General features: G+C 35.8%; 1 protein-coding gene across 2 annotated transcripts; it reads right to left on the bottom strand.

The window, feature by feature from the left end:
• Positions 1–4237: 4237 nt before the first annotated feature.
• Positions 4238–71839, bottom strand: LOC145692619 (uncharacterized). 2 transcript variants are annotated; one of them, XM_081767943.1, is made up of 4 exons: positions 71707–71829; positions 56537–56746; positions 28249–28769; positions 4238–7627 (listed from the first exon to the last, which is right to left on the bottom strand). In XM_081767943.1, exons 3-4 carry the CDS (start codon positions 28692–28694, stop codon positions 5716–5718), a joined length of 2358 nt encoding a protein of 785 aa, XP_081624069.1. In that variant the 5' UTR covers positions 28695–28769; positions 56537–56746; positions 71707–71829; the 3' UTR covers positions 4238–5715. The 2 variants fall into 2 exon arrangements, with proteins under 2 accessions (XP_081624069.1, XP_081624068.1); XM_081767942.1 differs by lacking the exon at positions 56537–56746 and having other exon boundaries at positions 4239–7627; positions 71707–71839.
• Positions 71840–115999: the final 44160 nt, after the last annotated feature.

Here is a 115999-nt window from a genome sequence, read left to right as displayed (position 1 = left end):
CCTGATTGTTACTTCATTTCATCTAGAAGTTATCAGAATCTCTCCGTGTCAGAGCGGTTCACGTTCAGGAAGGATATGATGTACCTAGGTGCAGTGGCGTAACTACTGTGGCGCGAAACCCACAGTGCGGAGAGCGGAACTTCTAACGGGGCACTTCACCCTAGCCTCCTAATACGTCGAATCAACATACTTTTCAGTTTTGTATTAATTGCAATGTTCTTCCACCCTCCGCTTTTTCGGCTATCTTTGGGAGGTTTGACGTGTAAGCCAGGCACCGCGAAGAAAAAAGATGGAAAGTCAGTTCGGTCGGCTTTTATAGCCTATATTTATTTTTCGCCGGGAAATATTGATATGAATCAAACTTTAGAAGTAACATATATCTTAAACTAATTGACATACTAAATTCACAGTTCCATTGTCGTTTTACACTGCCAATATAATTCATCCCACTGATGATTAAATTGAAGCGCTTCGAGGATAAAGGTGTTATGTAACAAATTGAATATGACGGGAAAATTGACTTTCACAACTTTGTTCCTTAACATACCGCCTTCATTTTTTCTAAGTACCTGCACCCAGACAAGGACTCACTAAATAAGGTGTTACGTGGCATGATTAAAGTGCATGAAACGCCAGAATGCAACGTTTCAAAAAATGTAACATAAGACCTTTATCCTCCAAGCGCTTCAATTCTTAGAAGGGCACAGATACTTCAAACAACTTACAGCTGTGATATTGGTTCTTCCTTTCCGATGGAAGTAATTTCCTTTGTGAAACAGGTCAAATCTGAAATAAGTGTTCAGAATTATCTTTGACCTTCAAGGCTTTTAATTGTGAAATATAATTATTTGGTTTCTAGCTTTTCATATATTATTACCGCGTGCTTGTTGTTTTTGACCCTCTCTGTTTTTCAGTTCTGCGGAGAGGTCGTTCTCAAACTTGAAATTAATATAAAACAATGGAGAAGCACAATGGGCCAAAGTAGAATAAGTAATCTAGCACTGCTCTCGGTGAACGCGGCTGAAAAAATAGATTTACTAGAGTTAGTGAAGGATTTTTCTGACAGGAAAACAAGAAGGAAACCATTCAATTAATTCCTGTTACTCTTCATGAAGACTGATGTCACTGACTGGAAAGAAGTAAGTCCATCTTTCATTACGAAACTTATTTAATAAATTATAACACAGTGGTTTCCATTTATGAATATTTAGGCCTAGTAGTTGCATGTATTTAACTCATTATTAACAGATACAAGGAAGGGTGTTTTATTATGTTATATATCATTCCACTAAAAATATTTTTAACGCGGGGAGCCTCAGTATTATTTTGCGATGGCCCACAAAACGTAGTTACGCCACTGCCTAGGTTAATACTAACTAACTAACTCTATGGCCTATGGAACCCGGAGGTTCAATGCAGCATTAACAAAAGCTCTCCACTGAATTCTATCCTTAGCTAACTGCATCCAGTTTCTACTTTGTATTCCAATCTCTGCGAGATCCATCTTAATATTGTCCTCCCATCTGCGCCTAGGTCGTCCTAATGGTCGTGTTCCGATTGGTCTTCCAGTCAAGACTTTGAAAGCGTTTCTACTTTCTTCCATTCTAGCTACATGACGGCCCAATAGGTAAATACATTTAAGTCATATATATTATTGAAGTATACTATATAAGACTTGCGTATCTTTAAACATTGATAAATGGTCTTCATGGTGTTCGTGCAATCACTTTATCAATTTATACTTTTATCCTATGAATCATGTAACAATAAAGCAGTGTTTGAGAACTAGGAGAAGGGTGAATTCGAGTTCCCCACGAAATTTATTATGTTTCTCATCTCGCCTCGAACTTAAAAAGGTATTAATCGTCTCGAGACAAGAATCGAAACAAAAAATTCTCGCAGCTTGTTCTGAATTGTGAGCGTGATGTTAAGTGGGCATTGAATGTGATGGCAAATATTTAATATCCATCTGAACAGGATAGCTTGTAAAGTTTGATTTTCATGTGTATTTAGGTTATAGAGGGTGTTTTATCCTCTTGGGATGGATATTGAAAGCAAATTTTTAAAAATATTTTGTTAGTAAAGATAGATGATATTCCCTGTCTGAGTTGGTTTCTCCAGTGGCGGATCTTGTCCGGGGCCGGGGGTCTAGTCCCAGTTTTTGTGACAAAAATTTTAAGCTTTATTTATATATTTTTGAAAGCTTATAGCAAGTTCATAATATACCCATCATAATCTGGGTTCTAGCTACCCCCCGCCCAGTTTTTACCTTCTAGATCGTCCTCTGGGTTGCTTAAGGTGGGTTCTCTTAAAGTCACTTGGTGGAGTCACTATCACCGTAGATCACAGATTGTTGTTGGTTGCAGTTTAGCGATCCTTTCCAGTACCGAGATTATACAGTATTAGACTTGGATCTAGATTTTCAGATACAATGTGCATTACCATAAATTGCGTTTTAGTATTAATATTCTTCCACAGGAAGTCTTATTCTTCACACGAACTAGACAAGGAAGGGCCACAGAGCGTTGATAGAGTGGCCAGTTCCTTTCCAACGTGTATTTAAGAAAAAGAAAAGAAACACGCAAATTACAAATATTAACTTGGAGTCAAACGATCCACATTTATGCTCCTATGCAAAGGAATGGGAGATGGGGATGATAATCAACGAAATGCTGGAATGCAGAAACTAAGAGAAAACATAATTTCGAGACAGTCCACATGCACAGTTCTTGTCAAACACATAGCTCAATTGGTAAGAACTGGGATCGAGTCAGAGACCCCACGCAACACAGATGACCGCTCTACCACTAAGCCACCGCAGCTTTCAATATGTGGTGTGATTAGGAATACAGGTATATAGTAACTCGAAATTATCAATATTATTAGGCCCTATTTTTTATTATTACCTAGCGCTCGTTCCGAATTATATGAGCCTCTACCGCAATGTATTACTGAAAAGATTATATAATTCTCAGATACAGTATTAACTGTGCTAGGGTGAAATATGTTGATCATTTTATTGATTAGGTTCAAAACTCAATTCCACTTGGGATTCATTTACCAACGTCCTATTAAACTTTAATTCTTTATTTTCTATTGGAATGTACTGTATTTTAGGATAGGCCTCTTATTGAACGATATGATTTATTTACTTGTTTACAAAGTTGTATTGTTATGCACGCGGAAAGAATGATGAATATATAAATATATCTTAATATATGAGAATACTTTGTTGACCCCTTACGCTAGTGAGAGTTATATATATATTTGAATAGAGTTTCTCAGGAAATAGCATACCTATCTTTGATAATTTTCGAAAAGGTCCCGAACTTATCTTTTTGGATTAAAAGATCCAATATATTTCAGGCAAACATTTTCTCGTAGGCCTTATATCTGGAGAACTACATCTACTGTAGCCAAACCAAAACTAACAATTTACTCAGTATTATGTGCTTGTCCAGTAAAAAATACGAAAACTCGATTTATGGACCGTTCCAAATTTTTATGACCCTGATCCAAAAAATTCAATATATTTAATTAAATCAGAAAAGTTCTTGTACGCCTTATATCTGGAGAACTTCATATATTGCAGCCAAACCCAAACTCTCACTCACCTCACTATGGTGTGCTTATTCCGTAAAAAACACCAAAACCCGATTTAGTTGTTCCAAACATTTGCGCCCCCTGGTCCAACAACTAATTAATGGCCTAGATGCAATTTATGGATCATTCTTTAAATTCTTTGCTAAGATTGCAATCTTTTGATCCATTTTTGGATCATTCCTAAAACTCACTTGCTTTCTTAATAAGATGCCATATTCTGTAATACCTATAAAAATTCTATGAATCTATGTTGTAATTGTGTTAACCTATGTGTTTAACATCCCTAGTGTGACTAACATGCACGTAACTGTTTCGATAAGAATTTTTCTTCCACGAACCAACTTGTAACGAACTAACTCCAAATTAACTTCATCTCAACTTTTTTCCTATGTATATAAATTTTGCAAAGTTCGACCACATACTTATAGTGTTAAAAATCTCAAGATATTTCCTTTGGAATTATAACTAATTTAATCCAACAGTGATAGTGTGAATTCTCAGTTATCCCAGTATAAATCGTTCCCAGAAATTATGTACATAAGAACTGCAAAATTCAAGGAAACTTTGTTTTAATTTTCCGCAATATTTTTTCTCTTTCTTTTTCTCATAAAATGTGTAATAAGAATCTTAAACTACTTACAACTATTTTATTGATCTATGTATACGTAGTCACACAAAACCCAATGCATCGTATTTGACATATTTATTATTTTACAATAATTAGATTGTTACAAAATTTTGAGATGTACATAACTTCAAGTTTTAAGGAATAATGGTAATAATAATAATAACAATCCTAAAAGGATTTTGTGAAATAATAGGTTTCATAATACTGATGTAATCATTAGTTGATATTTAGTTTCTGACTTTGAATTATATATATCCCATAGTGTAATAAAACATTTACCCTGTAGATAGAACTTTTTATTGTGTTTAATGTACCCTATAAACTTTGGTCTATGTTGTGCCTGAGAGTGGTGTGTGAATATCGTCTTAGGTTGAGTACAATTCAAGTATACGTGGGAATCTAACGTAGGTAATATTTGTTTCGTCAGCTGAAATCTTTGTTTTCTCGGATAGCAAGTAATAAGCAATTGGAAGTGATTGATGAAGTTATCTACGTAGTTGCAATGGAACTACAATTTTTTTCCTAGCAAAACTCCTTGTAAAGAGACACTAGGAGTAGATGATATATCGTAGTTCTTCGTTTCCGACCGATTTGTGTATCTACAATAAATCTAAAACGAAGTCTTTTTCTTTTCACTTCCTAAAGATGAGATAACATGTGTTGGATTATACTGGGGTTTTATCCTAAGTTTGATTTTTTCTCAGCACGAATTCAAATTTTCCCCCGTTTTCCCAGATTTATTTCTCATTTTGTCACAGGTTTTCAAGTTTTCTTTATTCTTTGCAATTCTCGTCTTTCTGTAGTTTTCTTTTGCTTTCGAATCCTTTTCTCCTGGATTTTCCTTCACCTTTTCTTTTCTACAACTTTCCTGTTTTCAAGCTCCTAGTAATGAATGACGCAAATATTGTTGTCTTTCACATACACGGTCGTAATTGAACTAATTCAAATATTAGTCTTGAGCAAAAAGATAACCATTAAGCTGATGGTAAATACACTTGTTTCGCGACAATATTTGACAACTGCTCATTGCACTGCTTAAGAATTCCGTTTACCGTTTTTGTAAGTACCCTTTCACAGCGCGAAATTAAATGAAATCTTTGTTTTACGTCTCATGCCTATTGCGGTGAGGCTAAAGGAGACGGTGATGATGAGTAATTAAGAAAGTTGTAGGAAACGGGAGAACCCCAAGGAAACCCACGCACACAACCAAGTTCACTTGGCAGGGGCTGGGATCGGTGCCGGGACCAGAAGCACTAGAGGTGAACGCTCTACCACTACCTACAGCGCGAAATATATATACTTAGTCGCTACGAAGTTTTTCACCTGTATGTATTATCATGTATCTTGCCAAAAATGATCTTTGCGTAAATTTCTTAGTACACTTTTGGAACATATAAGGTTTTTCACCTGTATTTATAAACTTATGAACTACCAAATTTGAAATTTAATTAAATCTATTCCCACACTCTGCGCGAATGAGGTTTTCAACCTGCATGTATTAACATGTGTTTTGCCAAAGTTGAACGATGCCTAAATTTCTTCCCACAATGCTGGCATGTATAAGGCTTTACACCTGTATGTATTAACATGTGTGTTGCCAAAGATGAACTTTGATTAAATGCCTTCCCGCATTCTTCGCACGAATGAGGTTTTTCACCTGTATGTATTAACATGTGTACTGTCAAATTTGAAATTTGAGTAAATCTCTTCCCACACTCTTTGCACGAATGAGGTTTTTCACCTGTATGTATAAACATGTGTTTTGCCAAAGCTGAACGATGACTAAATTTGTTACCACACTCTTGACATGTATAAGGATTTACACCTGTATGTACTAATATGTGTTTTGCCAAAGCTGAACGATGCCTAAATTTCTGACCACATTGCTGGCATGTATAAGGTTTTACATCTGTATGTGTTAACATGTGCGTTGGCAAATAACTTCGACTAAATGCCTTCCCGCACTCTTCGCACGAATAACGTTTTTCACCTGTATGTATTAACATGTGTTTTGCCAAATGTGAACAATGACTAAATTTCTTACCACACTCTTGGCATGTGTAAGGTTTTACACCTGTATGTGTTAACATGTGCGTTGCCAAAGATGAATGATGCCTAAATTTCTTACCGCACTCTTCGCACGAATGAGGTTTTTCACCTGTATGTATTAACATGTGACTTCTCAAATTTGAAATGTGAATAAATTTCTTCCCACACTCTTTGCACGAATGAGGTTTTTCACCTGTATGTACTAACATGTGTTTTGCCAAAATTGAACGGTATCTAAATTTCTTACCACACTCTTCACATGTATAAGGTTTTACACCTGTATGTGTTAACATGTGCTGGTGCAAATAACTTCGACTAAATGCCTTCCCGCATTCTTCGCAAGAATGAGGTTTTTCACCTGTATGTATTAACATGTGATTTCTCAAATTTGAAATTTGAATAAATTTCTTCCCACACTCTTTGCACGAATGAGGTTTTTCTCCTGTATGTAGTAACATGTGATTTGCCAAACCTGAACGATGACTAAATTTCTTACCACACTCTTCACATGTATAAGGTTTTACACCTGTATGTGTTAACATGTGCGTTGCCAAAGATCTACTTTCACTAAATGCCTTCCCGCACTTTTCGCACAAATGAGGTTTTTCACCTGTATGCAATAACATGTGTTTTGCCAAATGTGAACGACGACTAAATTTCTTACCACACTCTTGGCATGTGTAAGGTTTTACACCTGTATGTGTTAACATGTGTGTTGCCAAAGATGAACTTCGACTAAATGCCTTCCCGCACTCTTCGCACGAATGAGATTCACCTTTATGTATTAACATGTGTACTGCCAAATGTGAAATATCAGGAAATCCCTTCCCACACTCTTTGCAAGAATGAGGTTTTTCACCTGTATGTATTAACATGTGTCTTGCCAAAGCTGAACGATGCCTAATTTTCTTACCACAGTCTTGGCAGGTATAAGGTTTTTCACCTGTATGTATTAACATGTGTTTTGCCAAAGCTGAACTATGCCTAAATTTCTTACCGCACTCTTCGCACGAATGAGGTTTTTCACCTTTATGTATTAACATGTGTATTGCCAAATATGAAATAATAGGAAATCCCTTCCCACACTCTTTGCACGAATGAGGTTTTTCACCTGTATGTATTAACGTGTGTCTTGCGAAAGCTGAACGATGACTAAATTTCTTACCACACTCTTGGCATGTATAAGGTTTTACACCTGTATGTGTTAACTCGTTTGTTGCCGAATGTGCTTGAATGCATCCTTTGTAAAATTCGTTCGAAGTATGCGATTTCTCAACTGAATGAAGAATTAGATCTTTTCGTATATTAAACGTATTCGGTTTTCTGGAGACAGTATGTCTATGGAATCTGTAACGAATTCAATGAACAAACAAATGGAGATAAATAATAAGAAACGACAAAAATACCTATCGCTTCCATGTAAAATACAGGAACAATAGGAAAATACTAGTTTTTTATTATACTTGTTATTAGATCTTAATTTTCAGGATATTAGGCAATATTTCGTGATAAACTGAAGTATGATAGTATGCTTTATGAAAAGTTGTAGAAATATGGAACCGAGGGCAATCGGGGAGTTTTTATATTTCTATTCTGCAAAGAGAATATCCTTCCTTTTTATCTCAAATCGTTTCTACATTTTATGTATAATATCAGGCTTACCTTTACTACATACCGAGTTCAATAATGTACAGATATTACACTATAGAAAGAAGATTCATTAGTATAAGGGATAATTGAAGTACGAGGTCACTGAAGTTATTTATGTACTATATCATCAATTATTATGCTAGAAAATTCAGTAATTGCGAGAACTTGTTGCTATTACAAGAAGCAGAAAATCTTAATATAATGACAAAGAAAGGCTATAATGATTTTTAAAATTTTGCACAAAGTACGTTATTTTTAATATTCTCGAAATGCATATAAATATAAAAATTCTTAACCTTCACCGTGAAAGGGAATAACTGAAAAAATCAAGTTATGTAATCTCACGTTTTGGTTCATTTTGCAATGAACTTTTAACGGTAAATAGACTTTTTTCTATGTCAGTAAGTTGCAGAGATATAGGGGTGTGTTGAATTGGGTAAGACAGAATCCGTCAATTATGTTTTTGGTATAAATGGGTAACCCAAACTTATTCCCCTCTAGTCACAGGCAAAGGAAAATAACCAGAAAATAACCTGTCAAAAAAAAATGTCAAGCTTGTTTTCTTCGTAACGCGCGCCTACCCTCCTCTTTCAACAATATTGTAGCCGGCATTCCTTTGATTTAAAAAAATGTAATGTTTTTCAATACTCTCACAGTAAACAATATGATTTCTTTATCATTTTGTCGGATGTAAATTACACACATACAATACAAGATGCAAATAATACCAGTATTTCAGGTTTTATTTTATTTTAGTTGTTACTCGTTCTGGACGAGCGTTCCCTTTCCATAACCAGTTGTCAGCGGCTTTTGAAGCTCATTAATTGCTTTTAAATCAAAATGGGAAAAACAGTGCTAATTTAAATTTTAACTGAGCAAGCCTAGTATATAAAAGGACGTTCTCAAAACTGTTCTCTCACTTATTATTATTATTATTATTACCACAATGGAAAGAAAAAGTAATATTGTCGAAGGTATTCATAGGAACAGAAAGGATATACAGTATGTCAGATGTTTCTTAGGTTTACACATGGACGCAATAATATTACGTTTATGGATTTACAGTTAAAATTATTTTATCACCGGTTGGGGTGATTTCTTAGAAAAAATTTTGAAAGCAAGAAACTCCAATTCGAACTACCTGGGTTCAAATTCCTTCCTGGCAATTATTACCTTTTGTATACGAGAAGGCAATGTTTGTGTAATTGGTATTGTAATTATGTTAATATTATTATTATTATTATTATTATTATTATTATTATTATTATTATTATTATTATTATTATTACCACAGAAGGAAAGAAAAAGTCACATAGTCATAGGAACAGAAAATATATACAGTATGTCAGATGTTTTGACGTTTACACATGAACGCAATAATATTACGTTTATTGATTTACAGATAGAGTTATCATTAATCACAACAAGAAATGGAATATAAATATTTGTTAGCTGACAACAGTAATGCATTCTGTTTCGCCCTTCTTCTAGGTAGATAAGTGAGGTGACATCTCAAATAGGATCATTCCCATGATTAGAGTTGTAAGTTCGATCACTGTTTCCAATTAATGCACAGGTAGGAACAATTTCTAGGAACTCATTTTTGGCTCATACTACAGCAGTAAGGACGTGTTTATCCCTGATGTATTCATTAGTTGGGTAAAAATGCTATAAATGTAAATTTCTGAAGTTACTGATCCAATTTATTCCTTTTGATAAGAATTTAGCGCAGTATAAGGATATGTACAGGGTTTCATTTCCTTTCATTTACAAGTATACTTTGACGCTTCCTTTTTAAATGTTGTTAGGGTACAAAAGACCATTTCCTAAATTTGGGAATTAAAAAATGAAAAAATTCGGTGAAGATTCTCTAGGATCCATTCTAAATTATGGTGTATGCCTTGTTCTCATCTGTGAATAAAAAATGAATAAATATTCCAATTTCGAAGGATATTGACATATTTTATCTTCTTTGAAACGGCTTTGTTATCTTACATAATTATAGGAATGGGTACAAGGTTTATTACTTTTCATAAGACATAGGTACATTTGTGCATCAATCTTAAATGTTGGAAGGGGTACATTCCTTCATCATTAAATTCTGGGAATTGTCAAACCAATAATTTGCTATTGTTCTTAGAATATGAATATGCATCATAGTAGAAAATTGGGTGGTTTACTTTATCCCATTCTTAGGGTAACTAATTGTCAAATATTATTATGGTCACATGGTCATTTATATTCTTCGATGGGACTTTACTATCTTATATGGTTACATAGGGGTACGCGACATTGGTACAGTGATACGTTCCTCTTAAACCTTTGGGAGGGATACTTAGAATCACTCTGCTTAAATTTGAGAATTGTCAAACTGAAATTACCTAATATACATTTCTGAACATTTCATTGGTTTTGATTATTCCCGCCTTTGGGTAAATAAATACCAAAATATAAACGTAAGCAATGCGTGGTAACACGGGAAGGTGTTCGATTCATGTTATTGACTTGATGAGGTTTAACACGTTTAATGGATATATGGTAGTATAGAGCGATTCATTTCCTTTTATAGGGCATGTATATTTTAATGCTACGTTTCAAAATTTGTTGCGGTATATAGGTACACTTCTTAAGTTTCGGAGTTACCAAATAATAAATTTCGGTAAACTTGCTAGATCATAGTTGGTTTTGCATATTTTCTTCTAAGACAAACAGTTGCCACAGGTTATTGACTTAACTGATGTTCTTAGATGAGACTTTCCTTCAACATAATTATATGCTTAAGTAAATGGTTAACTCAAGGCTTAGGCATATTGATATATTTTGGAAGAGTTATGTAAGATTATTCATAAAATTTAGGAATTGTGGTAAATAAAATTCTAGTATGAGGCAGGAAGTTTGAATGATACTTAATGTTCAACATTCGATTGATATGAAACAATACTTTGAACTTTAGTCAAAACTTGTAGTCTAAGATCATTGGTGGAAAGTTATCTTTAGTGATTCTGATTGGCTGATTTTTACCTCGAGCTTTTTAAATTATAGACTTGAAAATTAATAGGTGATGCAATCTGATTGGCTGATCAATATCTTTTATGAAATCTGATGGGTTGATCACTTTAAAATGTTTGCTCCATACATTTTATCGATTACTATTTAAATATTTATTTCAAAATCTTGGTTTCAAAAGTTTTATTTATTTTTGGTATATTTTAGTTGAAAATTTGGTTTTAAACTTTTTGTTTGAAGACCTTTTAAGATTTTCTTTGTAAATTCTTAGTTTCGAAATTTTTGCTTGAAAAATTCTAGTTTCAAAAATTTTGTTTCAAAATTCTTATGTTCAAATTTTGATTTTTTAATTTGAAAATTCTGTATGAAAAATAGTTTCAAAATTTTTGTTTCAAAACTTTTCGTTTCAAACTTTTATTTGAGTTTTCTGTTTGAAAATCTTTAGTTTCAAAATTTTAATTTGATAATTTTTAATTTCAAAATTTTTTGAATTTTTTCAGTACGAAAATTTTGTTTTGAACGTTTTTTTTTTAAATTTGAATTTCTTTAAGTTTGCAAATTATTATACTTACTGGTAAGGAGCCGTTTTGAAAAGAGCCGGAACTGTTTGGAACTAAAAGTTCTGGCAACACTGCTTCATTATGATCCAATAGCACACGTGAGAACATGTTAATGCAACATCATCAGTTCTGCATCACATCCGTTTATATATAAATACCGATCGACATAGTACTCATGATAACGTCATCATGGCTACTTGTCCATAGTTTCTACAGTGTCTACTTCTTTACAAACACACGTGATTTGATTAATTCATTTACCAACATTACTGATTTAGAGCAGAATATACCTTATAGAATGCAAGTGCCAAATAATTTCTACAAAGTTTGGATTAAGAATCGTAGTGAATCTTGAAAATGATAAGAATATTATTTTACCAGCCAGATATTTACCCATGGAAGCATCAAAACAAGAACTATTGCGCTTCTTAAGAACTGAATCCGTAACTTTATCTTTCAAAGGATTCTTGGACCAGAGTCATCAATTTGAATTTAGTACACAGCGTGATCTTTATGTTTAGTAGATCTGGTTTAGTCAGCAAATTACATGTCAGCATGACGGCAGCAATCTTAAAAACAACAACTCCAATTTATCACTCAATGGGATTTGTGAATTTAGTTTGGTATTCTTACGTCAGCATATTCTAAATCAATTACGTGACAGCATGTAAGCAATAACACTAAAATAAATTATCTCAACAATATCAAGCTCCTTTATTTGGTATGGATGTATGTAGTTAACCAGTGCAGTGTAATAAAATTATCAACTTCATTGATTTGAATTCTTCATTTCAAGTGCAACCTAAAGAAAAAATATCACGCTTTATTATGTACTATTGCATCATGATAAACCATTGTTGCCAGCCCTTTCTGTTCTAAACAGTTCAAGTTGTTTTCGAAAAGGTTCTTTACTAATGAGTGCAATAATTTATTAACTGAAAAAATGTCAAACTAAAAACTTTAAAAAAAAAGTTTCCAAACAAAAAATCAAAAGAAAATTTTCAAATTAAACATTTTCAAAACAAAATTTTGAATCTAATTTGTTTTTCAAAAAATAATTTCAAAAAGAATATTTCGAAAATAAAAATTAGAAAATTCAAAATTTTCAAAAAAAAAAAGAAACGAAAATTTCGTACCTAAAAATTATCGAAACAAACTATTCAAATAAAAATATCGAAATTGAAAATTTGAAAAGAAAATTTTGAAACGAATGGTTTTCAAACTAATTTTTCAAACAAAAATTTCAAAAACATAATTTTCAACTAAAATACAAAAAAAAAAAAATAAACTTTTCAAACCAAGATTTTGAAATAAATATTTAAACAGCAATCGATAAAACCTTAAGCAAAACTGAGTGCACCAAAAATTTTTAAGTGATCATCCAATTAGATTCCACCTAAAAATGTGATCAGGCAATCAGGTTGCACCAACAGTAATTTTGTCAGTGACTAACCAATCGGATTGCATCACTTTAGACAGTGAGTTGTAAGTAAAGTTCAAAGTGTTGTTTCACATCAGTTATCATATGTAAATATTGGCTATAGACTATGAGACATAACTACAACTCTTAAGATTCAAAGTGTAAAATTTTTTAGGTTACGTATTAGATTTCAAGTCCATAATTTAAAGCTCGAGCGAAAAACCAACCAATCAGATTTCAATAAAAATAACTTTCCACCAATGATTTTAGACTATGAGTTGTGACTGAAGTTCAAAGTATTCTTTCATATCAATCGAGTGTTGGACATTAAGCATATCATTCAAATTTCGCACATGATACTAAATTTTTGTTTATCACAATTACCAAATTTAAAGGATGGTGTTACGTACCTTCTCAAATTGCATCAACCTACCTCAGTATAAGAATTAACCATGTATTTAACTATATGTTCTAGATAAGTCTCATGTAATAATATCAAATAGGTGAATAACCTCCAGCAATTGTTTACCTTAGAAGGAAATAAGCAGAACCAGGTAGGGTCTAGAAACGTGTTATTAGGTAACTCACAACCTTAAGAATTGTTCTTATGAACCGCAACAGATTTTGAAAAGGAGCGTTAAAGTGTACACGTCCTATAAAAGGAAATGAATCATTGTATACTGCATATATTCATATAACGTGTTAAATATCATCAAGAACAATAACATGAATCAAACACCTTCCAGGTTTATGATTCTATATTTTTATTGCTTAATTCTATATTTTTTAATTTCTTTTATGCATAGGCGGGAAAAATCAGTCAATAAAAAGTACAGAAATGAATATTACGTAATTCCATTTTGACAATTCTCAAATTTAGGTACGGGGGTGCGGTGGCTCAGTGGTAGAGCGTTCACCTCTGGTGCTTGGGGTCCCGGGTTCGATCCCAGCCCCCGCCAAGTGAACTTTGTGGTGGACAAACATCGTGCTCGTGGGTTTTCTCGGGGTTCTCCCGTTTCCTCCCACTTTCTTCATTCCACCATTTCACTCATCTCTCATTATCACCGTCTCCTTTAGCCTAACCGGCATAACCGTGGGACGTAAAACTTAAAAGATTTCATTTCAGATTTTTCAAATTTAGGTACAACGATCCTAAGTACTCCTCCCAAAGTTTAAGAGGAACACATCAATGTACCTATGACATGGACCCCTATATAACCATACTCCCATTAAAGAAGATAAATGACCATGTAACCATACTAATATTTGAAAATTATTTACTTAAAGAATGGGATAAGCTGAACCACCCGTTTTCTACAACGATACATATTCATAGTCTAAGAACAATTACAAATTATTGGTTTGACAATTCCGAAAATTTAATGAAGGAATATACCGCTTCCAGAATTTAAAATTGGTGCACAAATATGCTTATGTCTCATGAAATGTAATAAACAACGTACTCATTCATTTCATCACAGAAGATAATAAAGTCTTATCCATAAACATAAAATAGGTCAATAACATTCGAAATTTGAATATTTCGCCCTTTTATATCCATAAAAGGGAACAAGACAAACACCAAAATTTACAAAGTTGCTAGAGAGCGTTTACCGAATTTTGCTATTTGGTACTTTCCAAATTTAAGAAATTGTCCTATTTATCTCAAAAGAATTTAAAAATAGAGCATCAAAGTATGCATGTATTATAAAGGAAATAAACCCCTGTACATATTTATATAACGTGTTAAATACTTATCATAGGGTCCTATATTATTATACCAAATGTTTAATATTTAAGGGGCTGGCCAATGTACCCTCTTAAAACTTTCAAGAGGGGTGGACTAATGCATCTATATCTTATGAAAGAGAATAGACCTCTGGACACGTCTATATAATTATATTAAATTTTCATCAAAGGGAAAAACTGGTTCAATAATCGAAAATTTGGTCGTACTAATAGTTGGCACTTTTTAACTGTAAAAGGGAACGAAATGGATCACCGAAATTTATAGTGACCTATATTGATATCATATACTATTATACTTAATTTTTTAATTCGGCAATTTCCAGAATTTGAAGGGTGGGCCAATGTATCCCTCCCAAATTTTCAAAGGGGTGCACCAATATACCTATGTCTTGTAAAAGAGAATGGGCCCATGTAACGCCTATATAATCATGTAAAGAAATAAGGCCTCATCAAAGGGAATACATTGGTTCAATAGCCTGCAAAGTCCGAAGTTTTGGTAATTTTTGAACCATAAAAGGGAACGAGATTGACATACAAAACTTATTTAAGTACACACCATACCATATCAAACTTTAAGATTTGGCAATTTCGAAAATTTAAGGGGGGAATATCCTATTTGGTTCTGCCAAAATTTTTGGAGTGGGCCAAGGTATCCCTTCCAAAATACAGAGGGGAGATTCCTAGGTACAACTAGGTCACTTATCCCGCGTTAAGGTCATTAACCTTTGATCTAAGACGTCACAAAAATTTGCTGACTCGGCTGCATATACGGGGATATAAATAGTAAAGGTCACACCGAGTACACCTCACATGTGAAATATCTCATTGGAATGGCGACTTTAGGAGGCGTGACAGCCATTTCAAGATTTAAACAAGGCACGTTCCGAAACACAAGAAAACATGGACAAAATAATAAGTTATTAAGTAACTGTTTTGAGATGTAGTATATGTAACTTTAAAAGGCATCTGAATACGAATCTCGCATAAAATGTTCCCAATTCAAAATGACGTACAGATTTAGAAAGAAACAAGTTATGAATCGGAAATTAGGTACGTAGAGATACCAAAACTGATAAATTCAAAATGGCCGATCCAAGATACCGGGCAAAGTGCAAAATACTGCTTTAGAACTGAAAGAGATTAGATAGAGATTTTCGTGGTCTCGCAATATAAATGCAATGTTAAATTGGAAAATGCAATATGAAAGATTCAATATGGCGGACAAACGGGACAAAAATATTACCGAAAAGACTTATGTGATCATTACACATGTAGTAGATTAATACGTGCAGTACATAAGGGAGCAAGTAAGGGCAGGTGATTTACAAAGAACAGGGAGCATGTTTGCTATATAATAACGCCAAAATGGAGGCATAGAAGTGTTTGTAGCACACATGGATGTACTGTGATGCTAACGGATTGCAATCATAGACGATGATTATTTTACTGCTAACTCCCTCCTCCTCCCTGAAGAAATACTCGGAAATCAGTGTATGTTATATACCCTTTGAAAGGTTGCTACTAGTACGCTTCCTACGCTCCATCTTCTTATGTATTTTGTCGTAAAACCTAGTAACCCCTCTTTCCTTGACCTCTAACATTATCATTAGCCATTCTAAACTCTTATTCTCATCTTCTTACACGGATGTTACGTACAGCCAACCCAAAAATATATCCCCACTAACTGCTCTAATTCCACTACTTGGGTTTCCAGATAAATAGCAGTTGTGATAACGCCTGGACAGATGCAACCCAAATTACACGTAATATTTCTCGGCACTCACAGCAGTTGGCAGCACTGAGTCAGGTATTTATGAAAGTAAAATTGTGAGTACATGATGAACGAAACATTTCTCTATTCTGAGATGAATCTCTCTGGTTCAGAGGATGTTGCCCAAAGAACATCATATATTAATCTCAATACTGCTGTGTATGTAATCTATTATTTCAATATATACTGTATATTCAAAGAAATAAAAACATTGATCACGCATGAATCAGGTAATGCTACAAAGTAGACGAAAATATCAAATCTAGAACTGCTGTAAATAAGTTTGTAAATCACTGTCTCCATTGACAAACCTTCTCCAACTCTCCTTATTCCAACATCTTTTTCTTTCTAGGGAAGAGGAGATCTTGCTTTTCACACTGAGTATGCATTGAAATTGAATTTAAAACATTTTAAAAAGTTTTAGACTGGCTGGGATTTGAACCCGGGTCTACGGAATAGAATTCAATGCGTTAACTTGTCACCTACTGCGCTACTCCATCTTCCACCCAAACTAATACCTAGTTAAAATCGTCTCGTGGAAGAATACACACAAGATACTAATGCTTATGTGTGTGTCAAATTGACTTTCACGAGATTTCCTTGCTTAACTCAGAAACAAATTAAATAGACATTGCTCAATGAGGAAAATATCATTAAACGTTCTTCAAGTTGAGGCTACGCCATCGATTTCAAGGATGATCCCGATTTACATTGAAGTTCTTCTTTACCGTAACTCCTAATTTTCAAAGGAGAAAAAAAAACAGAAATTATTCTCACATTCTTTAAATTGTATCTACACGCGTAGAAATATACAGTTCTGTGTTTATTTTCCGTAACTTGTAGTTTATTTTCTTATATTCATATGAGAAATTTGTAGCAAATTGAACAGGTGACACTACCCGAATGATATCGGGCGTTCTGCTTCTGATCATGAGGCGCAATCCACTGGAGGTTCGAATTAATCTGAAGAGCAAGGTCGGAATTTTAACTGTCCTCGGTATTTCTTATTGTTTGGAATATGTCGAAAGGACATGAAGTGCCACTGCGGTGATTTCTAAGGAAAAATTCCGAAAGCAAGAAACTCCAATTCTAACTACCTGGGTTCAAATCCCTTCCTGGAAATTATTACTTTTTCTATATGAGAAGGCAATGTTTGTGTAATTGGTATTGTAATTATGTTACTAATTTATTATTATTATTATTATTATTATTATTATTATTATTATTACCACAGAAGGAAAGAAAGTCACATAGTCATAGGAACAGAAAATATATACAGTATGTCAGATGTTTTCACGTTTACACATGAACGTAATAATATTACGTTTATGGATTTACAGATAGAATTATTATTTTAAGACAACAAAAAATGGAATATAAATATTTGTTTAGCTGATAACACTAATGCATTTTGTTCTGCCCTTCTTTTAGGTAGAAAAGTAAGGTGACATAAATAGGATCATTCTCATGACTAGAGTTGTAAGTTCGATCACTATTTGCAATTTATGCACAGGTAGGAACAATTCCTAGGAACTCATTTTTGGCCCATGCTATAACAGTAAAGACGTGTTGGTCCTTATGTATTCATCAGTTCTTGTCCAAAAACGTTACGTTCCCAGACAGTGCGAATCAAGGTTGATCTGGATGACGTAATTTTGTGTTGTTGGCATATCCTCAGCGGGAATCGGTCCCGCGACACGAACATTATGAAATTAACGCTTAAGCCACTTCCCTAAGACATCACTTTTCTGGGAGAATGGAAAACCTGGATGTGCAATGAATTCAGTAGTTACGCACTTTTACGATTCCAATGTAATAATGGTGAAACCTTCTGATTTCAGTCATGATGAAATATAAAGTATTATGAAGAAAGAATAGTCCAGAGAATTCAACTTCAAATTGACAACTAAAAGGACATACAAACAATCAGGGCCATGCGTGAGAAATTGGTCTTTTGAGTGCTTCGAACTCTTCAGAGGTACAATGCCGTGCCGTGAAGGAAAGCGACCGGGGCTACGGCCTCGGGCACCCAAGTAAGGAAGCGCAAAAGTCGACAGGAAAAATAAAAGAAAAGAAGGAAAATGTGTTAAAAGTTCTCAAAATCAAGGAAAAGCAGGGTTTACTTCTGAAAATTGTCTTATGTCAACCATGGTGGCGCTTCGCGGCTTTCCTAGCGATCCCAATCATATCTACGGGGTGCTGCCGTATGCTCTTGCCTTGGGCCCTGATTTTTAACGAATCGGCACTGGACTGACTGGACTGGACTGGACTGATTCATATTGACTGGAATCTGGTGTTCCAGGGCACGCGATTGTTTTCTTAAATGTTAACTAATTTAACGAACCTCCCTCAGTACTTTATGTTTCCTATTTTAACGCGTTTTACTAACTGTAACAATTTATCCAGTAACTTTTTAAGAACAGAGACAAAACACAGAAACGTTAAGGACAATAAAATGACAAACACTATTCGCGCTTTCTTCCCTTGCCTGAAGTAAAACAATAAAATACGGTGAACATGCAATTTTATGTCTTCCATCTTTTATGTGTTGTAAGATAAACGAAACCAAACAAAAGCAATATTAATACACAATACGCTCAACATCTTAGCTATTCATGATGTAACTACTGCATTGTCCGAATAACTCTAGTATATCTACAAATCATCATTTGTCATATTTTACCGAAATACGTCGTGATTTTTCCAACCACCTGATATTTTAAATATTGTTAATAAGCAAAGTTCATTGATCTCATCGCTTATCAACTTACTCTCTTATGATCATCAAAAACTAGGGTATTTCCCGTAGATATAGAAAAATGAAACGTAGTATCCAGGCTTGGTGTATCGTGCAAGTAAACAAATATAAGGCAAGAGGATGATATTTCCCTGTGGCAAACCCCCTACAATGGAATGTGTTGATCATTCAACAAAGACTTGAAACCCAATCAGAAAATTCATAAAATATAAAATATGTAGCCAAGTCTCGACTTTGCAATAATAATAATAGTAATAATAACAGAAAAAACAGAATTACAATATCAATTACATAAGCAAACCCTTCAAATAAATAACAAATAGTAAATGCCACGACGGGATTCGAATCCGGGGCGCTGTAATAGCAGTTCTCTACTCTCACACTTAACCATCAATTCCTCATACAAATATAAGAAAATAAACTAGTAGTTATGTTAGATAAATATAACACACACTATTTCGATATGTGTTGATATAATTTAAAGAATGTGAACTAATTTCTACCATCTTTTCTTCTTTGGAAACTAGAAGGTAAAGAAGAACTTTACTGTAAATCGGGACCATCGCTGAAACCGATGACGTAGGACAACCTTGAGGAACGTTTCGTGACATGTCGCTCATTGAAAAACGTGTATGTAACGTTTTTGGGTTAAAGAAGGAAATCTCGAGTAGAAGATTTAACATTTAATGGGGAAGTAATTTTGTGGTTCATTGGCGTTTCGTCGCGTCTCTGTCGCTGGTGGTATAATTTTCACAACGGAAGTGCGACTACAGCAAATCGTCACTGCAGGGCATCTAATTTTTGACAAGAGGTCTCTAGTTGCCCACCGCAATTCCACGGACGCTTTCAGAATGGAATAGCTTGAGTTTCAGGTTGTTTGCATTATCACTTTTCCTTTTCTACCTTTCACAAAAAGAACTTCCATACAAAATAACGTAATTAACAGAAAAAAGTATATACAAAGTACGTTTGAGTGTTCGGTGCACACATCACGTTTTCAGAGGCCAATTTTTATTCCCCAATATCGAGCAACCTGGATAAAACGTTGAACTTGACAATTTGCAATGTATATTACTGGATCGTGAAAGAATACAATTATAAAGAAATACTCGAAGAGATATATTTAATCTGTAGTTTCACATAACATTAGCCTTGATCCTAAAGCAGGACGTTAAATTTCCGCATATCTAAATGCTGCAACAGCATCCACTAATACTACTTCAAACACTCATTTTCAACAATTAACTTTGTCAATTTAGATTTGAATTCTCTTGATATTTTTTCTACATAACACACACTATTTTATTGTGAACAAAACAAGAAATGAAATCTTTGAGTTTTATGTCCCACGATTATGCCGGTTAGGCTAAAGGAGACGGTGATGAGTAGTGATGAATGAAATGGTGGAATGAAGAAACGGGGAGGAAACGGGAGAACCCCGAGAAAACCCACGCACACGGTGTTTGTCCACCACAAAGTTCACTTGGCGGGGGCTGGGATCGAACCCGGGACCCCAAGCACCAGAGGTAAACGCTCTACTACTGAGCCACCGCGGCCCTTGAACAAAACAAGTCTTACAACATTGAAATGGTAAAATTGTGCAATTTGATTAAGACACTTCACACCAAGTTTTCCCCTACTTAATTGACAGCGATGTATAAGGGTAGGGGGATAAGCGTTAGTTTCACACTCAGGCGGTCCTCGGTTTGATTCCCGTCGGGCAATTAATAAAATTTTTTATAATTTTTAATGTTGATACTTCCAATGTAAGGTAACAGAAAATATTCAATTTCTCTCGGTTTGTGTTTATACAACTTTCTTCAGTGCACTCGCAATAGAACATTAACCTACAAGATGACGTCAGCAGTATTAACCTTGATTCGTATTGTCTGGGAATGTAACGTGTTTAGCGAACAATTGATGAATATCGTTAGTATAGGTCAAAAGTACGACTGATCAAAAACAAAGAAATTGCTTACGTTTCTACAACTTCTTCTTCTTCTACTACTACTGCCAGAAAGATTTATGTTTTAAGGAATCACCATTTCAAATACGTTCCATATCAAAAATAAAATCAAATTGAATAACCAAAGCTTCATATAATACAAAATATGTAGCCAAGTCTCCACTTTCCAATAATAATATGAAAGTAATAACAGAATTAGAATAGCAATTACGTAAACAATATCTTCCAATTAAGAAAAAAAATAATTGCCACGACGGGATTCGAACTTGCGTCTCTTCCATACGAATTTCATACTTTGCCAAAATACCACAAATTTCTCACACAAAGATTAAAAACATAAACTTAGAGATACGGAGGATAAAAATGAAACTTCTTTTTTCTACCCTTACTTTTTCTACAAAGAATGCGAAAATAATATCTGCCGGCTTTTCTTTGGAAATTAGAAGTTACGATGAGGAAGAATAGTAGTAATGTAAATCGGGAGCAGTTAAAAACGATGAGGTAGCATCAACTTAAAGAACGTTTCGTGATATTTTCCTCATCGACGAAGGTCTATATAACTTGTTTTTGAGTTAAACAAGGAAATCCCGAGTAAGTCATTGTGACAGTCATAAGGAACGTCTCCTCATATGAGCATTAGTATTTTCTATAGTCTTACATGCAACGATTTTAAGTAGCTAATAATTTACATGTAAGATGAAGTGACGCATTAGGTAAGTGATTAGCGTACTAAACTTGTATTCGGCGGACCCGGGTTGAAACTTTTTCAAATGTTTCAATTTTGATTTCAATGCATACTCAATGTGACAAGAAAGATCTTCTCCCCTCCAGAAAGAAAATGATGTTCGAATGAGGAGAATCGGAGGAAGTCCCTCAATGAAGGCAATCATTTACAAACTTATTTCCAACAGTTGTTCTAGATTTGATATTTTCAGCTACTTTCAAGCATTGACTGATTCATGCGTGATTAGAATTTTTGTTTCTCTAAACACAGTATATAAAGAAATAATACGTTACATACACAACAATATTGAGATTAATATGTGGTGTTCTTTGGAGTGATAAACTACGATCCGAATCATAGAGTTTCATCTTAGAATAGAGAAATGTTTCGTTAGCCACCTACTTTACAATTTTACCAGCATAAACACCTTCATAAGGGCTACCAACTGCTGTCAGTGCACACAAAAGTTACGTATAATTTGGGTTACATCTCTGTAGGCGTTCTCACAACTGCAAATGGCCTGGACCCCAAGTAATGGAATTAGAGCACTTAGGAGGGGGGGATACTTCTCTGCTTGGGTGTGTACTACTGCATACCTAGGTTTACAAGTGTAAACGGCATAATGTGATACCATGAACACAGTTGTCGACTTATTTGCTCTTCAAACAGGAAATTTTTACTGCCACAACAATGTTTCAGTTCCATGCAGATTTTCCAATTTCTTCGCCATGTTGGATTCGCCATTTTGAATTTTACACTGCTGTAACCGATTCATACATAGCGACCGTCGAATGTTTCTATATACCCTATTTCAGATATATAGAATGTGTCCGCCATTTTGATTTATAAACATTTGTTGTCAGATTCGTATTAGCTACCTTTTAAACCTATATACACCACTACTCCTTTAATCGTATCATAGCCTCTTATTTTGTCCACTTTTTCTGGTGTTTTGGAGCGTCCCTTGCTCGAATCTTTAAATGGTCATCACGCACCCTGCAGGCCCCATTGAAGCTAGATATTTCACATGTGAAGGTGAAACGGTATTGCCTTCCCAACCATATATAACATATGGAGATTCACGCGTACCACTTTAATTACTTCCTTGTAAGTGTAAGATGTCCGACTGAGCACAATATTAAGCGACAATAGAAAGAGACATGTTTATATTATGGTTTTCATACATACTATAGAAAAAATATTGTACGATAAAATATGTATTTTTTCATCTTTCCATACAACTTATCATAAAACCTACTATAACTCTGTTCAAAGGAGTAAGTTCCCTTTTCAAGTGAGAAAGGTTAACACGTGCCCCCAATACTCGTATTCCTTGATTCAATCCCTGGTGAAGCACACAACCTTGGAAAGAAATTAGTAATATCTCACGTTAAATTGCGATATTAGATTCGCAGTTGTGTGAGCTAGAGGATGATTTCAAAGTGTGGTCTAGAGATGAAATTCCCATCCCTCTTCAAAAGATACGAAATTTCCTCTGGTGGATAATCAGCATTTTCACAGTAATACTTCACCCCCTCTCACATAAAATGGTAGTGTAATCTATGAGTTCGTACTACTGCTGAAAAAGGGTGTGTTTGTATAGTCATGCAAATGTAGTGTGCCCATCACGTGTTCGGTAAGTTGAATAGCAGTTTCTCAAGGAACCTTCACAACTGTACACGCCAATTGCGCAAGCGCCAGTGTTTCAGAGCCCATGAGAACAGCAGAGCATATCATTCAAAATCTCGTTGTTGCATAAGCAGAAATAACCAATTCAACCATAAAACACAAGTGGCCTAATGCGTTGATAGTCAATATACGAGGGTAATTTAACTCGAAGTGGCAATATAATTGTGAAATGGAATGTAGTGAAAATGAAATGAAATCTTTGAGTTTTACGTCCCACGATTATGCCGGTTAGGCTAAAGGAGACGGTGATGATGAGAGATGAGTGAAATGGTGGAATGAGGAAAGTGGGAGGAAACGGGAGAAAACCCACGCACACGTAGAATGTAGTGATTCACTCACCTGAAGAAACTTACAGTGATTCGATGTAGTCTCCGCCAGCCTGTTGAACCCTTCGCTAGATGTCTGGTAACCGTTAAATACCTGTCAAAGCCCCACGTTGTGAGAGGGTGTTGACAGTGCGCCCTAAGGCACGAACAATGCTGGGAATGTCCCTGAAACGTTTCCCCTGAGAGGTACTTTCATTTTCGGGAAAGATCGAACTCGCAGGGACTCATATCCGGGAAGTATGGCGGGTGCTCCAGTATCTCCCAACCCCATTGTCGTGTAGGAGAATTGGTCCAGAATCCAGGAGGTGTGGACGTTTGCGCCGCTATGCTGGTCGCAAATGGTCATTGAGATATGAAGCATAGTATGCAGCGTTGACGGTAACGCCCTGCGGAACTTGATGTGGCAGGATAATGCCTTCGTGGTCGTATGACATTATCATCATCACCCTCAAGTTTGCTGGCTCTTGCCCAAGCTTTTTCGGTCGTGGAGATTCTGGGTGTTGACTGACTGACGTTTCAATAAGGCTTGTAGGACTTCCCCACGTTTCGTCACTTGCAATAATGCGGTGCAAGAAGTCATCACCTTCCTCATTGTAACGTTGAAGGTGTTGGCGCGCACGTTCCCACCTATGACACTTTCAAAATCGGTCAGAGCAATCGGTACCCATCTGGCTGCAATTTTCAACATTCCAAGATCTTGTGTTAGCATGCAGAACACTGTTCCGGAAGAAATATTAGGCTCCTGTGGCAATTCACTACAAGTCCAGCGCCGATCACCATCAAGCAGTGTCCGTAGTATTACAATACGAATTTCGTCCGTAGCCGTTCCAATATGCCCTCCGCCGTGTATTTTATTTGTTGAATGTCGTTCCGCCTGAAATGCTGCAACCCATCTCGCCACTGTCCGATACGGTAGAGCAGCTTCACCACAGGCCTATACTAATCCTCTGTGGATCGGCTTAGCATTTTGCCCTCGTGTCACCTGGAATTTGATAAAACACACGCTGTTCTGCAGGCGTGAACACTGCGTTAGGTTGGTATTTCAAACAACAATCACTAACAATGTCTACTCGCAACATACATGTAATATGGGACAGCAGCAGCGTTGAATTGACCCGTACACATCCACGGAACACACTACGTTCGTCATTTGTCTCCAATCGTGAGGGGGTTCCCAGTTCGAGTTAAATGACCCTCGTATATAGCAGAAGTTAGCACGAAAGTTCTCATGTCATATATAAAAATTTGAAGTATCCAACAGTAAGTGCGCAAACTAATAAAAAAAAAAAAATATTAGTCAGACAGGAAGCGTTAACCTGTAACGTGGTGTTTCTTGATCTTCAACTCTGCAAAATGTTGTCCTAAGATATATGACTACGTTTATGTAACTTGAAGCGGAAATTGTTAATCATTACAGTAAGGAAAAATTCGAAATACTTGGAGGCATATCTGTATATGACGCGTCTCTCTACACTGTATTTGACCAAAATTTAAGTTACCACATGTGTGTAGAAACCCAAAGATGAAATGGTACATTGTCTGTTATGATAAAATACTGTCTACAAGGCACAGCAACTGGAAAAATTCTGAAATTGGACAAGGAGTCAAAGATTACCTATGACAACCCATCCGTACATACCATATATTTTTTAAATAAAAACGAGGCACATCGAACACTGCTAATTAAGACTAAAAAAATAACGAGAAAGTGTTCCATCGCCATATATGAACATTATTTTCTCCGGAAAAAGGCATTAGCATACATGTAAATTAAAAATGCATGAATATATCTCGTTCGAAATACGGCGTACAATTAGCACAAAATAAACAAGTACAATTTTTATGTGTATGGTAGAAATACTTAGCTAATATGTTATTCTTAAACACATATAAATAGTACATTGATCGATAACCAATCACAGAAAAGAAAATGTTAATTATTCATGCATGGAAATTATTAGTTAATTATGGGCATAAGGATAACAAACTAACGTTAGTAATTTATTTATAGCGTTGTTAGAACGGATTGAAAGGAAAATACTACATAAAAGTATAACACAGATGCATATACTATTCATTATATACAGCTACTAAGAACGTAACTGTCACCACATTTACCACGTAAATAGTAATTTTGCCCTCGTCACCAAAGATGTGTTCGCGGTATCCACAAACAAGAAACTGAAACTTACTTTACAACTTGTAGCATTCTTCTCACTTTTTTCCCTTTCGTACGACGCTTATCAAACAGAAACCAATGGGTGGTATAGAACTAAAACTAACAGACCCCATTTAATTAACTGTGGGTTTTATGAGGCTTAAATTTTTGCTTAATCTCGGGAAGGAAATATGAGAATTGGAGTTAAAACCAGATGATGTCAATGAAGTGTTAGACCTGAACGAATGGACCTTACAAAAGAACTTTAGACATAATTACGACTACAATAATGCACATAAGCACTATTTGGCATGAACGAAAATTATACTTGAAGATTGAAGGTAAAACTGAAGGAAAGAAATACACACAAGTCATCGGTTTCAAACATCCAATACAAATCACGTTAATAAATTTCTCTTCATTTGAGGAAAAGTTATACTCAACACGTTCACATGAGGTTGGTGGTTATTGTGGTTTGGTTCTTGAGGTCCCATGTAGATGGCGTACGCGTCATTGGTGTGAGAGATCTGGGATCTATTCCCAGCAGGATATTATATGGTTCGGATATAGAGTTAGGCTGAAGGTCCATGTCCCATATACCCTCGCTGCTCAACCGGACGCTAAACTCGAAATCTAATCCAATACAGTCTTCGTTAGACCCATTGATCGTGTTTACAGGACAGTTTCTCTCAGTTAACCTCGTATGTTGGTACATTGTTTTATTACACTTTGATCCATTGCTTTGAAACAGAAAACAGTGCAGTGAATCCAGAATCATCATATTTTTCCACATATGAGATAAATAATGAAACTAGAAAACAATTGTTCCAAAACCTAATGTGCATGAAAGAAATAAGAATACTTCAGCTACTTTTATGTTCTGAAATGGTTTACATTTTCTTCCAGACGCGCATGAGCAACAGATGTTCAAACGAGTTTTACTAACATTATCAGATTATTTTGTGCATGTATTAAACATACAAATATCGGAAAAGTATTTTTGACTTAATTTGAAACAGACAAAGAATTCTTTAAACATCTAAGTGCTTCTGAAATGTAAGTGTCCCTTAGTAGTAGTTTAAAATCATGTACTTTTGCCTTTTGAGTGAAAGATTGTGTGTAATTACTCTCAGTAAAAGTGGGGAATCAAGTTGGAGAATTACAAATGAAACTGCAATGAAGAAAAATTTGCAAGACATCTATTGACCTGTATTCCACCACACATTCACACTTTAGCTTTATTGCTGAAGAAGTATGCAAACTTACTGATGAACTATTATGCACTTCAGTGTTGGTTTGGTTTTGTGTGACGTAAATTTTGGTCAAATAAGGGAGAACACGGTGAGTGTCTTACACAGAGATGTTTCAGATTACTTTGTCTTACTTCTTACTGTAGAGATCAACAACATCCTCGCACCCAGTTACACAAACACAGTCATATATCTTATGGCTTTTTTTTTTTTTCAGAATTGGGGATCAAGTCACCACGTCTTGCCTTGAACTTCCTGTCTAACCAGACAAATCTTTTTCCTTACTTTTGTTTGACCGCTTACTGCTGAATTTTGATACTTATGGCGTGAGAAATTTTGTGCTTCCGCTCTAAAATGTGGCCTCAAGAAAAGTCAAACATTTCTCAGGGGAATGAAAAGGAATTGATCTAATAACAAACGTGTGCTGTAAGTACATGGCAACGATTCCCGTCCAGTATCATCACAAATATCGGTGTAAAAATACTACTGCTACTAATAGCAGTGCAAAGTCATACGATGAGGCTCGCCATCATATGTTGCGCACTAAACAAATACTTCCTATTCCACATAGTATTTCAGAATACTTTTATTAAGTAGTCTTTGTACCTGACAGCTGTTTATATCTTGTTTAAATTAATGCTGAGTGAAAGTTTTGTGTGCAAGCACCTGTTTATAAGAAGAATCGCTCTTCACATTACTCAAAAGCATATGAGTATAATCCTAAAACTCAAGGTTTGGAGCAAGGAGGAGGTTTATAGGAATTTGCCGTTACGTTTGAACACTTACTTCAAGGCTACGCATATGTTTCTTTATGTGTTCAAATATTTGCAATTCCAGTAACTCAGTTTAAGCTAAACGAAAAACCTATTATTGCAGCTGTTGAAAAAACATTTATACAAGATATTTTTGAAAAAAAAAAAAATAACAGCATTTATACGTACCTGAGGGTCTGAGCATTGCTACCTGCTTCTCGATTACTCTCTTGAATGTCCTTTTCGTTATATTTTTTACCCCCAATAGTGGCAGATTCTTCCGAATTGTGTGTACGATCGGTGGATATTGGTTTCATATTGCTGTAAAAACGTTTGAGGTTTACATCAGCTGTTGATAAACGCTTGACCAAACATATTGCTTTCGAAGTTAGTTTCCAATCTGATATTGTTTCAACTTTATTACTTTCTGATGCGATAGTCTCTCCTTCCGTCGCATCTTTTCGTTCCTCACTATCTGAACGTATTTTTAGGGGATCTTTATGATCATTGGTGTTACTAGCACACAGTTTATAATTACATTCTTCAGATGATTCGATTTCTGTTTTCATTTCAATTTTAACCGGAACATTTTGTCTCTTCATTTCAACTTTATTACAAGCAAGGTCTAAATCCATTTTGCTATCACAAGATGTGTTGACGTTGGATATTTGAAACCTTCAGCATTTCATTCTCAAGAGAAACAAAGAAATCTGAAAGCAATAAGAAAAATATAATTCGTTTTAATTAAATTTATAAGCTGGCTGGGGGAAGAAAATGGTAAGTGCAACTTCTTGTGAAATTGAATTAGTGGGTGAAATGGTTTGGCATTAGACAAGGAATGTAAAAGATATTGAAACTAGTATTTTAAATATCGAAATTTTGCTACTAGTGATATTAAATACTGATATAACTAAATATTGAAAATACAGAACCATACCGAACTATCGAAATACTCATACTGTAAACACACCCATGCAATATATTACAATATTGCCTTTTTTATATACCTAAGTACATTTTACCAAAGTACGATACTTGCTTTTTTGTTCTTAAATAAAGCTACAAGTTCGCAACGTACGACCAGTGTTGCATAAGGAGAGAAAACGCCAAAACTAAAATTTCCTCTGCTACATTACTAATTTTAATTTCATAAATAAAATGTAATGTTATACCAATTTTCCACTTAAAAAGCGATAACATTTCCAAGGCGCAGTGTAATATTTTAAAGAAAGATTTACTCGTTCTTCCCAGTTTTTCGTTTTTACTTAAGTACCTGTAGCGCTAGAAAATTCTAGTTAATTTTATTTTGTAGCGGTTGCTGCGAATTTTAATTTGATGATCTTGCTTTGCACTATTTGATAGTCATTGGATTTTCTTCTAGCAAGTTTGGGTTGTATCGGTGTTTAGCGTCCATTGTAGCACCAATGTTATATAAAACAAGGACATACTAGTTAATTGTGGAAATGAACCGGTCTTTTTGTGGAAAAGTTCCACAGGCTAACCACAGAGCAATTAGAGAGTGCTTATATAAAGGAGTAGTGGGGAATGTACCTACTTAATGTTTTATAGAGCAGCGCATGTGCACCTTAAATTTACGAAAGAATAATCCTTTAACAAGTTACATACCCTATATTTGACTGAAATATTTTATTAAAATATATCCGCTCTCATGGTAGGAAAACTGCCTAAACCTAAGGGTAACTAACGTAATCCAATTAATATGCATTAATGAGCAAATTGTGTAGGGCAGTAGCTGTAGACACCGAAATCAAAAATGTTAGTAAATATACAGATAAAGGAAGTTGTTTTCTCTAAATAACATCGTGTCTTTGTACGTCAGAATTCGGAGTACGTTAGTTCTGATTAGAAAATATTATGGAACCACATTTGCACCAGTTTAGTCGATGATTTTGTCGTTTCTCCGGTTACACCATAATCCTGTTGCTACAGAGCTTCTGTAGTTTCAGGGCAAAATTTGTGACACATGGTTTGAACAGGTTTGTTTTTAAATCTAACTTAACTTAATTCACGGAATTCCCAGATACCGAAACAAACAATAGTCTGACAGTGACAAACCCGTGTTATACGGTAGATAAATCCTAATGTAGCAAGAAAGTTTCGGCCAGTTGACACGTGATTGGCTTTTGGCTTTCTACGCTTGCTCTTTTAACGCGTGCCTTCATAATCTGCTTTTGCTGTACTTGCAAGTGATACCGGTACTTTAGATCATTCGCAGATCGTCATAACATCACTGGTCGTTTATTGGCAATTGTCTTCCAGCCAGCGTAAAACGCTCTAGTCAAGTTCAAGTAGAACGCTGAATGCAAGGTTGCCCTCAAGTCACTTCATTACTGTAATCCAGTTTGCGTCATGCACTTGATGACTTCGAATGCAAGTTTACAGCAAGCAAATACAGGACTTCGTTCCCTATGATGAGTATAAAAATATCAATTTTCGGAAGTTTTTTTTAGCTTATCCTATTATCTTTCACGAGACATTTTCGTTATATAATAGAGTACAATAACTTTACTTTTTTAAATTTGGGAGTCATCGTTTCCTTTGATGAGTATTGATTTTGGAGCCTTATTTTGTTATATGGAGGCGTATTTTAAAATTTGATAAGTACTTTGTGATCCATTTTTGTTCCATTTCAGGGGTGAACATGGATACCTTGCAATCGTCCCGAGTTCGATTCTTGGTGCTAGTTTAGGAAATTATGAATTTAACGTCCCCACGAAAACGATGGTGATGAGAAATGATAGGACGAAACAGGGGAAAACATGAACTTACTTAACTGAGGATTGAAGCAGGGACCTCACACATTAGAGACAAGCGCTAAGCGACCGTGCCCCATTGAGAAGTTTTAGTTTGTTGATTACTACGTTATAGACAATGTAATGGTCCCGAGTTTGATTCTTGGTGCTAGTGTTAGGAAATTTTAACGTCACCTTGAAACGATGATGAGAAATGATGAAATGAGAAAACATCATAAACTTACTTGGCTGAGGATTGAAGCAGAGACCTCACACATCAGAAATAAGCGCTGAGCCACCATGTCACCTTCGGTGCGAGCAGTTTTTGCGTATGAAAAGTACATGAACAGATTATGTTACATTACACATTTTCTGCTCGTTGTTACGCATAGAAGTTTGTTATTGTGAAATTGCAGAATGTGCTTTTACGAAGAGTACTACATCAGCATTTTTTGTCAGCTGACGGACTTTTAAAGCTCAACTTTACATTTATGTCAAAGACAGTTTCGTAACATCGATGAGTGTTACATTTTTCAATCAAGTTTAAGGAAAATGAATCAGATTTTAGATGTGTTAATTTAAATGTAGTAAGAAACTAACGAGTCAACAGTATGATGTCATGATCGAAATTGCGATACTAGATGTAACGATTGATGTGTAAGGAGAAAAACGTGAATAATGTCACAACCAATCAGATTGTTTCTTACATCGTTTTGGCTCATGATACATGATGAAAGCTGTGTTTTCATTAGTTCTCCGTGATTTCATTTATTAATTTCCTCGTTTTTTGATTGGCTGATAGTGATGTCACTTTATAGTTGAACACGTTTCAGACCTAAATAAAATTCTTAATTTCATTTTTCAAGTCCTACTTCCACGAAGATCGTGATTGAACGAAGGTGTACCTCTAGTGTCAGCGTGACTTTACTCCGTTCCTTGAATTTGAGGTAAGTCATTAAGAGTTTATCCTCAGACAAGTTTATAATCAATATCAATGGAGTGCTTTTGAAATGTATTACGCATGAGGATAACATTGTTGTTACTGTTTTATTTTAGCATGAAATATTTAGTCTATGGGAAAGCAAATGGAAGAGTAAGTGAGAGTACCCTCACTTCCTTGACCGGGGATCGAATTAGGAACACCCCACACATTAGAAGTAAGCACGAGAAATGATATGATTTGTTGATTTTTGGTTTAGCGTCCCTTCAGTAGTGAGGTTAGGAATACAGCTTAATGTTGAATCTGAGCGCATACTGGTTGATGAACCCGGGCCAGAGATGCGTAACGCTAACCACTTAGCTATGAGGAAGCTCAGTTTCTGAAAGTTACCATTAACGTAAACAAAATTTTAGTTTTCAAAAAACTACGCACGAATTTGTTCCCTTACACAGTGAGACGTGGACCTTCAGTTTATCTCCCGCCGAGAATCGAATTCGAGTCTTCCCTGCCTTAGCTCGAGAAAAGCAAGCGCATGAGATTTTGTTCCCGTTTCATGTTCGTCATACGTTTTAAAGTTCAGTGTGAGGGAAAAAATGCTTACTACAATGGTTCTCTCACCTGAGTTGGAAAACAATTTCATTCATTCTTTTTATCACTACGGTCAATTACATGTTGATGTTGGTCCCGGGTTTGATTTCCAGTATGACGGCAATAAAAATTTTTATCAGTAGAACTATTTGAGATATGATAATTCTTTTGGGATTGGTCGTGTAGTCATTTTGATACCGTTAAACGTGATAGACATCTCTGATTTAGGAATTCAATTTTAATTCGTGCTTTTTTCTCTTGTTTTAGATATTTGTTTTCTTTGCCATTCCTTTTTTGTTTACCTTACCTTTTTTCCTATTTGAATATAGCTACTTCTGGCTTTACTGTTTTACGAGAAATCAATAGACATTATAGGCGTTTTAATCTTGAAGGACGAATGCTGAAAATTCAAATTAATGCTCCGACCAGTGACACCGATATTGTTGAGTGGGTTCAGACCTCCTTTCAACAGATGTTGGATTACTTATTGGAAAATGCTGACGAATCATCGATGGTTGGATTATCGATTTTATCTCATGATGAGAAGAACAAGCCATTTTATTTATATTTTCGGCGTGCAAGTAATCTGACATTGGAGACTTTATGGGCTTCCTTTGATCGCATCCTTCAAAGTAACTATAGTTTTCTCATGAACGAACCGTTCATTGTACATTTTCATCATGTGGATGTGCCCCGTGGATTTGGAAGAATGCGTCGAGGTCTTTTATCAAACGACGAGTTACTAAAACGCAAGAATGGCATTCTACGAGTAAAAAACACCGGCAAGAAATGTTTAGCTTATGCAATTGTGATTGCTATTGGCCTAAAGAAATATAAGGATACAAATAAGAAACTGTACAGACAATATCAGGACCAAAGAAAGTGTGTCGTTCTCCCTGACGTAAATGAACTTTTGTCTAGATCCTCAGTGAATATAGATCATGGGGGATACGTGGAAGAATTGCGAAAATTGCACCGCTACTTGACCGATTATAAACTTACCGTATATACCAGCTTTTCCGGAGAAGATATTCTGTATGAAGGACTTGGTGGCGAAGACAAAATTCCAATCAATTTAATGTGCATTAATTCTCATTATGACATCATCACGTCATTAACGTCTGTTTTTTCTACTGTGTATTATTGTGCTGCATGTCACAAAAAATATAATAACAGGAATAGACACGTCAAGAACTGTTCGGCCATGTGTGAGAAATGTTTGCAGAAACCGGCATGCAGTAAGACCAATCCATGCAGAAACCGAGAAGCAGTGCCCAGAATGCAATTGTGAATCTTATGGTGAAACATGCTATAGAAATCATCTGACTGTACCATATCATAAGGGCCTGCCAATATGCAAGATGGTGAAACAGTGGTTTATGCATTTATTCGTTTGTCCATACAGGGGAAAGACATCATTGTACAGATTATTTTTGTAATGTACGTCGTAAACACGTTATGTCTACCCACCAATGCTACATGAAGCCTGATACGACTCAATTAAAATCTGGAGTTCCATCAATGTTACATGCCAAGAAGGCTATGCTTGTCTTCTATGATATCGAAGCCACACAGATTACTTTCTTCGATGAAGACACGTTCATTCATAAGCCCAATTTACTGGTGGCCCAACAAGTATGTTACAACTGTGTTCAAGATGAAGATATACATCATCCGTGTGAAGTTTGTGGACAGCGGGAACATATTTTTCAAAATGATCCGATCAATGCCTTTCTTGCGTATTTGCGTCAACCACGACCCAACATCAAGCTTATTGTATGTTTGGCACATAACTCTAAGGGATATGATGGTCATTTTATTCTTAAATCTTTAGTGGAAGAACATGAATTGGAATCTACTTTGATCTTGAACGGAGCAAAAATTTTAAGCATGAAAGTGAATCACTTATCGTTTATTGACTCCTTAAATTTCATGCCAATGGCTTTAAGTAAATTATCCAAGGCATTTCATTTACCAGCGACCAAAGGATATTTTCCACACTTTTTTAATACTGCTGCAAATCAAACGTATGTGGGAAAATTACCGGACATCCATTATTATGGTGCAGATGAAATGAAAGTGGATGAACGAGAGAAATTCATGCCATGGTACAACGGACACCAGAACGATACGTTTATTTTCCAAGAAGAATTGGTGAACTATTGTGTCCAGGACGTCAACGTACTTCGAATGGCTTGTATATCTTTCATGACCACTTTTGAACAAGAAACTCACGTCAATCCTTTCCTGGAGGCTACCACTTTGGCGAGTGCGTGCAATTTAGTGTTTCGACGAAATTTCTTAAAACCCAATACTATTAGCATTCTCCCTGCACGAGGATATCGTCACAGGAATAATCAGTCACGGATTGCTTTGCAGTGGTTTGCCTACATGGAGAAAAAATGACCATCCAATTCTACGTGCTGCAAGAGGAAAAGAAGTTTATGTGGCTGGTTTTCAATCTGGATGGCTACTACAAACATCCCGACACTGAAGACGAACACGTGTATGAATTTCAAGGCTGCAGAATCCATGCCTGTTCTCTATGCGTCCCTACAGGCCGTGATCAGCCCATTTATGAGAACTCCGAAGAAACGATGAACTATCGCTACGAGAGAACACAGCGTAAAATGAAATTATTACGATCCATGGGATATAAAGTACATTGGGAATGTGAATTTCATCAAGTGTTAAAATCCAATCCAGCATTGGCCACTTCTTTAAGCACACATCCTAATACTAGAAAGACACCGTTAAATCCAAGAGACAGCTTCTATGGTGGCCGTGTTAATGCCATTAAATTGTATCACGTCGCAAATGAAAATGAAGGCGAAGAAATTAAATTTTTGGATATCGTTTCACTGTATCCTTATGTGAATAAATGTGGACGGTATCCAATAGGGCACCCACGAATATATCTACAGGGAGATCCAGAAATGCCCGCCATTCAAGATGTCAACGGATTAGTCAAGTTAAAGATTTTGCCTAGCAGAAATGTTTCATCCAGTACTGCCATTTCGCTCAAATAAGAAGTTGTTTCCACTTTGTGCTGCTGCCTGTGCCACAGCATTAAATCAAGATTCTGAATGTACACATTCCGACAGTGAACGAAGTCTAACAGGAACGTGGGTGTCCTATGAAATTCAAAAAGCCATTGAACTTGGGTATAAAGTCATTGAAATTTACGAAATTTGGGATTACGACATCACCGTATATGATCCAGAACCCAAGACTGGCGGATTATTCAGCGAATACATTAACACATTTTTGAAATCTAAGCTGGAAGCTTCTGGATGGCCCGCCAATTGCGTCACCGAAGAAGAAAAGCAGCAGTATATTCAAATGGTACAACAACGTGAAGGCATAACTTTGGATGCAGCAAATATAATGACAAATTCAGCACGTCGTAGTCTTGCAAAACTCTGTTTGAACGCCTTCTCGGGACGATTCGCTATAAGAGACAATTTCAGCCAAACGACCATCATTAACGACCCCAAAGAACTGTATCAGAAATTAACTGCTCCAGATATAAAAGTCAACCAAATTTTACCTGTTAATGATTCGTTGTTATACCTTTATTGGCAGTATGAAGATGATGTTCCAGTACAAAATCACAATGCTAATGTTGTCCTTGGAGCATTTACAACGTGTCTAGCTCGTCTGGAAGTCTACAAATATTTAGAATTGCTGCAAGAAAGAGTACTATATTTCGATACAGATTCCGTAATATTCACGCAGCGACCATCAGAGCCCACAATAGAACCAGAAGTATTTCTTGGTTCAATGTCAAACGAACTGGAATCAATTGGACCAAAAGCATACATTAAAAAATTCGTGTTTGGTGGACCAAAACAGTACGTTTTAGAAATCTACGACCCCGACACGAAATCAACCAGTTATGTATGCAAAATTCGTGATTTACACTCAATTATACAGCTAGTCAAAAGTTAAATTTCAATTGTCTGGAGCAAATGATCGTAAATCAATCCAGTGAAAAAATCTCCATTAGAACGCCACACAAAATTTACAGAACCCACGATCATCAGCTTGTCACACAACCTGAAGAAAAGAAATACAGTTTCAACTATAAAAAACGTTGATTAATACCAGACACATACGAAACATTGCCCTATGGGTATAAAAAAGCCAAAACAGAATAACAGCCGTATTTTTCCCTAATCCCACCATCATCTCCCCCAAAGACGGGCAAAGAATCAAATGCAACACGGGACATGTTTCAACGATGCACGAACGGAGACAAACTCAGGTGACATTACCTTGCAAAAACCAGTGGAGAAAAAAAAAGGAATTCAGGTACGTCATATTTGCTTTTCTTTTCTCACCTCACTCTCTCTTGATCAGTTTATGTTCTTGTTCGATGTTAATAATCTGTTTTCCTTCTTTCACAGGAAACAAAATAAATATTACCACGTATATTTATGTTTTATTTTCCCTTTACAGAATTTGTACCCGTCATGTACACGTCTTTCTTTGAAGAAAAATAAATGCATACCAAGATGAAGAAAAAAAAAGAAATTCTGTATTCTATTTCACATGCTAAAAATAAATGTACAGAAACATGAAAAAAAGTAATTCTGTGTTTTATTTCACATCCTAAAATCAAATTCTTTTCATATACTGCGATTTCAATTTCTTTTATTCTGAATCAGTTTACCGGTAAATAAAATTTCTAAAAATGTTTTACGAAAAAAAAATCAAATTAATTTTTGTTTCAGAACTTTCATTTCGTGTACAAAATAAAAAATTTTGTGTACAAAATAAAATTCTGTTTCAGAAAATTTTTTTGTGTACGAAACAAAAACTGATTCAGAAAAAATTTTTGCGTACAAAATAAAATTGTTTCAGAAAATTTTTTGTGTACGAAACAAAATTGGTTTCAGAATTTTTTTGTGTACGAAACAAAACTGATTCAGAAAATTTTTGTGTACGAAACAAAATTTTCAGAAAAAATTTTGTGTACGAAACAAAATTTTCAGAAAAAATTTTGTGTACGAAACAAAATTCTGTTTCAGAAATTTTTTTGTGTACAAAACAAAAACTCTTTCAGAAAAATTTTTATGTACAAAATTCTGTTTCAGAAAAAATTTTTGTGTACAAAACAAAAATCAGTTTTCGTCACAAAACTGCTCCGACTAAATGAATCGATTCATTCTGATAGTGTTGGCAACACTGGAAAATCTCGCTAAGTATCGCTCAGGCACTGAATTACAGCGAACACAACTAGATTCGAACCAACAACCCTAAACGTCTGATTCATCTCTAAATACAGCCAACTAAACAATAAGGTTATGTTTATACGTTTCAATGCCAATGCTTAGCACTGAGTCAGCAAGGTTTCCTTCAAGGTCAAAGTCGTACACGAAGTAAAAAAATGACAACACAGACCTTCTATCTTTCTATATGAAACATAAACCTAGTGTGAAAACTGCTCACACCGAATTAAGTAATGTAACATAACCTGTCCATGTTCTTTTTATACGCGAAATTGCTCGCACCGAAGGTGGCCTGATGCCTCAGCGCTTATTTCTGATGTTTCAGGTCCCTGCTTCAATCCTCAGTTAAGTAAGTTCATGTTTTCCCATGTTTCGTCCTATCATTTCTCATCACCATCGTTAAATTCAACATTTCCTAAACTAGCACCAAGTATCGAACTCGGGACGATTGCAAGGTATCCATGTTCACCCTGAAGCGGAACAAAATGGATCACAAAGTACTTATCAAATTTTAAAACGTCTCCATATAACGTAATAAGGCTCCAAAGGGAACGATGACTCCCAAATCTAAAAGTAAACCATTGTACTCTATTATGTAACGAAAATGTCTCGTGAAAGATAATAGGATAAGCTAAAAAACGTCCAAATTTTAATATTTTTTATACTCATCAAAGGGAACGAGGTCCCTCTCGTCACGTGGATCAAGGTGATCATATGTGTTCTAAATGATCCTATGCATTCCCTGGCCCCTGAGGAAGCACAAGCAAAATTTCAATAGGTGACGCAATCCCGGGCCAGAGCATCTCTATCTCATTCACATTAATGCTATGGTCCATATGGGGCCCCAAATTGTATAATCAAGAGTGAAATAGGGTCATCCCGACGTCAAACAAACACATTAGCTCGAACCAAATACCTCTACTTCATTCGCACCAATAAGGGACGTGGTGGCTCAGTGGTAGAGCGTTCATCTCTGCTGTATGGGGTCCCTGGTTCAAACTCCCGTGAAAGTAGTTTTGTGATGGGCAACATTATGCTCGGGATACTCCAATTCATTCTTTTCTCATCGTCACCGTCTCCTTTAGCCTAACCGACATAACCGTGGTACGTAAAACTAAAGTTGCGATTTCATTTGCACCAGTGTTAGTCCACGGGATAACAAACTCCAAATTTTATTCCATAAAAGGGAACGAAAAATAAAAAAGCATTCGTAAACCTGTACTAATTCATAACGTAATAAATCGTCAAAACCATATTTTTAGTAAATTTAAAGAATCATCATGACCTCTAATCCAAAACTCTCAATTCAATGACGTCATAGCCGGGCCATGGTACCTCTGACTCATTCGCACCAGCGTGCCTGGCCCCTGAATAAGCATAAGCAAAATTTCAATACGTGACGCAATCCCGGGCCAAAGCATCCCTGATTCATTCAGTATGGTCCATGAGGACCCAAATTGGATAATCAAGAGTGCGATAGGGTGACCCTAATACTACTTCACGCAATCTTTTGTGCACAAGGCTCACTACTTTTGAATTACCGAATAGTGAAAAAATGCTCCTACTGCATCCTAGAACTTGAGATTCATAACAACAAACTGGTTTAGGTCTTCCCTTGGTCACTTATAAATGAATTTTCTACTACTATACCGCTCGTGAAAACGTTTCTATGAGGTTTGTCCATCTATAAAGATATGTGCTTTAATATCAAGCTTTTGTAGAGAGACGTCAGACCAATTCACTCTTTATTAAAATTATTTTGGTACTAGGTCACATGGAAAGTAGTTATATGGCAGAGATGTGCTTCATACTTGGAAGTAATTATTCATTCATGTAGCCACGATGTTTATAAAATGTAAAAAGAATGTAATTATGAATTTACAAATATACACATATTCCTTGCATTTTTGTTAAAGACCAACTCTCACTTAAGGGTAAGAAGATTTTCCATGCACTGAAATCGGTTTCGAAGCCACAGGTACAGTTATTACTTGTCTTAAATTGGTTTTTGTATCACTATACAGGCCCTTAAACGGTAACTGAATGGACTTTCTAGATAGACTGGAGGAACTGCTAAACTTTTTGAGTAGGCCTAGTTTTGGAAATTCTAAGTTAGTCACAGGTGGTGATCTAAATTCTGATTTCGACGTAACAACAACAAAGAATAGTATAGATGACTTAAAAAATCTGTTAAGGCAATTTAACAATTACAAATATGAAGCCAACCAGAGGTCTAGCTTGTCTTGATAACGTATTTATAAATTTCAATTTATGTCAAACTCCTTGTGATGTATCCATATTTCCATTTTCTGATCGTGATTGTGTATGGATAAAATTGGATAATGCACTATTGAGTAAGGAGGTTAATGCCTTTACCACAATGTAAAATAGTTGTCTATAGGCTAATCACTGATGGTAAGGTATCTCAGTTTAAGAATTCACACTGTAACATGAATTGGTTTCAATTGCTGTCGAATTCCAATGCGTCTAATGCACTTTTGGAACGCTTCTTGAATTTATTTCTCTTTACTTTGGCATCTTAATCCCACAAAAAATTTGTACAGTTGATAACAGTCTACTTAAAAAGCCACATTAAGAAAATAATTCCAGCTGGTATACCCGTCAACTATACTCAATGAACAGGTGAGGTGATATTACATTTAAACATATATATTGTCCGTTTACTGTAGCTTGGCGCTGTGTTTTGACACAAAACCTGGCCAGCGAATCTTAGCAGTCCTTCCTCTTCCTTCCCTTTATAGCAGTGGTAACAGTGGCACTAACTCATCAACTTTAGCACTAGTAGGATTTGGTATTTGCAAGTTGCGTAAAATTCGAAACAGTTTACTTCTTCTCTAATCAGGGCCCGTAACTTGTGTGGGGGAGGGGAGGGGCAACTGCCCCCCAGGGAGGTTCCCCGCCGTTCGAAGGGGCCCATTTTGAGGCAAAATTTTCTTAATCCATATACGATACGAACATGAAATTATAAATGAAGCATCAAACAGTTTCACTACATTACATAAAGCAGCGCACAAAAGGTAAATAAAACAAAGTGAGTCGTGGGCCTACTTCACTACAAAACGTTTACTATTAGGAGCCCTAGAAGTAACATTTATTCGTATGGTTTTGAGATTTGTCAATATTGTCGCTTGAATTAATTTCTCATGTATGGAAGGGGCCCAGGGGCGTAAGTAACGGCCCAGCAGACCTTGCCGTGAGGGAGGGCCACAGGCTCCGGGGGAACAAATAATAAGAGAAAGATAGAAAAAGGAGGGCGTTAGGATGAGAAAAAACTTTTTCTAGGAGGCCCAAATACACATATTAATGCTTGCCCCCCAGAAAAAAAATCTAAGTTACGGCGCTGTCTCTAATGTTAATTTATTGGTACACTTCTGCTAATAGTTAACTATATCAGGTTGGTCTGTTTAAACCTTGGTCCGTGGAGAGAAACGATCTTACAGGAGGATAGTATTCAAATTTTAAGAAGTTGGGTAAAAGAGCGAGGATGAGAAAGATGAGAAGAAAGAAAGAAAGAGAATGAAAGAAACACTTCTACATTTACTTCATAATGAATTTAAACACATATAAACGAAAAAGGGATATCGGAACCCACCACCATCATATTTGTGGAAGTGTGGCAACATTCTGGCGTAATATATTTCCCGCCAATTCTGGGGCCTCAGTGTTAGGCCCAATTCTGACCTTACAGCAGTGGCGAATCCAGGGGACGATCGGGGCCCCTCGGAGAGGAAACTTTCTTATTTTATATATTTAAATAAAACCCATCCCAGAGTTTGGAGCTCTTCAAAGTAGCTCTAAGTAGCAGTACTAAAACCCACCGCCCCCCCAGAAGTCTGTCCTGAATCCGCCCCTGCCTTGTCTATGGTTGTTAATATTTATAATTATTGCATCATACTAATCCTTCTCAAAGCTCGTTCAATTAGTATGAAATTCTAGACTTGGCAGTTTGCAACATTGCAAACCTTCACAAACAGACAATAATGTGGCGAGAATATTTCCACCTATACTCGCATCGAAATTCCCAGCCTCTGTTTAAAATCAGTACAAGATGTTTCTGTCGCCTTATCATGAAAACAACGCTGTCCAGCGAACCTAACGGTCTTCGTTTTCTCTGTTTATTGTTTACAATACAAACTGCATGCTTCCAATATTGCCAGGCGTACAAGGTTTTAGCAAACTTTCGAAGAAGAACACTTGTACAAAATTGAGTGTGCATTATATGTAAGGTTGTATTACATAATAACTAACTCGATTTGTCATAACGTTAATATCTCAGTCATCCCAAAAGCAGCAATTTATGTAGTAATAATAATTGTTCTATGACTGTGCAGAAGTAGGTACATTCGGTTCGGCGATTTATGTGCCTGGCAACCATGAATTAACCATGTAGGGGTGAAAAGCAAGGTGTTGAAGCTCGCACTCCAATTGTTGTTTGTAAACAATTTTCCATCCTAGATTGAACGGACAATAACAGAGAGAAAAATGAAGTGACTAGGTCATCTTGTATATGCATCATATACAAGCTAGGAAAACATAAGCTGTTAATGAAACGAAAAAGCAGTATACTTCGGCAAAAATCGAATCGTCTGTTAATAAGCGTAAACAAGCTTGGAATGAAATTAAAACTATAGTTAAGAGTAATCGGTAGGGATGCGCTCGAGTCGAGCCATGTCTCGAATCTCGACTCGAATTCGAGTCGAGACACACTTTGTAAAATTCGAGACGAGTCGAGACAAACGCATTTCTCGATTCGAATTTTCGAGTCGAGACAGCTGGTAAAAATCTCGACTCGACTCGAATGTCTCGAAAATTTTTAATATTATTTTGAAGAAAGTGCTCGATCAGAAACACTCGGCACGAGAATTTCGGAAACTGCAGGACTTGTCAGGTGTTCGAGGAGTGCTATGGTGATTGTCTTCAGCAAGTGGCGAAACAAAGGGGAAAAGACGTCCAAATGTCGAGGGGTTGGGTGCCCCACCTCATTACAGATGTCGAACGTCGTAAGCTGGCCAGACTGGTAAAACAAAACAGGCGGCGAACTGCGTCGGAACTAAGATCAGAGTTTAATGCTGGGCAAAGTACACGTGTGTCTGAACTAGTGTTGTCAAATTTCCGGAAATTTTGAACCTGTTCTTTTTTTTTTAAAAAAAGGTTTTTTTTTCGATTTTCCGGAAAAATTGAAAAAATAAATATGTTTGTATTAGGTTAATTTTACTAGTAATGATATCTCTTTTTTTTTCAAACACGCGAAAAATTTAAGTTCAAAAATTTCAATATTGCGAATATTAAAAAATAGCACTCGAAAATAAAACTATTCCAATTATTATCTATATATTAAAATACTAGATTTACGCGTATATGTTTCTCCTCACAGAAAAGTTTATATGTTTGTCTCCAATCCTTTCAACAATGAGATCTCGAACCCACAAGTGCTAGAAACGTGCCGTTTTCATTTGTCGATTCCAAATTTTATGTAAATTGTCCAGTTCTAATTGAATATTTTTATATTAAAAACACATGACCATTAGTTCTTTATTACATATATAGGGGTACACAAGAAGTACTGTGGGGGTGCGGTGACTCAGTGGTAGGGCGTTCACTTCCGGTGCATGGGGTCCCTGGTTCGATCCCAGATCGCGCCGTGTGGACTTTGTGGTGGACAAACACCATGCTCGTGGGTTTTCTCGGGGTTCTCCCGTTTCCTTCCACTTTCTTCATTCCACCATTTCATTTATTTCTCATCATCACCGTCTCCTTTAGCCTAACCGCCATAATCGTGGGACCTAAAACTAAAGATTTCATTTCACTAGAAGTACTGAAATTTCTGAAAAAGTAAAACATCATACCCTACGAGTTACATATTCCAACATCACATAGTTGTATATAGGAGTTGTATATCTGTCAAACGTTTGTTTCATGGCCAAATGATAATGAAAACGAAGGATAACCATTTCTCCAGTCTAAGATTAATCTTCATTGTTTGGAGAGGGTTTTTTTTTTCAATAAATGCGGTTTATCACTGACATAATTAATTGTGTGTGTACTTTATTTACTTATTAAATAATGCATGCAAATGCATGCATACACGATATGGGCATTCAGTAAATGGATACTTGAATATTTGAATTCAATTATCTATACAAGCCGGCTACGAGTCTTTTGTCCAAACTACTCTTTGGGATGAGCTTCTTACCAGATGTGTAGCCTACCGAAGGACCACACATATGTTATCGAAACTATTGTGCTATTGTTTTTTTTTATGCTTTGGCAGAAAGTTCTGTAGATATCGAAGCCCGCCAGTGAAGCCATATCTAGCATCTTGGTGCTAGATCTAGCATAATTCATTCCCATTTAGCATATAACATCTTGACTTTAGCATCTTGGCAAAATCTCATTCTTTCCTCTGGAGAACAGAAAAAGAACGAAAATTTAGATGGCTCACTGACCGTTGGGAATTATCCCTTAGTTAAAGCGATGGTTGGAGTAATAAAACCAGTTAGTATTTCCGCTGTTGTATTGTTGAATTCACAGAAATGTTCAAAAATAAGCAAAACGTGACTCTGTACAAGATGTTTACTTACCCATAGTTTTATTATTGTCAACTGAACCCTGAGTGTCTGGAATGTTTCAGTCCCTTCTCACTTTACAACTTGAGAGGGGAGGGGGGTATGACCGCTAAAAGAAATGCTTCAGTGCTGCGTCGGAAGCGGCATGTTTTGTATATATTTCTTAAAATGTTATCCATTCTTAAAGTATAAATTCCCCCTTCCTCCCCTGATTCTCTTTCCAATACAGAGAACCGACTCTTTAAATGAAGAAAGAACCCTGAACCCTCCCGAGAATGCAAAAATGAATGACACGTACAAATAACAAATCTGTGGATGCGTACAAATCTGATTTACCCATAAAATTTAAATTTTATAACAATATTCTCAGTGAATACTAACCAGAGAAGAACTATTTTTTTAATTCGATCGCTAAAGGAGTTTTTTTTTTTTCACCAGGTCTCGGTAATCGTCTGGCACGAAAACTGAAGTTTCTACAAGTGTTTCCCCAGCAATTTTTTTTTAGAAAGGGGTCCTCCAGGAGCTTTATTTAGGGTGTATAGGAAAGGGGGAAAGAGTACGCAAATTTCAATTAAACTCATATATTTTTGTAAAAAATAGTTACATCGGAAAACTTTTACATGGAACACAAAACTTGAACTCTGCTTTACTAAATGTGAACTCAACTTTTATATACCTCTGCCCTTGGAGAAACTATAATACATAAAATGAAAACATTCAAATTCGTACTCTTGCCCCTATATGTGGGGCAAGAGTACGAAATCAAAGAGGCAAGAGTACGCACCCAAAAAGTATTAATAATTATCACAGATGAAGGTGCCTACTCCTTCATATGATGTGCATTGTTCATGTCACCATTCATGGCATCTTGCGCACTTGATCCAGTCTTCTATTGGTGGATCACTGTAGATGATATTGCATTATGAACATTCGTACACTACTTCCTCACTGACCTGAGGAGTTACCTTCGGTTGTAGCTTTCTTAGTGCAAGTTGATATTTGCCTTTGCTCTTTGGAGGGCGCCGTTTCAGAAGTAGGTTCTGCTTGAAACGAGAGGATGTCAGAATCTCTGATTGACCTCGAAAAGGTCAAGATTTTTGGTTGTGGGTTTGGTGGCAGTCGGAGGAGGACTGACAACCACCAAAGGAGTGCATGATGTGGACGGTCTACATGGGCCCCTGCTTACCTCCAGTGAAGATCCAGTTTTACTGGTTGGAGGTTTCCAGTGAATCATCCGATGAACGATTTTGGGCTATATTCAGGTCTGATACTTGATTTGTTGCTTCAGGAATGCTTCCATTCTCAGAACTGGCTTCTACATTTAAGTCTACCACATCCACAATAGAGGGAAGAAAATCTTCTTCAGTGAACACATCTGGATTCAGTGGGACAACTTCAGATTCTTGAAGGCTGGATACCAATGGTTGCAGCTTTGTAGTAAGCCTCAGTAAACAAACTCGTAACTTGGAATTAGGCGGGATGGATGATTCCTCATCCATTTATTACACACTGTTGAATACCAGGATTTCAGCAGGCAAAAACAGGAGCGATCTAATGGTTTAAAATTATTGCTGGTATGGGGTGGTAAACTCAACATCACTATCCCATTTTGCCTGCAGAAATCAATCGCCTCGATTGAAATGAGAGAGGTCTGATTGTCAACAAGTAACAATACCGTTTTCGTAACCGAATTTGATCGCACATATTGGTGTAAATAATATAACCACTCTACGAAAAGTTGTGAGTTGATAAACCAGAATCAGATATCATTCCCACAGAACCCGGCGGCGAGCCATCGAATAATTCTTGTTTCATTCGTTTCCTGGAAAACATCTGGGGAATAAAGGAACGAAATGCAGTCACCAGGAAACAGCTGTTAACTCCAAAATCACTAGATACAGTTTCATTCACAACTGATTTTTAGTCGACTTTTGGAACTTTATGAGGAACCGTATTTATGCCAGTTTCTTACATGTAGATATCCCGTAGAGAAAAGTAGTTTTCTCTTACAAGATCTTTTAGACAATTAAAAAAGCGTTCAACTCGTGGCTTGCTAAAACCACGAGCTCTCCCCAGACCAGTCTTTGAAGACTGTCGCAAAACAATAGTCATATGTCTACGACGGAAAGACTCTGTTCAATCTCTTCCTGCCATTCGATTCGCATAACTAAAGGATATGGGGCAACTAGTTACGTCCAGCAAAATTGTATGCCATTCTTCTTAGATCTTTTAAAGTTAAGTCATAGAAGAATTGATCCAGTAATGTGATATATTCCACTAATTCGTTCTCCATTTCTTTGGTAAATAGGTCTACTGGCTTTATTGAGCCTAAAGACGTTGCAAATTCTCATTTAAAAAAAGAAAAGAAAAATCCTTAATTCTCCTTATATCAGTAATGGGAATGCATAGGATACAAAAAAATCAGATATTATTTAGACCCTTTATAAATATATTTCCAAATTTGGCTTATTCCATCAGTTACAGAATGCTTGTCACCTACGAGGGTAACTTGAAAACTTCTCGACCTATCTTTGATGAAGGTCAAATGTTAGGTTAGGTTAGCTTCATATATCTTTATAGGATCCCATACCAATCATTGGACTGATACCGCCTTATGCAGAGTCATTTTAACGTATGATTACTAAAGGACTGACTACTACAGGAAACATATGGTAGTCGAACTTTTTAGTATGGTAATAATCACGCATCAGAACGACTCTGCATAAGGCCATTGAAATTTATTACTGAAAACTACTGACATTTAAGATAAAAAAAGGACAAATCGTAGCATTTCTGAAACCTGAATAAAATAAGCAAGCGTAATGTTATTCAATAACTGCGGATTTAACTATCTCACACGTTTATCTGTTTCGAAAACTCAAACACAACCTTAGATATTTTATGTAAGGAGTGGTATTTAGAATAACAATTTATGCCTCGTACATAAGAAAATATCAGGATTCTTCAGAATTCTTAACGTTAGAGGCTACATATGAGAACCAGTATTCATAAAGTTTGCCGTCACTCTCTATTACAACAGAATCTACATTCTTTTTTGATTGTTAGATCTAAATCAAATTGGATTCTTTTTTCATAGAACTGAAAGGGGCTAGAGTACGCACGCGTACCCTTGCCCCATAGGTATCTGCGTACCCTTGCCCCCTCACTACACAATTGACTTTCCCGTGATGTTGTACAGCCAACTGTTGGAAGAAAGTCAATTTACTCCATCCTGTCAAACAATGGATATGTTAGAAACTAATGGTTTATAGTACTTTGAAATCGTTAAAAAATTGTGTAAGTTATTCATTAACTACTTATGTCCCAATATTATATCAAACTATTAGAAAAACATAAATAATTACCTAGATAGCTTGTAGTTTGCCGCAGCACACTCAAACTTGTTTAGGTTGTAGACGCCATTAACATCAAACTCCACGTGACGCATTATTGCCATACGCAAATATATTCACCTGATTTTATGGAATTGTATCCTTACCCCCCACGTACTCTTGCCCCCCTCTACTCTAATTCCTGCGTTTGTTATATACATATATAGATATAAATATAGATATACTGTGTATATATATAAAGATAAGTAGGAGCGGGTCTTTAAAATTAGTTCGGAAAGATAATATGAAAATTTGGCATAATTTGCAAGAATCTATCTAGTCTAATATAAATAAAATAAATAGTTTGTTTGTGTTTGTCTGTATGCAGCCTGGGGACCAGACGAGTGGACCGAGAGTTACCAAATTTTAGTCAGGGGTACCCTGGCCCAGGCCCCAGATCAAGACGAATCTTTTTTTTTTTTCAAAATTCGAACCAGGAGGTCTCAGGGTGCGCTTACAGGGACATGTAAAAGTGGTAGAAAATGGCCGATATTACTGTCGAATTCAGTTTTCGCGGTCGCTGAAATCAATGGTGAAACTCTGATCACATTAACTTACAAATTCACCCTATTCGGGCCGGTGGTCACCGGGCGGGGGGGGGGGGAGAATTCGGATACCGAGACATGTAAAAGTAATCCAAAATGACCGATATTAGTGTCAAATCCATAGTTTTCACGGTCACTAATATCGATGGTGACACATCCATTTGCGATGATTTGCAAATTAAGCTATAATTGTATGCGGGCCGGGGGAAAATCTTTAAGTTTTGCGTCCCACGGTTATGCCGGTTAGGCTAAAGGAGACGGTGATGACGAGAGATGAGTGAAAGGGTGGAATGAAGAAAGTGGGAGGAAACGGGAGAACCCCGAGAAAACCCACGCACACGGTGTTTGTACACCACAAAGTTCACTTGGCAGGGGCTGGGATCGAACCCGGGACCCCAAGCACCAGAGGTGAACGCTCTACCACTGAGCCACCGCGGCCTTCAATGAGGTTGGAAGCTGGTCAGTCATGGCGGGAGGTGGCATATGCCATAGGAGTGGCACAGAGTATGATTTCCCGATTGTGGAATCGATTTCAAACAACTGGAAGTGCTCAAAGAAGACAAGGACAGGGCCGTCCACTAGCAACCAAAGCCAGAGACGATCGTTATCTCTTGTTAACAGCCCGTCGAAACCGGCGTCAGAATACAACTCTGCTGCCGCGAGCCTTCCGAACAACAACAGGTCGCACAGTATCTACTCAAACGGTCCGCAATCGCCTTCGAGAAGATGGTCTCTACGCACATAGGCCTATGGTGTGTGTCCCATTAACTGCATGACACCGTGTTGATCGAAGAGCGTAGGGAGGAACATCGTGGGTGGGGACGCAATGAATGGAGCAATGTTTTGTTCTCTGACGAGTCTCGATTCAGTGTAGAGCCTGATAATCGACGTATTTTCATCTGGAGAGAGTGTGGAACACGACACAATCCCATGTTTGTGCGAGAATCATCCCAGTATCATGGTGGTGTACTGTTGGTGTAGGCAGGAATCAGCATTCGTGGGCGTACTGAGCTCCACATCATCCGAAATGGCTCTTTGACGGCTCTCAGATATAGGGATGAGATCACAAAAACTCTTGTTCTTCCTTATGCTGGTGCCATTGGTGATTCGTTCCTTTTTATTGATGACAATACTCGTCCTCACATAGCTCGGTTAGTGGATGAGATGCTGGATGCTGAGGGTATCGCTCGGATGAAGTGGCCAGCATGCTCTCCGGATCTCGTTCCAATTGAGCATGTCTGGATAATGCTTGGCAGACGAATTGCTGCTAGGCCAGTAAATCCAACAACCATTCCGGAGCTGGAAGTCGCTCTTCTGGATGAGTGGCACAGCATCCCCCAAGAACTCATCGATAATCTGATTGAATCCATGCCACGCAGGTGCGAGGCCCTGTTGGCTATTCGAAGTGATCATATGACATATTAAGGAACAATCAGTGTTGTTGCCTTGCCTGTTTGTGAGCAGTTCGAGAGGTGCACACATAACCGTCTTATGTCATGAGCCATGTGAACAAGGTTTTCCGTGCCCCAACACCAGTATGTGCTCCATTTTTCTATTGTATTTTAAAGCATTCCTTCTTGTATGATAATATGAGTCAAACACAAGCTTATTCATACACTATCTTAAGGTCTTGTGTGATATTTCAGCTGAACCCCTAATTTTTTTGAGCATTATATACAGTATATATACAGTATATATATATATATATATATATATATATATATATATATATATATATATATATATATATAGTTGCGGATCCAGGATATGATCAAGGGAGGGGCTAAACCATAGTTTGCAGTTTTATCCAGTGTAAAGCAGGATTGAAGCCCATTTCATGCAGTGTATATTTGAGTGTGAAGGGGCCCCTTGGATCCGCCTCTGTATATATATATATACATGATCGAAACTGGCCTCGAATCCATACTCGCTGAGATGAACAGCAGATGCCGTTTAAATCCACAAATTCAGCCCAATTAGTACTCTAAGGAGGATGGTGACATGTAAAGATAATTGAAAACTATCGATATGAATGTCAAATTCATAGTTTTGGGGCTCCAGAAGTTCATTGGTGACAGTTTTGGTGCCCTTTGTGTCCAAAAATGAAACGTATTCTCCCCGTGCGAGGAACGGATATCCTGCTAGTCTGTAATAACTAACGGAAGTTTCATTTAATATATTTCTCGCTGCTCAAATTTACTCACTTGTGCGGTATATGTGTGTAAAGTAGAATTAAAACCTGTTGCTCTAAGTATTTTTCCGTTAGCGAAATACATTGTATACACACTAGGACGTTGATAATCCTAACGTCGAAAATCCGAACGCGGTCCCTAGAAGTTTTTTACATTTTGTCTTAACGCTAGCGATAAACAAACAATAGCGTGTCCATCGACGTTATGTGAAGTCAGTGTTTTTACAAAAGTTCATTTATATGTAATTGTTTGTCATGTATTTTTATTTTTATTTTTTCTTAGGCCTATAAGTTTTAAGTGTGACTTAGAGTACAAGCAAGTTCTTCAGAAACATTAAATGTAAGTAGCCTTACGTACGGTATTGTAATTACTGTATGTACTGAATAACCACTGTATCGATAGAAGAACATACCGTATAGTATATGTAAGCCTAAAAGACATTTTCTTGGTCATTTTCGAAAATCCGAACAATTTGAAAATCCGAATACCTGTGGTCCCAATTAGTTCGGATTTTCCACTTCCCGCTGTATATGTTGCAGACATGTTACAGCAAGTAAGATCACTAGCATCAGGCCAACAAATAGCTTTTAAACTACATTTTCCTGTTTTTGCCAATATTTCCGAACAAATGATTCTTTCTAATGGTTTCAAAATTTCCGGAATTTTACTTAGAACAATGAAGATATCTCTATGAAATATATGTTTGATTTAACATATTAACTAAAATGATTCTGTGATTAACAAGAATGATGATTCTGATCATACCCAAATTTTCCGGTTTTTCGCCAGCTCGGGAAAACAGTAAAAAAAAAAACTGTTTTTTACCCAAAATTTCCGTTTTTATCACAGGCCTTCACAACACTAGTCTGAACACACAGTGCACCGAACACTCCTAACGATGGCGAATGTTAACACCACGACATCCGCAACTATAACTGAAATGAACACGTGACCATCACCACTAGACCTTGGCACAATGGCAGAGCATTGCATTGTCTGATGAATCCCGATATCTTCTTTATTATGACGATGTGAGGGTGTGAATCCGTCGTGTTCAAAGGGGACAGCTCCTTGACATCTGTACTGCGGAACGGAGACAAACTGGCTGCGGCTTAATTATTATCTAGGGAACATTCAGGTGAGCATCCATGTGTCCAGTGGAGCTCGAGCAAAGCACCATGACGGCCGAGGTGTCGCACGCTGCTTGCAGACTACGTACACCCCCTTCATGACGGCCATGTTTTCCATCGGTAGTGGAATTTTTCGACAAAGTAATGCACCATGTCACAAGGCCAGGAGTGTGATGGAGTGGTTCGAGGAACACAGGAGCGAGTTCCAAGTGATGTGCTGGCCCCCAAACTCTCCGGATCTGAATCCAATCGATCACATCTGGGATGTGATTGAACGTAACGTGAGGGTGCATCACCCCCTCCCCGGAATTTACGGAAATTAGATGACCTGTGTGTGCATATGTGGTGCCAACTCTCTCCAGCGACCCACCGAGGAACATTGCGACCATGCCAAGACGCGTTGCCGTTGTTATTCGTGCCAAAAGTTGGACATACTAACAATTAGGTAGGTAGTCATAACGGTCTGGCTGATGTGTGTGTATATTTTAACTCGTATATTTTGTGTCGACTCGAATTTCGAGACGTCTCGACTCGAATTCGAGTCGAGTCGAGACAGAGACTGTCGAGTCGAGACAGTACCATATTTTCGAGTCGAGACAACATTTTCTCGAGACGAGTCGAGACAGGCTTAAATCTCGACTCGAGCGCATCCCTAGTAATCGGGACTAAGCTCACCCCCATCCATAAGATTTTGTATCTTTTCGTGAATTCTGTAGATGAGGTACACAATAATATTGACAAACCTGATGTAACGGCAGTCAATCTAATGGAAGAATCTGTAAATCTTATGCGGGATAATTTTGTATTCAGAAATATATCTCCGCAATGGTTCTCAACATTGTAAATATCCTTTAAGTTTTCAAACAGTATTGATGCTTAAGGATTATCGAGTAATGACTGTATTGTTCTGCCGCTTGCCCATTGCATTAACCAATGTGTAACACAGGGAATCTTCCCCGAAGTTTTAAAATTATCACGAGTGTTGTCTGCCAATAGAAAGAGGCCTGAAAATCGACCAATTTCTCTGGTAGCAGTTTTCTCAAAAACTCTTGAAGCTGTGATGCATATACAGTTAAGTTATTATCTTGTTAATCATAACGTAATTAGTGATTCACAGTTTGGTTTTGTAAAGAGTAGATCGTTAGTAAAGAAGGTTAGTAGAAGCTTTGAAAACAAGGATTTTGTTCTGTCAACATTTTGTGATTCAAGCAAAGCCTTTGATTGTGTTGAACAAACAATTTTCGTTAGAAAGGATAGCGTACTACGGTATCAAGAGTTTAAGTTTCAGATTATTCAAGTCTAACTTAGAAAACCATAAACAAATTTTCTTTGTAAATAACAACAAATCTGGTATTGCATCAGTTAGGTACAGAGAACTCGAAGGCTTAGTGCTTGGGCCACTTTTATTTTTACTAATGATAAATGATCTACCTTACATATGCTGATGATAACACCTTCCTAAATACTTGTCCTGATCTTAGTACATTTAATGCTATAACTGAAAATACATGGGATCAGATTGTGATTTGGTTTAAGGCTAACGGCTTTTTACTTAATGAGGATAAAACTCAACATATGACATTTAGTCCAAGAGGAAAACCTGTTGAGAATAACTCAAGATGTGTAAAGCTTTTAGATATTTACACTGACAACAGGTTATCGTGAGAACAGCATATTAATTGTGTTTCTGGGAGACTCTCAAGAGTAATAGCTATTAAAACAAGTAAAAAAAAAAAAAATATGATCCTGATAACTATGACAAATCAGATTATTTTGCTTATTTTCCGAGTATAATTTTGTATGAAATAAAATCTTGGCGCAACAGTTGTCATGTAAATAACATTCTTCTAAAATAGAAAAAGGCCATCAGAATTATTTGAAACGCAAATAAGCTCATTGCACATCTTTGTTTATCAGTCTTAAAACTATGACAATAATTAATATACACATTTACACAGTACACATATATATATAAGTAATCACCAAAATTTACAACTCAGACAAGACATCCATTCGGATAATACTAAAAACAATAAACTCATAAATGTTCCGTATCACCGACTGTCTAAATCCTTATATAGTTATGAGACACTTTTAATAAAAGTGTACAACATGTTAACTTCAACACTAAAAAGTGAACATACAGATAGTTTTAAAAGTAAGCTATATAACTGGTTACTTGCAACGATCTTTTATTCTTTACAGGAGTATTTTAATTGAAATGTAACGTATTTTCTAATCCCGTGTTGAGCTACTATTTAAAATGCATACTGTTATTGTCATTTTTTTGTAATGTCATTTCATTATTAATTTAATAATAGATTATTATTCATTTATATTTAAGTATGAATATTTTAGATTAACTTGTGTCGAGAATTTAGGATTAACTTTTGAGAATTTATAAAATTGTGAAGTATATTTACTAGGTTTTGACCACATATACTTGATCTGTTCTACACCATGCTCAATACTGTTCACACATCCCAATTTTCAAATAATTTTCGAACTATTATATATAAAACAATTCTTCTCAGAGAATAAACATCTCATCCAGTTCTTTGCCAGGTGGTAAAGTGCCAAGGACCGACGAGACGTTACCACGTTGGATAGAAACGGATATTCGCTGTATTAAATAAGATGTGGAGCGAACTTCGCCGGAAACACAAGAAATGCGTCTTCCTACCTCCCTAATGAACTCAAGACTTTTTGCACCCCAAGCACCACTTGTTTCAATAGCGATTGGAGTGAAAACAAACTTTTCGAGAAGGTTGTTGTATTTTCTTTGCTTATCAGCTTCTCTGCGATTAGCAACAGCTCCAGCGTTCATTACTGACAGAGGGAGACTTGAATGAGCGTATGTATCAGCGCATGTGAAGCCCCACAATAAACATTTACCTCTCATCCATGGAACCAGTGTCATCCCATCCGGTCGCTTTCCATCCGAACGACAGCAACCAGAAGGTTCCCGTATTGAAGGAAATCCAGCTGTGTTGAGGGCTCTTAGTATTATATCATTTACAGAGGAATGTCGGGCTAATCTACCAGCGCTCTTCATGCATGAAAGGCCATGCAGGCCACGTTGGTTAACCTCATCCCCACAAGCTGGACAGCGATGAGGCTCACAAACTGCTAAGCCTAAACGTAAGGCTGCAGCAATTCGAAAGCTTTCATTTGACAAACGAAGGCCTAAAGGCGGAGAAGGTATCGCCATCAACCATGCACCCGCTTCGGGAGACGAGGCAGCAAGAAGCCTGGCTTTATCTTCCGGAACAACAACAGATTGTAACAAATGATTATGTAATTGACATGCAATTGGTGTATACCAGGATGACTGATAACACGTTTTGTTAATCTCCGGAAGGCTTGTATCTGCTAAGTTTGCCCACTTATTAGAGCCTTCTTGAACTGAACCATCTGGGTCCAAACAATAACCCTGTGGAAGGAGAGCTTCGATTAAACGCAGAGATCCGTGGTATGACGCTAAGAATGTAGGAATCGCCATATCCACAGCTCGTCGAATACCAAGACCACCCAAACCAACAGGTAATCATGCTTGTGTCCAAGAGTATGAATATTATATCCCATTTTGACGTTGTCTATTGTTATGTATAGATTAACGACAATGAAATTCTTTATTGTTATTATTATAATTTGTTTAATTTATAAAAACTGTAAAACAAGTGTAAGTGCTACGTTTATTGTTATAATGTATTCCATATTCTCCATTACCAGTGTAACTAACAGTAATATATTTTTCTTTATTATTTCATAATTATCTAAATAAAGAAATGTGTGTCTACTTATAAATGCGGAACACACTTCTGGCTTAAATAACCATTTTTCATTAGATTCTATGTTTAAAGCATCACCAAAATCATTCTCATGAAGTGTAAAATGACCTAGAGCTTTCCTGTTTCCAAAGATCCGATATTGAAGCATGGATTTCTATGAATATATGAAGCTTATATATATGTTCCATGAAATTAAATCATTGAGTTTAAACTCTTGAGACTGATGAAACTAACTCGTGACGCGATTATGCCTGTTAGGCTAAGGGAGACGATGATTAAAGCAAATGAATGATGGTGGCAGAGGACCCCGCGAAAACTCTCAGACACTATGTTGCCCAAAACAAACATACTTGGTCAAGGGATGGAACCAGGGACCCTCTGCACCAGAGGTAAGTGATCTACCGGTATGTCTTCGTGCCCCACCTAGACATGTTCAAATAAGCAGTGTAGTAGTGGAATAAACATTGATAAATGGCCCTGGGAATGCCTGAAATACTTTGCTGAATAAATTTCAAGTAATGTAATGCAAAGTAAAATCAATTTTCTAAAAGTTAATTTTTTTGAAAATATGAAATTTTGTGTATTATATTACTTTTATACCCAAAATATGAATTGAATTTGAAAAATATCCTTCTTATTCACTCTAGAAAGCATCAGCAGCAGCAGCATAGAAATTGAACCTGAAGACATTTTATGAGAAATGTGTTTGGATTGTAGAGAAAAAAAGTATATAGAAATACACAAATCTATTGAAATAGAGTGAAACATCCATTAATTGACACCTCTATAATACGGAAATTTTTTTCTTCCTTCAAAAATGAATGTTCGTTTACGGAACAAAACATTCCCGTTTACGGACACTCTCAGATACGGATAGCTATTTTTCCACAAACGTTTCGATAACCTTTTCATAATGGACAGGAATTATTCTTGGTTGTGCAATATATTACACTAGACATAAAGGTCGTTTTTCCACAAGTGTATCTATCATGAGACTATCGGTCTGATGAACTATCAAAGAGGACAGCTTCAAGCTGAACTAGAAATTCTTCTTTCTCTCCGCCGCAATACACTGCTTTCTGCTGGAAAACCTCTAATAAGTAATAACACTCATACAGGGTCAGTCGTACGGCCACGAATTCTATGTAAAAGAACAAATGTAGTCCTTTTTCCTCTGGGTCTTGCATCTGTCCCGACAATTTCATAGATAACAAAACCAACATTGTTACATTGTTTGTTTCACAATAACATTTTTCAACGTGCAATATTTACTCTCTTTTTTGGAAAAGCAACATTTTTCTTTCACTTATGATACTGAAACTTGCCTCAGGTGGAATTTTCCCGTCTTCTTTCTTCAATTTCTCTAGAGGATACTCTTTGCGATCGGGGCTGGGTCAATAAACATATGCACTCCAAATAGTTGGCTTTTTCATCCATTCCGATGCCGCGCCAGTAGATAAACACACACACACATGTTCCTTCCGGAAGTGTACCGATGATTTTTAGAGGACACTTGCTACTGAGTTTTATTACCCCTGTATAAGAAAAAGCATGAAGTTTTCGCTGAAAAAAACATAGCAGGTTAGTTGGTTCCTAATGCATATTTTGAGAAGGTTCTGAGAAATCGAAATAAATGAAAAACGTTTTCCCTCTCGCTTGTATTTAAGAAAATTAACATACTGCATTATCTACTGCAGTATACGAATATATTTAAACATCCCACAGCAATAAAATCATTTAACAGAAATGAATTTCTTCTTCATCCCTCCCAATATTTCAAATACGTACTAAATAGAGTATTTCACATTGAATTTTACGTACTTACACTCATACACAATAAATTTACTATATATTGTTGCGTACAATTACCGCTGTGAGAAATTAAATTTCCGTAACCTCTCTGTAACGAACACCTATCAGTAACGGACATAAATTCATTTCCCATTGGTGTCCGTTATTCAGAGGTTTCACTGTATATATAAATGTTATTTTCAATCTCCGAAGTTTGAGCTTTAAATCACATTACATTATTTGATTGTATTGCATTTCTGAGTTTACACCTTCTATGCTTCTATCCCGTAGGTTAAGTAAGACAATGAGAAACAAAATATAATAATGAAATGATATACATGTCTTGTTCTACAATTGCATCAAACCGTTTAAACATGTTAGCCGGCTTCATTTTATTCATACTACTCTTAAAAATATCTTTTGGGCTTATGCAAAGTCGTTCTGACGAGTGATTAGTGCAATACTAAAGAGTTCGACTACCATATATTCCCTGGAATAGTCTGAATTTTAGTGACACCAATACACGTGGAAACGACTCTGCATAAGGCCCTTTGAGTTTTACGTCTCACGATTATGCGGGCTAGGCTAAGAAGACGGTACTACTCTTAAAACAAAATTCTAAATATATATCACAGGGTACTATAAACCACACACAGAGCTCTCTAAGATTGCTGATATAGATATCCAGATACGCTTTTTAATAAATATAATTTGAGTTTCTCTTGTATGCCATATGGTGCGTTGGAACGATATCTTTGTACTTTCAGTGTAATTCTAAATATTTTTTTATTACACTTCTGGGCAATGTGTAATTTTAAAATATGTACTATAATAACTAGTTTGAAGGAGAAGAAAGTACGAAAAAGAGATAATCAAAAATTGATTCTAATATGTTAATTGGATGAGTTATTGTTCTCACGTTGTCATGACGACGAATAATCAATAAATTATTATTCCAGAACCATCTTAAGAAAGTGACACACAATATTTTGACGTGTAGTTATTTTAGTTATTATATGCCAAAATAAAAAGGTAATGTTTAAAAGCAATAAACAAAAGGTTTTATGTGATTATCGTTACCTTATCGTTATAAAAATCTGGTGGACCTTCTTCGCAGGATAATTTATTGTTATAAACATTTGGTGGTTTACCGCCAGGCACTTAGGAGATTTGGATGAAGTTCAGTAGACAATGTCCTAAACAATACAATGTAAGTGTACAGATTGACTTTAAGGTTACATAATTTTGATAAAAGAAATATCAATACGGAATATACATTATTAAGGAGTGGCACAAAAATTTTCAGAACTATCAAAATGAGTCGTACTGGCGTTGGAAATGCAACAGAATCAAATGGTAATTGGGAGATGGACCTAGCTGACCTAATTAAACCGAGGCAAGATTTTGGTGATCAAATGAGACAACAAATGGAACAATCGAAGCAACAAGTGGACCGAATGGATCAATGAATTATCCAACTTGACAGTAAACTTGATCAACATATGGGACAATTAGAGGTAGATCTTGGTGAACAGATGACACAACTTAATAGTAAAATCGACCAGACAACTCTGCGAATTAACAAAGTGACTTTAAAATGGAACGAATCATAAGTAGAATCACCGAAGTTCAAAATTCTACAGAAGTTGCGTTATCAGCTACCGAAGAAGTATCATTACAGGTTAACATGTGTGCTCCAAATGATCCTGAAACTTCCATACAAACAACAGAAAATGCAGATCTTGAATTTGCATTGATTAAATTTGCTGAGTGTTTGCAAAATTATACTGCTGTATTGTTGGATCACATTATCCTGACCTCTCTTCATTCGAATGTTTTTGATTGTCTTACTGATCCTGTGTACAACGAAAATTTTAGTATGAATCAATATGTGAAAAGTTATGGTCATATTCGTCTAGTGAATGAACTATTCAATGTTATGTATACGACATTGCTTCATGTAGCAGGACGAAAATTGATTCCAGTATTCGTGAAATTCAGAAAAAGAATGTGTGTTCCCACCAATGTTTGTAGTGATTGGTAGATTGAGTTGGAGCTATTGAAATGTTTATTCAATGAAAAGACTGAAATGTTAGTAGTGAACAATCAGATGGCGCTTTTACAGAAAGTGATGCAGTGCGTTGATTTCAATCATAAAAATGTGACATTGCAAAATTTTGAAAATCCATCAATGGTGCAATACAGTAATAACCTGAACCAAACTAACCTTAATCAAAACCAAATTCGAAACATCCATGTGAGATTAAAATGTGATCCCAGTGTAAAAGGCAATGTTAAATTCACGTCTACCAGTAATGTAACCGAACCTAATAACAGAGGAAACACAAACCGTGGTAGGAAAATTTCCGTGAATATTGTGGGAAGGATAGGTACAGATATGTTAGGAGACACGACATCTCGCCACCAGTATGAGAACTGAACCTAATTTTACCGGTAAGGAAACCGAGCCTAACCTTAGTAGTAAAGTAATCGCGTAACTGAACCTAATCCAAGTGTTGTACGATTACGTACACCTAAGTAGCATGTAAGTATTAGATCTAATTTCGCTCGAGCTGAATTTCGTAGAAATTCAAGATGGCACAAATTCTCAAAGAAACAAAGAACTGTAGAAATAAGTAGCATGCAAGACTGTATTCCGATTTGTGACTTTCAATACTACATGAACGAATTCATTGGTCTGTGCCTTACGCTAAGGTTACAGCCTCCGAGAAAAACGTATTCAATTAATTTAGTGTTATGCTTTATTGTAAGTGTCGTTATGATCCCGTTTATCGTTCATATTTTTATTTACTTTCTGTACGTTCCTGATTATGGTAAGATCTTGTCTTTCTGATGAGAGTGTAACTTTAATTTTTGTTCTGATATTAATTGTCATGTTTTATCTTGAATGTTCTTGTTGAAAATATGTGTGTTTGATTGTTTTTGGTACAAACAACAATAATATGAATATCATAAATATATCTATTTCAAAACCTTCTTCACTATGCCCAAGTAAATAATTATTATCTTATAACAAGCATTTAATGGACCCGAAAAAGGACATAAAATTAAATAACTGGTAAATCAAATTTCGAATGTTCTTATCGTCGATAAAATGTATAAATAAATGAAGTCAATGATAAATTTTAAAATAAACATGATAATAATATTGTTATAAAAATAAATATGATACATGTATATTTATATGAATGGTAATTTTCATATATACGAGATACATTCAAAAACTCGAATAATTAATATGTATTATCTAAGGTCCAGGATTCTGTTATTTTGTAAATTCAATAAAAGAAAGTCCTATATTTCGGGCGACATATGTAACGATATCTTTGTATTTTCACTGTAATTCTTAATATATTTTATTATACTTCTGGGCAATATGTAATTTTAAAATATGTGCTAACTAGTTTGAAGAAGAAAGTACGAAAAAGAGATGGATCAAAAATTGATTCTAATATGCTAATTGGATGAGTTATTGTTCTTACGTTGTCACGACGACGAATAATCAATAAATTATTATTCCAGAACCATCTTAAGAAGAAGAACCATCAAAAGATATACACACAATCTTTTGAGGTGTAGTTATTTTTAGTGATTATGTGCCAAAATAAAAAGGTAATGTTCAGAAGCAGTAAACAAAAAGTTTTATGTGATTCTCGGTACCTTATCGTTATAAAAATTTGGTGGGCCTTCTTCACAGGATCATTTATCGTTATCAGTGGCGTATTTACGATTTTGTTTCGGGGAGGGCTTTGCTAACTTTCGGGGGGGGGTGGATTCGCCTGAAAATGTGAAAATTCTGCAAGATATTTCATATACTTTACTATAGTAAGGAAGATTTCGGGGGGGGGAGAGCTTAAGCCCGGAAGCCCCCCTAAACATGCCACTGATCGTTATAGCATTCAGTGCACAGATAAATCGTCTTTTTTTTGTTCATTTTACATACTTCATATTTGAGATATTTAACTCAAGTCCCTTTCATTATTTATAGATTCATATCCATTCTAAATACCTTTTGAATAAGAAAATGGTCCATTCTAAATAACCATATACGTACGCGTACCTACAAACAGTGTATCACTTTCTCGGATCTTAGACTTGATTTCGTTGTGCTCTGAAAGTTTCATAATGTTCGTAAGAGATCACCAAACAATTAATAATAATAATAATAATAATCATTTCTTCCTGAACATATCATAATGATGCTTTTGTTTCTTAGCACACATTTGTAACAAAGTTAAATGATGCCACCAGATAAGTCATTGCTTATCTCCTGATGTTTTCTATTCTCTTATTTTCTTGAGTACTGGTACTGTGCATTTATTACGTACAAATTTTTATTATGCATACATACGTACTTGGCTATACAGTGTGAAGGCATCAACTCCGAAAATCCCGCACAAGACTTTGGAATATGGCCACATTTTTTTTGACAAAAATCTAATCCAGTTTAGAGCAAAGGGAATTTGAAGACCTGAGCTCGCTTGCAATCTTGGGAGTACGTTACTAGAAAATGGTAGGTTACGTGAAAATGAAGAAGAGTCTGAGAAACATTCGCATACCCTGTGCTAGGTGGTCCCTGCAAGTGCCTTTGCTTTACATTGGTATAGGAATGAATCGCACTGCCTCAAAGTTTTTTTTATGATAACAGATGACACGCATACTTAAAATGAAGAAGAAGGGGTCCAATATTTGGAAAATTTCCAGGTGAAATCTGTAACGCTACAACAAAAAACTGTTGCAGAATAGTTAATCCAATGAGGCGACACAGCGAAATGGTAATACCGAAGAATTCACACAGCAAATATAAGCACTATGTACAGAATAACCTTCAAAGAAGAAGCAATTGTGGATTGCCAAGAATGAAGGTGCTTTTCATTCTTTTCGGACGTGCTGCTTCTACTTTTAGGGTTATAACGCGAAACGTGCCAAGTTAGGAAGGAACAGCAATATTAAGAGAAATTATGTATCTCACCTGTAAAGATAGAAACGGTTCATTGCTTACAATTGTAGTCAAAACTTGAATGTAGAGACCAAATTAGTAAGTCTTTTTCGACCGCGTCTGCATGTACGCGAATACACACCACCGCTAACGTCCCTCTTATCTACGGAAACACGCGTTTTGGTTCATAGCACCCCAGTGAAAGTCATACAATCGTTTTAAATATCTTCATCAAATTTTGTCAGAAAACTGTTATGTTCATAGCTATGGGTTAACAGCTACATTGGCGGATCTATTTTAAAAAATTAAAAGATTAATTGGAGAATTTAGTTTGATTTTTAAACAAGAGTAAATGAAATCAGATGAACGGAATAGTTGAATTTAAGAAAATAGTTGCTTTAGTTGGTTTTGATGTTGCAAGCAGCACTATATATGAAGGTGGAAGGGACTATTTGCGTAGAAATACACTTGCGATTTGTGAGAAAAGCAGTGTGGAAATGTTGCGTAAATGACAATATAGTTACTGAATATTCTCGAGTTGTACAAAAAGGAGTGTCTGTTGTTGAAATTTTCTGAAAGGCATGCTCTACTAAACACGCGAACGGTTTGTAGTAAGAATGGAAACGAAATTGCGGGAAAGAAAAGGAACATCTAACCAAATCTATTCTAACCTAATTTAGCACATTTTAATACTATTTGGATTGTATTCAGTATCTCTTTCAACGCTGTTCAACACATAAGCCATTAATAAAGTGTTTTTCTACTATCCTCGTATATACGTATACCCACCGCCGCTGACGCAATCGTTATTGTTCGGGACTCCTTGCTGCACTCCTGCCCTGACTGGTATGAGAGTATTCGTGCTTTCTAGTGGACATCAAGCACAAGTTGGTTCGTGTTTTATGCATTAGGCCTCGCTTCTATGCCATACGTCTATACTTTACTTCGAACAATAACCACTACTGCCAAATGGGCGAATAAAAACATGGGGGTGAAAATAAACAAAACTCCCAGATTAGTTTTGGATTTATCTGGACGATAAATTAATCAAGAAAACTGAAATATCTCAACATAGCCTTATACGGCTAAAGTGTTCAGAGAAGAGACAAAATGTTTTACTGAGTTGGGAACACTGAGGTAGACGGCAGTAGCATTAACGTATTACTGAAATCTTATACGGTATTTTAGCGCTCCTAAAACTTCTTTGTAAGTATGACATTTTCATATTTGTTGCATTTGAACATATGTCTATTTTGTAGTTTGTTGTTTTATGTACTGACGTTTATAGAAAAAGTTTTCCTTTCGTAAATTATTTTTATTCAAAATTTAACTTTACTGGGTTATTGTTATGATTTTTAATTAGCGGGGTGAATAGAAACACTTCTTGAGGAGTGGAAAATTCTTGAGAAGCGGAAAAAAGGACATGATAGGAAAGAGTCAACAATCTCTAAGAACAAATTTCCCAGTCTTCTGAAAAAAAAAAATGTGTGACAAACTGAAGGAGGAAAACATCAAAGCTGGATTTGAAAAGTGTGGAATTTTTCCCCTTTGTCGAGACCAAATACTGAGGATGCTGCCAAAAAGAGACAATGAACGAGAAGAAACAGATCAGCAAAAGACACCTCAGACTGTAAATCGTTTCCTTTTGGATCTTCTCAAGAGCATGAGAGAAGATGAAAAAATTAAACAAGGGAAGAAGAGAGTACGAATATATGTTTCTGGTAAGAGTTTTGGTTTGTTTTCTGAAAATGATACATTTTTATCAAATCACAACGAAACTCAACCTACCCTTATATTGTCGGAAGAGGAGAAAGACAACATTCCAGACGATCACGAACTAGATGGTGGTTTTCTAAAGCTGGTGATTTTGCTGTGGTAAAGGTTTATGAGAAGCTAAAACTCGATAAGACTATTCACTACCCAAGTGCGAAAATGTGAACGTGATGGATATGTGGGAGTGTTTTATAAGAGAGCACATAAACAATGAAATTTTCAGAAAGTTTTTAAGAATCGTTCTTACTACATGAGGATATTGTTACGAAACTGTTGGGTTTTATTAGGAGTTCGTCAGCACGCTTTAAGTATATGATAAATTTCGGGCTCCTTCGTGGCTAAGCGGTCAGCGTATGCGCCTTTGGCGTGGGAGACCCGGGTCGATTCCCAGCGGGAGCTCATGTGGTTGTGATTCCACGTTAATCAGTAGGTCCACGTCTCATGTAGCCTCGCTGCTGAACGGGACGTTAACCTCAAAATCAACTCAACTCATGATAAGTTTCCCTGGTGATTTCAGTGGTTTAAATCTTACTCAAATATCATCAAAACTGTATGGTCGTTTGTACCTATATTGTGCATTGTATTGTTTTATAAGTTTGTAACTTACGTAATACTGGTCTTATTGAACTTATATCTTGCAGGTATCAAATAAATAGTTCGTCTTAACAAATACGCTGTTTCTTTTAATCTTTCCAATAGTATAAAAGAAACAACAATGAAAATAGTCATTGTTTCTATTCACCCCTACCCATGGGGTGAATAGAAACATTAAGAAAAATCAAGGTGAAGAAAAGTGGAGTTGATAAATTAATATGACGTTTACTGAACTTCATTAGCATATTAAGACCTTTTTTGGGGAATAATCTGATACGCGAAATCTTAAACATCACCAGACTTATATAGCCAAAAATGTGTTCCTATTCACCCCATTTGACGGTACCAACTGAGCCAAGGTCACAACCTAGTATTTTGGGTGAAAAACTAAATAATATTCCCTTATATTTCTCATTTTCGTGAGGTCCGGCGATCAAGTAGTAATGTCTTCCACTGTTGTTATCTCATTGCTCATAGATACCAGTGATGAAATAATTGGTCGAAAATCACGCGGCCGCTTTTTACATTAATACATGAACAAAATTAGTTCTAATATTAGGTACCTAAGTTCAGTATTAACAAAAAAAAAAGAAAGAAAAAATACACCCAGCCTCTTGCAACTATGCGTAGCACATTTTAATACTTACACTTGAAATAAAAATATGACTGGATAAAGAAGATTGCCTTGTCTTTGAATGTCATATGTGAATAACAATATAAGGCTCTTCAGATAGAGGAGGGGGAGGGGCAGGGGCAGGTTTTATTGAACAAGATCGTACATTTGATATGTTTTAACTATAGGCAACTTGTACTTGCAGCCTAAACTTAATCTTCGGAAGTCAAACGACAAATGCCATTAAGATGTTCAAGAGAATAACGTATCAGCATTATTACATACTACAGACACAAAGATACCACTAGGATCCCAAGTTTCAAAATTATATTGTGTGTGAAAGCAGTTAGGAGATTTAATTATTTGTCACATGATCGCTAGACCCTGAGAGAAATTCAGAGGGAGTCCACGGGAAAATTCTTTCGTCATAAATAAACGTTGTACTACTTAGAATTGTTATAAAGCAAAAATATCAATTGGAAGATGGTTACAAAGAAATAAATTTAAGAAAAAAGTTACGACATGGATAACTGATATTTATCCTATTTTACGCTCTTGGTTCAATTTAGCTGTATTTATATGCTTTGGACATTTAAGGTAGAAATGAATAAATCGAGAACCGTTACCTACTAACAAACACAACAGGTAAAACCTAAAAATACGAGCCCTAGGAGTTATAATTTTTGCCAAATTAATTTCCTGCTATTGTGTCCTTCTGCCATTTCGTCCTCCTGCCATTTTGTCTTCCTGCCTTTATTTCCTGCCATTATGTCCCAAATTCCAGAAATTAGTTACAGTTCTCTTACTACAACTCATATCTCCCGTACACTTGTATTATTTACGTACTTCTGGACCTCTTCAGCTAGGAAAAGTATTCTGTTTAGATGAAGGCGGACAGAAATTAACCCTGTATCCTTTTTCGATTCTAACACACACAAGCCTCTATCAGCTAAATATTACGCTAGGAAAAATTTGAGCATTAGAGTCACTGATGCTCCTGCTCCTACGGAAGCACACTCGACCTTCAGCTCTGTTCTACCAGTTTCGCCCTCCCTGACTTAGTGATGGTCAGTGGGAATATTCCTGGTGGAAAGGAATTTTAAAAATGTGAATATTACCGGGTTTTTTCCCTGGCCTATAAATTCCCGGGATAGATTGTATTTTTCATTTCTTTACTTTATCTTCCAAATTATAAGAACCATATGACTACTTACTTTAATATATTATGATTTACTTCTAGGTTTTAAAGAATTTGGAGGCTAAAATTTTAAAATTCTTTAACTCTTACTTTATATAACGAACAATATGATTTTTTAAATTCCATTTCCATTTGCACTAAAAAGGAGGGTAATTGCTTAGTATTGGGGGGCCAAAACTAGGATGATTTACGGAAGAAATTAATTGACAGTGGTGTGCAAGTAGTCAAGGAAGTATTGAACACAATTTTTTAGGGCAGTTGGGGATTTGTACAAACCGTAAAGGTAAGTCGAAGTGATTTATGTGAGAAAAGAAAGTGAATTGTTGGTAACGAAGATAGAAAACAACGTGTCCTGCGGGGCTCTTACCCGCCTTCACTCGCTAACGCTTGCTCGGCAATCCTGTCTGAGGTTAATGTTGGTAACGTAATTTAACGTATGAAACCATAAAACTACCTCATCGGAATGGAATATCGCAAAAAAGTTGGTGCAAAATCTGGCTCTCCGAAAGCTAAACAACAGCTAAAAGTAGCAAAATATTAATTTACAAATGATAAAAAGGAACCATTTTGTACAGTAATGTAGAATTATATAGAAATAGAGATAAAGTACTATTAGTAAACCCTGAACCATTTTTGTAATACACGTCGGTGTGTCTCCTCTCCCTGACTTGAATTTCTTAACAGGTACTCGGACTTCCTTTACATGTGAATTAACGCATGAAATTTCGAGAAATAGGTAGGAAGGAGGGTCGTGTGTGGCAGTGTTACATACACAACTATGAAGATAGGAAAGTATCTTGCAAATATTGTGAACATGCATATTTATGTGCAAATGTTGACAAAATGGTGGGACATGTGTTTTCTGGCAGTAACTTAATTTGTTTATAACATTTAAAAATTTAATATGTTTATAATATCAGTAGTAGAGACAAGTTTAGAAAACCCACTTATATCTAAATTTGAACTATTTAGCGGTTTGAAAGTGTGTGGACTTACGATAACAATTTTGGAACATATTTACTTTCATAGATCATATTGTAAATAAATATCCATTTATGCGTACTCTCTAAATATAATGAAACATCGTAAGACGGGGTTAATTTGCACAAAATATGAAAAGAGTTTCACAGTCCTCTGTCGGCAAAACCATGAAAAGAAAAGTTTCAATTGGCACCGTAAGACAGAACATTAACTGTATTTTCGCTATAATATTGACGGTTAACATCAGTTCTAATTACCGGGAGGGTTCATTGTTGTAGAGGTATGGAAAGCAGTCACTGTAAAAGCCGCCAAATTTGAAAGATATCACGTACAAGATTTTCCGTCAAAGTTAAGTCAGTTTCGTAGAATACTGTTGTGTATAATGTGACTTTGATACAATAGTACTTGGTCGGCATGAAAATCCTCCCACGAGGGTGAAACGGTGTACCCGATACATTTCGAGACGCTGATCACGAATATCCCATCGAGAAAGTTCCTGCACCTAAGTTTTTTTTTTTTTTTTTTTTTTTTTTTTGCGGGCTGCTGTTTCCATAATTGACAGAAAATTCGTATTTTTCGTATTTAATATGAGTTTTTCCTGTTTGAAGTACATAATTATGAATTTTTACGAGGGTGAAAGGGTATACCGGATAGATTTCGAGAAGCTGATGACGAATATCAAATCGAGAAAGTTCCAGCACGTAAGTTTTTTTTTCCGGCGGGGTGCTGTTTCCATAGTCGACAGAAAAATCGTATTTTTCGTATTTAATACGTGTTTTCCGTGTTTGGACTGCATAATTCTGAATTTTTATCTTAATCCAAGAACTGTTACTAGACTATATCCCAGCAACATTGTTTTCTCTAGCTTACGACCCCCGGAAACGTACCCCCTCCGCTTGGATTGCAAAGATTTATTGTCGTTCCACACTGCATACATTAAAACCTATGTGTTATTGACGGAGAAAGGTTTCGTAATCAACTTGCGATCATTCGTCGGCTCTCTTTCGTCTAGACGACAGACAAATTGTTGAAAAAAAAAAAAAAAGGCGTCAAGACATACACCACGTTGTCGCGTGAAACAAATATTTCAGTTTCGAGTTGATGTTCGTGTTAGAAGGTGGTGTTACGCTGTGTCTGTGTATACCGTAGGTGAAAAATATTTTTGCGTGAAATTTTGACGTTTGTGTTAAACGAACATGTCGAGAACTTGCAACAATTCCACAGATTCATTCTACTGCATATGTGGGGAAGTGATTTTCAAGGTACAAAGTAGGCCATTGTCACCGTTCCTGAAGAGAGCCTACTATTTGTACTTCGGGTGTAAAATCGGCGACCAGGATCGCGTTTGGGCTCCGAAACAAAGTTGTAACTCGTGTGCGCGTACTCTCACAGGATAGTTGAAAGGTACACATAAATCGATGTCGTTCGCCGTACCTATGGTTTGGCGTGAGCCCCGTGATCGTGTTTCAAACTGTTACTTCTGCCTGACTAATATAAAAGGTCTTTCAAAAAACATGAAGCATAAAATACAGTATCCTAACTTGGATTCCGCGAGGAGACCTGCGAAACATTATGTTTGTGTGCCTGTACCCGTAGCACCAGACTCATACACCCTGTGCAGTGTTTCATCCGATGAAGAATCTGCTGTTTGTGAGCATGTTGCACAATCTTCGAGTACACAGCCAGATCCCAACTACGTTCCAGTGCCTGACACTAATGAACTACATGTGGTAAGTCAGGAAGAGCTGAATGATCTGATCAGAGACTTAAACCTCCCCAAGCCCTTGTTGCTTGCATCACGCCTTCAATAATGGACGAAACCAAGATGTGAATATATCCATGTATAGGAAAAGAGAGGTGAGCGTAGTTCCTAATTTTACAAGGATGGTAATTTGGTGTATTGCAGTAACATTCCATCGCTTATGGGACAACTGAAGATTGGAGGCTATTCGTAGATTCCTCTAGGATAAGTCTAAAGGCAGGGTTGCACAATGACCATGAAAAGCCAGCCATCCCTATTGCTCATGCTGTACTTATGAAAGAAACATACGAGAATATGTGAAACCTATTGCAGAATATAAAGTACGAACAGTTCCAGTGGTCTGTATGCGCTGACCTTAAGGTTATTGTCATCCTCACCGGTTTACAAGGAGGTTACATAAAGCCCTGCTGCTTCTTAAGTCATTGGGATAATCGAGCCAAAGATCAGTACACCATCACAAAATGGTCGCCAAGGAAGCAACTAGTCCCAGGGGAGATGAACGTGGCTAATGAACGTCTTTTGGATCCGGAGAAAATATTCTTACCAGCCCTTCATATCAAATTAGGACTTATGGAGGTCTTCGTCAAGGCCCTGAACCGGGATGGTGAAGCATTTAATCATCTCAGAAAACTATTCCCAAGACTCAGCGAGGCCAATGTGAAAGAAGGTGTTTTTACGGGACCTCAAATCAGAGACGATTTTAAGGATACTATATTTTCTTCTAACCTTAATGAAGTAAAAGTTAGGCTTTCGGGAAGTGTGCAGTAACTTTGTAGGGAAGTATAATTCTCCTGATTACAAAGACATTGTGGGCAGGTTAATTACTTCATTTCGTAACATGGGATGCAATATGTCCCTAAAGTTACACTTCCTGGATTGCCACCTGGACTTCTTCCCTGAAATGTACAGCTTGGGGGAGGTCTCTGACGAACACGGGGAAGGGTTTCACCAGCAAATAGCTACCATGGAGAGGCGCTACGGTGGTAACTGGAGTGTGAACATGTTGGCAAACTTCTGTTGGAATGTAACACGCGAGACACCCTGTAGTAATTACAAGAGGAGTAGGAAAACCAAGTGACACGTAAGTGTTAAACTTTAACTTTTATGCAATTTTATCTGCATAATTCTTATTGATATTTAAATTATAACGTGCAAATTTTTATGGGTGGAGAATAACATCTTTCGGTGGATATTGAAACCCTTCCCCTCCTCCCTGAAAACTGGTACGTCCTGGAGAAAAACAGGTTACGGATTCGAACTCAGGAGCTCGAAACCTACAGGAATCACCTATTTTCGTTCGTGGGAGCGAAAAAGATTTTCTATTTAGGAAAATGCCGGAATGAATTTACTGTTGGAAAATAAATTATGAACAGCGGCGGATCCAGAAAAGTAGTTTGAGAGAGGTTTCACTCACAGACTTCGTTTTCATTTTCTCTTTATTTATTTATTTTTTTTTTAGAAATCACTACACTTTTGTAGGGAGCTTGCAGCTTATACGCATAGGAATGACCAACATTAGATTAAAAAGAAAAAAGGAACAAAAAAATCATGCAATTTAAGAGAGTTTCAGCCTGAAAGTCCCAAATCACGTAAATCTCCAACTAATTATAGTTGGGATATACTCTTGACCATAAGGAATAACCAAGGAAAATCAGTCCACGGCGATTTCTTTTGTTCCTGAGTTGGCATTTTTGTGGAACACAGTGAACTATTAGAATGCGGTTCCTGTGCCGGTATCAGAAAATACATAATTTTCTTTACAAATATAAATAATTGAAGCTAAGTACTGATACCGGTATCATCATTCTAATAGACTGCAAGCAGTTTTGTGTAGAAAGTAAAATGTATAAATACTGAAGGGAAAACGTTGCACAAAAACGTTATGTTCGTATGTTGAACATACTTTTTTTGTATGTTGTGGAAAGTTACTGGGTTACTTTCACCAAAGTATATATTTCAATAACTATGGTTATACTGAATGTTTACTAATGAACTTGTACTCATGTTTTTCTTATATATCTAGCTATTATATGTTTAAATTACAGTGTTCTAAATCATCAGGTTTGTAAGTTAAATGCGATTTTCTTTAAAATGGCTTAAATCTTGTGCAAAGTAACCCCGTCTTACGGTATTAATAAAATAACATCGTTAAGAATATACATTTTAAAGACTCCGGGAACAACAGTAATAATATACTGTGATAGAAACGAATCTAACTTTTAAATCATAACATAGTAATAGAATGCAATTTTCTTTGAGATTGTACATAAATTCACGAAAAATTCCTACATTTGGGAATATTCCTGAAAAATTTCTTCCTGGAAATTTACCCATCACTACCCTGACCCAGTAACATATTGTTCGTTTAAATCTGTTAAGTCAGATTCGTTTGTGTATTTTGTATTGCAGCTTTTTTTTCCCTTTGACTGGAGCAAATATTTACACAGGAAATGTGAAAACATGTATTTTAACAGTTACTTCTGGTGGATACCGTGAACTTTAACTATGCCAAGTACGATATTATCGTGTGACCAGTGGTCGAAGTGAGACGGTATACGGTAGTATGCCATACCGCCTCTGGTTTTCCGGTAATGAGAATATACCGTCTCTGGTTTTTCAGTGATTACGACAATATTTAAATAACAGGTACGTCGAGTCAAAATCTTAATAAAACATATCGCCTCTGCTTTTTTTTTTTCATTTCGAACACTGTGTATGACCCAGGGAAAAGTATTCTGGAGAACATTGTGAAGGACCGGTAGGGGTAAAAAAAAAAAAAAAAAAAAAAGTATATATGTATATATCATGACGTGAAACACTAACCTGATATATTAATGCATACACAACCACGTTAGCACTTTCAGAATACATGAATGATATAAGCTACGTGGGAGAAATTTACAACAGTTCACTGAGAAACGCTCACACAGACGCAGGGTGCCAGGACGATATAAATTATTTGGTCCCGGTAGAAGACTGTGCAATGACTATAGAGACGTTCAGTAATGTTTTGCGTTATAGCAACGCTATACTTGCGATACACTTCAAAATAGTTATGATAACAGTTACGTTGCCTAAAATAAAAACATGTTTTCATTAATATCATGCTCCATTTAAACTTCAATTTTACAGTATAATTTTTTCGGTGTCAATAAAAAATTCTTTGGAAAGACAACGGGCATTTTCGCTAACGGTTTGCGTAAACGAAAAGATAATCGGGATAGTAAGTCAATGACTTTTTTTTTCTTTTTTTATGTGTTTCGTAACTGTACGCAGAATATTTGAAGACGTACTGAATGAGCCTCAGCATGAGTTAGTGTTACACAATTATTTTTTTAACCGATGGTCTTCAGTTTCATGAATATTTCTTACTGAGAAACCCATCAATTGGTTAATAATATGAAAGTTAACAATAACAAATTGAAATCGTTATACTTGTTTTAAATTAGTCTTAATGCATCATTCAATGCAATTTAATAACAATACTGCATTAAGAACGCAATTAAACGGTTTGATGTCTCTAGCATAAAAATTCAATGTGACTCGCCATCAAGGACGCTAATTCTTAGGGCCTGGGCTCCCCAATGCCCCATATGTTTCATGAATATATATTTTAATGAATATACAATAGACTGTAAAAGTGTTTGTTTTGAAAGACGCAATCTCTTTTTGTACTGCCGCTTTGACTTTATCTTCTAATGTTTTCGTCTGTCTGCGTTCTAGACGATTTTTGTTTAGTTCAATTTCTGTTAGAACCTCCAAAAGCTCGTCTGGGTCGTCAAAGGCATGAAAACCATTCCTGTCCAAATAGTAAGGCAAAAATTCGTTTTTAATGAATGAACATTGTTCTTCATTAGACAAATTATCGCATTTATCCAAAATAATAATTTTCTCGTAAACATAGTTACAGACTGATTCGGTTTCACCTTGTACTGAGTAAAATAACATCGTCCATTTCTTTAAAAATTCCTGAATATCATCTTTATCCGCATCAAAAGTCGGATAGCGAAAAGCTGCATTGTGAACATGTACGACCGGTGAAGGTGGGGTTTATTGATTGCTTGGGGTAACCACACTCTGGTTCAACACGATCCCAGTATTTACACCATTATTTTGGTCTGCCATGTCGGATGACGATGAGGAAGAAAAAGGCTGCCTACAAATTGTTCTATTGCGCAAACGAAGAGCAATTGCCTCTCTGAGCTCCTTCGCGTTTTTCTTTAGGTGCTTACGATTTCTTATCGCTAGCAAGTGGATAGCATCCAGTAAACCACCGAGGGATTGCCTGGAGTCTGCCGACATGCGGACAATGACCCATCAAGAGACTGGCATACGATGCTTATCTTCGTAGTCGTGCCATTAATAACAACAAGGAAGTAAGTAAGCCGATTACAGTGTATGAGGCGAGTAGGTCAGTAAGATCTCTTCCTATAATGACAATGTGATTACAAAACATATACTAAGACTATTCATGGCTTTTGATTGATTGTTTTAACAAAAGAGACACTGACCAAAGCTTAAAACCCACTTTATTTTAAATTATAATTTGTAACTGTTTCGGATATCTAGCATTTCCTTCTTCAGACACAATCGAAATTAATGAAAATACAGGCATATATATAAATGTTGTTATAACAAAGTTTAAATTCTTTAACCGTCATATATATAGTCATTGTTATAAAAAAAAGTTTAAATTCTTTTAACAGACATATATACGTAGTCATTGTTGTACTTTTTTATTTTATATTTATATTTATTTTTTTATTTTTTTTTTCTTATCTACTGAGGCCGTCAGCCAATCCTATAAGTCTTCGTGTTCACTTTCCAATTAATCACGTTCCTTCATTTTTTGGTTCTTATAAGGTCCTTTTTTTATTTTCTTTTTCTCTATGCTATTCAAACTTCCTTGCCATAATTCATTAATTGGTAATCCCCCTGTCCAGTTCATCAGTTTATCTGTTCCTACCTTCTTTATACAATCCGCTTCTTTCCACTTCGTTATTATCATTCTTTTCTCCATCTGCAATACTTCCGTCTTATCCCAATTAATTCCGTGATTCGTCTCCTTAACATGTTTGTATATGGCGTTGGTATCTTCCGTCCTCCTAACATCATCTTCATGTTGTTTTATCCTTTCTTTCATTCTCTTTCCTGTCTCTCCTATATATGACATATCGCAGTCCTCACACCATACCTTGTAGATGACCCCTTCTTCCTCTTCATTAATTTTTTTAGTTCCTTTTCTATTCTTCTTCTTTATTGATCTTAATAAAGTTTCTCCACTCTTTCTATAAGTTCTGACCCCTCCTTTCTTCAATAAATTCTTCAGTTTCTCCGTTTCTTCTCCCATACTTTCTATGCCATGCCATTTACCACTCTCATCCTCTTCATTCTTCTTTCTCCCTCTCTTCCTCTTCCTGCGTTCTTCTTCCTTCTCTAACTCTTTCTTGCTGTAACCGTTCTTCTCTAACTGTCTGTAGAATTTCTGTATGCTCTCCTTCCTTCCTTCCTCTTCGTCCTCCATCATTTATATTCTTCTTATCATATTTGTTGTGAAATTTATCTTTGTACTCCTATCCACGTCGCTCCTCTCATGGCAGTACACTCCCGCTGAGCACTCTTTCTCGTAACCAGCCCTTCTTGTTTTATTATGGTCATGTCAAAAAAGTTTATTCTTCCATTTTCTTCCAACTCCATTTCCAAGCTTATGGCTTTTTCTTTATCTTCCACATTATCTTTGAAGTTCTCTAATTGTCTCCTAGTCCCTTTCCACAAGCCTAGACAGTCATCCACATACCTACAAAATATGATCAAGTTCTTACACCCTTCTTCTTTCACCTTTTTCTCCCATTTGTTCATAATTATTTCTGCCAGTACTGGGCTCAGCCTCGAACCTATACTGATTCCTTTTCTTATTTTTACCACTTTCTCCCTTATTATACAATAAGTGTTTTCTCATATTACCTTCAAAGCCTTAACTACTTTCTCTTTTGTCCATCCTTTTATACTTTTACTACCCATTTCTTCCTCTATGACACTTATTATTGCTTCTCTACTAAGGCTCGGGAACATAGCCTTAACATCAAGACTAAACATAAGTTTTCTGCCTCCAATAAGATCCACTCTTCGTAACAATTCCTTGGCTTCTTCTGTGTTCTTCCCTCTGCACGATTCTTGTCCTTCTCTTATGCTTTCACAAATCCCCTTCAACTCCTTCTCTAGTGGCTCCCAGTATTTGCCTCTACAGTCTAGTACTGGTCTAAGCTTCACTTCTTTCTTGTGTAATTTTGGGAAACCTTTCATTCTTGGTATCCTTCCTTGTATATTTATCCATTTCTTGAAACCTCTTCCTTCTTTCATTACTTTCTTCAATAGATCCTCTTCCTTCAGAGGTTAAAGAATTTAAACTTTGTTATAACAACATTTATATATATTTGTCTGTATTTTCATTAATTTCGATAGTGTCTGAAGAATTATATGTTAGATATCCGAAACAGTTACAAATTAGAATTTAAAATAAAGTGGGTTTTAAGCTTTGGTCAGTGTCTCTTTTGTTAATACAAAACATATGTACAATGAGCTAAACATTAAGCGACAACATGAAGAGGTAATAAAAGGGTGAGTACATTACCAAAAGGAGTAAGGGTACCGTGTGATAAAATCTTAGAACGTCAACAAAGTGTGTATTCATGGACACCATCATATATACTGCGCCCAAAAGGTCTGTGTTCGATTCCTGTCGAAAGAATCGGGTTGTAACATCAAGTGTGGGGGGTCACTGGTTCGAGTCGGTACGACGTTTTTGACATCACATTATATGTGAGCCTGGGGGAAGGGTTTCGGTATCACGTTGTGTGTGCTCAGGACCACTAGGGTGAGAGCGGGTTTCGGCACTACGTTGTGTGCCAATGCTACCGAGGCTTACCTGGGCTCAGAGGCACAGCGCAAACTAAACGCTCTTTTCCAGATGAGGTTTCCATACCTACAAATCTAGAAAGTATTCTCATGTTTATTCTACTAGGGAGATTATTTCAGTAAATAGAAGATACACAAATTTCGTGGAGGAAATTGAGCAAAAGGAAACATTCATTAATAGCAAAGGTAGTGTGTGAGGCTCAATGCGAGTACCTTTGTTTTCTAAAATGAATCTAATTTGGGATTTAGTTTCTAGGAAAATGTTGATTAGTGTCGGACTGAAAACAACACTTAGCCTCAAAACAGACATTCAGACGGGACAGCAGAGTTATAGGCATTTGTAAAGAAACTGCAACAGATTCAGATGTATGTCAATAAATGCTTACTACTTACGAACTTAAAGTTTTCCATTCCGGTTCGTCGTAATTGGCACCAACACTCACACAACACTTCACTACTAACACAGTTTGTACAAGTTGTTCGGTGACACTTATTTAGACCATAAAGAAGAATGGGAAGTCCTCTAATTCATTGGACATCAAAATTGCTAGAAGATCAATCCTGTGCGGTGACCAATAAGGAGTCGGGGTCCCAGCATCGTAGTCTGCTAACAATCGTCTCCTTCCCTTCTCTTCTGTGAGGACGATGTTTTCGGCAACTTCCCTCTTTTTGGGAGGACGTCGAGGGTATCTTCTAAGCAGGCCCGTAGTCAGGTGGGGCTAGGGCGGGCTCAGCCCCCCAAATTTTTTTGCAGCCCCCTAACTAAAATCATAGTTCGAATTAACGGGGGATGCCGGGGAAATTCCCCTTCGGTAAAAATTTATGTCCGGCTCGTATAACAGAAGTAACATAACAACCCTGTCTGGGATAAATTTTCGCCTTCTACTTTTACATAAGCATCCCCCTCTCGTTCGAAAATTTAATTCGAACACTGACTGAAATGTCGACAGAAATTGTATTTCCAAATAGGGATGCGCTCGAGTCGAGTCGAGTCGAGATTTAAGCCTGTCTCGACTCGACTCGAGAAAATGTTGTCTCGACTCGTGTCTCGACTCGAAAATATGTTGCTGTCTCGACTCGTGGCTCGACTCGACAGTCTCTGTCTCGACTCGACTCGAATTCGAGTCGAGACGTCTCGAAATTCGAGTCGAGACAAAATATACGAGTTAAAATATACACACACATCACCCAGACCATTATGACTACCTATCTAATTGTTAGTATGTCCACCTTTTGGCACGAATAACAACGGCAACGCGTCTTGGCATGGTCGCAATGTTCCTCGGTGGGTCGCTGGAGAGAGTTGGCACCACATATGCACACACAGGTCATCTAATTTCCGTAAATTCCAGGGAGGGGATGATGTGCTCTCAGGTCACGTTCAATCACATCCCAGATGTGATCGATTGGGTTCAGATCCGGAGAGTTTGGGGGCCAGCACATCACTTGGAACTCGCTCCTGTGTTCCTCGAACCACTCCATCACACTCCTGGCCTTGTGACATGGTGCATTATCTTGTCGAAAAATGCCACTACCGATGAGAAACATGGCCATCATGAAGGGATGTACGTAGTCTGCAAGCAGCGTGCGACGCCTCGGCCGTCATGGTGCCTTGCTCGAGCTCCAATAGACACATGCATGCTCACTTGAATGTTCCCCAGATAATAATTAAGCCGCAGCCAGTTTGTCTCCGCCCCCCAGTACAGATGTCAAGGAGCTGTTCCCTTGGAACACGATGGATTCGCACCCTCACATCGTCATGATGAAGATGATATCTGGATTCATCAGATAATGCAACGCTCTGCCATTGTGCCAAGCTCTAATGGCGATGGTAACGTGTTCATTTTAGTTATACAGGGTAGTTGCCGATGTCGTGGTGTTAACATTCGCCATCGTTAGGAGTGTTCGGTGCACTGTGTGTTCAGACTAGTGTTGTGAAGGTCTGTGAAAAAAACAGAAATTTTGGGTTAAAAAAAGTTTTTTTTACGGTTTTCCCGAGCTGAGGAAAAAACGGAAAATTTGGGTATTATCAGAATCATCATTTTTGTTAATCATAGAATCATTTTAGTTAATACGGTGTATGTTAAATCAAACAGATTTCATAGAGATATCTTCATTGTTCTATGTAAAATTCCGGAAATTTTGAAACCATTAGAAAAAAATAATTTGTTCGGAAATATTGGCAAAAACAGGAAAATATAGTTTAAAAACTATTTGTTGGCCTGATGCTAGTAATCTTACTTGCTGTAACATGTCTGCAACATATACAGTGGGAAGTCGAAAATTCGAACTAATTGGGACCACAGGTAGTTCGGATTTTCAAATTGTTCGGATTTTCGAAAATGACCAAGAAAATGCCATTTAGGCTTATATATACTGTACGATATGTTCTTCTATCGATACAGTGGTTATTCAGTACATACAGTAATTACAATATCGTATGTAAGGCTACTTACATTTAATGTTTCTGAAGAACCTGCTTGTACTCTAAATAACACTGTTCTTGTATGTCACACTTAAAACTTATAGGCCTAAAAAAAAAATAAAAATAAAAATACATGACGAAGAATTACATATAAATGAACTTTTGTAAAAACACTGACTTCACATAACGTCGATGGACACGCTATTGTTTGTTTATCGCTAGCGTTAAGACAAAATGTAAAAAGCTTCTAGGGACCGCCTTCGGATTTTTGACGTTAGGATTATCGACATCCTATTATTACAATGTATTTCGCTAACGGAAAAATACTTAAAGCAACAGGTTTTAATTCTACTTTACACACATATACCGCACAAGTGAGTAAATTTGAGCAGCGAGAAATATATTAAGTGAAACTTCCGTTAGTTATTACAGACTAGCAGAATATCCGTTCTTCGCACGGGGAGAATACGTTTCATTTTGGACGCAAAGGGCACCAAAACTGCCACCAATGAAGTTGTGGAGCCCCAAAACTATGAATTTGACATTAATACGGATAATTTTCAATTATCTTTACATGTCACCATCCCCCTTAAAGTACTAATGGGGCTGAAATTGTGGATTTAAACGGCATCTTCTGTTCATCTCAGCGAGTATGGATTCGAGGCCATTTTCGATCATGTATATATATATATATATATATATATATATATATATATATACAGAGGCGAATCCAAGGTGGCTATCGCCCCCCCTCTCTTCACACTCAAGTATACACTGCATAAAATGGGCTTCAATCCTGATTTACACTGGATAAAACTGCAAACTATGGTTTAGCCCCTCCCTTGATCATATCCTGGATCCGCCACTATACTGTATATAATGCTCAAAAAAATTAGGGGTTCAGCTGAAACATCACACAAGACCTTAAAATAGTGTATGAGTAAGCTTGTGTTTGACTCATATATATCATACAAGAAGGAATGCTTTAAGATACACTAGAAAAATGGGGCACATTCTGGTGTTGGAGCACGGAAAACCTTGTTCACATGGCTCATGACACAAGACGGTTATGTGTGTACCTCTCGAACTGCTCACAAACAGGCAAGGCAACAACACTGATTGTTCCTTAATATGTCATATGATCACTTCGAATAGCCAACAGAACCTCGCACCTGCGTGGCATGGATTCAATCAGATTATCGATGAGTTCTTGGGGAATGTTATGCCACTCATCCAGAAGAGCGACTTCCAGCTCTGGAATGGTTGTTGGATTTACTGGCCTAGCGGCAATTCGTCTGCCATGCATATCCCAGACATGCTCAATTAAAATGAGATCCGGAGAGCATGCTGGCCACTTCATCCGAGCGATACCCTCAGCATCCAGCATCTCATCCACTAACCGAGCTCTGTGAGGACGATTATTGTCATCCATGAAAAGGAACGAATCACCAATGGCACCAGCATAAGGAAGAACAAGAGTTTTCATGATCTCATCCTTATATCTGAGAGCCCTCAAAGAGCCATTTCGGATGATGTGGAGCTCAGTATGCTCACCAATGCTGATTCCTGTCCACACCATCAGTCCACCACCATGATACTGGGATCTTTCTCGCACAAACATGGGATTGTGTCGTGTTCCACAATCTCTCCAGGTGAAAACAAGTCGATTATCAGGCTCCACACTGAATCGAGACTCGTCAGAGAACAAAACATTGCCCCATTCATTGCGTCCCAACCCACGATGTTAATCTGCCTACGCTCTTCGATCAACACGGTGTAGTGCAGTTAATGGAACACACACCATAGGCCTACGTGCGTAGAGACCACCTTCTCGAAGGCGATTGCGGACCGTTTGAGTGGATATTATGCGTTCTGTTGTTGTTCGGAAGGCTTGCGGGAGCAGAGTTGTATTCTGACGCCGGCTTCGACTGGCTGTTAACAAGAGATAACGATCGTCTCTGGCTTTGGTTGCTAGTGGACGGCTCTGTCCTTGTCTCCTTCGAACACTTCAAGTTGTTTGAAATCGATTCCACAATCGGGAAATCACACTTTGTGCCACTCTTATGGCATGTGACACCTCCGCTGTAACTGACCAGCTTCCAACCTGCCGACAGCTCGCCATGCCAACGATTCTGGAAAATCACGTTGTTGTGCAATTTCACTACGTAGATTTGTGACGCACTAAACACAATGAGAACAAAGGTATCCTGGAGCTGGAATGTGTTGGCAGCGCCACACTACAAAATGATATCTGTTAGCGCCACGTCACTGATCACGTGCACAGATGTTTCAAACTGTTCGTTTGCACGTTGGGCCTTCATGATTTTAATCTGAACTGGACAAGATACAGTGATCTCACATTATTCGTAAGAAGTTTTACATGTGTTTTCATCTGATTCCCTAATTTTTTTGATCAATATATATATATATATTAGATAAATATACCCATTCTTCGCGTGGAAGTCAAGGCCTGTGGAAGTATTACCCTCATTTCCGCGACCGCGAAAACTATGGATCTGAGACTAAATCGATCATTTTGGATTACTTTTACATGTCTCGGTATATTCCTCCCCCCCCCCCCGCTGATTCTCGGTCCGCATACAATGATAGCTGAATTTGCAAATCATCACTAATGGAAGTGTCACCATTGTTCTCAGCGATCACGAAAACTATGGATTTGACACTAATATCGGTCATTTTGTATTACTTTTACATATTTTTGTATCCCCGCCTCCGCTTACTCTCGGCCCGCATACAATGGTAGCTGAATTTGCAAGTGATCACTAATGAAAGTGTCACCATTCATCTCAGCGACCGCGAAAACTATGGATTTGACACTAATATCGGTCATTTTGGATTACTTTCACTTGTCTCAGTATCCCTCCCCCCGCTGACTCCCGGCCCCTCATGCGATTGTAGCTGAATTTGCAAATCATTGCTAATGGAAGTGTCACTATTGATCTCAGAGACCGCGAAAACTATGGATTTGACACTAATATCGGTCATTGTGGATTACTTTTATATGTCTCGATATCTCAACTCCCCCTTCCCGTTGACCCCCGCACCGGTGCCGCATAGCATGAATTTGGAAGTTAATGCGATCGGAGTTTCACCATTGATTTCAGCGACCGCGAAAACTATGAATTTAACACTAATATCTGTTATTTCCTACTACTTTTACATGTCCCGGTAAACAACCCCTGAGACCCCCTGGTTCGAATTTAGACAAAATTGTTTAACTCTGGTCTGGAGCCTGGACCAAGGTATTCGTGACTAAAATTTGGTAACTCTCGGTCAATTTGTCTGGTTCCCAAGCCGGTTCTGGTAAACGCCTCCCGCTGAGACTCCCCTGGTTCGAAATTTGAAAACAACTTTTCGTCTTAATCTCGGGCCTAGGCCAAGGTACCCCTGACCAAAATTTGGTAATTCTCGGTCCACTCGTCTGGTCCCCAGGCTGCATACAGACAGACAAACACACAAACAAACTGTTTATTTTATTTATATTAGACTAGATAAATTCTTGCAAATTATACCAGATTTTCATATTATCTTTCCGAACTAATTTTAAAGACCATCTCCTACTTATCTTTATATGTATACAGTATATCTATATTTATATCTATATATGTAGACCCTATATAACAAACGCAGGAATAACCCCATAAATAACGCTCCTGGAGGACACCTTTCTCAAAGAAATTGCTGGGGAAACACTTGTACAAATTTCAGTTTTCGTACCGGACGATTACCGACACCTGGTGAACCAAAAAAAAAAAAACTTTTGCGATCGAATTAAAAAAAATAGTTCTCCTCAGGTTAGTATTCACTGATAATATTTTTATAAAATTTAAATTTGATGGGTAAATCAGTGAACTTTGAATACATCCACATCGTATCCACTGAGTTGCGAAATTGTGTACCTCCAGACATGGACGGCCGAAGAAAATTTTCTAGGTTGGCATCTTCAATGTTTGCTATATTAGTCTGGTATTTAATGTGCATGGTTTGTTATATTACGTATACATTTACGTGAGCCAGGGAGGTTCATTCTTATCAAACACGGAGATTATGAAGGAGCAGATCAACTGTACAAAATATAATAAAAACATCTCTTTCGGATTTCTATCATCCCGCAGTCCAACCCCGAGACGGAAACAAGAGATAGGCTTTTTGTTTTTAAACAAGATAACGTGTCTAGCGAATGCTTTACATTGTGAAGATTATATTACTGAAAATTAAACGAATATAATTTTACAACTTAATATACATATTACTAAATGTTTAGCTCCCCGTTGCTATGTTGTTAGCGATGCGCCTTTCTCGAACGAGGTTTGATTCATGGTAGGAGCTCATGTGTTTCAAATCCGATATTAAACTGTACGTTCACGTCTTGTAGAGCTTTGCTCCTAAAAACGACGCTAAACTATAATCTAATTTAATATTACTAAATATTAAAAAATAATGACTTACCAATGTGACGTCAATTTGGCAGTCGTCAAATCCATTTTATACTTTCACTTAATCCAGTGGATATTAATATAACAATTACGAGACACACGCGCATATAAATACTCAGAAACAAGCACATACACACGTACACATACACAAATATGAACACTTCAAATCTATTTACATGTGTTGGACTGCACTGCATCAAGCATCTTCTCATGTATCTGCATTTTCTGATTCATCCACAGATTTGTTATTTGTACGCATCAATCATTTTAGTATTTTCGGGAAGGTTCAGGGTTCGTTCTTCATTTAAAGAGTCGGTTCTCTGTATTGGAAACAGAATGAGGGGAGGGAGGGGGAATTTATACTTTATGAATGGATAACATTTTAAGAAATATATACAAAACATGCCGCTTCCGACGCAGCACTAAAGCATTTCTTTTAGCGGTGTACTACTATTCCTGATGATAATACCCCCTCCCCTCTCAAGTTGTAAAGTGAGAAGGGATAGAAACATCCCAGATACTCAGGGTTCAGTTGACAATAATAAAACTATGGGTAAGTAAACATCTTGTGCAGAGTCACGTTTTGCTTATTTTTGAACATTTCTGTGAAATCAACAATACAATAGCGGAAATACTAACTGGTTTTATTACTCCAACCATCGCTTCAACTAGTTCTTTTTCTGTTTTCGTTCTCTTTCTCTTTTTCTGTCCTCGTTCTTATTCTCCACATCTTTAATGAAGTAGGGGGCGCCCAACCCCTCATCATTTGGACGTCTTTTCCTCTTGGTTTCGCCACTTGTTGAAGACAATCACCACAGCACTCCTCGAACACCTGACAAGTCCTGCAGTTTCCGAAATTCTCGTGCCGAGTGTTTCTGAGCGAGTATTTTCTTCAAAATAATATTAAAAATTATAGAAAGATTTTCGAGACATTCGAGTCGAGTCGAGATTTTTACCAGCTGTCTCGACTCGACTCGAGTCTCGACTCGAAAATTCGAGTCGAGAAATACGTTTGTCTCGACTCGTCTCGAATTTTACAAAGAGTGTCTCGACTCGAATTCGAGTAGAGTCGAGTCGAGATTCGAGACATGTCTCGACTCGAGCGCATCCCTATTTCCAAATGTACTTTAGAGTGCTATATTAAAATTTACTTTTATTATCCTCATTTAAAGTATTGGCCTATTTATGCGCCACGCTTCTTTGAATTGCTTATATTTCTTTGAGCGTGAGACTTTTTTTTTAATGCTTCATGTGCAAAACGACCCTCGCTGCAGGAGAAAAATAATTTATGGTTATTATATCTGCAAACATGCATTTGTGTTCAGAAACAACATACTTTTACCTTAATCTGCGGACGAAGAGTTTACTTCTTCCTGTCTTTTTGGAATTTGCAACTGAAAACATAGTTTTGCTGTGAATCATTAGCTTTCGGTCAATATGCGAGAGATTGAAAAGACTGCATCCCTCAACAGGGGGTCGCAACTGCTTCGCTCTAATAATTACACAGATGTATGGGTTTGTTTTGTGTATATTGGACGTGGAGAGAGAGAGAGAGAGAGAGAGAGAGGAGTATTCTGACTACGTTTTATGTCACGTGATAACGGAGTAAGAAAAGTTTCCTTTTCTGAATTGTATTTACTCTTGTTGTGTTGAACATGGCTGTAATTGAAAGTTGATCGATGCTGGTTTCTGAAGATGCACCGCAGTTGACTTGAAGAATGAGAATTGTAGTGTAGCAGCAACTTGACTATTTGTTAAATAACTTGGAATAAGTAAGTAAAATTTTTAATATATCTTTAAACTAAGTTCGATTCACTTAATCTTTATCGGAAATGAATTATTAGATACTTATATTAAAAATAATTTAATAATTGTTACCAATCTTTGCTGCCAGAATCAAATGTTCATGCAGATCATCAGACGTAAGCCTAATCATCCAGAGTTACTATTTTGTAAAGGAATACCCTGCAATCTTCTGGTATGTAAATAAACAATGCAGCGGACTAAACGGAGGTAGTAGTTGCACTTATAGGAAAAACAGGATTTTCAATTAAAAATTGAACCTTATTGGATGATAATATGTATAAAGCTTTATAAATTTGAAATTTGACCTTTGACTTAAAACAGGGTGCGTTGGGGAGTTTAGCGTCCCTCTTCAGCAGGGAGGCTATATAGACACGGGACCTATAGCTTAAAGTAACATCCAAATAACTATCGGTTTGGGGAATCCGAGGACTACCAGTGCGGTTTGAACCCGAAACCAGACGCGCCGAAGGCGAGCGCTGTACTCATGAGGATACGGGGTAGCCTACAAAAGTAACATGTGTTAATGTAGTTTCATTTCGAAGAAGATATATCTTAAATAGGAATAAGTAAAAAGCTGTTTAAATCATTAGTTCTTAACTTAAACTTTTTTAGTACCTACGAAAGCAACTGATCTCGAATTTTTATTTGTACAATGTAAAGAAGAATTCTATGTATACTTTGATATGAATTGCACTACACAAAAAAATTAATGAAGTGTTACTTCTCTTATCAATTTCGTTTCGAGAAAGAAGGTAACTGCGCTAGAACAGGGAACTTGTTTGGAGTTATTTCTTATTTGAATGCTCTAGTACCAAAACATAACAGATTATTTTTTCTTAAACATGCCTTTAGTAGCAATCGTCCTAAATGATTGTTGATAGAATGTTCCAAAGAGTCTAGAGGAGTGGTTCTCAAACTGGAGTTCGCAGACCCCGGGGCTCCGCGTGACCTGGCTACGAGGTCGCGACGTCTAAAAATTGAAATGTGTTGTGATAAAATGGAACTCACATCTGTTATGGAAAAAGTATTTTTTCAGTTACTAAAAAGAAAGCAATTAGAAATTATACCTACGTTTGTAAATTTGAATATTTTCTTTACTAAATTTCTGCCCTGAAGCCGGTCAACCGTTATATAGGACTACTTCAGGTGAAATGAATTCCTTCTTTGTTAGGGCACTTTTTCAAAAGGAGTTGTACATTAACTGCACGACGCCACGAAATTTCCTGGATTTTATCTTCCAGTGGCGGAAAGCTCCCACCAATACCACCAATTTCAGATTTCTTTTAAATTATCTTGGAAGATAGATCGCAACAGAGAAACAAGAACGTTGCTTTGATTCAATCAATTTGTGAGAAAATAAAAAAAATGTCAAAATGACATATACACACAACATTGGTTTATAACCGCTTCCTTTCCAGCAAAGATAAGAACAACTCTGAAGCAATAATATAGCATTGTGGTTTTATTGTTGAAGCAAGTTTTTTTTCTCCTTTAATTTTCCATGAGTGATCAATTAAAAAAAACAATTAAACTTGGGACTTGCTTAATTATTAAGCAACAAAGAGAAACTACCCTCGATATTCTTCTTTTTCTTCAATAGCAAGATCATGTGATTAGATAATAAAAGCACGGTTTAACTGCCCCTCAATAAAGTGCGTGATATTTGAAGAAATATAAAGTTTCATATCTTAGGAGATGTAAATAATAATACAGGTAAAATGTTAATTTCATTTTTCCAATATGCATATATTTGTCTAGGCCACATGTGTTTCAAAATATTGATTTAAGATTTTGAGACCCTTCTCTGTAGAATCTATTTGAAGATAGTACTAAATCTCACTCTATAGATGTTTTCAAGTTTCACAAATATTTTTTCAGTAGTAGGGGATAAATGTATGTTCTGGCGCACTTTCACCCCCACCCCTCAATAACATAGCGCACCCCTGCTTCCAAATATCTTCTAATCTACCCCTCTAATAATTTTTAACACTTCCTATCCCCCCAAATAACTTCTATCACATCTCAAATAACTTCTATCTTACTCATAATAACTTCTAATGCATTCTATCACTAAATCTAGTTACAAAAAATCACTAAATCTGTTACAAAAAATCACTAAATCTAGTTACAAAAACAAAAAAATCACTAAATCTGGTTACAAAAATCTGATTATAACCGGTTTTGACTTCAAAAATCACTAAATCTGGTTATAAAAATTTCTAAACCTAGTTACAAAAAGTCACTAAATCTAGTTACAAAAAATCAGTAAATCTGGTTATAACCGGTTTTGACTTCAAAAATCATTACATTTGGTTACAAAAAATCATTAAATCTAGTTACAAAAACAAAAAATCACTAAATCTAGTTACAAAAAATCACTAAATCTAGTTAAAAAATAAAAAAAATCACCAAATCTGGTTACAAAATCTAGTTATAACCGGTTTTGACTTCAAAAATCATTAAATTTGATTACAAAAAATCATTAAATCTAGTTACAGAAACAAAAGATCATTAAATTTGGTTACAAAAAATCATTAAATCTAGTTACAGAAACAAAAATCACTAAATCTAGTTACAAAAAAGACACTAAATCTAGTTAAAAAATAAAAAATCACTAAATCTGGTTACAAAATCTGGTTATAACCGGTTTTGACTTCAAAAATCATTAAATTTGGTTACAAAAACAAAAAATCATTAAATTTAGTAAAATAAATTTACAAAAACAACTTTTATGACTTAAAAATATAAATTTTACCTAAAACTAAACTATACATAATTACTCACTAATGCTGCATGTAGACGATCCAAGAAAGATTGAACAAGACCATTCAATACCTCAAATTTACACGTTCAAAGGAGTATTGTTCGAGACACTTGAACAAGAGTCTCGAACGGACTTGAAACAACTTTTACACGATCATAGAGGTATTGAATCTGTTTTATATTCTTGTTAATAGATGGCAGTCCAAAACAAGAGACTGTAACTATGAAAACAAATTAAAGATTAACTGCGTAGTGATATAATAATAATAATAATAATAATAAAGAATTTTATTGTCGTTAAGCTATACATAGCAATAGACAACGTCAAAATTTGATACAATATTGATACGTAAGTATAAATAATTATTGATCTATAACTAAATTAATGATGAAATGACATTACAAAATAAATTACAATAACAATATACATTTTAAATACAAGTTCAACACGAGATTACAAAATACGTTACACTTCTATTGAACAATTAAAATACTCCTGTAAAGAATAAAAGGGCGTTGCAACTAATCAATTGTATAACTTACTTTTAAATCTATCTATATGGTCATCTTTTAGTGATGCAGGCAACTTGTTATACAATTTTATACCAATTGTCTCATAACTATTTAATGATTTGGACAGTCGTTGATATGGGACATTTATGAATTTACTGCTTCTAGTATTATACGAGTGGATGTCTTCCCTGAGTTGTAAATTTTGGTGATTACTTTTTATATAGAGGAGTACTGTGTAAATGTATAGATTGATTATTGTCATAATTTTAAGATTGATAAACAAAGGTCTGCAATGAGCTAATTTGTCTACGTTTGAAATAATTCTGATGGCCTTTTTCTGTATTAAAAGAATGCTATTTACATGATAATTGTTACCCCAAAATAATATACCATACAAAATTATACTCTGAAAAAAAGCAAAGTAAGCCGATCTGACATAGTTATCAGGAACATGATTTTTTAGTTGTTTTAGCAGATATATTACTCTTGAGAGTCTCCCAGAAATATAATTAATATGCTGTTCCCACGATAACTTGTCAATATATATACCTAGGAACTTCACACATGTTGAGTTATTCTCAGCAGGCACTTCTTTTAGACTAAAAGTCATATGTTGAGTTTTATTTTCGTTAAGTAAAAAACCATTAGCCTTAAACCAAATCACAACCTGATCCCATGTATTTTCAGTTATAGAATTAAGTCTACTAAGATCAGGACTAGTATTTAGGAAGGTCGTATCGTCAGCATATAGTATAGAGTAAGCAGATAAAAAGTAAGGTAGATCATTTATCATTAGTAAAAATAGAAGTGGCCCAAGTACTGAACCTTGGGGTACTCCGTATTTAACTGATGCAATACCAGATTTATTGTTATTTACAAAAACAATTTGTTTACGGTTTTCTAAATAAGACTTGAATAATTTAAAACTTAAACCCTTGATACCGTAATACTCTAATTTTTTAAGGAGAATTGTGTGTTCAACACAATCAAAGGCTTTGCTTAAATCACAAAATGTTGCCTGAACAAAATCCTTGTTTTCAAACCCTCTAATAACCTTCTTTACCAACGAATCAATCGCTCCAACAGTAGATCTACCCTTTACAAAACCAAACTGTGAATCACTAATTACGTTATACTTATTAAGATAATCACATAACTGCATATGTATCACAGTTTCAAGAATTTTTGAGAAGACTGGTACCAGAGAAATTGGTCGATAACTAGATGGACAATTCTCGGGTCCCTTTTTATATACAGGTACAACTCGTGATACTTTTAAAACTTCGGGGAAGATTCCCTGTGTTAGACATTGGTTAATGCAATGGGTAAGCGGCAGTACAATACAATCAATAACTTTTTTAATTAGATTACTCGACAATCCGTAAACATCAACACTATTTGAACACTTAAAGTTATTTACAATGTTGAGAACTACTTGGGGAGATATATTTCTAAATACAAAACTATCGTGTATAGGATTTACAGATTGTTCCATTAGATTGACTGCTGTTACATCAGGTTTGCCAATATTATTGTGTACTTCATCTACAGAATTCATGAAATAATTACTAAAATCTTCTGGATTTGGGTAAAGACAGTCCCTATTACTCTTAACTATAGAATTAATTACATTCCAAGCTTGTTTACACTTATTAACAGACGATTCGATTTTTGCCGAAGTATACTGCTTTCTCGCTTCATTAACAGCTTGCTTATATGTATTCCTAGCTTTCACATAGACTGACCTAGTTACATCATTTTTCTCTCTCTTATATTTGTTTAAATGTAACATCACCTCACACTTCATTGAGTAAAGTTGAGGGGTATACCACGTGGAATTATTTTCTTTATGTGGCTTTTTCAGTAGGCCCCGATTAACTTTACAAATTCTTTGTGGGATGAATATATCAAAGTTACAGAGAAACAAATTCAAGAAGCGTTCAAACAGTGCATTAGAGTCATTGTAATTAAACAGCAATTGAAACCAATTCATATTGCAGAGTGAACTCTTAAACTCAGATATTTTACCCTCAGTGATTGGCCTAGAAACAACTATTTTACATTCTGTGGACAAGATATCAACCTCCTTACTTAATAGTGCGTTATCCAATTTTGTCCATACACAATCATGATCAGAAAAAGGAAATATTGATACATCACAATGAATTTGACATAAATTGAAATTTATAAATATGTTATCAAGACAAGCTAGACCTCTTGTTGGCTTCATTTGTAATACTATAATTAAATTGCCTTAACAATTTTTTTAATTCATCTACACTGTTCTTTGTTGTCATTACGTCAAAATCAGAGTTTAGATTGTAACAGTATGGATTGGCTTGGATTTTTAAATCAACCCTCGTATTATTCCAACATCAATTCTTGGAAATGAAATGCGACCAATCAACAGTTGGAAGAGAACAATGCTCAGGAATTTCTCACCCAAAAGGTACCTCACTTTTCCAGACAGTCTTGCTTCCTCCCGTCAGCCCATATTAAGAAGAAAAATTTGGCTACTCTCGAGAGAAACGCCCACGCACAAGCCCTCATGACGATTACAGATCTTTACGTGACAATGTGAAAATTATTAATAATCGTGAATTCTACAATTTATTGGAACAATCAGTGTTTTTAGTGTGATTTCTATTAATTTATGAACCATTCATTATATATTATTAGCAATATAATAACGCAAAAACTTAATGTTTTCTACGAACTATATTTTAGTTAGTCAGTGTATTCTTGCGCTGTGAACTGACAGCGATGTAACGCGCGAAGAAGAGAGAGAGAGCGTCAACACCTACAAAGCAAGACAAACGCAAAAATACATGGAAATCATATTAGCAAACGTATAAAGTGAAGTATTCAGTATATTCTTAAGTTCCTTTATAAGTTTCACGCAATATTTACAATGGCATAACTACCAAAATTAGTAATTTTTAACTTTGTTGTGTGAGGAATGCATATTCGTCTCATATTTATGGTCGACTTTTGAATGAACATACGCAGAGAGGAGTGTCACTGTGAGCCGTACCATGAAAACATCAAATAAACTTATCTTCATATAGTGATGAAGTGAAGTGCCGGCAGTAAACTGCGTTCGGTCGATAATTTCGCGTATTATTTCGCTTACGTACCGGTGCACATATCGCAGTGATTGGGCCATCTTTTCGCTTAAGTGAAATATTGTGTTTTGTGTTGTCATACGCTTGTAAATGTTTTATTTCCAGTGAAATTAAAGGTTAAATATAAATATTATGCAAAATATTTTCTTTTCAATATGCAGTGAAAGTAGTTTTTCATAATTTCAAAGTGTGTGATTTATATTGTCTTTCTCAGCTAATGGAGAATATTACCTTCTAACAGTGTACATGGTTTAGAGTAGAACCAAACAGGTAAGGTACTTCCAAGCAGTGGAGAGCAAACATTACTTTCATCTCCCACTACTCATCTGGTGTTGATCACGCACGGCTGTCCTACCTTGCACTTTTTTACAGGTATTGATCAGTGTAACTTGGAGCTGACGCAACAGCGACGGTGGGTAAACGGCTCATGCCTCTGATATATTTAACGCCCGAATCCTAGGACCGTGGGAGTAAGACTATTTGTTTACTTGCCAGTTCCTTATGGGATCTATTAGTCTTTTGCAAATGAATGATGTTAAGGAAGACTCTAAAAGAGATCCAAGGTTCGAATCCCAATATTATTATATCTGGCTTTCGTCACGTAAACAAACTCTTTCATAAATGGCTTTCCCGAAAAGAAACTTACTCTAATAAGATCACCACCTACGACTATCTTAAAATTTCTAAAACTAGGCCTACTCAATAAGTTTAGCAGTTCCTCGAGCCTATCAAGAAAGACTATTGAATTACCGTTTGGGGATCTGTATAGTGATACGAAAACCAACTTAAGACAATTAATAACGATACCTGTGGCTTCGAAATCGATTTCAGTACATAGAAAGTCCAGGTCTAATTTCTTACACTTAAGTGAGAGCTTGTCTCTTACAAAAATAGCTACCCCACCATGAGCACGGTGATTCCTACAGAAACTATTAACAAGTACATAGTCATTTATTAAACACAATTTCATCCTCTTTGCACCAATGTTCACTTAAACCTAAGACATCTAAATTATTTCCATTCCCAAAGTCATTTAAAACTACATGTTTATTATTGATTCCTTGAACATTTAAGTACCCCACTTTAAAGTCAATAAAATCAATAGCGTGGCTTTGTTTTACATTATCCTGTTGTGCTATAACCACTTGCAGATTTTTGGCTAAGTCTGCATCATTAAACTCTTTTGATCTAAAAAATTAGCATGAGCTAGAGGTATTGCATCACCTGAGGTAGTAGACTGAGATTATGAGCTGAGCAAATTTATTACACATAAGGTTCTTCCCAATGCTGTTTAAATGTAGCCCATGTCTTGTGAAATGTGACCTATCTAGCAACTGCAAATCAACGTACTTTACATTTGGGAAAAACTTACATACCTTTGCTATTTTACGATTGGTACAATTCAGTAGTATATTTACACATGAACTCTCTGCCAGATCATGTCTGTTTGGAATTCCCACTACAAACACATTAGTCTTTGTTAACGTACACAGCACCTCGTACAAGTTTCGCACTGCCTCCTGACCCTCATTCTTTGCCACATCATTTCCTCCCGCAATCACAATTAATGTGTCTTTCATGGTCATGTTTTTGGATAACAACACACAATCTTTCAAAACTTCGCTGGTTCCGGCCCCAGGCTTTGTAATGCAGCTCACATCATAACTTGAGTGTAGTTTTTCTAGTAGTAGTTTAGCTATATTTCTAGCATGACTATCTCCAAGAATCAAAACGCGTCGTTTGTTATTTAATTGCAATTTACTCGGAGTTACTTCTTTTTTTCCCTCGGAGTTTTGTTTCACTTCTTGGGAGACGTTCTTTTGTTTCTTTTCACTTTTCTTCCCTATATGCAAACGATGATGCTTATGAGATGAAAATTTCCCTTGCACATTGACCGTTGTTTTTCTTGAGTGTGCAAGGGCACAGTTCTTCCTTGCACTTGAATTTTCTACTACTTCACTGTATAGAACATCAAACTTATTGTTCACTGGTACAGAAAATAACGTAGATAGATCTCCTTCATTCAGCGTATTACCTTTTTCAAATACCATGTTTTCTGCCACCCTTTTCTTATGTCGTACCTGTGTCTTATCATGTCCAGCAGTATCCTGTACTACAGTGTCAATTTGTATACTTACGTCGTTAAGTTTCTTTTTTAACTCCGTGTTTTCAACTTTCAGAGATTCCACATCACACTTTAAAGCACATAGTTCTTCATATAATACACTTAGTATTTCAGGTGTGTTACATTTGCATTCAACACTTTCCAATACACTTTTATTGTCACTTGTCACTGTTGAACTGGAATTTAGCATTTTTCTTGATGTTGCTCTTGTGATAATTGTATTTTTGTTTCTAATTTTAATTTCACATGGTTTACATACATTTTGAGCACTATTTGTTTCGGTTTTGTCACAAATATCACACTTAATTTTATTCTCTACACGGGGAGCCTCAAAACTCTTACCTACCAGTGCCGCCATCTTGATATAGTTCAGACCTGCGCATGAATAGCTATAATATTAGCATATTTTTCTTAACTTTCTGCAGGCATTTGTAATTTAATAGATTATATTAAATAATTTAGAAAACAGGTCAATTGATTTTGCAGAAATCCCATCGAATTTTCACTAAGTAGTTTGTCCCTTTTACATTAAATGCGAGTTAGGTTAGGTGACGTTAAAAAAGTAAAGTGCTGCTTAGGTATAAAATCGTTCCCTATACTAAGCTTTTTTAAAAAATATGATTCTGCAAATGGCGTGCTGATGACAGAACCACACTCAGAAAGAAAAATCGAAGTTTCCTAAAATTGTGTGTATCACGAGGCAATGACTGCCTTTTAATGGTATTTATGCTTTGCATCGAAGACTGTTTAAAGAAAAAGCTGAAATCACAGAAAACCAAACGAAACAATGATAATATTTTTCAGCTACAGGACTTACCGCCCATATCTGCATCAGACTTTCTTCACAAAATTATCCCTGTTTTGGTACTGGTTAAGAATAACCCGTCAAACGAATAGTAATTTTTACTGTTAAAATGTGTGAGCGTGTATGAAGCAGAATTATCTGAGATACCGTAATAATTCCCACTGTCGAAACATGTCTGCATAATGTAGGAAACCAGTATTTTATGTTTAGAAGTTTAATGTTACCAGTATCAAATCATTACAAGAGTTATAGTTCATTTCAAATGAGTGAATACGATGTCAAGGGTTTGTTGCACTATTCTAATTTACACATTATTCTTATTCTTGTACTATAATCTCAGTCGATGACGCGCCTGCTCCGTACGGACTACTCTCCCGTGGACCCCCTTCAATGCTCCTGCCCCAACACTGTTAAATAGCATCTCGATTTTATTTATTTACTAGGAATGCAATGTATATACCCGATTGCAATGAAATGAGCTGAGCGAGCTTACACTACGTAATCAGAAAGCGTTTTTCGGTGATTATTCCTCGATGGTACATCGGATTTTTGATTTCGACCTATGTTCTCACTCAGCACGACATACTCTATCAGCGTGCTAAGTTTGGTTGAGATCGGCCAAACGGTCTAGGAGGAAGCGTTTTTCGGTGATTATTCCTCGATGGTACATCGGATTTTTTATTTCGACCTATGTTGTCACTCAACACGACATACTCTATCAGCGTGCTAAGTTTGGTTGAGATCGGCCAAACGGTCTAGGAGGAGTTTGCGGACAACCAAACGGCTAACCCAAATATAAGAGCTTCGCTTCGCTCAGCTCAGCTAGGAATGCAATGTATATACCCGATTGCAATGAAATGAGCTGAGCGAGCTTAAACTACGTAATCAAGAAGCGTTTCTCGGTGATTATTCCTCGATGGAACATCGGATTTTTGATTTCGACCCATGTTCTCACTCAGCACGACATACTCTATCAGCGTGCTAAGTTTGGTTGAGATCGGCCAAACGGTCTAGGAGGAAGAGTTTTTCGGTGATTATTCCTCGATGGTACATCGGATTTTTGATTTCGACCTATGTTCTCACTCAGCCCGACATACTCTATCAGCGTGCTAAGTTTGGTTGAGATCGGCCAAACGGTCTAGGAGGAAACGCTTTTCGGTGATTATTCCTCCATGGTACATCGGATTTTTTATTTCGACCTATGTTCTCACTCAGAACGACATACTCTATCAGCGTGCTAAGTTTGGTTGAGATCGGCCAAACGGTCTAGGAGGAGTTTGCGGACAACCAAACGGCTAACCCGAGTATAAGAGCTTCGCTTCGCTCAGCTCAATTATTATTTTTGTACAGTCTTGTATGTAGCATATGTTATGATGCACATTTGTACCTTACGGGAAAGCACTAGTAAAATTAATCTGCACACGTGAAAGCAACCTCTACCTTAAGAAATAACTTCTCAAATACTACGTGTGGATTTCGTGATAAAATACTTAGATTACAGTAGGATAACATGTAATCATTTCCAGGATACTTCAGTTTGTGAGCATATTATCAATCTGTACGCAATTATTTGATATTATCAGAGATTAATAACAGTACAAAACGTCTTATTAAATCAAGAAAAATCAGTTATATATTTTTTTATTTAATGGACTCTTCTTTCTTAATCTACACCCGGTATTCTTGTATATTAAATTCTCAAATTAATACTTATACCTTTCATTGCCTCAAAATTTAACAAAAGTTATTGGCATGCAAAGATTATAACTATATAAATCGTAAATATTATCAACAAAAAATACTAACAATATCTTCCGGCGCAAATATTAGCTTTATCATAATACACACTTGGAATATCATATAATTATGGAAAAGAGTAACGAAAAGATATTTATTCAACTTCAACTCTGTCCCACGACGCCATCTTACTTGTTTTGTATTTTCCTGCACTAAAACTCGAACGCTGATTGGCTATTGAATGCTCTTGAATTGGATTGTTTAGAACAGGACCGAAACGAAATTTCTTGAACGAAACTATTGAATTCAAGAGAAAAATGACGTCAGTGCTGACATCTTTTTCATCAAATAGTCTTGAATGGTCTTGAACAAGAGTCTTGTTCAAGCTTTCTTGGATCGTCTACAAGCAGTATAACACCTATCAACTACACCACACATAAAAGTTAACTTAATTTTACCTAAAACTAAACTATACATAAAAGTTAATTAAATATGACCTAAAACTAAACTGCACCACACATAAAAGTTAATTAAATTTTACCTAAAACTAAACTATACATAAAAGTTAATTAAATATGACTTAAAACTAAACTACACATAAATACGTTTTAACTATATCTTATAATGCCCCCAAGCTAATGTACTTACACCACCCTCTAGTATATATCTTTTATCATCATTTGAATCTAATGCTAACTTATTTACAGCTATGGTATACACATCATGCTTACAACTTCGAATTAGATTTATATTTTTATATGTTTTCACATCATTGAATAGGGTTTGCTTATAATCATCAAATTGTAACTCTTTTGCTACTACACATTTTGTTATTCCTTTTGCTTTTTTCTCCTCTTTATTTTCAACTTTAAAGGCATACATCTTTCATCTTAACCCAATAAACTCCGTCATTATTTTACCTTTGTTTTCATCCTTCATCTTTCCTAATACTTTTTTGTTTACTAGTGGTATTCCATATTGATTATCCTTTCCATAATCACTTGTGTCAAATAGATCAACCATTTCCTTTAAGTCTTTGTAGAAGTCATCTGTATTAATTTCATATATAAAACTGTCAGTATCCGTGTAACATAAGTCTATATCGATATCGTATTTAGGTTTCATAATGTTGTAATGGAAGTCATACATTCTTCTAATTCTTGTAAACTATATTGACCAGGCTGAATTATGAGTTGTTTTGTAAATTTTAAGTTACTATTACAAAATGTTAATTTGTTGTTCTTTTCTGTAATGTTTGAAGTTAAGTATGTTGTGTAAAATCCTGCAACAGCTACTTCTAAATCGTTTTCAAATGGATAATGCAATGACATGTTTAATACAGATGAACAACCATTTAAATTAAATACCTTCATTTATTATATAATAAATAACTAATATGGATAATTGGGATATTAAAGTAAGGTTAACAGAAGAAGCGGCGAAGAGGAAGAGGAATGGTGAGTTGTTACCTGATGATATAAGATGTTTAATAGTTGGGCCTAGTGGTTGTGGTAAAACGACGTTAATGATTGATAATTTTTTGTTGGCACCTAAATGGTTAAAATATGCAAATGTTTATATCTATTCTAAAAGTTTAAATCAACCTAAATAACAACACTTAATACAACTTTTTCGAGATATAGAACGTAATATTAAAGATACAGTAGCAATAATAAAAGGAAACAATGAAGAGATTATTCCATTAGATGAATGTGAGGACTATTCTGTGGTAGTATTTGATGATTTCATATTAGAAGAACAAAACCGCGTTAGAGAATATTTTACTCGAGGTCGTCATAAGGGTTTGAACTGTTTCTACCTTGGACAAACATATTCTAAGGTACCAAAACAATTAATTAGGGACAACTTAAATTTTCTTTGTATATTTAGACAGGACAATGTAAATTTAAAACATATATATGATGAATTTGTTGCATCTTATATGTCGTTTGAAAAATTACAATCATTATGTAGCAAGTGTTGGAGTGAAGAACATGGCTTCTTAACAATAGATATGACTAGGAAAGTGAATAATGGTAAATATAGAAATAAAATTAAAGAATTTCTAAAAGTGTAAACTAAACGTATATGAATGCAGGTGAACGTATATGTTATGTTATGTTATGTTATGTTTTTATTTTTTCTTTATATAATAAATGGATGTTAATAAAGCTAAGAAATATATTAAGTTAAAAGAAGAACTTATTAAAAGATTTAAAGAAATTAAACAAAGTAATCGAAGTAAGTATGAAAAATTTAAAGAACAAGATCAGCCTGTATTGATGCAATTAAAGATTTAGGGCAAGATATATCAAAAGTAGCAGAAGAAAATAAAAATCTAATTCAAGAGTTAGTTCCAGTTGTACATAAAAGTGCGAAAGTGGATTCAAACTTATTAGAAACACCACCTATGTATGATAGTCCTATAAATGAAAGTGATACGCCTATAACAGAAGAAATAAAACACATGAAAAAACAAATTAAATAAAGTAGAAGGAATAGAATCTTTAGCAACAACTCATTTTGGTAAGATTGCTTCAAGATATTATGCAACTAGAGATGATAAGAGTTTTGGAATACAACCATATGATGAAGATGGGAAAATTATACATATGATAGGAAATGCAGAAGTTAAAATTCATGGTGATGATTTAGTTATTAATAATCGGCATTATACAGGAACAGAAGGTTTATGGGAATTATTGACATAACATAATCCAACAAATTATAATGATGATGATCTAGAAAAATATAAACAAATATTAATTGATTCTAGTGTTGCATTTCATAATAATGATCCGAATACAAGAAAACAAAAATCTAGTAAAGGTAAAAAATATAAAGAAATTATCAAACCTATTTGGGATGAATATATAAAACCAACAACACCTTCAAAAAAGACACCAAAATCTGGAGAAGGAATAAAGGGTATATAAAGAATTATCAAAAGAATACATATGGATGGATGATGTGAGAAAACTGATTGATCGCTTGATTGTTATTGATGGGGAAGAAAAATCTGGAAATGATAACTTTTATAATGAGAAAGTAGGTATTATGGATATGATTAATTCTAAACTCATACAATTTATTCCTAATGATCCAAAAGGTATAGGTTATTTGATAAAGATATTGAATACGCTGCCACCAAAATTTTGGAATAGTGAGAAGTATGGTAAAGGATTAGTAAATGATTTGATTAATAAACTTCCATTTGAGTTGCATATTCCAGGATTTCAATATTGTGGTCCGGGTACAAAACTTCAAGAAAGATTAGAAAGAGGTGATAAGGGTATTAATCCATTAGATGAGGCTTGTAAAGAACATGATATATACTATAGGGATAATAAAGATACAGAATCAAGACATATTGCAGATGAGGAATTAGAAAATAAAGCTTGGGAAAGAGTTTTTGATAAAGATGCTAATTTAATAACTGAAAAACTACCTGCTCTTGGAACTGCTTTAGTGATGAATACAAAAGTAAGATTTGGTTTTGGTTTATAAGTATTTTTTAGATTTAGGTTTATATGTACTTTTTATGGAAATTTTTCATAAAAAGCTTTTAACTATATAATAAATATGCAGTTAAAAGGTTTTACATTTACGATTCCTAATCAGGAACTTAAACAATTAAATGTAGATCACATTTTAACTAACAAACAACTCAAACAAAAGGAAGCAAAACTAAGTAAAGGACAATGTATGTCTCTATCTCTTTCTATACCACAACTTAAGAAAATAAACAAAGAAATGAAGACAAATGATAATAAAGTTCATTATGGTGGTTTTATATTTACTATTCCAACGATTTTAGCTTTAATAGGTGCTCTAGGTTCTGTTGCTGGAGGTGCGGCTGCTATTGCTAAGACTGTAGATGATGCAAAAAAGAATAAAATGGAATTAGAGGAACAAAAGCGACATAACTTAGCAATGGAAGGAAAACAAGGAGGTAAGCTTTCAAAAAACGTAAACTCCAAAACAGTAAAGAAAAAGAAGAAATTAAACCTTTAAGTAATTTAGATCTAATACAACTTGTTAAAAAACTTAAGATAAGAAACTTTAGAGATGTATTTATGAGTGATGAATTACCTAAACAACCAAGGAGGAATGAGTGTGGTATTGTTAATTTTGATACGTCTAAAAATATAGGAACGCATTGGATTTGTTATTGGAAAAAAGGAAATAGAAAGTATGTGTTTGATTCATTTGGAGGTAATCCGCCAAAAACACTCGTAAAATATCTTGGTCATAATATAGAGTACAATAGCAGCCGTATACAACATTTTAACGAGGTAATTTGTGGACATTTATGCATTACAGTGTTAAAAATGTTTACAGATGGGTATAGTTTTTCAGAAATTATTAGTCAGGTGAATAGGAATAAGGATATTTGGAGAAGTTATATTTAAGTTTTATGGGTTTATTTTATGGGCTTAATTCATAAAACGATTACAAATATTTTTTATAATAAATATGGATAAGATAGAATGATATGAATTACAATCCTTTAAACCTAATCAAAAAACAATCGAGAATTTAAATAAGCCAAACAGGTCTATTGAATTTGATATTGACGTGGGTGATGGCTTCATACATCCTTATTATGCTGATATTTATGTAACTTTTGAAATTAGAGGTAGAGACCCTGATGGAGAATATACTGCTGGTCAAAATATTAGACTTATTAATAATTTCTTCCCACATTTGTTTTCTCAAATTCAAGTTAGTAAGCATGGACAGATATTAGATATTATAGATTATCCTGGTTTAACTTCAACAGCTGTAAACACATGTACGATTTCAAAACCAGAGGCAAATCACTATGATGAATGTGGATGGGAAGGAATTACGTGGGCAAGAACAGATGAAGAAATAGTGTTTTTGCTCAGACTTTTGCCAGGATTTTGTTCAGATTTTAAAGATATTATGTGGAAAGGAGGTTTGAAATATACATTTAAAAGAAGTGGTTCTGATGATAACGCATTTGCTATTTGGAAAACAAAAAAGCAGGATGGAACATATGAGAATGATCAACCGCATCCAGGTAAAATTAAGATTACAAATATGGAGTTAAGAATGCCTATTGTTTATTATGAACCTAACTATGCCACCTTGTTAAGATCTAATATGTTAAAAGAAGGTAAGATTCCTATTTCATTCAACTCGTATCAATGTTTGCAGAAAACTGTTAGTGGAAAGTATTTAGGATTCGATTTAACCACACAATTTAACTCAAGTGAATTTGATATGCCTAATTTTGTGATTGCCTTTTTCCAAACTGATAGAAATGATAATCAAGAAAGAGATTCAAGCTATTTTGATCATTGTAAAGTACAGAATATCCATTTTCGTAATTCTAGAAATGACTCTTTCCCATTAGAATCTTTAAACTTAGATTTTGCAAAACAAAATTTTAAGTATTTGATAGTTTATGAAATGTATACGGTATATAAGCGAGCCACAATTGGAAACACTGAGATGTTTTATTATCCTAAAGAGTTTTTAGAAAATAGGCCGATGTTCGTAATTAACACAAGCAAGCATAAATCAGTAACTGTAAATGATAGAACCAATTTGAAACTGACTGTTAATTTTGAAAGCGATGTACCAGATAAAACAATTTGCTATGTTGTTATGATTGGTAAGAAAAATTTAGAGTATGATGTTGAGAAAGAAAAAATAATTGAGAAGATATAAATCAATTATATGTTTATTAGATTTGTTTAGTTTGTAAGTGTTTTTATGACAATATCATAAAAAGTTATTTAATAAAATGACTATTCCAGATAACATTCCACGTGAGAATTTAATTGTGTTAATTGAAGATACTATATTAAATCTTGAGAAGTTATTAATGAAAAACAAAAGGAAGTTTAAGAGAATAAAATGTGTTTATACTACTCTTATTACGTTATCAATTCTGTTATCAGCTTCTACAGGGTTCATCAATGTATTTATTCCTGTTACGGTGTATTCAATTATTACAACTGCATTTGCTTCGGCTTCTGCTGTTATCACTGGTCTATCAACACGGTTTAATATAGCTTCAAAGAAAGAATATTATAAAAATATGGTGAATCGAATTGGGGTGTTTAAAGATGAGCTTAATGTAATTAAGCTCATGAATGGTGAATTAACAGATGAAAATGTAAGAGATATTGTTAACAGAATCAATGATATACTTAACGAAATTCGAGACTATTAGAAAAAATTCTATATAATAAATATGGCAAAACACGTTGATTTTTTAAACAAGCTTGGAAGTCTTGAACAAAAACAGGTTATTGGATTAAGAGAATTAGAATTAAATACAGAATATAAGATTGTGAAAATGGAAAAGATTAAAACTGTTTGGAAAGAGCATTTTAGTTGAATGTGAAGAGTTTAAGGTATTTCTTCCACCTAGATTTACAAAACACTTAACAGATAAAATGATTGATGAGATCGTTAAAGATGGAATAAAAATCAAATACACTGGTTTAAAAGATAATTATCCAACTGTTGAGTTCTGTATGTAAATTTCAAATGAGGATCGGTTTTGTAAATCCAAAAAATAATAAAAATGATCAAAAATATGTCGTCAGAAGAAAAAAATGGAGTGGATAGAATGGATCCTCAAAACAAATTTATACTTACTAATAATTTCAATGTAATTGTGAAAAATGTGCAAACCGAAGTTCAAGTAGTTTTTGATATTAACGGCTGTCTATTCAGCTTGAATTATGATCAGTGGACAGAGTTTAAGAAGTCATTGTTTCCTATTGAGAACAAGGTTAGCAGAAGATTCCATTATCAATATCCAAACTTGTAATTTTAAGTATGTTTTAAGTGTATAAGTGTTTTTATGATTTCGTTAACAATATCCGAACTTGTAATTTTAAGTGTATAAGTGTTTTTATGGTATCAGACTATAAAAAACTAAGACCTTTGGATATACAGAACATAATGTCATTTAAATTTTAATGATACATATATAAATAAGGGATTTATTTGAGTTTTTTGTAATTATATCCTTAGAGTTATGCAATTTATAAGACATTCAATAGATAGTCAATTTATTTCTCTATTGATTGTCGTTTGAATTTTGAAAATCGGTTAATACTTGACGAAGTTACAGCAAACTCGAAATTTCGGGAATTTTTTACGGGTTTATTTTTGAGTTTTCGGGAAAATGTTATTCTTTAAAAAAGTCTTAGAATTTTATTGTGATTATGGTAGTATTTTCGATTTAATGAAATTTTGTAGAGATATTGAAAAAGGGAAAAATATCCTGTGGGTTATGTAACCATTTATGCATTTTTAAAAATTGGTTATGTTATTAGTATCCATTTGCCGTTTGAATTTTTGAAATCGGTTAATTAGGGACCGAGCTATGGAATTTTAACGTTATTTGGGGGGGTGACTATCAGTGTTGCCAACTCATTTTTAACAATTATCATATTTATTAGTAATGGGGTGAATTCATCCCTATATGTTTTAAAGCGATATCTTGAAAAATTAAAATCCTGGAACGTTCCGAAAAAAATATTGAGTTGGAGACACTGCATGGTAAAAAGTTCTAGTGAGAACAGCATGTACAATTTGTGAGTTGTGAATTTCTTTTATTTGAGGAAATCATGTTGAGCTATATGTAAGTCATTCTCTCTCTTTCTTGTTGAAGGTGGAAGGATATAATGACGTGTATCAATTGACATCATAGTTATTACGTAGTCCCATCCCATGGGATTATGTCATAGTTATTGCGTAGTCCCATCTCGTGGGATTACGTCATAACAGCTCCATCTGGTGTCTACTGCAGCTAGACTGGCTGTGCGGGATGGTAATATGCATGCATGCTCCAGGCAATTTTTATATATGTCGCTGAGCAGGTTGTGTGTTAGTATGTAATTGAATTGCTGTTCGTGTTGTGGTGTTCCAATGTTAGTACTGGAATCGTTCAAAATGAATCAGTGACAGATCATCTGTTCCGGAGTAGATGTAATATTTGTATGTATTCCTTCTCATTGAGTTTTTAAAGCTAATTATTAACGGATTTTCATGATTCAAGTGTTAAATGAAAGCTTATAAACTGGAGATTAAGATGCAATAAATATATTTTGTGTAGGATTCCATTGTAATATTTTAGATGTAAGTTTTTATGATTTTAAATGTCATAAAAGCATATTCAATCGCACTTTGGGGTATCCTTCTGTGTTAAAGTACAATAGTCAGTGGTGGATTCATAATTTTTTTTGATAGTTAGGGGGTAGGAGGGGAAAAAAGTGCGCCAGGACATACATTTATCCCCTACTTTCAGTCGAGTAAAAATTTTAAAAAAGGCGTATTTCCTATATTAATTCTTTGGAAATTTTATGATTGGTTCGTTTGGCCAACTATTTTTTTAGCCCTCGGTTAGTCGCAACGTTTAGATCCAAGGTTTATGTTGCAATGTATCAGATTGATACATTCGCTTTTCCCTTTGATTTAGTACTAGTAGTTATTTTTTATTACCTTTTTTAAAAAGAACATAAAAGCATTGGCTTATGCTACGGTAATTAATTACGTCGCATTGTGTTTTAAATGTTCTAATTTGAAGAAAAAAATAAATTTTGAAAACATTATGAAATCAGAGTAACTCAAGAAAAAAATTGTCATGGAATAAGTCGCAAGGTATCAGACTGCTACACAAACTTCTAGAACCTTTCTTCTTTATATGCTTTTGTATCTAGAACACAAACATATTACATATTGCTTTTATTTATTCAAAATCTTAAGTACTAGACAACTAAAGCAAGATTATTATAACAACTCAATCCTTCGGGAATGATATTGCTAAGCACAAACACTGCTTAGGATTGTTGTAGTGTCTCTAACAAAATAAGTATAGAAGAGTATATAGAAAAAATGAACTTATATTAAGTCATTATACCCCTGATATCGTGTTAGTTCTAATTCAAAAAAAAAAAACAGAAATATAAACAATCACAAATCATTTACTCGTCACTCGATTCAACTTGTATTGTTTCTAATCGAGGAAAGCAATCGGGGCACACGGGATCCATATGCTGGAGACAAATTGGTCGGCTGCATTTTTTGCATTTAATTCCGGTCAATCTTCGTTTTTTGTTCTTCCTACGTAAATCGCAGCTCCGTCGCTTTGCTGAACGTTCACTTCCTTCACCAACTGATTCTTCATCTGCTCCATTTGTTGGTCGATACTTTTCCGGACTTTTCTTGCAGAGCTGCTCATGCACAAGCTCATGACTTAGTTGTTTCAAGAAACGCCTCCTAGTAATTTTAGCCTGACCATTACCAAGAAAGATTAGTTGTGAATTTATACCAGCTATGTTCAGCATCAAGAAAAATACAACACACGGCCAGCGCTGTGTATTTCTGGCTACATTGAACGAGGCACACATTTCAAAATGTCAACACCTGATTTCGTCTGATTAAAAAAGGTAATCATTTCTGGCTTTGCGGCAATTCCACCTGTTTCGTCTATACGATCATCAAAATGCTGGCTTGATAGTACTAAAACATTTCGGTTTTTCTTCGGCACATAGGAAACGAGAATAACATCATTCGAAAATGCAAACATGCTTGACTTTTCAGACCTATACTTTAGATTCAAAAGTTTCAGTGGCAACTGTCTTTTATTTTTCTTTATGGTTCCCACATACGATAATTTCCGTACTTTCAAGTCAGCAATTAGGTTCAAATCGGTAAACCAATTGTCCGCAGTAATATTTCGTCCTGTTCCAACTATGGGTACACTAATCTCTTGTCAACATCAGCCAGCTTGTTACTAATGGAATAAGGTCCGTCAGGCATTTTTTCTGCATAAATTTCCATGTTGTAAGTATAATATAATTTTGCATCAACCAATGCATAGATCTTAATTCCATACTTAGCAGGCTTTGCAGGGATGTACTGTTTGAAGCGGCAACGGCCGCGGAAAGCATCCAGCTTTCCATCTATAGTAACATTAATGGACAAAGAATAGTTCTTTTGGTAGTTTTCAACAAAACATGTAAACTGTTCCCGAATAGCAGCAATATTGTCCACCTGTTTTCTTTCGTCTCGTGTAGTACGGTCATCAAACCTGAGGCATCTGATCAGAAATCTAAAACTTCGGAGACTCATAACCTGTCTAAATATTTCCACACCATCCCCATCAGTTCCCCATAAATCATCCAGTGTCAGTCTATTTGCGTGCAAAGTTCCAGCGAAATAAAGAAGACGAATGAACCCCTTTACTTCACACAAATCGGTATCACCTGCATCACGTTCCCTTTTGAAACTACCCCGCACGATATTTATGTATTGATTAGTATATTGAACGATGTCTTCAAGCATTTCTTCAGTGAAAAATTTTTGCCAGCACTGTAATGGAGTCTTACTTTCTTTAGCAACACCAAGCACACCGGGAAGCTTTACAACTATATTTTGGGAAGGCACTTGTTTATTCATTTGCCGCGGAACAATTTGCCACTTTGTAGTTTTATCTCTACCAAGGTACACTAACTTCTCATTTGGGTCACGTTCTTAATTTGGTTCACTTTCTTCTTCAGTGCCACTCTCTTATGTTTCAGAATCTGTTTCACGTATTTCTGGTGTACATTCTTCTGCAACAGTGTCGGCAACGTCACTAAAATCTTCGATTTCAGCTGTATGAATTGACTCATCATCATCAAACAATATTTTCCGAATTTCTTGAACATCAATCGAATCAGTGAGATTAAATACACTTTCACGTTCTGCTATAATATATAGTTGCAACTGTGAGCTTAAAATTTGAAATACTTCTCTAAAACTAAATGAAAAAGAAAATGAGCCAACTGAAACATAAAAATACCTCTCTTATAACATGATTAGTCGCAACTGTTCTATCTGATACACAGCCGTAACTACAGCGCCATGTGCGAATGCCATCTTCAACCAGTGTTGCCAGACACGGTATGCGAAATTACACACACCTTCCGTCCAAATTGCACAATTTTACACACAGACTGGAAGAAGCTGCACACAAAATTGTACAATACATAACACCTATGTATATGTATATTATGTCTGATAATGTACTTCATACTTATACGTACATCGACCAGCCATTGTTTAAAGATCCAGCGTTTGATTTACTATTATACAGGATGTCCAAAATTAGGTATAGAGTCCCGTACTGATCAACTCATTGCTTTTTCTATCATTTCTTACTGTTAACCATCAGATAGACTTACTTTCTTTATTACTTGTTCTTACTGTACCCTACCTAGTTTTGGATCATCCTGTATTATTATTACTATTATTATTATTATTATTATTATTATTATTATTATTATTATTATTATTATTATAGCAAAACCGTCGCATTCTTCCCGCCCCTTGTCAGAGAAAGAGTGTTGAATCTTTGATTTAACTTCTGTATTATTCTATTTTTGTTCTTCGTTCAATAAAAGATTTTCCATCCCCCTCATTCACTCTGTCGTTCATCTGTTCGCAAAATGGCATTTTTCTGATTAGTGGTAAGAAGACAAAAAAGACTTCTTATCTCCTTGCACTTCATGTTTTGGTCAACATTGAGGATCAACAATCATTCATATTGCTTGGCTTGAACAAAGCGTCTTTTTCTTGGGGATGTGGCAAGGTGACCAGAACTTTTACTGTCAAAAACGGGACGCATACGAATCAGCGACGGGAGGGGGTAACTTTCACATTGCATGTTGGGACTCAGCAGTGTTTTCAATTTACAAAATACACAAGTAAGAATGATAACACAGCGTTTCTAACTTAGGTACTACCCAAAAATACTTTTAACTACTTCAACACTTAGAATTCCCACTCAATTCCCACTTGAAGCACAGAACACTCAATTATTTGAATATTCAGAAGTTCTAGGCACGGCTGAACCTTCCCAACGAGTGTTGGTACGGAAGAGTGTAGAATTAGCAGTGACCATTTATATTTTGAATAATAATTACGGAACACCTGGATCATGTTTGCTTAAAAACGGGACATTTAGGCTTCCCGTTTGAGAATCAGAAAAAAAAAAACAGGACAACGGTTGAAAATAAGGAACTGTCCCGGCTAAAACGGGACGTCTGGTCAACTTGGGATGGGGGCTAACGGACGTGACACCCGCTTCTGAAAAACGAGAAGTGAGGTACCAAGGAAGCAAGATAGGTTTTATTACTCCGCCCTGGAGTCAGGCATTGTCACTCGTAGTTTCTGAAAAACAATTTTCAGAAAAAAATGGAAATAATGAATATTTGAATGAAAGGAACTTCGCAAAAGTAACCAATGATAAAAATTTTGGATTGACCAAAGTGCACACAGATTGCCATTACACACAAAATGCACACACACGGCAAAATTGCACACATTTTGTGTAATTACACACACATTGGCAACGCTGTCGTCAACTCTACTACTCATTGGCTTGTAGAGTGGAGCTTGAGGAATACACGGAACGGGCGCCGCGAGCGATATCGCAGTCAAAAATGTGCGTAAAAAAACGTTCAGCTGTATCAGTCAGAACCCCATGCGACTAACCGAGTGTAAAATATTTTTTTATTTCCTTGAAGATGAGAAAACGGAAGAAATATTTTGTTGTCATAACAAATAAAAAAAGGAAATAGTATTCTAGCTTTCAGGTACAGTTGTACTAATGCTATAAGGGAAAATTTTAATAATAATTCCTTCACGCTGTAGTTTTAGTTTTAAGAGCATAAGAAATTATTCATCATCATTCACACACAGAGACAGACATTATATATATATCTGTGTGTGTGTGTGTCTCTCTCTGTATGTGTGTGTGTGTGCCCACCCTAATTTACATTTAGCTCCCCCTAAATTTGGAGGCTGGCTACGGGCCTGCTTCTAAATACTCTGAAGGATCCAAAGGATTGTAAAACAGTCTTTTTACATATTGGATATCTTCTTCCTCATATTAAATTTGTTTTTCGGTGATGAAGTAAAGCAAATAGGATGAGCTCGCACATGAAGATCTTGCGCAACAGAGTTTTCGAGGCAAAAGATTCATGTTACCAATCGTTAGTCCTATTTGTAGCTTCGTATGGAGTTCTTCGAGCGATGAAGCGTCCATACCTCAGCAAATCGATTTCCTGGCGATGGGAAAGCTCTCCTCAATGCATTTCTATCTTAGGTTTGCAGTTTCGTTGAATTTTTTCAATCTTCTGCTCTGTCTGCATGTCTGTTTCCCGGCTAATGTTGAAGGCCGATTTAATGAAGTAAGAAAAGTAATCTTTTCTATGCAATGAAAATTAATTAGGAATAGTTGCGTTTTTCTCCGATTATTTCCCTTTTACTCGTTCTTATTTATTTTTGCTTTCTTTCTATAAATTACAAATTAGATGAGATTTACAATATTTTACATACCTTGAATTCAATTTCTCATAATCACCTCATAAATGCCTTCTTAGACCCTTGTCTGCAACCAAATGAATGACGCACCTCCAAAGTTACAGAGAAATAGACGCCCTTGCTCGCCGTTATTCCAGTTCAATATATATTAAAAAAAAACACAAACTGAAGAAAATTATTCATATAGTCGTTAATAGTCGACATGAGAAGGTTACTTGTTCTACACTACTTTGCGTTATACAAGTGCAAGTGTAAATACTTAATCTACCGGGTATCTAAATTAAGTGTTGATATGTCATCTACTAGAAACTTTATCACAACAATCACATTATAAGCAGCAGTTAAAATGTAGGGGAATGCGGGGAGTCACCGTTACCTCTCCGAAAAAAATATGTATGGCGACCTTCCACTTCATATATAAAAAAATACAATGGGCAAAAATTGACAGTGGCGGCCCTACAGGGGGCGAGGAGGTGCAACCAGTACACCAATATTTTTCTTACCCCTCCTTACACCCCCATTTTACTACGTGCAACCGGTGAATTCCTGATCACAAACTACTACTATGACCGGAAGGGTCCTGTTCAGGGGTGTAGCCACGGGGGGCCCACCGGGGCCCGGCCCCCCCAAATGAGTTCTTGGCCCCCCCAAATGACCAGCTTATAAAACATCATCGTAAGATTACCTCGCTTCAGTCATTTAAAAATAACAAAGTTTACATATAATTGATAATTTTCGGTAAAATAGTATGGAAAATACAATTTTACCATACCGATCGAAAAATAGTGTGGTATCCAGGGGGGGTCGTTAAGGGGGGTAAGGGTGGAGCTCCCCCCCAAAAAAGTTCTCAATTTCTTAACAAGTTGGCAAATTAAAATACCTAGTTGGCAATTTGAAGAATGCCGCTTTGTTCGTGCTGCAAATCATGATCAGTTCTTTTATAGACTTGGCATAAATTTTGTGTAGTTTCCTATCTTGAAATAAATTGATATACCGGTATTCGTTGAAAACTTCTCTACTTGTTGCAAGTGATCAGTGCAGTGATCAGTTACTTACAAGCTAAACAAGCTATAGCTTAGGCCCCCACTGTCTTGTAGGCCCCGGAAACCTGAAGAAAACTGGATATCCATTTCCAATGTATAAGAAAATCAATCAATAAAATAAAATTTACATATACGTAGGACGTAGCAACAGTGCTTACTGTTGTGTAGGCTACTATGATGTAAGTGATGGTGCCCCTTCTGCTAGGTTGCTTCCTAAAATATCATTAGTTTATCCATTTCTGTATACAGGGTGCCTACGTTCACTGGACACGTAAAGGGCCCCATTACCTTCAACAGCTTAGGGCCCTACTAAACCTAAATCCGACTCTGCAAGTGATCACACTTCACTTTTGTTCATTTGATATTCCTAAACATTTTGAAGAATCTTTAATGAAAAATCGGGAAATTGTACCACTGACAAAAGCTGAATAGAGGTGGCGTGCAAAATTAAAACAAAGACAGACAGAAAAAGCGTTTCGGTTGCAGGTAGAGCATTGGACGCAAAAGCATTTGATACAAGAGCGTATACAAGACAACACGCAGATTGTGGAGATTAATAAGAGAATAATAAGAACTAATAGGCCTATCAATAAAATAAGAACAAGTCAGTGACTGATTAGTATAAACGTTTTACAAATTTGTAAATTGTATGTAAATTTGACAAATTTAAGAGTTTTTTCCTAATAGTAAAATATCAAAGGGAGCTAGATTTTGATACCAGAGTGAATATATTATGTAACCGTGTCTGCTTTGTGTGTGAATAGACCTTTCCCTTTGAACAAAAAGTGATCATATTAATACGGAGGAAAACAATAGATTATTTCAGTTGTTTTGCAGTAAGACTCTATTTACAGGGCTTTTCGAGTAAAGAGAATTGAACAAAATGTGTTTTGGGAATGGTATCACATTAGATTTTTGAGGGTGTTGTTCGGTAGGTAGAAAAGCTACAATGCATGCCAAGCAGTGCCGTGCCTTGGGGTGGGGCGACCACCCCGGGTGCAGATGTAAAGGGGCACAAACTTCGGGAGAAATATGCATGTGCGTACACATGTATAAAATGCAAGGAAAAAAGTAATTAAAAGTGCTCAAAATCAAGAGACAGCAGGGTTTAATTTTGAAAATTTTCTACCGCTTCGCGTCAAGCATGGTGGCGATTCGCGGCTGGTCTGTCGATCTCACCCATATGTACGGCGGCACCGTCGTATACTCTCCCCGGGCGCTGACTTACCACGGCACGGCACTGGAGTCAAGTCATTTCGTCGCTTCCACTGTGAACCTAAGTCCAAGATTTCAAAAGTCACATTTTGGGGTTCAAAACGTCTGCTGGGTGAAAAAATAGACCGGTGTGTGTTTAACTTCATTTTCATACAAATATGTTGCCTTTCCTACCTTATTTTTAATCCTGTAATTGCTTCTTTCGAAAGTAAAACAAAAATTGCAATTCTTTCTTTCTTAAGTCAAAGCATTACATATGTAGCTCACAGGGCCGCAACTATGGGGGAGGAAGCGAGCCACGTGCCCCGGGTGCGTGGTTAGAGGGGCGCCTAAAAGGGAGGTTATATATTAGTATTTTTTCTGCCGGTATTTAATATACTTCATCAGAGTGCGAAGTTAAAAAAAAAAAACTTGAGTACGTTTATGCTTTAAAGTTTCGATATAGAAAGTTCACGTATTTAGGCATCCAGAAGTAGTAAATTATACAAAGTTAGGAATTATACTAGTATACCGCTGATCACTAGTTCATCTAATAATTAAATATGAAATACACGTTGATTACATATGAATTACGGTAATTACTTTGGAAACTTCTGACATTTCAGTGTATTATCCCCCCCAGCAAGGATTTAGTGAGGGAATTTTGTCCAAAAATATTCAGTGGGGGAATTCCCCTGTTCCTCAAGGATTTCGCACATTGTTTTTCACAATAAATTTCACTATTTCAATTCGATAATAAATAATGAATTTTTTGTAGAATCAAATCTCATATTATAATATGAATTATAGTGCATTTTCATCTTCTCTAACGACATACACTATTTATTTTGGTAGAAAATAATTCTACAAAGACATTCTCTCAGGCTTTCTCCCACAGAGCCTTTTTCCGCACCCTACCCAACAAAATCCGGCATTTTAGCAAACGTCCTTAAAATATGAAGTACGTAGATGAGCTAAGGAGGTATTTGTGTGCAGGTTAGCCTGGTCTCTCACTGAACCCCTCAATTGAATGTTTATGAAAATTATATGTCCCTATATAATAAGCAGTAAATATAACCTACCTTATTCTACGTTTTTTCATGCATTTCTACAACAGATTATAGCTTTAGAGGTTCTCGTGAGGATTGGGTGACGCGGATTATCTAACCTAGCCATAAGTTGTCAAATTAGCAGTTGTGCATCGTGCATGGTAATAATGATCCTGAGTTAAGGTGTAAAATTGCACTCCAAAGTGGAACAAGGGCTGTTCGTACCTCAGACGAGGCATGGAATGGGACGAATATGAAAATAAGGTTGCTATAATAGATTTCCACAGGGTTGGTACAAGTGAGACTAAGATTTTCAAAACACTTTTCATTTTTTAATAAGACTTGGCAATTTTTAAAATCAAGACTTGGCAATGTCAAGTTTCAACCCCCCCCTTAATCTTGTAATACTCGCTACGCCGCTGATGGTATCTCTTCCTTATACCGATCGGAAAGTAGCATGGTATACTTTTTTTGTGACAGCAGATTACACAACTTACTGCGATTTATATTTGACAGTTTGATGACAAACGTTTTAACAAGGTACTATAAATACTACCATAAAACATTGGTACTAAATTAATTTGTAAGTACAGTACATTATATTTTTATATGCTCTATCTCGTGTTTTATAAAACATATTTTTTATCATATGGAAAATTTGATGAAAAACAAAGTTTTTATTCAATTTTTCAGCCTGGATTTCATTCGCTTTTTTAAAAATGCTACTTGGTGTAAAACAGGAAATAAGATATACCTGTTAATAAAATAAATGTTTGTTCAGTCACGAATAATAAATAAATATTTTTGTTAGGAAATCTTTAAGAAATTAAGTGCAATTTTAAAGAAAATCAATCTTATGTAGATAGGTTCTGTGTGCAAAGGCTTAAACTGAAATAGTTACACACAAAGGTATAACATTTGGTCCGGGACAGTAGTTCTGAGTTAAATATAATAAAAACCATCTGGAATATAATTCATGGAGAAAAAGTATAATAATAATAATAATAATAATAATAATAATAATAATAATAATAATAATAATAATAATAACAATAATAATAATAATCTTAAAAAGCCGTGCTTTTAGTTTTTCGGAAGGAAACCAAAATTTTCCGGTTTTTTTCAGGCCTCAAAAACACCAGCTGCAACACTTTTTTTTTGGCTTGGCCCCCCTTGAAAAACGACGGGCCCCCCCTACATTAACCTGCTGGCTACACCTCTGGTCCTGTTCCTGTTCGGGATAGCCATTTTTATGACCGGAAGGGTCCTGTCTTGTTCGGTACGCCTGTATCGTGATCTCACTAGGTATGGTTCTTTCATTCATGCACTGAGTGTCTGACGGATGGAACGGAGTATAAGACTCTTTTCTGTGCAGTAGTGGTTAGAGATTGTGGGAAAAATTGCACAAGATCATCAATTAAGATGGGTTCGATCCAAGTCAATCTATGCGCGTACCCACGCTCAGTGACACGCCCGATATACATCCGCACAATTTCTACACCAAATAAATATTCTTACCGTTCCAGTAGTGATTTGCGTATGAAACTGATATGAAGCAACTGAAACATAATACATGTATGATATTGATTTACTTAAACACAAGTATTATACATACAGCATACATACTTACTTCAATGTTTTAGTTCATATGGAAATTCTTGATACCTCTGTAAGTTTTATATTTTAGAGTTTTCTTTTGTCATTTACCATATTAAATACAAGCCCATGAATTTTATTGGAGAATAAAAAAATAAAAAAAGGATTTTGAAAACTTGAATTTTATTACTGTAACGACGAAGCCGGCAGATTACTTAACAAAACACCAATTCACACACGCACTTGGGTATTGGAGATTTCAGAATAGAGGGGGGGGGGTCAGTAGAGGTATTGGAGGGCAATTCTTTGGAATCTTCTTCCCATTTTTCTTTGAACGGCTTTCATGTTTTCTAGGTTAGCTCCAATTTCCATTGTCCGGCTGCATAGTCGACCGAGTACTTACTTGTGGTCCCACTGATTAATAATCTATAAGGTAAATTGATCTCTCGTCTTACCTACGTTTCTTTATCATAAACACGAGTGAAATTTAACATTAGATTTATTATTTGGGTTTGAATAACAACGTTAGCACGAAACTGAAACAATGTGCTCGTACTTAGTTTGAGCTAAGTTAAAGCGTTTTATAACATTTTCGTAGAACTTCACTATAACTTGCGTGAATAACAAAATAGCATAACTTCTGCAGTTCACTCTTACTTATATTAACACAATTTTGCAAAAGATTACTAAATTAACGTTGGATTTTGGTGCTGTGTCGTATACCTCTTCTCTTCACTATGACGTCCATTTTCACACACACACTGGTTTCCCGCGCTGTCCTTCTGGCGTCAGTGAGATTGCGCCAGTCATGCCAGAGAAAATATTTTTAAAAAAATCTATGAGTGTTTTTTACAACGAATATATATCAGAAAGGATTAAATGTGTTCTTCATTATAATAAAATAATTAAAATACTAAAAATAATAAAAGTATTTCTAGATTGTTTCAGATTCTGTGGTACTATTTCTTTGTAGCATCGCGGCCACATCACATCCCTTTTGTTCGGTGAACAGAAAGCACAAGTCACCACTCACAGGACTGCCAACTCATAGAAAAAGATAAAACTAAAACACAATTTGCGTCGACGTACAGTACATGGAGCCTTATTCCAATTCAGCCAAGAAAAACTGGGAAAATTAAAATGGAATGGGAGTGAGGGGGGCTACACGCTCAAAAATGGCGTGCGACATGGGACGATGATCTTCTTTGAAGATTATCAGAATCCTGGAATTTTGACTCTTTCCTCTTCTTAAAATTGATATTTTCGGTTATTATTCCTCTTTTTTCTTGCACTGTCAATGCTTGACTTACTATGGTTCACTAACACTTTACACAAACGTAGATGGGCTTTTTATTTTATGGGCTATATACTTTAAATGGGCTTTCCCTTTTTATATATATATATATATATATATATATATATATATATATATATATATATATATATATATATATATATAAGATTATATTTTTCTTCATTACACAATGTTTTAAAACAAATGGAATAACATATTGCTTATTTATTATATTTTCATTTTACATCATATATATATGGCTTTCATATTCTACTTACTCATATCAAATAACTAATATCTCTTACACCACTACACAAATTGTAAAATTTCAATCTTTTTTTTTTGTTTGTTTGTTTGTTTGTAAGTATCTGACTCGTATGATTACATCTTATACTAAATATCCTTATTATACTAAACACATGAAATTTTCAATATTTTAAACAGAATGTAATATAGAATGCAAAAATAATCCTTTTTTTTTATACGTATATGCTCACTTATAACTAATTTTCAAAATAACTCCTAATAATGCAATATTTTCATTATTCAAACATTTAAAACACAACATTTAAGTAACAATATATCAACTTACGAGTTAATTTTCAAATATAATGCAATAATATAGCGACATGAGTATACGGAATGAATTCTCTCATTAGTAAATAATTTTTCAAAACAAGTTACATATTAAGAACTTCATTTCACACAATATTGAATAATATACATTTTCGTCGAGATTTAATAAAATTTATCGGCGCCTTTAAGATTCACAGCTAAATTTTTACAACGTAATAATTCAGCTATGACTCTCTCTGAACACTCGACAGGATCTGCCTCGCTAAATTTTGAAGAAACCTACCCACAATAAACTATTTGTTTTACCACCCCGAGATGAGGCCGAATTAAA

This window comes from Thermobia domestica, chromosome 8 (assembly GCF_964235325.1).
Source record: "Thermobia domestica chromosome 8, izTheDome1.hap1.1, whole genome shotgun sequence".
Taxonomy (NCBI): domain Eukaryota; kingdom Metazoa; phylum Arthropoda; class Insecta; order Zygentoma; family Lepismatidae; genus Thermobia; species Thermobia domestica.
This window is presented reverse-complemented; position numbering and strand designations above follow the sequence as displayed.

Coding starts and splice junctions, on each gene's coding strand:
- LOC145692619 (XM_081767942.1), bottom strand. CDS start 28,694: ATGGATTTAGACCTTGCTTGTAATAAAGTTGAAATGAAGAGACAAAAT. Junction 7,628..28,248: donor AGCAATGCTCAGACCCTCAG/GTACGTATAAAT, acceptor AATTCGTTACAG/ATTCCATAGACATACTGTCT.